Raw genomic sequence first — 144,179 nt, forward strand, 5'->3', positions numbered from 1 at the left:
AGCTTGTTATGAAGGTTCCACCAAGACTACCCCATTTGTATAGAACTGCTATCATTTGTTCACATAGTTGTTACAGGGATTCCACATGACATCTCTGCTAAAACATTTCAGTTCAGTAACTTCTGTATTGTGTTCCGGTTTTCATTTTGATTGAGAGATGTTTTGTGGCAAACTGAATGTAATTGCAGTACTAGTCTTTCCAGTGTATATTATCACAGAGTAGGAAGGGACCATACAGACCTTCTAGTCCAACCCGCTGCCCAATGCAGGATGAGCCTAAAGCATCTCTGACAAAGATTCATCCATCCCCTTATTGAAAACTGCTAGTGAAAGGGAGCTCCCCAGGCAGCTGATTCCACCTTTGAACAACTCTGACCATGAAAATGTTTTTCCTAATATCCACCCAGTACCTTTCTGCATGTAATCTAAGCTCGTTGCTTTGGGTCCTATCCTCTGCTGCCAACTGAGACAGCTCCTTGCCCTCCTCCAAATGACAGCCTTTCGAATATTTAAAGAAAGCAATCATGTCCCCAAGGCCTTCAACCTTTCCTCATAGGGCTCAGTCTCCAGACCCCTGATCATCCTCCTCATTCTCTTCTGCACCCTCTCGATTTTGTCCACATACTTTTAAAAGTGAGGCCTCCAGAACTGCATACCGTACTCCAGGTGTGGCCTGACCAAGTCAGTATAGAGAGGGACTATGACCTCCTGTGATTTCGATGCAATGGCCCTTTTGATACAATCCAAGACAGTTTGCCTTTTTTGCCACCTCATCACACTGACTGCTCACATTTAGTTTACAGTCCACTCTTACTCCAAGATCTCTTTCACCCATACTACTACCCAGAAGTGTATCCCCCATCCTGTATTTGTGCTTCACATTTTTGTGGCCCAGATGTAATACTGTGCATTTATCTATGTTGAATTGCATCCTGTTCACAATGGCCCACTTCTCCAGAGTATTCAGGTCTTGTTGAATTTTAACTCTATCTTCTTGGGTGTTTGCCACTCCTCCCAATTTCGTATCATCAGCGAATTTAATGAGTAGCCTGTTTACCTCTTCATCCAGATCACTGATAAAAAATATTGAAAAGTACCAGGCCCAAAACGGAGCCCTGTGGCACCCCACTGGACACCTCCCTCCAATCTGATGAAACGCCATTCACCACTACTCTTTGGGTGTGGTCCTCTAACCAGTTCCCTATCCACCGAACTGTCCTATAGTCCAGCCTGCAGTCTTCCAGTTTACCCATTAGAATGTCATAAGGAACCTTATCAAAAGCTTTACTGAAATCCAGGTAAATCACATTGACAGAGTTCCCACAATCCAGTAAGCTTGTCACTTGATCAAAGAAGGAAACCAGGTTGGTCTGACAAGATCTGTTGGGGACAAAACCATGTTGACTTCCTCGGATCACTAAGCGGTCCTTCAGATGCTTATAGATCGATCCCTTTAAAATCTGCTCTAATATCTTCCCAACAACAGAAGTCAGACTGACTGGCCTGTAGTTTCCCGAGTCATCCTGCTTCACTTTCTTAAAGATTGGGATAACATTTGCTCTTCTCCAGTCTTGTGGCACATCCCCAGTCCTCCAGGAGGCCTTGAAGATGATGGACAGAGGCTCTGCAAGTTCTCTAGAAAGTTCTTTGAGCACTCTTGGGTGCACACCATCCGGCCCAGGGGATTTGTATTCGTCCAGTGTAGCCAGGTGCCTCTCCACAACCTCTCTGTCAATGTTAACTAGCTACCCAGGTGTCCTGTTATGTCTACTATCCATCTCTAGATAGGCTCAAGTTCTTCAGGGAGGAAACAGAGGCAAAAAAGTAATTAAGCCTGTCTGCTTTTTCTCTGTCCTCCATCAGAGTTTCTCCTTCCACTCCCAACAGCAGTCCAATTGCCTCTTTTACCTTGCGTTTGCTTCTCACATATCTATACAAGTTTTTCTTACTGTAGCGAGCCCCCCTGGCCAGACCCAGCTCATACTGAGCTTTGGCTTCTCTGATGGCTGATCTGCAGTACCTAGTAACTCTCATATATTCCTCTTTAGATGTCTGTCCTTCTCTCCATTTCCTGAACATTTCCTTTTTCTCCCTTAGCTTATTCTGGAGCTCTCTGTTCATCCACATTGGTTTCTTGGACCCCTTACCATGTTTCCGTCTTGCTGGAATAGTGAGGTCTTCTTGAGCTTGCAAAAGCTCGTGTTTGAGAATGGCCCACCCTTCACTCGCTCCTTTCCCTTCCAGCACACTCCTCCACAGAATGACTCTCATTATGTCATGTCATGTCATGTCATGTCATGTCATGTCATGTCATGTCATGTCATGTCATGTCATGTCATGTTATATTATAGTTTAAACAGCTGGGGTTCTGAAGTAAAAAAGAAAGAAGATCAAGAAATGTTAAATTAAAAGGCCAAATACAGTAAGAGGGGGAGCATGAACAGTTTTTTGTTTTTGGTTCCATGCTACATTGAAATGACCCTTCTGACAGACCAATTCAAAAAGAAAAGATCAAATGCAAAGAGGATTCCAGATCTTGAAATGGCTGGTCAATCTATTAAAGGTTCAGAGCAGGGCAGAATGCAGGGGCTACTCCAGTGACAGGAACCCAATGCATATCTACCAAACAGAGGCACATCAGATCATTTTGCTCAGCCCACCACACAACAGCAAGCTATTAAGGTGCTGGCAGCACCACTGGGTCCCCCAGCGTGGGAGAAGGCAACAAGCATAGATTATGTTTACAATTACCTCCTGAAACCACAGAGCTGCCAGCCACGCCTGAGGTGAACCTCTAGGGTCCTGTCAGTGCCATTGGGGCTTGGCTTGCTCCCAGCGCATCTGGCCAAGAACAACTCTAATCCTTTATCCCCCTCCCCTTTTGTTTGCCAGCATGCCAATATCACAGGTAAATGTTGCATTTTTAAGGCACTTGTGCCACAATGGTTGCCCACCCCTGACCAAGCAATGTTGACAGCCTTTGGCAGAAGGGAGCCAAAGCCCCTGCGGAGGTACCCAGCTCAGTGGAGAGAAGGAAGCTGGTGGTCCAGTGTTTGCTCCTGCCAGGCTTCCAGACACATGAGTTTGTCAGGGAAATCAGCTTGGGTCAGCAAGAGAGGGACTGGATGGGAGAGGCACATGGCTGCACTCTTGTTTCCATATATTTGCTGTGCAAGGAAGAAGGTAAAGCCAGGCAGAACATCTGTGCGTGTGTGGAGAGTGTGTGTGTGTCTGACTCAGAGCATTGGAAGAGGGGGAAACAAGATGAGGAAATAATTGATTACTTAATTAAGGAATTGCAAAGCTGCTGGTGGCCAGGGAAAGTGTTTTGGTCCCATTGCACCAAATATTCCTGAGTAAGATATTTTAAGATCTTGCTGATTGTGCTTGGGCATTGTGAGTTTTAATGGGAACGTGGCACTATATTGTGCTTTGTGGAACCACAGTTTTCTTCTACCTCTGATTGTGGAAGAGTTTTCTGAACCATGCAAAACAACCCATGTGGGTACTCCTAAAGAGTGCCCCCCACTTCCTGTCAATGTTTTCATTATATAACAACAACAACAACAACAACAATAATAATAGAGTCCTGCACTGTTAACCACTACACCAAACTGGCTCTCATAACGGGCTATAAAATCCACAAAGTTATAATTCTCTGTTATGATTCATTCCTGGCGATCGTTCAGCTTTGAAAAGTGGAGTTTGCACTGCTGTATGGCTTATAGTTACACACAATACATTTTTTTCACATTTTGTAGGCTGTAACTCTTGCTACAAACGCTTGGCTTGGTGATCTCTGGACTCTTTGTTTCAATTATCCATTGCAGTGTGATGCGCTGCCTCTTGCTTGGAAAGAATTTGCATCCTGGACACTCCAAACATGACAGTGTCTCCTGCTGCCTCATGTGGACCCCTGGCAACTGCAGGGAGCAAAATAGTTTCCCATGTATTTTATGTTTATATGTTTATACTGTGTGGTGCAGAATTTGTATGAAAAGAACTGTGCTATGTTTATTTTCTAACAACTAACATGGCAGCCTTCCTTTCTGCAAGATCTACAAAGCCTTGCAAACCCGTTGCTGGCTCAATCACGGCCATCTCCAGAAAGAATCCAAGTGGCAGATGCTGGGAAAGATCTTTGCTTGAGAGCATGAAGAGCTGCTGCCGGTCAGAGTTGACACAGTACTGAGTTAGCGGCACTGAGTGGTGTAGACATGAATGGATGAAAAAATGGTTGCATCCAAAAATACAGCCTAGAGAATCCCAGCAAATGTCCTGCAGCTCACCATGGTCTGGGGCTAGAGTTGCCAATCTCCAGGTGGGGGCTGGAGTTTTCCAGGTGACAGGTCAGTTCCCCCTGAGGAAACGGCTGGTTTGGAGAGTGAGCTATAAGGCTATTCCCCACTGAGGTCCCTCCCCTCCCCAAATCCTGCCCTCCCTTGGCTCTATCCCCAAATCTCCAGGAATTTCCAGGCCTGGAGCTGGCAACCCTAAGCCTGTTCAGGTTGGGAAAACAGCAACCCTGCACACTGCAATCCTGTTCCAAACTAGGCCCCTCACACTGGGTATTTGAATTCCCAGGCAACACCTGACAGACAGTCTTGGAGGCAGTTGCCTGATGTGGCAGACATGAGAACTTTGTCATGTGAATCTGCCCTCTGTCAGCTGCAGCAAAAATAAATAGCAGGAGTCTTGGGGCACCTAAAAGATGGACATTTTAAACTGAGCATACACTTTTGCAGAGATGCATGAGCCAGATTCTCACTTGTATGTGCGTACAGGGTTAAAGGTCCCTTTTTAACTAAGTGACCAGATACTATGTTATATTGTTCAAATAAATTGTTGCCCTCTGCTGGTGATACATTCAGAAACTAAATTTGGATATCAGAAACGGTGATCTGTCTTAAATTCCCTATACAATTTATAGTTGTGTACAGTAAAAAAAAAGAAAAGAAATGGTGATCTGTGATGTGCCATACTCTGCTATGGGACTTCATAGCGCAGTGTAATTGAACGGTTTGAATAATTCTGTTATAGATGAGCATTAGGGCGTATCTGCATTTTAAATTTAAATAGGTTTCACAATGATTCCCTCTTCCCAGGCAATCTTAGGAACTGACTTTTGTGAGGGATGGCTAGGGATGTAACTGTATTTTCTGCATTTCATCGAACCACAAGTCCCAGAGTTCTTTGGGGAAATAATGTTAGAAAACTATTATATATCCGTAGTGTACATATGCCCTCAGAATTTATTTGTGATGAGATATAGAGCACCAGTATTCAGATTCTAAAGAGAAAGCTGCCAGATATCAAGGCTGAAGGTTGCACTCTTTGATCCAAAAGCCTCCCTCCTTAACCATAGATATCTGGGTACTCCTTCAGCAGTGCAATCTCATGCAAAATTACATCTTTCTAAGCCCAATCAGTTTAATGGTCTTAAGAGGGAAATGCCCGTCTACATCTCTATCATTGCTATGGGCTAGGGCTGAAAACAGTTTCTGGAGCTCTTTTTAAATGAGCTTTCAAGAAGGGGTGGGGAGCAAGATATATATTAGGCTAAACTGTGATTTAATAGTCTAATCTTGTAAATGCTTGGTCAGTCTTTTCTAATGTTACTTAAAGCTGGATCAGATAGTTTTGAGAACTGGGTGGAGGTGCTGCCTGGCAGAAGGAGAGATCTGGTTGTGCATGCTAGATGTCATAGACATATCAATTAATGGTAAAGATACTTTGTACAGGCAAAACTGAGAAGATCCTGGAATACCAAGCAGGAGAAAGTTCTAGACATTATCTGAATAGAATCACTGGCAACACAGCTGGATTTCTAATTTGTGCCTCTTTATTGGGAGAAACTTGTACATCTGTAAAACAGCGACTTGCGCTCAGTAAAGTTGTGAAGATGATCGGTCATTCCTGGGAAAATCCCTGGCTGGGTCCCAGATGAAGCCCCATGCAACCTGTAGAGCTGAACCCACTGGAACCACACACATCTCAGGCAGGCAGGCAGGCAGGCAGCAGCCCAGTGCCTCTACGCTTGTGGCTTTCTGGTTGGTACATACATAAGTTTGGTGTTATAACTGGAAAATGGGGTGAGGGGGCAGTATTTGCAGCATATTTCTCTGAGTGCCACATTCCTTCCTGAAATGCACCCCTGGGAGAACAAGCATAATTCCGTAGATGTGGGGTGGGATTTCAGTGCTCCCATTTTATCATGAGGATTCTTCCATGCTTGATGGCACATACTAGGGGCCTTCTGGAATACTCCATTACTCCCACAAACATAGCACAAAGGTGGTTTGGTCAGTTTTTTTCTATTGTACTTTTACTCAGAGTCTTACCACAAAGCTAGAATTAACAATCCCCCTTTGTACATTTAGGAGGAATGATTCCCCTTCCCTTGGGAATTCATCTAGGAGTCAACATCCTGTTTGTGAGGGTGGTTTGACGTCCACTCACTGGGGTGTTAAATTCATGGGATGATTCTGCTACTGAGTGCTTTAACCTGGGGTCCTAATCCTGGGGGACTAGGTAGAGCTCTTGGAAGCCTGTGGTACTCTTAGGGACTTTGAATTGTTCTACTTCTTTCTCCTGGGGGTGTGGTGGTTGTGGCTTGGACCCTGAATCCCAATGAATGCTGCTTGGAGGTGAAGGAAGGAAGAAGATGCAAGTGTGGTATGGGAGGGGGGGGGCGGAGAAACTGTACATCTGGGGAAAAGGTGACTCAGGGAAACTTTGTTGCTGCGAGCAGCCCCCTGCTCAGTTTGCCTCTGCACTCGGGCTGGGAGGAAACCTGAGATTTGATGCCTATGTCAGTGCCCAGCCCTACCAGCAGTTCTTAGTGACACCAGCAGAGGGCAGTTGCAGCAATAAAGGACTGGATATCTGGCTAAAAACCACAGCCCAAAACAGTTATATACAAATATACAGTTGTAAGGGAGGGATGACAGGTGGCCAGCCTTGGTCTGTTGGGGAAGGACCAGTACTCATGTAGTTAAAGGAGCCCCTTTCAAAGGGCAATATATAGTGTCTTGAACCCCATTATGGGCACAATAGATGCATGTATGGACAGTAATAATTGGGCAACAGAGTGCATGGCACTGCCCAACAGCAGGTGATGGGACACAGAGCTTGTGTTCTGCCCTGACTCCTCTGTGTATGTGTGTATAAATACTGAGATGTCTGCAATGCATGGAGGTGTAAGAGGCGGAGGTGTAAGAACGGATTTTAATGTTGGACAGGTCAGTACAAAGTGAGAGGGATAAACTTGTGGCAATGGCAGAATCTGCCACGTAGGGTTCTTCTGAGCAGCTGGTTGGTTGGTGCTACCATACCGGCATGGGCTCTGGGATAGATTTTCATCTTTTCTTTCTGCGACCGCACTTTGCTCCCTACTATGCTCCATTTCCCCATTGCCCTTCCTCCCACTTTGAAGCTGAGAAAAGGCAACTCCCCTGTCAATGGAGCAGTCTGGAGCCCATTCCATCTCCCTGATTTTGGCAGCCGATGCTCATTATGTGCTTCAACAGGGGGCACGAAGCCCGAGGGAGCAGGGCCAGCTGAACTGAGTAAGGGATAGGGCACAGCGGGGGCGGGGGGGAAGGTTATAGGAGGAGGGGGGCATAAAGCACTGTATGCCTTTTAGAAGCCTTGGGAGGTGGGGGAAGGTAGCTTGGCCTTGGCAGGCCTGTTAGCATAAGGTGGAATCCACTGCGCCCAAAACTGCTCCAGAAGCACTGCTGCAATTTGAGGGAGCAGTGCACAAGCTGGCCTAGCAGGCAAAGTCCTCGAAGACCCCTTGGGGCGAGTAGTGGTGGCGATGGTGATGGTTGGGCAGGAGGCCAGTGGGGTAAGTGCCCTCGGAGTGGCGGCCCAGCGTCTCACAGGGGCTCTGCAAAAGAAAGCACAGTCAGCACCCATCATGACCATCCCTTTCCACCTTCACCTCAGAGCCTCCGGCCAGCCTTACCATTTCCATAGTCTGAGGCAAAAAAAGACTTGAACTCCCACCCCATTTAGTTTCCACCCCCCCCGCTGGCCGTGGGGAAAGTGATTCCAGAATAGTGCTGGATGTGAGCTTTGTGTTCAAATTTCCTAAAGAGACAAGACAGCACCACTCTAGAGCAACTACTCTGGGCAACCAGTGTGCAGTGTGCATGCATGGTATCATCTTAGCATCAAACTGGACGTCACAGGAGACACAGAGCTGACTCCAGCCTATGTCCCTTTCTTCCTAGTAACATCTAACACAATGCAATGCATCATGAGCCATCTTCATTCTTCCAGTCCTGCCAGACAATGCAGGGCCGGATCTAGCGCTCCCGGCGCCCGGGGCAATGCTTGCCGGCCCTCGCACGCACAGCGCGCAGACGCTCCTGACGCGGCGTGATGACGTCATTTTGATGACGTCATCACGCTGTGTGCCGGAGGCAGTGCAGGGGGCTGGGAAGCTGCTTTGCAGCCCCCCCACACTGTCTTTTGCCTGCCCTGTGGGACAGGGGGCGACTGGCTTGCTGCACGCCCTCTGTCCTGCGGAGCAAGCAAAAGGCAGTGCGGGGGGCTGCGAGGCTGCCTGCGCCATGCGCCTGCCCCGCGGGACAGGGGGCGGCCGGCTGCCCCCTCTCCTGCGGGGCAAGTGAGTGGCGTGGGTGGCAGCGCTGCCCTTTTCCTGCCCTGCAGGACAGGGGGTGCGCGGCAAGCCTGCCGCCCCCTGTCCTGCGGGGCAAGCAAAAGGCAGCGTGGCTGCCCATGCAGCCGCCTGCACGCTCTGGGAGCTGCTTCCGGCACCCCCTCCCTGGCGGCGCCGGGGGCAGACTACTCCCCTGCCCCCCCTCTAGATCCGGCCCTGAGACAATGATATGTGCTGGTGGCAGGGCAATCAACAAGGAAGAGGAGGAAAGAGGCAGGGAAGGGACACAGCTCTCTTGCAACTTCTAGCTGGACTGCTAGACATGTGCCTCTCCTCAAGTGGCACCAAGGAACTAATGAGACGAATGAGGCAGCCTATTTTACTATCCCTACATTGTGCCCCCGTGTTGCCCTTTGAAGTCTAAATAGATGTGGCTCAAGGATTACATGTCAAATGGTGGTGGTCTATTCTTAACAGAAATTGGTACAAGTGGGTGAGGGGAGCTAAATCCTGTCCTTTCCCCTGGCTTACCTTGCTGTACTCTTTTCTTTAAGCAGTTTCCTCCCAGCCTAGCAACGATACTGAAAGTGAACCAGGATGGGATAAAAATTCTTAAACCAACCAAGTACAGCACGGTACAGCAGGGGAGGTAGCAAGGTTTATCTTAGCATAACCACATGCTCTATTTTTCTTTGTAAAAAACAGACAGGTGAATCCTCCTATCAAGTCTAGTTTGATGTGCTTGGCTTGTTTAGGTTTATTTCAGCTCCCTCCTTAAAATTGTAAAGAAAAGAAGTACCTTCATTGCCCACTGCTGGCCTCATTCCCACTCATTTAGGTCAGATATTCCATTCACTTGGACCTAACTACTTGTTAAGTTGTCCCTACGGTACTGGTTGCATAGAAAGGAGTTTTGAAGTTCTGCACTTCCCAGGTGTGCATAGGCCAATTCAAATCAGGACCTGCTTTAGTTTGGAAAAATTACACCAAATGTAAGGTAGCGTTAGTCCCTTAGACAATTTTAGGCAGTCCCTATTTGTTTTTTTGTCTAGTTCTCCATTTTCCCTGAATGCCAGTAATATGTAGTTCAGCTTCTGTTTGCAACTTTTTAGTTTAAAAAAATAACTAAGGCATGGTATGGAAGAAATAGAGACTTTTTCTCTCTCTCCCAAAATACAGTAACTTGGAGGAATCCAATAAAATCAATGGGCAGTAGATTTAGGGTAAATAAAAGAAAGCACTTCCTCATACAAAGGTGTAATTAACTTTTGGAACTTAAAGCTAAGGGATTTGGTGATAGGGACTGCACAAATTCATGGAAGAAAGGACCATCTTATATATCAATATCCAAGTGTCCCTGAGGTTTGGATACTTAAATCTGGAAACTGGATCTTCTTACACACTTAAAAAATGCCCCAGGTTTGCAGAAAAATCTGAAATCTAACCCCCCCCCCCCAAACCCTTGGGTTTTTGTTTTTTTTAGATTTCAGATTTTTCTGAAATCTAAATAAACACCAAGTGATAAAAGGAACATCTATAGCTTTAATGCCCTCAGTAGCGGTTGCTAGGCAAACAGAACGGTTTAGTCAGTATTCGGGCTTGGTTTCTGTCAGTAAAGGGTCGGGAGAGGAAGTGGAACTCTTTTGAGGGCTGTTTTGGCCCTTGATGGAGGACTCATTGGGGTCAGTCTCAGAAGCAACCACCAAATGACTTGATACAACGTAATCTGCATGACTCACCCAGGTCTGGCTGCTTGCTACTGTTCAACAGCAGCCCCCCCCCCCCCAAGCCAATGTAGGGTGGTGGTTAGTTTCAGAGTAGGATCTGGGAGACCCAGGTTCAAATCACCACTCTGCTATGGAAACTCACTGGGTAACCTTGATCTGGTCACATGGTCTCAGCCTAACTTACCTCCCAGGGTTGTTGTGAGGATAATATGGAGACAAGGAGAATGATGTAAGCTGCTTTGGGTCCCCATTGTGGAGAAAGGCAGTATATAAATGAAGTAAATGAATAAATATAGATGAAGATGAGGGGGGAGATAAAAGATAAGTTGTTTAGTGTGTTTGAAGGAGAGAAGGGCGTAAGGAAAGCTGAGCATATGGCAGCTGCCAGGAGGAGGGAAAGAAGAAAAAGCATGGGGAAGGGGATAGAGGGGAAAGTGAAGTACCCCTCCCCCTGCAAGTCCTTGCAGGTCCTCCCCCATGCAACTGGGTCTGACTCAGTCCGCAGCATGCAACTGGGTCATAGGGAAGAGGCTGCTGGGAGTGGGGAGGGAAAGGTGAAGACATGGAGGCAGACAACGGCGGGTGGGAAGGAGAGAAGGAAGCAAGAAAAGGGGGAGAGGCTATAGAGGCAGGAAAGGAAAGAGGACATTGTGGAGGAGGGGAAAATGAGATGCTCTTGCAAGTCCTTGTGGGTACTCCACTTGTCAATATTTATTAGCCATGAAAGCTAAATAGAACCCCAGTGTATGGAAGTAGTATGTCTCTCAATACCAATTGCTAGGAGGGCAACAACATGGTAAGGTTTAGCTTTTGTGTTTTTGCTGTTGTGCCTTCCAGGGCATCTGGCTGACCTCTGGATAAGAGGATGTTGGACTAGATAGAACACTGGTCTGATCCAGCAAAGCTCTTCTTATGTTCAGTGCTAGCTTCTTCTCCTGAGCTGCCCAACCTTGAACTTGCTGCCTCTCCCTCTGTTAAATCAGCATCAAAGGTCTGAAATGGGATGGACACACATGCATACACCGACCATGCCACTCAGTAGTACTGTAGAGGAACCCCATACTCGTCCATGTCAAATGGGACCAAAATTTTGAATATAATTACCAATGAAGATATAAAGAGGGTAAGAACATCTCCTCTAGTGCCGGAGATGTATAGAGCAAGCACTGAAACAATAGCTCTGCAGTGCACAACCACCCTGTGGCATGTTTCATATCATCAAATGCCAGCAGACACTGTGATCTAAGAAATCTTGCTTTGCAGTGAATATTATTCAAAAAGTGAATTATGAGGGAGATGAGACTGTCTGATCCCATTCACAAATGGACTACACAGATGGCTGAATACACGAATAAGGTTAGTGGGAACAATTCATATTGATTAAGTGGTAATTTCAGTGTTAATAAAAAGGACTCCATGCTACTAATTTGGATGTCCAGATAGTCTCAATTTTAAAAAAATTAAGGTGTGGTTGAGGCTCATTTTGAACTGATTGTTTAGATCTCTTGAGAATCCATTGTAACCTGCAGAGCAGGTTCCTCAGGTGTAAATGAGTTTCCTCGTAGGTAGTCTGTTTGCATTTTCCCACAAGAGTCAGACAAAAAGGTTAGCTAAGCCTATTCTTCCCGTACACAGACCCTGTCTTATTGAGCCCCATCTCATCAGCAAGCTGCATTCCTTTAGCCAGAAAGTCCACAAAGATCAAGATTAGCTTTTCCTATCAGCATTAGCAGGAGGAAATATCCACGCAAACATCCATAACAGGTAGGGCTTCCAGCCAGGAGACTTTGAGATCGTTAACATCATAGTGCATTAGCAGTTATCATGAGGTGATCTCAGAGCCTGTGTACAGCTAATCATTTTTCAGAGACTGTAAGGCTGCTTGTGGAAATAATACTGCTGACACTACACATTCTAACTTTCTTTAACATATATTCCCACTGGTAACTTTTTTTTAGTAAAAGAGTATACATAGCTTTACGTAGTGTAAGACCAGCTGCTTCCACACATGGTTCAGATCCCCACCGTACCTTGAAGCTCACTGGATGACCTTGGGCCAGTTAAGCTAACTTATCTCACAACATTGTTTTAAGGATAAGAGCTGGAAAAGGAGAGTTCTTGCAACTGGAGTGTCCCAAATGAAAAAAACGCCTGCTGGCTTTTGTGTTTTCAAAGACCTTCCTCCCCTTGCTTTTGCTTCTCTATCCCAGTAGTTTGGTGCATTTTGGAACTTCTTTTACACCCAACACTATCTAGTCCCATTAGGTTTGCAACGTATCCGGTATTTCGTTTGAAGATTCTCCTAACTATAGACATCGGATTGGATCCTATGACGTTGTTCTCCCAACTGCTGTGGAGGCTTTCCTCCACAGGGGTGATTGCGTCCTCTGTCACCAGAAATTCCAGGTGAGCAAGAAGAACAATGTCTTTTGAGGAGCCCTCTGCATGCAGAAGTGCTGGTGGCAGAGAAAGGAAGTGCCACAGCAGCAGAGGGCAGCCTTCTCAACAGTCAGAGAGAAGCATGAGGGGAACCATGTCATAGTATCCAAGCCCTAAGGGATTCCCCCCCCTCACCTTTTTTATTGCATATCCAGCCTTTTGAAACATTCTGGATAACTCAAAATCTTGCCCTTTTGTGATATTTTTCTTGCTCTTGGTAAAGAAAAACCGCTATAACTGCTGTTCCCTGTGGAGAGCTACTGTAGTACAGAGGTTCAAGTGTTGGACAGGAATCATCAGGGAGACTGAGATGTGAAAGCCCCCTCTGTGGTGGAAGCTCACGGGATGGCCTCAAGCCCAGCACTCTCTCTCAGCCTCACCTATTATACAAGGCTGGTGCTGTGAAGATAAAACTGAGGAAAGGAGGATATGTTGTAAGCTGCTTTTAGTCCCCACTGGGGCAGAGGGAGGCAAGCAGGGTATAAATATCTAAAATAAATAATTTCCAACATTCACAGTAAGTGTATTGAACTGGGAAGTTTATCTACTGATATGCAAAAGATTTTATCTGCTGTTTATTTAAAAGTTTTATTTGAAAGTTATATCTGCTGCTATTTAAAACCATTCCACAGCGTACCTTGATGTTATTTACGGTCAGACTGTCATATTTGTTTTAGTGCCACAAATTATGTCTCTCTTTTATGTTGCTACTATATATTTTAAATTGGTGTATTTTATATATATATTTTTAAAATATTGATTTAATTTGATTTATGTTGTCTGCCTTTGGCACCTTTTTGGAAAGGCAAAGTATAAATATCTTGCATGAATAAATAATAAATGGACAATGGCTGTAAGCCATTGGATGCACAAAAAACGTTTTTCTTCAGCCCTCTATGATAATTCTCTGAATGAGGTATACAAGACAAACATACACAGTCAGTTCTTGTTGGGACCCTCTTCTTGAAATGTAAGCAATTGGCTGTTGGGGGCTTTTGAAAAGGCCAGCTTTCCTAGAAAGGATGAGCTGCTACCGGCTTGCTCAGAGGCTGTTCTTCTGGCCAGAAGGTGGTGCTATGGCCACACAGTTTTTAACCTGTGCCTGAGCTTGCTTCATCTGCACTAGTTGTTTACCACAGGTCAGTGTTGATTTGCAGCATCTGTTTCATGCATCTAACTAGGAGGGTCCACAGAGTAACACATATCTGCCCTGCATCTGCCTGGAGTAATCTAAACTGACACTTTGGGCTGTAACATGAAGATATACATTGCCCAGTTGCTGCTGCTTCTGCAAAATAATAATTTTGGTAGGCATCCTGCAAATCCAGTGTCGGGACTATTATCTTTGTCTATCCTTTTCCCTCCCACCCCTGCCTAAAAGGAAGAGGTTTTTAAGAGGTTTCACCTCTGATTAAATGCTGAATAATGACCAAGTTCTGCATAATGAGAAAAAAGAAAAGCGAAACGAAGAAGAGATGGCAATAACCATTCTCACTATGTGACTGGCTTAAGATACATGGAGCTGCCCAACAGTTGATCAGGATAGGTCCACTTAGCCCAGTCCAGTCTGTTCTCAATTGGTAGCAGCTCTCCTGGGTCTGAATCAAAGGCATTTCCCAGCACTGCTACCTGCCCTTAAGGTAAGATGCCAAGGGTTAGGCCTTCTTTGTATAAAGTATGTTCCATGCCATCCTTTCCATCTATTCAGTTGTGCAAATTCAAGATGAGAAACCGAATACAAAAACCCCAAATGAATGTACAGTTGCACATTTCTTGCAAGAAGGGTTGTGAGGGGTTAGGTTGTTTTTTTTTTTTTAATGAACGGCAAAGAATGATGCAAACTAAAAATCCTCGCCAGTTATTCTTCAGGGACAGGCCAGTCACTCCACAATAAACTATGCAGAAACAAATCACGTTTAAGAGCCTATTTGTGTTCGTCTCACCACTCAGCCACAGGAAGTGAGCCCATATTGCACCTAATGGCTTGCCTGCAGTGTAGATATTCCCTATGTTAGGAACAGTACTGGGATGCTGGCTACAATCCTACCCTGACAAGAACCAATGTCAAAACTCACATTGATTTTAATGAATCAGAAGTGCAGCTTTTATGTCCAAAATCAGGATGAGAACAAAGAACTTCACTGAGGAGTTTAGGTTTTCATTTAAGACTGTGAATCCACAGCTGCTCACCTAGAATGCCAAATATTGCTCCTTCACCATGGCCACTGCCTGAGCATGAGCATAGCCCTTCTGGTGTGTGAGTGTTTTACCCACAAGGCCTGCTACAGCATGAGGAAGCTCTCTTCTTCAGCATCTAGTCAGCCAACCTGATGGGAACAGAGCCCACACTGTACCAGGGTCTTTCTAGGAAGTTCTCTGTCTGCAGCTTTATTTACAGCCCTAGCTGTAGCCAGGTCGAATTGCTAGGATTTTTAGCTTTTATTGACTTAAATGTTGGCAGCGGAAGGAAATTAAAGTAAACTCAGCCTGCTAATTAGTTATTCCTTGTCCAATGGTTCTAGCACCAGCCAAAAATCGGCATGTTTGATGGGCCTTTTAATTCACTGCTTTGCTGCTTGTATTTTATCTTTATATAACATCAGGGTTTCTTGGATATTGAATGAATCAGCAGAACTGCTCATGTTCAGACCAGGATGCAGGCATATGGTATGTGCCATTCATTCCTCGCTCTCACACAGACATCTAACCCAGGCAAACAATACAGTTCCCTCTGAATTACAGACCCACTCATGCTCATACAGCTCCATTACATTCAGCTTGAGCAGTTGGGGGGACCTTGGGCAAGAAACTCTGATCGAGCCCACTTAGTGTGGAAGAGGTGAGACATGTCAAATGAGATTTCTCTCATGCAACGTGGGAATGGCAAAATGGTTGGGGTGGCAGACCCTTTGATGGAGCAGGGGCATGGGAAATGCCTGATCTGACCAGCTTCTAGAGCTAGCCTTGACTGCTTGTATATCATTCTCTCCCTCTGTCATATAGAAGTGACAAGATAATATATGACCCCTAAATTAGTTACATAATGAGGACATCATTGCACACATGCACACAAGGACAATTAATATGCACCCATGAACGCAGCAGTACTCTGCAGTTTAAAATACATAGTTGCCTACACAGTACTCATGGGCTGCTTCTCATATTTGTACAGAAGTATAGTTGCCCAAACTGTGTACAAAATATCTAGCAAGAAGTGGACCTCTCTCACACCTACAGTTCAACAACATGTGCATGTCTGGACTTTCTTCTGCCAATTTATATACTCTACAAGGACCACATCACTTTATTGTGATGTGTGCTTCCTGTGGGAAAGTTTTGCTATGCATTTCTGCAGTAACTTGTTGAAAGAAGACCTGTGTTTGTGAATAAGGTTAACATGTGCCCAGGAACTGGGCAATCATGACTCTCAGTTGTATGTTTACTGCATGTCTATGAGTTATATGAAAGTCATACCCCATATGAAAAACTTCCTCCAACAGGCAGAGAGGCATGGAATGTTTTATTTTTTCACGCCTCTTAAGTTTTTCACATGGAAGTACTTCCAAACACGAGTTCCCCTCTGAGAAAACTAAGATGATCCAGTCTTTCAGTGGCATCTTTACCACCACAATTAAGAATTCTTGAATTGGGCTTTTGATCAGAACTGGGTCTTAGAGTCTCTCTACACACAACACCTCGGCTCATGTTCATCAAGTGTAGGGAGATGCTATGTTAGCTGGGAAGCGTAGTTTAAAAAGACAGAGGCTGTGGAGATTGCTCCTCAGAGGGTTTGCTAATTTCATCTTTGCCTACCCAAAGGCTCTGTCAATTTCACCTCTCCAATCTAAAACTGTGTGGCATCACACTGAGGAATGGAAATGGGCTGGAGCTGCCTTCCAGAGATGTGATTGGACCTGGAGAGGTTAAAATGGGCTGAAGTTTCATAGCCCCTTCACACAGCTCCAGTATATAGCAAAGCCTTTGCCCTGCCACCAGCGCTCTCTTTTTAAACCACCCTTCCCAGCTAACATTGCATCTCCCGACACGTGTTCTTCACATCCTCTTGTGTAGAGAGACTCTTAGATAGCTAGGTACATGGGAGCTGATATCTGAATCCTGGCAGGATAGGGACAGGAGTTGAATGAAGCAATGAGATGCATCAGGGTCAATAGGGAATAAGAAAGTATTGCAAGCCAGGGCCTGGAACTGGCTAAGATGTCCAGTCCAGGCAAATAGCACATAGAGAACCACCACAATTAAGGATTCTTAAGAAGAATTAAGAACAATTAAGAAGAAATGCTGTCCAATGAACAAACAGTGGAACTTAGGAAGTGGGGAACTTGGGCTGGAAAACACAGAGCTTGAGCTCAAGGATGAGTGAACTGTTGCCCCAAGCTGGAAGTATACATAATCAGGATAGGTCATGTGGAACCAATGGGTAGCTAAGGAGATGGAGCTTGAAAGAGCAATACTGCCCCATCCTCACCTGGCCCACACAAGGGGCGCCAGCCCATAACACAGGAAGCCAAATCCCAGTCAATCCTGCCCAGGCCTCTTATGCAGATTATAAAGGCCAGCCTGGCTTCACGGTAGGCTTATTTCAATAGGCACTAATTAGTCATAAGTTCTCCACTCCAGCAGTAGTAGCTCTCTCTGGGTTTAAGTGACTGCACCTGGAGAAAGGCTTTTCCACTCACCCCACCTTCTCAGGCTCTGTTAATTTTCACTTCTGCAGGTTCTGTGTCCTTGAATCTGTACCTGAATTTCAGCCCCTGAGCCATCCATTCATGTCTAAACAAAGGGTGACCTGGATCCTCCATCTGTTTCCACTGTCCTTCATGGCACACTACGTTGCAGTGGATTGATGGTGGGGCAGTGCTTCCAAGTAGGTAGAAAGAACAGTGCACCTGTGTGGGTCTCGGGGTTCCAGTAATGATACAGCAGGCACAATTTAGATCCACATTGATCTTCCTTCCCTGGGCTGGATAGTACCAGGCAGGGATACAACATTCAGCAGAGCCAAGATGGGTAGCTCAGAGTGTTTGTGCATCTGCGCACCATTTCATTTCTGCCAGCATCTGAGGCACAACACACTAGGCTGCTGCTTTTTGTCTCCATGGTTTTGGAATGGGCAGTTTGAGTGAAAGAGAATGGCCTAGTGTGACTTCCAAGCAGACAAGTAAGTGCTGACCTTTTAATGTATGAGTGATTTAATTTCCAACAGCTATCATTATTTCACAGGGGAAATGGCACAGATTGGAGCCCTTTTACTAGTGGTATTAAGAAAGCCCTTATTATACATACTAAACTTTGTAAGAACATGCTCTCCTACTCAAAGAATTTGAGCCTTTTTTCTTTGACTAGAAGTCCAAAGGTTATCAGGATAGACAGATCTGTAGAGGCAGAAAGAAACTCTCAAAAAAACATTGATGCCTAAAGCAGCAGTCAGACCCTGATTCTCTATCTCTGCCACCTATTTCTCTTCCTATTCATCTCAATGAAAAACTGCCGATATCTAGTAATGAGGCCATTAGCCAAACAACCTGGGGAATCTCAGATGTTTTTGTTCTTTTCAGGAGGTAGCTTCTGTGATTCACAGTAGCACTACCCTCTGTACCATCTACAAAAACTACTACAGTTCACACGCCTCTCTGAAATCTCTCTTCTGTATATCATGTAAGGGGAAATATGAATGTACCCTGAACACAGAAAAGAATGGCCAGACATAATTCTGGAAAGCAGCTGCCAGTCCAAGTAGACGATACTGACCCCAGTAGACCAATGGTCTACTCAGTATAAGGCAGCTTTTTGTGTTCATCTGTATATGAGAACCATGCACAATTAGTATTTTTTTAATTTAAAAATTGGTGAATAGTTAATGGATCCACAAATGTCCATGCCATACCTGTTCATCCTGAGAATCACAATTTTCATTTAAAAAGAAAAACCAGATTCCAGTCCTCATTATCATGAAGACAAACCTGTTAGCTCAGAACAGCTCTGAGTCCTTCCCTACGGCTTTAAAAACACATCCCCATTGCCCACAGACATGTTTTCTCCTGCCTAAACTTGTCCAATGTCTCCTAATCCTCTTCCCAAAGCTTCTTTTGGCCACAGCCAAAAAAAAACTACTGTAAGTACTGAGGTGGGATGGGGGCGGGTAGAAGAGGGAAAAAACCCTCTTAAATTCAATTTCCACAATAAAATAAAGGAGGCGCGTGAACAGTAAATATTCACATAATCTGTTCAGCACAATTTCATACTTTTAAACTAGAGATTCCGTAGGACAGCTGTGTAGGCTCCTTGGCTGGATCTAGGGAACCAGCTCTGCAAATAGCAGCGGTACTTTCAGTTACTTCAAACCATTGCACAGGGATCTTCTGAATGAAAAAATCCATTCAGTTCCATTTTCAAATTTCTCAGCTTTCTTCTCCCCCTTAGCAGCAACCTGTCGACTATGTACCACTACAGCCGACTGGCGTGCCACAACCTATTTCAGTGGGTGGAAGAGTCACTAGTCCCTGTTTACTCATATAACCAATGATAGTTGTCTCCCCCAAACAAAGGATGCAACATACTCTACTGCCCTAGCTCTACAGAAATGAATTCAGAAAGCTAACCAGAGTCATCATTCAGAAAGCAGTCTCAGCACCCAAGATACTAAAAGAGAGAGCGGATAACATAAAAGGCTCTGGTGTTTGGACAGCTTGAAATAATACTGCAGGCTATTTGCTCGCCTATGAATAGAATCTGCCTAGAGATCATTTATCTAATAAGGTGCAGATAAATCTCAGATCTGAAGCAAAAGTGTGCTGGGAAATACATGAAATCTGAATATAAGCTAAAGTTGTTGCCTTATTAGAGCCAATTAACGGTGCAGAGTTGTTGTTTTTAAACCCTAGACAGAGACTAGTGACTGCATTTCATCCACTGAAATATGCACAACTCTTTCTGACGAATGTCCATTTGGAACTTTGATATATTTCCTTGGTCTCATCATGCAGAATGAGAATGCATTGTCTTCACTTGGAGGGATGGGAAGGAGGGACATCCCTCAAAATCTAAAGGACTTCTCTGTAAATCCCTGGTCAGCAAAGAGTTTTTAGCAGAAAGGACCTGGTTGGAAAGGGAGCAAGTGGTGGTGGGTCATGGTCTCAATCCTCATTTCCTCAAGTGAGCTCCCACCGATGGCCATTGCTATGAATGCTGCCCATCCACCCACCTCCAGTGATCCTACTGTTAGCAGCGCAGGAACCAGAGAGCGCCTGCAGAGGGGCAAGATTTAGCTCCAAGTTCCCAGTTGCTCACCCACTGTAAGAAAAACTTTCCCAAATGCATTTTCAATTGGAAGTGCTCTCTGTAGTCACCTGCACTGACTCCTATTTCTTGAAGCTGGATCTGATTTATTTCCTCCAACTCTACAGTCATTCAGAAAGCAGACTTCTCCATTTCATCATGTAATAACTCAGATTCTTAGGAAGTAATCAATATCTCATATTCTGGTCACAATCATCAGTTTCCCATGCCAATTGGATCCTGGCTGAGGGGCTGTCACTTGTTTCAGCACATGAAGGCCTAATTTAAATGTGGAGGAACAGAATAACTTACCTGTGCAACATGGCACATGCCCAGCATTTCATTTAAACAGGGCCACTAAGCATGCAATCCTGCTACACATGCCAGCTCAATCCCTGCCCAGACCACAGACCTCAGGCATGCTAACACTGCACATGCTGTGTCTTTAAGCAAGATACTGGGCACATGCAAAGTTAGATGCCAGCATCAGGTTTAAGCCAGGTCTAAATCTGCTGCGCATAAGATATGGACAGTGGTCAGGTGTGCAAACTGAACTAGGTCTTTTTTTTACTTGTCAGTCTACAGGCGGGGCTTGTTCCCTTTTAACTTAATTATTGTACTGCACATAGAGCTGAGGCATGATGCTGTTATTAACAACAATTTTCATCAGCATTATGTTACACATCACACAATGTGCTCAGTTACTAGGTGCTGAGATACAGGTATGTAAGACACAGAGTCCGTAACAACACATCTCCTATAAACCAGATAGTCAGAACCAAAGCATAGAGTGTCCAAACCACAATGCAAGACTCTCATGCCTAAAGTCCACAAACTCTCCATACCATTTTCTGATATCCCTGGTTGTTGTGATGATCCTGTTTCTGCTCTCATTCTCTGCCTCTCTCCCTCCTACCCAGCTGACAGGTGTCAGAGCTGGGAAAGCGAATGGTTTGCACCTCATTTGCTTCCATCGAGCCTTCCAATCTACACTTGCGACATCATGTTTACCTGCTCCTTGATCTCCTCCAGGCCCAAGGTGGCAATGCTGCCGGAAGGCTTCTTCATAGGTGGCTTGGGGCGCCTTAGGCCATGGGCTACTTTGTCACGGATCACCTGGAGCACAGCAAGAGACAGGAAGAATGGCAACTGGGTATACGTACTTGGCAGCCTAGAGTGTATACATGTAAGCATTTGGCATGTATACACATCTGATTCCAACTGCTAGGAACTTGCCCTTCACTCAGTATCTCTTTGCTCTGTGGCAGTGTGCTAGATGACGTCCAAATCCTCTTCTCCAAAGTTATAAAGCACTGGAGCAAGCAGTCTGGAGCAGCTGAAGCCCTACATCCTGCATGGGCAAGGCCCTTGCTGGAATCAAAGAACAACAGTCTAAGGATGGGCAGAGATGCCATATCCGGCTGGACCAGATGTTATTGGCTCATCCACTAGCAGCAGGCAGGGTCCTAGTTCTCAGAGAGGGGGTGCTATGAACTTAGGGGGACAGCATTACCTCTGCGGAGAGGAGGCCATCACCTCAGTTTGCAACATGTGGGAAGGCTGCCAGCCTCCTGCAGAGAGGTATAAATGGTTGGAACAGCTGTGCATGTGCATTTATGAAAGCGAGCTCTGCCTCCCCATTGCAGCTCCAAGGCATAGCTTGATACTGCCCCACCACAAGCCCAAGCAGGTCCCTTTCCTGCCTGCCCTATTGCCCTCACCTCATAGATGTAGTCAAGGATTTCCAAGACGGTGAGGACACTGGCTCCAATGAACAGGCCCATCTGTCCTCCAATGTCCCCTAGCAGGAAACAAGACAATTAGGGCAGAGAAGAGATGACCCTGAAAGAAGCTCAAGTGCTGGGAAGAGCTGGGGGGGGGGGGGTGAGTTGCAGAGTCCCAAGGGAGGGCAACTGCTACTTTGTTGCTTATCAGAGAAAGGATTATAAAGGAGAGGCGGAGACATAACAGAGTAATGGGTGAAAGGCAGAGTGACAGAAGGGTTAGGGTCACTTCTTTTTCTTTGGGGCCATTCTTCTCTTTCTTGTGAGAGCTCTGATGGAAGAAGAGAGCCCTTAATACAGCTTCAGGAACAGGCAGAGCTGCGATCAGATGGAGTGGCAGAAGCATCTCTTCCTGGGAGTTTCAGTTCAACCACATGTAATGCAAGGATCTTGAATCAGGGCTGGAGAAGAGAACTGATCCAGGTGCCTTAATCTCTGCACCAATGTGAGGACTTGCCAGAAGGAAGAACCCCTGGGCTGCTGCCTACTGTCCTGCAGTTACCACCAATGCTGGAAGCCAAAAGGCAGGACTGCAGCTGCTTGTTCAGGAGCTGTCAGTACAGAGAGGAGAAGAAGCGTGCCCAGAACTTGTAAGGCCTTCACCTGGCATGTTGCTTGGCCAAGACCCTGGTCCCTTCAGACAGCTTGCCCACTGAAATACTCATTTTGTCTCTGTGGCAGTTGCCTTAAAACAAGGAAAGTGGCAGGCAGATGGGTAGCAGAGCACATTCACTTACCCAGAAGCCCTGCCAGGTTGTATGCCTTCTTCTGTTCAATTGCCTCATAGTTCAGTGTCTCAAAGAAGATGTCCAGCACCAGGAAGTTCTCCCTGAGGACAGTGTGAGTGGTAGAGAGAGGAGTCATAGACTTTCCCATGTTTTCCCCAACAGAATTCCCTCCTGGCTCTATTTATGATCTGGAGTTCCTCACCCTCTGGTGATGGGGACATCCCCCTACTGCCCTCATCAACAATGAGACACTCACCGAATGTAGGTCTCATTGCGGTTGTATTTGCGAGCAAGGTACCGGGCTGAGCCCTTGTTGGGAATGCGCACCATGGAGATCTCCTTGCTGTACCGTGTCAAGTTGCAAGGCGTAGGGCAGACACAGCGTTCCTGGGAATCCTCAACAGCTGTATCTGTGAATGGAAAGGCCTGTATCAGGCATAATGGGGACAAATTGCCAAAGCATAACACCACCCACACATCTGTGCCATGGTAAAGGAAGCCAGTGTTATATCCTGGCTCCTGGGTTGCATTGTCTAGGAAGCCACTGCTGGGATAAAGTGCCTGTACATGTTGTCTGGGAAAGAGAGACTTGTGGAGTTCTCCATATTCAGCCCTCCAGCACTACGTCCCTCCATTTCCCAAGGTGACAGCTACTGGCCACCTTAGTACTAGCCACCTGGATTCTCAAATTAGGTACAACTATCGAACCCTTGGAGTCTGAAAGGTCTAGCAATCCAGCTGAACCCCCAGGATGCTCCACTTGAGTTTTATCAGCTGCCCAGATCCTCCCCCAGTTGGGGCTGCTCAATAATTGGGGAAGTACCTACCAAGTATGTGATCAGCACATTCAATGTAGACATTTGGTGAGCAGATGGACTCATTACCTGGAAGAGGAGGACCTTGTTAGTGAGACGCCTAGAAGGATCTAATTGTGTCCTGTTCACCCCAAATTCCAACACTCATATCATCAATGGGTGGTAGACAGGGCGAAAGCTAGTAATGCCCTTAAAAGGCAACTTTAAGAAGAGTCATGGGATTGTATATGCAGATATGATGGAGGAAGGGAGAACCAAGTATGTTGTGCTAAGCTCATTAGATGAAGGACAGTATAAAAAAGAGGTTCAATGGAGGGGGCATAGTTTTGTTTTATTTCTAGAATGCCCAAAGGCCTGATTGTGGTTACCAGCAGGGCAAAGTCATGAAGCGTGGGCAAGTTGAACTATAATGATCAGGGGCTCACAGAAAAGGGTCTGCTTCCGATGGACAAGGTTTTTTTTTTTTTTTACTTGCTGCTCCCTAAGACATTGGACACAGAAGAGGAAAAGGTTGCTGGTGGGGTAGAGAGGGCACAGCATTATATCACCCTTTTTTCTGGCCTGCTTCTATGCCATTAATAGCAGCAAGGCACCTTGAAATTTAGCAGGTGAGGCTTTTCCCAGCACAGATATAAAGGGCAGAAAAAACTTCTGCAGACTTCAGACTGCTATTAAAAGAACTGGGACAGAAAAAAGATGGAAAACCCAAGAATATGGTGCAGAATGACCATTCACATTTTGTGTGCCAAGCAGCAGAGACAGAGGGCCCCAGAGTACACAGGCTTAGAAGCTCAAGGCAGTCATCTTACCTGGCATATGCACCATACGGCACTGGCAGTTCTGCACGACAGCCTCTTTCTCGCACTGCAACCTGCAAGCAGCAATGCTGTAGGTCTCATAGCCTGGCAGAACCTGTTCCCCCTTCACGCTGGCCCGACAGATCCCCCAAGGCTGGGGCAAGTACGTTAGCTGCATGAAATGGAGGGGGGAAGCTAAGAGCCAAGAGAAAGTGTGTCCTGGCCAGCTGAGAACCAGGGAGGGCTTTCCCAATGCATTTCTGGCTTCAGTGAAACCCATTTTCCAGTTAAGCTCTCCAGCACTCCCTCCCAATGCCCTACAAGCTGTGCTGTAAATATACCTAGAGTTATTTGGTCCTTGCCCCCATCAGCAGGGAAGTTCAATCCCATGCCTGAGGCAGGATTAGTGAATTCCATACTAAGGTTGGAAATACATCTAAATCTGATTTTATGGGCCTGCTTGACATTTCAGGGTCAAGAATGCACATTTTATACTCACCAAGAGAGAGAAAATTATTCTAACACAGTTTTTGTACCAGTCTTGAAACAGGGTAGTGCTTTGTATATAGCAACTAACAGCTCAAGGTTAGCATGACAGACAGTGTGGTGTAGTGGACAGAATGTTGGATTAAGACTCCACTGTCAGCCTAGCCTACCTCACAGTGTTGTTGTAATGATGAAAATGGAGGAGAGAACCATGTGTGCCATTCGGAGAACTTTGGATTAAAGGTGGGATAAAAACATGATAGGCAGAGCCAGGGTTTACTTGAAAGCAAGTCCACTGAGTACAACGAAACTAACACCCAGGTAACTGTACAATGGATTGCAGCATTAGAGCATAAACCAGGCACGATCCTACTTGAAATCTTACTGTAGCCAGAAACTCAGCAACTTTATGCAAGCCACTGGTCTCCCAGCCTTTGTATCTCCTTCTTCTCCCAGTGTGCCTATATTGCAGGGGTGTTGTAAGGATTAGTGAGATAAAGCACGCTGCATACTAGTATTAAACATGCTGCATTCTAAATACTAGTACTAAAAGGTGTGTGTGTGTGTATGTGAGTGAGAGAGAGATCAGTATCTAATGGAAAAGCTGATACCTGACGTGACCAATCTTCTTCCAGCATATGTTGCCAGAACGCAAAGAAATAAACCTTCAAATGACAGAATGTTGACTTAACACTTTTTACTGTGAAAATGTCTTGCATTGTAATGGTGAGGAATGAACTTTTGATGAATAATCGGAGTTGCCACAAGGCTGCAGAGAAATCAGATTATTCATCTGCATATGCCAATTCATTGATATGTATGAAACATTTAAAATTGCCCACTGCTTAGCACTGAAGCTGAGCTAAATTTAAAACAAAAATAGGTAGCATTGGTAGACTTTAATTTTAACATGGCTGTGGAGGGAGAGGAGGCAGATATAATTCACTGCAATTAATGGAATGCCTGATTAGGAAACATTTCTCTTTAAAATGCTGCATCTGCTTTGGAGTTTTGTTTCTCCCTGTTCGAAATAGCTCTTAACAGTACACTCTGATTACAGGAACTGAATTTTGGCATCTCAAGTGTTCCTTCTGACCACAGCACCTGTGATGGAGGGGTCGTTAAGGCACCATCACTTTCTTCAAGTCCTTTAATGATAACTCTAGGTAGTGTGGTGCAGTAGTTAGAGTGCCAGATTAGCACCTGAGAGAGCCTAGTTCAAATCCCCTTGTAGCCATGTAGCCAATCACTCATCTTCTGCCTAACTCACCTCACTGGGTTGTTGCAAAATTAGGAGGAGAAAAGAATCGTGTGTTGTGCCCAGGTTTCTTGGAGGAAGAGAGGGAGATAAAAGAGGTATGAGCAGAGCTTTTTTTCAGCAGGAACGCGGTGGAATGAGTTCCAGCACCTCTTGAAAATGGTCACATGGCTGGTGACCCCACCCCCTGATCTCCAGACAGAGGGGAGTTTAGATTGCCCTCCGTGCCGCTGTCTGGAGATCAGGGGGCAGGGCCCCCAGCCATGTGACCATTTTCCCTGAGGGCAACCCACTGAGTTCCACCACCTCTTTTCCCAGAAAAAAAGCCCTGGGTATGAGATTTTTCCAATTAGGACATAACTGTGTGGGGCAAAGACAGGGCAGTGGAGGCCACTAAGAGGAGGCTCTACCTACTGGGCCAAAGCAGCAGCTGCTCCGGGAGAGGGTGGGGCACTGCCTAGGGTGGCAGTAGCAGTACAATGGCCCCCCTATAGGGTATGGGGCATGCCACCCAGAGGACAGCTGCACTCCCTGCAAATCAGCTGCTGGACACAATAGCAAAGGCAGGAGTTTTTCCAGCCAGAGGCTTTAGCTGGGGTGAGGCTGGCAGCAAGGGTCTCTGGTTAGCCGTATGCAAACCCTTTTTGGACTTGGTTCATGGCAATAAAAGAAGCCTTAATGAATATGGTTGGATTTGAGTGAGTCTGTTCCTACCACAGAACATACTTTCTACATCCACTGCCTCCTAGTGAGGTCACACTGTGCCCCAAAATTGTATCCATTTTATGTCCTTTTAACTCTCATGACTTACCCCTAAAGGATACTGGGAATTGCAGTTTTGTGAGGTATTGAGAGTTCAGTGTTAAGTGATCCTAGTATACCCTGAACTACAGTTCCCATGGTTCCTTGGGAACAGGAACAATAGTCAAACCAGTTTAAATCTGTAGGGTAAATGTTAGAAAAGAAAAATGAATAAAACCCAATAGGTTTGCAAATACTTCAGTTCCTTCGTTTAAATTGCATTAGAGTTAATTGAAATATGGTAGAGCTGATTGAATACCACCACAAAGTTATATTGCTGTTTCTTCAGATGTCAGATACTGGCTTGTTTAACTCCTCTGTAAGGTTTGATTAAAATGCCCATTCTGACCCACAGTATGAACCTCTAACTGAAGTCCAATATAGGGATGGAGTGAGGGAAGGAGAGATGTCTTAGCTTAGTTCCACTGAAATACCACCACCTATCTTCTTTGAGAGCCATTCTTCCTCCCACTTGGTGGTCAGGATGGTTAAAACAGACAAGGGAAAAATTCTATGCATTTCTGTTCCAGTTAAATTCAAGGCTAGTTCCAGTGCGATTCCCCTGTAAGGGGCTGGGTGAACTTTATCAAAGCAAACCATAAAGATCTGACCTCCAGCAGCTCACAGGGGGACTCTAGGGAAACAACCATTCATCGAAGGGAGCAGTACTTATCATCACCTTGTTCAGCATGGCCTATTGCCTATATCTACTACCTTGCTACTGCCTGAGGCACATCTCCCTACAGCCTTTACTGTGATCAAACTCTGCATGGGTGGAGCTTCTGCCTCCCTGCCCTATGTCCCTTACCCGCTGCTCCTGGCAGGACACAAAAGTCTGGAAACCAGGAGAGACTCCAAACCCCAACTGATGGATGTAAGGGGGCTCATCCTGGCTGTGAATCTGCACCCGAATTCCAGCTTCAAATGATGTCTCATCTACAAGAGGAAGAAATGGGAGTAATAATGATGGTTCTGCCAGACCTTACCTTAGTGGGATAATTTACAAGTATGACATTCATGCCCTCCTTTGCATCAATTGTTTCCAGCCGCTGTAGGGGCTACTGCTTCTTGCCTTATCAAAGGACCAATTTATTACTAAAAATGACCAAACACATAAATTCGGTTATAGTGGTGGTGATGGAGAGTGCCCTCAAGTCATAGCTGACTTCTGGCAACCCCTAGTGGGATTTTCATGGCAAGAGACTAATAGAGGTGGTTTGCCATTGCCTGGCTCTGCAACCCTGGTCTTCATTGGAGGTCTCCCATCCAATTAATAATCATGGCTGATCCTGCTTAGCTTCTGAGATCTGATGAGATCAGGCTTACCTGGGCTATCCAGGTTAGTTAGAGTACAGTTTTTGAAAAGGCCACATGTCAGGATCACCAGTCTGAACACACCTGAACATCAGATTTTTATGTGTCTGCTGTGAGTTACCCAGAAGCTGGTAAACTGGGTTTACTTGTGATCATACATACGTTTTAAATATCTGAGATACATCAATAATTGGACTTGTATAGGTCCTTTTCCAAGGCCATTTTTTCTCCCAATCAACTCTAACTCTTTGAACAGAGTATAACTCTTGACATTAGTTACTCTTACCACTTGTGTGACCAATTACTTATCTCCATCCTGCCACTGCCACAACTAGCCACACAGCTGATAATGGGCTTTAGTGCTGTCAGTGACATCTATGATACCCATCAGGGAGAATGTGGTACCAGAGGACCAGGGCAGGTAAAGAGAAGGGACGCAGGCGGGCGGGCGGGGGATGCACAGTGGCACAAAGCCTTTGGAGTTTCTTCTGTCTCCTCCTAGCATTGCTGCTGCTCTTACTCGTCTCCCTCCAGATGGGCAGGTATTCCTCCTGCTGGATGTCTAACATGATCTCCAGCCCATTGCCCATTCCTGTCTGGTAGGTCACCCGTGGTTTGTTTCGATCACCATTGAATGTGTAGCACTTCCCATAGCGCGTGTAGACCTGTGGAGAGAAAGGAGATTGATTAAAGGGGACCATCAGGCTTAATCAAGCCTAACAAATTGCATAAAAGCCAGGAGTAAAAAATGTTCCACTCTCCTCTGCCAGGTTTCTAGATTCAAAACTGGAACAGGCTTTCTGCCATAACAGGTCTCATTGCATCCACTGTCTTATATCTCAGTTTCACCATTAACTGTGACTTGTCCATTGACAGCACACGTGGTGTAGTGGTTAGAGTGTCAACCTGGGATCCAAGAGATCCAGTTCCAAATCCCTGGTTTACCATGGAATCCCCACTCTGCCATGGAAGCTTTCTGGGTGACCTTGGACCAGTCCCACACTCCCAGCCTAATCTACCTCACAGGGTTGTTGTGAAGATAAAAGAGGAGAATGGGGTAAGCTGCTTTGGGTTCTCATTGGGGAGAAAGGCAGGGTGTTAAAATAAATCAAGCCCATCTCCCAACAACCTGGTTTCTCCAGCTACCCAGTAATTGTGATCCCATCTAGAAAGAAATCTGATGTGCTTCAGAGTGGAGAATTGAGAGAGGAATGACTATATGGCCAGAATAAGAGAGACAAACACACAAATACATTCTTTAGAGATGTAAGAAGCATACATTGTTTCCCATAAAATGAAGAGGATGATCTGCACTTCATTCTTGAAGATGGTGTGGGGAATGAGGGGGTGAGGTGTGTATGTGAGAGAGTATTCTTTGGAGAGTCACGGAAGTCCCGAGAATGCTTAACAATCCCGAACGCCAGGGTTTGTTTCACCCAAGTTGTGATGATACCCCTCTAATAGTCCCATGAAGTTCAACTGCTGTCTCAAAACATCCTGAATAAGTGTCCCCTCTTTAGTGCTGTGTCAAAATATTGACCCAAGTCACAAATTGCTTCTGCCACCACCAGCCAATACCAGGCCGACTCCAATTTCACCAGGCCAAGCGGTAAGCACATTCTGTCTCCTGAACTTTTAGGGATGAATCAGAATGAAAACAACTGCACTTACATACTGCTCTTCTAGACAGATTAGTGCCCCACTCAGAGCGGTGAACAAAGTCAGTGTTATTATCATCCCCACAATACATCTATTATTTTTGTGTCTGTTATTTCTGGGGAGTCCAGATACACAAATTGCCTTGGTCACCTTAGTGCCTCAAATAGAACTTATAGTTTATTTCAAAACAAGCAAGCAGTTTATGAAGGTAGATAATAGGTGCAATAGGAATGCTGTTAGGGTTACTAGAGTCACCAAATGGGGTTACTAGAAAGAAGCAATATTGATTACCAGGACAATAAAAGGGAAATGGAAGCTTAGCCTTTATTTCATGTTCATTTTCAAATGCTGTTTTCTTAGCAGTGCCCTATGATCCAAGTTTTGGATTTGGGTTGCAAAGGATCCCAAAACCTACTGCAACATTTGTGGGGAGGCACTTGCAGAAGGCCCTGTAACATTATGAGTCTTTACCAGGTGAAAGGAACCTCAAATGTTTTTCCCTCTTAAGGCTTGTAATTCCTTCTTTCCCTTATGAGTTGCCCCATGACATCTCCCTCTGTGTTTTTTTTAACGTCCAACCAAAGAAAGTTCTCCATCTGTGATGATAAAAACTCATTAATGACCAATCCAAAAGTATGATTTGAGAGACACTATGCTTTTATGGCTTCCTTCATTTCTTGGCTAGTATAACATGGCTGGGAGGGAAATTGGGAAGGCTCAGTGATAAAATGCAGAGACACAGGATACATGTAGAAGGTCTTGGGTTCAGGAAGCAGGTGGTAGCAAACATCTTTCTGTGCCTGAGACCCTTGAGGGCCATTACAAGTCAGAGTACACAATTCTGAGCTAGATTGACCAATAGGATAAAGCCATTTTATATGTTCAAATATCCTAGACATAATAAAGGCTGACTTAACCTAACCTCACTGAGCTGGGGTGAGTGGGTTTCTGGCATTAATGTTTTTGGGGAGAATGGAGGACATGAGTAGTAGCTATAAAGGCCCCTCAGGGTATCACGGTCATATTGGGTCAGCTATTAAGTTGCACGGGACTCTTTTCAGAGCTGCAAGCACCTTCATAGCAACAGCGTCAGGATGTTACAGTGCCGAGATTGTTCTGCAGCACCCATCTGGGAAACAGTTGTGTCATGATCAAGAATGGGTACCAATGGTCAGCATATTTCTGTGCCAGAGGGAGGAATATTGTCTTTCCACACATTTGGACCCAAGATAGGGCAACTGGACTCATGCATCTCCACAGTTAGGGTCAGAGGTGCAGAGGGACCACAGCCTCCCTGGCTTCGTTTTTGCTATCATCCTCCAAGGTACAGTGCTTGAATCCTTAGGACACATAATAACATTGCACCCTTTTACTCTGGAATAAATATTCATTGGATCATACCACTCAATTCGATTAGCTAATGCAAATAAAAATGACAGCCCTCCCCACAGACATGCATTGAAAAAATAAGCAAATCCTCCTTTTTACAACTTATCTTTTTCATCGCTTATACAAAGGGTGGTTAAAGGATTTTAGGAGTTAACTAAGTGGTTTTAAATTTATCTTGAATATGCTTCCTTGCAGCCCTTTACTGCTCTTCCCCAGGACAGAGTACAGAATGGAAGCCACTCACAGCAGTGAAATCCTGGGGCCCACAAGGCTTGCCTTGGAACTGACACTCCAGTAGCATGTCTTCTATCTGATGGCCCATGCGATGGAAGAAGCTCTCCATTGTGTGTGGCGAGAGGCGTGGAGGCAGGAACCGTGAGTAGTTGGCTAGGTAGCTAAGCCACGGGCGTTGCTCTTCTGGCAGCTCCTCCAGGACAGTGGGCAGCAGTGAGTGGTTCTTGTAGGTCAGCCCCAGCCAGTGTCCTACTGAATACAGATCAGGCCTCGTGAGCTGCAGGAAGCGTGCCGGGTTGTAGTTGCAGAAGGTGACTGCAGGGAAGTGCAGCCATGGGGCCCAGAGCATGTGTGCCCTGGTGTGCATTGGCTTGGAGCGCAGGTATTGAACCCGGTTAGTTGTCCATGTGCACAGCAGTCCCAGTGATGCCAAGATGGCCCCGCTCCAGAGGAGGCGCTGTGTCCATGACTGCTGTCGTGAACCCATGTAGTGCAGCCCATGCAGCTTGGTCACACGCAAGAAGCGGGTGGTTACTTGGGCCAAGGAGCCATCCATGCAGGGCACAGGAGGAGACCCATCTTGGCAGCAGGACAGTGGCATCTTCAACAGCTGGGACCCTTCAGGCTCAACAGATGCTGCTGGAAATCGTGGATCTTTGAAGTCAAAGTGTCTTAGCTCTGCCTTGAGGCTTTTCTCAAGGGAAGCCAAGATCCTTGTCTGCAATGTTTTGCTTTCTGCAGGGAACCCACAGTCCCCTGCACAGTGTGCCAATTGTGTCAAAAGCTTCTGGCTCCTCTGTGATTAGTGAGGGGAGGGGCAGATCCCAACTTCAACCCCCTCCCCTTGCCCTTAATTCCTCTATCATTCTTTTTCATCTCAGATGGGAGAAGGCTGAAGGTGCTAGCAGACAGTTCTTCTTTTCCATGGGTGTGTGTGCGGGGAGGGAGCTGCATGCATCATCCCATATGCTTTGTGCATTTAATTGGGAACAGTGACTTTGTTTGGGTTCCACACTCAGCAAATACCTGCCAGTCAGAGCCTCTTTCAAAAGCACACTGGGAACCTGTGCCCTATGCATTAACACAGTGAACTACCATGAAGGTTTTGTCTAAATTACTAGGTCTGAGTGCCAAATCCCTGGCTTGCTGACTCCAATTGATTCTGCACCTGCCTGTCAAAATCAAATTTCCTATGACCCTGTCAAATATAATCTAAGCTTAACGAATCCCCTCAATACCTCTCTTTCTCATTCTCTGATTTGAGGACCATAGAATTCCACCCCCACCCCCATGTTATTCACCAGAATCACAGCCAGCAGTACCCTCTAATTGACAGCACCTTCAACATGCAGGGCTGGAGTATCTGCAATGGTCAAAGGGAACCACTATCAGTTTATTGCAGATACCATGGCAGCACTGAAACTTTATTTGCTAGTATTATGCAGTGGTAGCCTCACTATCAGGTTTCCTCTCCAACACCAGTTGTAGCAGGTGACTGGGTTCTCAACAGTTCCATTAGGAATGTCAAGGCCCAGAAATGATGTTTGTCCATTCAGCTGAGTAGCTTAAGGAGCGTGTGGTGAGGAACACAGGTATTCAATAGCATGTGTTGCCCCTGCAACTATGGTCATCAAAGTAGAGTATTGCACTCTGAGAGTGCCAGCCCATCAGTGTGGGATGGTGTATTTCACACTACCATGGACTTCTGCATGCTAATAAGGACTGCTGCACATTGAGATAACTCATCTCAAGAGGCTCGGATGGAAAGTGACATTCTGTTTGCTGTGGACTGGGGTAGAACACTGAATTCTGGGAATGCTGTCTCACTTGTTTGGGATACAATTGGCCATGGTGGCTAAATGGAATGTCTATGCTCCGTGACATTGTACCTCTGAATACCAGAGCAACAACAGGAAGAGCCCTTGAGCTCCATTTTCTGTCGATAGGTCTACCAGGCTGATGCATGCCAGGATTGCTGACTCCATGGTCTAGGGTGAAGTAGTGAATGTTAGCATTGTCGTTCCTGTGGACTGCACCATTCTAAGAAGGCCTAAGACAAGTCTTTGACTATGTCTTCATCCCATCTGATCTTGGTCTCAAAGGGGAGGCAATGAGCATTTTGCTACTGGTTTAACTTGGGTAACAAACTTCTGTAGTTGTACCACCTCCCTGAGCCAGCTGAAATAAACCAGTATCCAATATTAGCCAGTGTTGTCATATTTTACTGCCTTGGTCATCTTGATGCGCAACGTGCAAGCCTGAGGCTATTCTGCCATAGCCTCATACATTGTACACTCTCCGCCACTCTATCATATCAATCCTGCATCCTGAACCTATTTTGTGTGGTTTTCTCATCCTCCCTTTTCCCCCCATCCATGGCACTCTGACCCATTCCTCCCTGAGGAGTTTCAGAGTCAGCTTGTCATATTTTGTTTTCATTTTAGCTAGCTGGATACAGAATCCCCAGAGCATCCTGTCCTCTGAATTACTTGGCCAGCTCTTGTACCTGTGTGGGAATGAAGACTGCTGGGGGATGGAGCTCCACTTTGCAGCCAGCACATGGCTCAGAGAAGATGCTGGTTCTCTCCCATCAACCAATATGAAGTGTAACCATACAAAAGGGAAAAACCTGACACCCACAAATAACAAACAATAATTACAAAATGGCTCTAGTTAAGGGCTTGTTCAACAAGCTGCCATTCACAGCAGAAATGGTTTTGTGGATTGTGGATCTGTATCTCCTTCCCCTTTATTGCAATATAGTGGGAGATAAAGATGAAAGATGGAATTTGCATATTGTTGGCACATGTGACCAGGCCTTTGATACTCACAGGATCTCCCCCAAAGTATCCTGAGGGGAAAATTATGACCTTTGAAAAATGAGCAGAGGTTATTATGGAGCCAGGGAGATATAACACCGGAAGTTGGGGTTGAGAAAGTATTTTCCTCTTCCTCCCTCCAGACACTTAAGAGGCCTTCCTAGACCAACTAGTTTGGGGGAATACAAAAGATGGAACATGCCCTCATGTCCTGATACCACTGCTTGACGGGATATGTATTCCTATCATTCTTACAAATATACTCCATCTAGCTGCCTCATACTTTGCTTGCCCAGATGCTTTTTGTTCTCTAGACTCTTAAGTGGAGAAAATGTATGTGTGGAGAGGGCAAGATTGTTACCTGCTCTCTCCTATTTCAAATCATTATGTTTTTCTCCCACCTCTGCCTCCTGCATCTCTGATGTCTTACAAGCCATGGCACTGATACAGCACTTTTGACAGTGACTCAGCTGCTAATCAGATTCTGAGAAACACTGGAGACCTTGTACTACAGACTTCTGTCAAGCCAGGACACACTGATTTTTCCCAGAGTTATGGCAACCCATTTTCTACCACTGACACAGTTCCCGCTCCACCAGAGTAAGGCCTGTGATTCTGAGATCAGGGGCTTACAGAGGCCTCCACCTTGAATCTGTCCAGCTCCAAATGACAATCTACTTGAGTTCCTCATGACAATGCAGGAGATCCTGGGGTGTACTTCCTTTTCACACAAAGAGGAGAGAGAAGGCTCACTACGGGGATGAAAATGGGACATCTTTACATGAGTAGTTCATATCCCCTGGGTGTTCCACAGAAAATGCTGAGAGGCCATTTCATGCCATCCAAACAGGGTGATGCATGATAATCTTTGCTGAGAGGTAATGAAGAGGGTGATGAAGGAAAGTGAAGAACGGGAGTTTGGGCCTAACACAGATCCTAGAGTAACCAAGGAAACAGCTCCCACAACATCCCACTGTTCATAGTTTTGTCTACACCTGCTGCCCTCCTCCAAGGCCTTCCTGTTTGTTTCTGCTGTTCCTTTTACTCCCAGAGGCTTTCAAGTGGCTGCTTGCCAGCTTGCCCCCTGTCTAGCTTGCAAGTTGCCTAACGAGCCCTTCCTGATTACACACTCCACTCATTACCGTCCTAATTCTGCATCACAATTAATTGTGGTAATTAATAAATATTGATTACAGCCAACAATTAGAGTTGATCTCCCTCAGTGATTAAGCACTGCGGAGGCACCAGCCTCTTCCGCCTCTGACCTTCTTTTACCCTTCAGGCTGTGGGAGACTGCATTCCCTCCCCCCTCCCCCCACATCCTAAGGCCTGTGGGGGTGCCAGGCATCAAGATCTTTGGGTTGTTCACCCCCTTAGAAGAAGAAAACGGCATTGGCAGATGGTTAGACCAGGGACCTGCTTTGAAAAATTGTCCTAAGACTGACTGGCTGCCAATTTCTCCTTCTGACAGAGCGCCTGTGCCTGTGACAGTTTTGCTGTAAGCAAAGATCTAGGCTCTTCAACAGCTGAATTTCTTGTCAGGCAGTCATTAAAGGCAAAAGAACTTTGTTGGAAACAAAACTTGCCAATCCTGCTTTCAATTCTTAAGTTAGAGTGGCCAACTCCTTGGAGGGGGAAAAAAAGGTCCTGTTCCTTTAATAGGGATATTCTTTAGCAGGTGATGTTATTTACCTACATGCCATGGAGTAGGCATCAGCATTTGGGATAGCAGAAGACTTTTAAAAGACAGGGATTTCAGATATATATATATATATATATATAGAAGTGTGCTGAATAATCTTTAAAAAACAAAATAGGAGTTCTAGAGGTACCTTAAAGAGTAAAACACATACTGTAACTTTCACTTTTGTGGGCTCATACCACTTCGTGAGCTGCAGACTACATCTGATTACCTGGGCACATGCCCGTGAAAGCATAATTAGAATAAATGTCTTAGTCTTGAAGGGGCCACAGGACACTTCTTCGGTTTTCTTGCACCAGACTAACATAGCTAATTCTCTGGGGTGTTTCAAGTGAATGTCTAAGGAACCCTGTACATGACATAGTGGGCACAAGACAATGCATTTAGAGGGAGAGTGGAGTAAGCACACACCCTACAAGCCTATGCAGGTCACCCCAATGTGCACACCATCTGTATGCGCGCTGGCTAAATCTCACAACTGGGAATGTTTGAAAACTTGCTTTCCCAATCAAGGGACAGTGCCTACATGCACACGTTGTGTATGCACATAGGACACTGTGCTCATGTGAGGTGAATGAGCATAAATGGCAAGGGGCAAAACACTTAGTTCCATTTCCCCTAGGTACTTGCTGACCTTATACCTACCTGTGTCACATGTACAATGTTAAAAGTAAAGTGTGAATGACATATAGTATATAGGCAAACTTGCCAAGGAACTCTGGCTGCAACTCCTGTCACATTTACTTGGTGACAAGCTTGGGTTTGCGTTTGGGTACAGATCCCGAGATGAAGGCATCTAATACTTAGTTTTGTTTAGTTTGCATCAGGCCTTGCTGGGGCTCAGCAGCAGTGCTATATATAAAACAATAATTAAGAAGAGAGAGCCTCTGTGTTTATAGTAGTGCTAGAAAATTCACGAGGACTGCCCACTCTGTGCCAACTGGCACTCTGGTGCTAATGCATTGTGTCGCATTTAGTTGCATTTCACTTTATCTATAGCTGTCCATGTACTTAAATTTTTCTGTTCCTAGGATTGCAGGCTTTGGCATCCCCCCCCTTTAATAAATATTACATTTGCTCATTTGTACCAGATCACTAAAAGAAACACCAGTAAACAACCTTGCAAACTTGGTTAAGAACCTGAGGGTTATACTGGACCCTGCACTGTGGCTGGAGAAGCAAATAATGCCTTCCACAAACTCAGTCTAGCCGAGAAGATGGCCCCCTACCTTGACATGACCAATCTGGCTACCTGAATTCATAGCATGGTAATATCCAGACTTGACTACTATAATGCACTCTATATAGGACTGCCCTCAAAGTCATCTTGGAGACTGTAGTTGGTACAGAATGTCACAGCTCAATTATTGTCAGGACAGGAGCTAAGTGGAGCACACATATTACTTCCATTCTGCAGTCACTTCATTGGCTATCCATCCGTTACTGGGTTCAGTTAAAGGTTTTGGCCATCACATATGTTAGCAGTCAGACTCCTCCTTCATACTGAAAGGGCAGTTTATGGATATGAAGTGGCAGTCCCAGACACTGCCAGGCAGAGTGGATGCCAGCTGGCCTGGAGACTAGAAAGTGACCAAGCCATGAATCATAGGAATATGACTGACTGAACGGCCTCCATGCCCCAGAGAGAAGCAGAGATAATGAGGCTTCCTGAGAGACACCTCCCCACCTAATCTCATTATGCCCCCCTCTACCTTTCCTCTACCAATTACCTAATATGACTATTCAGCACATCTGAAAGCCTTCCTATCCAATACTTACCAGGTCATCAAGCTATATTTTTACCTATAGTCCTTCCCAAGATAGTCATATCACACCTTTCCCAACTTATTGCCCTACCTCTGGACAAGCCATTTAGGTATTGTTTCAGGAAGCAAGACATCAAGACATGTTTTGCCCTATAACTAGGCAGTCCAGCCATATGTGTGTGTCTTTGTATCTACTCACGCCCCCCCCCCCCCACTGGGCTCCTTCTTTCCATGCAACACTGGTAATTTTGCTGCTCCTCCACAGACTTTCTTCTCCTCTCCAAGACTGGTAAATATCACCCTTTACCCGAAACTGCTTTCCCATTTCCTCACTGTTTTCCTAGTTAGTTCTGTGTATGCTGTGTGTGATTTTTAGTGTGTTTGCCTTTTATTGCTGTTAATAAAGAAACCTTTCCTATAGAACATCTGCCTATTTATCTGATAGTTCTCTAAGGGAATAATCCCAGTATATATAGGTGGAGATTTCCCGGTTACTCCCTCTAACTGTGTGTCCTTTAATGGTAATTCCCACAACCTACAAGGAGACCCCCCCCTCCATTAGGGTAACACATAAAAAGTCCTTTGTGGCCTTGGTCCCTTACATCTATAGAACTGCCTTTCTCCATATGCCCCACCTTGGCAGCTTTGCTTAGCTGAACAGGGCCATCTACAGGTGCCACCTTGCAAATGGGCTAAATCAATAGTTACCAGTACATGCATATTTTCTGTAGTGACCCTCACCTTATAGAAGGCCTGCCTGAAGAGGTCAGGAAAGCTCCCACTCTTGTCACTTTCCACAAACTACAAAACTGAATTATACAGGAGAGATTTCTTACACAGGTAATAGGGCTGTAAGGAAATGGTTCAAAGGGATGCTTCAATAATGGACAGGGACTGTAGACTCTCCTATTGTGCACTGTCTGTTTTTGTCATTTAATATATTATGTCAAATAGCTTGTTTTGTTTCAGCATTGTTTTCTGCTCTGTATTTGGATTTATGCTTGTTTTCACATTTCTCCTATCCATACTATATTGTACTGTTTATTGAATGTCCAAAAGTCCCAACTGAATGTTCATCATATTGACTTACACTGTGTAATCCACTTTCAGTCTCAGTGAGAAAGGTAGATGATAAGTAACGTTAATAAATAAATAACTAAATAAAAGAGGGTGCAGTTTGTGCTGAGAAGGGATGGAGATCCTGAGACAGTATCATGAAATGGTTGGGCTCCAGAGTCAGGAAGCAAATGGGTTTAACTTTTGATACAAAATTAGCAAGGCATCTAGGCAGCACTGGTACATGATGCAAATTCAGTGTTGTTGTTTTTTAAAGGGAAAAGGAGAGACAGGAAATAAATCAGGAAGATGAACACTGCAAGATTTTTCTCCAAACCACACATGGGTAGGTTTGTACTTCTTCAATGTACTTCTTGTAATGAAACCCCAAAGATATGCTTACATTATTTTTAAAAAGTTTATCGCGCAATAGAATAGTCACCCAGTTCGAGGGAGTTCCTGCTAATGCTGGATGTGGTTTGAACTTAATGAACATGATCTCCCTTTCTTTGTCCAGAATTCTAATGTTGATGTCTTATTTTTTGCCAATGGTGCCTTTCTATAACTTGTTGAGACAATCTACCTATGAACCTTACTGGCTGAACCATCAGCTTCGGAGAGTTTTCTTGATAGTTCTGTACCTGGAAAGAGAAGCCCCACTTGACTGTCCATAGGATTCAGGCGGCTCTTTGATGTGTAACCCCTGGGAGAACTCTAATCTTTTGGATGTGGTGGTTTGGTAGGAAAGTTTTTGATCCTGCCATTGCAAATGTTTAGTTATTTAAGACATTTATTAGCTGCCTTTCCACCTAGAGGAGCTAAAGGCAGCTTACAAAATAAAAAACAACAATCGAACATAAAATTACATTAAAACACAATTAAAACCTACTCACACACTTTAAAAGTGGCTAAACAAAAGCCATTCTAAATTTTAAAAGTCTTCAGTTGCCTCCTGAACATACAGAGTGAGGGCACCAGGTGTATTTCCCGGGGAGATTGTACCATAATTGTGGAGGTGCCACTGCAAATGCTAATTTACACTGCACACCTTGAGAATGAATAGTTGGGTGTGGCTTCACTTTCTCTTATGCTAGGTTTTGAGGTCTAGGAATGGAAAAGTAGCTTCAGTTCCCAAAAGAAAGGTCTCTACATGGCCCATGGCTGCAATATTTCTCTGCTGGGAAAGACTTGTCAATTTGTATCCACGATGCAACTCAGAACATGATGTGGGAAGCAGCTACTTTTGAGCAGGATTCCTGGACTTCAGAAACATTCCCTCTCATTCCAATGCGATGGAAGCTTATTGCCTTGGCAAGCCCTGTCAATGCCTGCTAATGTTCCTGAGGCAGCCAACTTGCATATGCTTGTTTTCAAACTGCTTTAATCCCTGATCTGTTTATAATTTACTTAACAGAGTACATTTGCTCCTTTGCCTGCATTGTCTAATATGCCTTACATCTTCTTAAAACACTTCTGAGCACACCATCGTTAGCACCCTAATCCCGCCAAGGTATTCTATGCTGCTTAAGGATGGCCTGGCCTCAACCCATTTTAACTCTGGCTGAATATCCTTCCTGTTTTAACAGCAAGTTGACTCGAAGGGACTGAAGTAACATCTCTTCGCTCAGTTCAACTATATTTAAGTAATTGTCAAAGGCTTTCACGGCCGGGGAACGATGGTTGTTGTGGGTTTTCCGGGCTGTATGGCCGTGGTCTTGGCATTGTAGTTCCTGACATTTCACCAGCAGCTGTGACTGTCATCTTCAGAGGTGTAGTACCGAAAGACTACACCTCTGCTACACCTCTAAAGATGCCAGTCACAGCTGCTGGCGAAATATCAGGAACTACAACGCCAAGACCACAGCCATACAGCCTGGAAAATCTACAACAACTATCTTTAAGTAACTTGACACTGAAGCCTGATTTAAATAAAACTCAGGTTATGCATCTTCTTGAAACTAGGCTTGAATCAAAAGAAGAATCCTCTGAGATGAACCTCTGAATTTATGACCTGGAGGAACAAACTCTCACATGAGAAAGGTAGGAAATGGAATGGCACAGGACAAGTCAGGAAATACTGCCTCCTTGTATGACCATTGGTGGTAGGGGCCTCTGGATGAATCCTTGGATTTCACCTTAATTAGCAGATTTATTTTCATCCCAGGCTCCTGTGTAGCTCCTAATAATAGTTTGCGCACAATGCCAACTCCATAGCCAATCAGCAGGTGGCAGCACCTGCAAGGAGATGGAACTGTCCCACTTGCACATAGGTCAAAATCTTAAGAGATCCCCCCCACTTGCTTCTACTCCACTTCTAGGGTTTGCCTTGCATACTGAATGCATTCTTGCATGCTAGGGAATTGTGAGGTTGCATCTTTAGTTTGTATACTGTACATGAACAGTTTCTCACATTTGTTTCATATTATGTACAGGCACAAGTGCCAAGGAGTTGCAACAAATCGTAGCTCCCTGCCACAAGACGTTTCAAACATGGTGGTTATGCCACATGGATTCCTTTTTTCAAAGGTCATATGTAAAATGGTCCTGTTAGCCAAAACAGTAGCCCTGGTAACCTAAGAAGCAGGCTTAAACATGCTCAAGAAGTCTCTATGAAATCATTTTCCAGTTGCCACCACATAATCGTTTTGAAGTCCAGCCTCTGTGAGCCCAGAGAAGGAAGAAACGAGAGGAGCTGAGAAGATGATGTCCCTCAATTTGCAGTAGCAATGCCTGTCCATCCTTCTTTGCCAACTTCCTTGGAAAGAAAGGGGAATTGGATGGATGGGTGGTGTGTGTGTGTGTGTGTGCCCAGATGATCATTATTTCTGAGATTTGTACGCATTTTGAAAGAGCAACAATTGTGCAGACAGAGGGTCTTTCTGGGAAGGTCAGAGAGTGGGATGAGGCATGTGCCTAGTGTGGAACAGGGGGAGTTTACAAGGCACTGTAAGAGCACTGATCGTGTGTGTCTGGAATAGGCTGTCCAAATGTGTGTTTAGAAAACATTCCTCTCTTTCTATCGGTGTGTATTTGTGCATCTGGGTTAATGGCCAATGATCTGCATTGTGTCCATACTAATGGGACACCTGTATGTGTGCATGTTGTTTCCAAATAGAAATTCAAAAGTGTGTTCTTCTCTGGAGGGAGGAATGCCTGGGCAAGAACAGAAGTAGTTTTATTTATTTTACTTCATTTATACCCCACCTCTCTGCAATGGGGATCCAAGGTACCTTACATAATTCGCCTCTCCTCTACATTTTATTCTCACAACAACCCTGTGAGGTAGGTGAGACTGAGAGGTTGTGACTGGCCCAAGGTCACCCAGCAAGCTTCCATGTCAGAGCAGGGATTTGAACCTGGGCCTCCCAGATCCTAGTCCAACACTCTAACCACTACACCACCACACTGGCACACTTTACTCTCTTCTGCAGAGCAGCCTCATACATCAGAGCTAAGCACAGTCACTGTCTCTCTTATGGGCGGACTTTGAGCTACCTATGATAGCCAGGTAATTTACATGGATTGTTTCTCCTCTGTATTGTTGAAGGCTTTCACGGCCGGAGAACGATGGTTGTTGTGGGTTTTCCGGGCTGTATTGCCGTGGTCTTGGTTTCCAGTTCTGAAAAACACCAGGCTAACAAAACACTCTACACCCGACAATAGCCCTGCAGAGAAGATTAGCACATCAAGCACCAATCCATATGCAAAAGAACCTCCTCAGGATACCGTGAAGCCTCCCGCCATTAGCATTCCACACCCTGGGAAACTCTTACAGGATGACTCAGCTCAACCCCACCCCTCCTGAGTAGATACAAATGACCTGCCAACATCTTTTCCACACTGTGACACTGAGAGATCTCTGTCTTTTGGTGCTACACCTCTGAAGATGCCAGCCACAGCTGCTGGCGAAACGTCAGGAACTACAATGCCAAGATCACGGCAATACAGCCCGGAAAACCCACAACAACCATGTTTCTCCTCTCTTTGCCATGGGAAAAGCTGCACTTGCTGAACTTCTGCCTGTCATACAGTCCTTAAACTCGTAGAGCCTCTGTCCATAAAAAACCTGGCAAACAAACAATTAAGTTCATGTGGGTTTTTGGAAATGAGGGATAGCTGTGTGTCAGGGAAGGGACAGCACTGTGTGAGGAACAGTTGTATGTGTCTATGTGGGATGGGGGTGGGGACAAAGGGATAGCTATGTATTCTCCTGTGGGGTGATGGATGTGTGAGATCTGCTAAGGAGATAGTTGTGTGTGGGTTTCTGAGGGTGAGGAGTAGCTGTATGTGTGGCTGCGGCTGTGCTGGTCCCTGTGAATGTATTTGTTGCTGAGATTTATTGCGCCATCCCTGATACCATCGGGCCCTTCACACAAGGGCAGCTTTATATTAGTTTTTCTCAGAGCTGAGGACGGTGGTTCCTGGCTCTGCTGGGCGAGAGGAAATGTCATTTTGCTGGGAGCTTCTACCTAATAGGTTGATTTAACCCTGCCTGTGTGCGGTGTCTGTGGCAGCTGTGCCTACCCAAACAAGGCATGTTTAGCGGCATAGCAGTTACCTGGTAGAAGTAGTGGGGGGAAAGGCCCTGAATTGTATGGCACAATCAGCAAAGCTTGTTACTACCCCATTATTCATTCACACACCCACACCATCTGTGGTACAGTTCACCCCCTTCCCTTTTACCCTTCTGTACTTGTACAGTACTAAAATCTGGTCTGAAGGCCTTGGAAATCTGACTACCATCTTCTCCCTAGATGTATCTCAGCCATCCCTTGGCTATCTGGCTCTTGCCTTGATGTCAATATAGTTTGAGGTGCAAATGCTTTCTCTTCCTACAGACTCTTTTTTGCTCTTATGTGGAAATGTTCTTGTGGCAATGAAAATATATACACAGAGGCATATTGTTCCGTTTGTTGATAGCAGATTCATTCCTTGAATACACAGGGACTGGAAAAACTTTTTTATAAAAAAGGCACCCAAATCAGAGATAACCAGATGCTTTAATCACATGGAACTACTTTACACTACATCAACAGTAGGTCAGGAAGCCAATCCCAAAAGTGGGGGAGGGAAGGAGATCGTGGGGGAGGGAAGGAGATCCTTCAGAAGAATCCAGTCAGCCTCCTAGTGATTCAGCAGCCACTGCTGACAGCCAAGGGACAAAGTGGTACCCTGTGAAAATCCCTATCACGTGGGCCACTCCAGTTTGAACTCATTTTTATTTTTTGGTCTTCCCCTTGGCCTGTGGAACTGTTGTCAGGTTGCAAGCTGCAGATCAGTGCTGTACCTCTGCAAACTTATTGTAAGCATATTTACTGAGTTCAGTTGTGCTTCGTTCCAAGGAATTATGCATAAGAGTTGCAATCCTGCATTTCTTAAAAGCTGTGGAAGACAAGGCATCTTGTGTTTCTTGCATCCATTCTCCTATAGACCTGGTGCTACCCTGCAGCACATGTACTGAAGAGGATTTAGGAGTGCCAGCCACATAAACAGGTGAGGGGGAATGAGATGAACCCTGCGCCCTCCCCAGAGGCAATGACAAACTTAAACACTTGGGGAATGGTAAGGATGCAACTAGGGTTGCCAAATGCCTCCAGAAAAACGGTTTAGTCCTTTAATCGTGGCTTAATGGAATGTTATTTTATTTACTCCATTTATACCCCGGTGGGGACCCAAAGTGGTTTCTAGCATTCTTCTCTCCTCCATTTTATCCTCACAACAACACTGTGAGGGAGGTTAAGCTGAGAGGGTGTGACTGGCCCAAGGTTACCCAGAGAGCTTCCACAGCAGAGCAGGGATTCAACCCTGGGCTTCTCAGATCCTACTCCGACACTCTAACCATTACACCACACTGGCTCTCAGTTAGCAATTTATCAGTCGACTTACATATTATGAAATAATACTCCAGCTGCCCCTTTCCACACATTAAGCCTCTCTTAAAGGGACAAGACATTTTTTCAAGGTCTGAGGGCAACCTCAGTGGCTACCCAACAACTCTCTGTGCTACTGCTGCAGGATGTGGAATTATAGGCAACAATTTTCTTTGCTGCACACTCTATTTCATATTGTGCACTCAAATTTATTTGAAATACATACTTCATGTAAAATATTTATTTCCTGCCTTTCCATCACAGTAATCAAGGAGGCTGGCTAATGCAACAGTTAAAATACACCCAACAACATAAACACATATAAGGCATTATTTCCAAAGGTTTGTTCTAGGCCACTTCAGACAGGAAATAATGAATAAAACAATTAGACGAACAATCGACACATTATTTAAAAATAAGCTCTCTGCAGCTCAACTTTCTATTTGAAAAAAACCTGCAATCTAGGTTCCAAATAGGCCAGCCTGGGAAGGGATGGGGTCAGTGCCTGAGCAGAAAAGGCCCTCACTCATAACCCCTAACCATCTAATTCCCCAGCCATACCAGACACAGAGCAGAGCCCTTCCTGAGGTTCTCAGCCAAAAGTGAGGCATGGGGAAAAGGCCGTGAAACTTTTGAACTAGTGAAAAAGTTGCTAGCACAAAAACACTAAAGCAGCAATCAGTTCATCCATATTACTTATAGTAAAACTGTAGAATTTGCGATCTACCAAGCTAAGCATAACCTTCTAGGCAAGGATTGTGGCCTGCCAGATTCTTGACCCATATGCAAACATGAGCTGGTTCTGACCAGTAAGGAGTACACATAAGAAAATGGCGGAAGTAGTGGCACCTCCCATCTTCTGTTTCAAGTCCCCCAAGAGAGACAACACCAGTAAGAAACGTAAGTTAATTTCACCCCTGTGCTCACACATCCTCTATTCTTGCAGTCCCAGGCAGAAAGCAGAAGCCGGGGGCATATATCAAGCATACATTACTGCTTGGTAGCTTGCTGGGCCTGGAAATCTGTGGGCCTGTTTGGGAGAAAAACCAAACTCCTCCAGGTCATCATGCCTGCCACGGCTTCATCCTAGGGTGAGACTGCAAACTGTTCTTGGATGCAAGGGAGAGTATTTTATTCCAAGGGCTGACAAGTATGTACTTCTGCTAAATAGCTGGGGGAATCTGCATCAACAGTGCCCAGGGAAAGTGAGCATGGTGCCCGGCCCCTGAGGCAGGGGGAGATGGAGGCAAACCCAATCTGCAAAGTCTGGGACTGGTGGAGGGGAGGGAGTGCAGGGCTACATCCTGTGTTGCCACTCAGTTGTGATCAGCTTGGATGCTGCTGACAGAGATGGATGGGTTGTCAGGGATGCACTTGAGAGGAGGACATGAGTGGGGGCAGGGGGTCGGGGGCAGGGCTCCTCTCCTTTAACATCTTCATTAACGACCCAGGGAGGAGAGCAGGCAGCAGTAATGAAATCCGCTTGGCATTAAATCAGGGGGTGTGGATGGTCCAGGGGAGGGCAGGTGTCAAGAAGCGCGGTGCTTGGGGAGCTGCAGCTGCAAGATTTATGGGTATGGAATGGCCAAGGGAAATTTATGTCAGACAAGGGCAGCCCATAGATCTATGGAAGTTGGCAGATGCGGGTGAGGGGGCTGGGGGGGGGGAGTGGAGGCAAGAGAAAGATCGGAGGGAGAGAATCAGGCATGGCTGTCGGTGGTGGAGCCAAGGAGGCCTACACATCTGGGCAAGCCTTCTCTGATCAGCTCTTGAGGAGAGTGAGCAGCTTAACATTTCTTAACTGTGGTCACCTGGGACTAGAAAGCCGCAGAGGAGCCAAGACAAATGGGAGGACAACAATAGAAATGAGGGCAACGGAGAGGACAGAGACTGAGAAACTGGATGTGACAGAAAACTGGGTCAAGGGAAACCAGATATATGGCTAGAGGCTGCTGAGTATGAGGGAGAGTATGAGCTAGAACTGGAATGCGAAAGAGAACAGTAAGGTCTGGCTTTGAAGCACCCTTAAAATCCCAGGTGTATCTAGCCATTCAGTGCCTTCCCTAAGTCATGTGATAAAATTGCAAGAAGCCCGGACATCGCTCCCTGTGCCCCTGGCTTTCGTAACTACCTCCTCCCAATCTTTACTTAGAAGTGCAGTGGTGTGTGTATGCATGTTCCAATGAGAGGAGCACTGAGGTGTTGAGAAATTCCTGGAGTCCATAGCTATCACAGAGAAACTATCTACCATGTGAAGAGGGGCCCACCACCATCTAACTGGTAGGCCTGCATGGCTCCAACTAGGCTTCTACCCTTTAAGGTATTGTGTTCTGTACCCTGTGCAAAATTTAGTGATCCTGGCAAAAGCATATGTAGGCCTGGCTGGCTACTCTCAGAGCCATCCAGCCTCTGAGCTTTTGAAAATGAGCATGTTTCACTATCATCTCCACACCAGGAGGATGTAGGAAAACTTACCTGAATAGGTTATTTATATCCCTCCCTCCCCCCATCTAAACCTATTATTGCTCCTGGGGCTTTTCTTTCTGCCCCCTTTCCTCCGTTTATCTGTGCTTCTTCTATAGGTCATGGCCTAATCCGTTGTCTTTCTGTGACCCCTAAGCTGGTTTCTTTCCTCTATCTCCATTCGAGCTCTAGAGAGCCTGGGATTCCCGCCTGCGGTGCACCAGGGAGACCCCATTAGCAGGGTAATTTCCTGACGAGATTCCTCATTTCCCTGCTCTTCGAAGCTGCCGCTGCCGCTGCTACCTCCTCTACACTCTGACCTTGACAGAAATAGCTCCGCTTTTATGCTACGAGCCTTCATCAAACTTTCCTCCAACACCAGCTTCTCTCTAAAGCTGCGAGCCCCTCTCTTCTGGTGTCCACAGAAGATAGGAAAGAATGGGGTTCCAGTGGGAGAATGAAGCCTAGCTTTGTACCTTATACTAGAAGATGTGGTGGAAGGGTTCTCACTGCCCTTTCCTCTGGAACTGTGATAATCCAGTTTGGCAACTGGAAGCCACAACGTTAAATGCTACTCAGAGGTTTGGCTAAAGATAGGAAAGTAGAGTCAGTCTTCACTGCATCATTCTCTCCTGGCAGGACAGGGGTGGGGGTGGGGGCGGAAATAATTCAGGACTAGTGCTGACACTCTTTTTTTGTGAGTGTCCAGCCTTGGTCTTCAGCTGTGCAGCTCCCTGCTCCCCATTTTAGACAGAATTCCAGCACAATTCCTCACATTCCCTAGAAGAAACATGACACCGAAGCACCTTTATACCCTCTTCCCCCCATCAGACTGGATGATGGTATGAATACAGCAAGATTCCTTCCTCCCCTATGTCTCTAGGGCTCCCACCTGGCTCAGCCTAAATGCTAATTAATGGGCCATTTAAAATTTGCACACACTTTTTAAATGAAATGGTTACATTAATTTTAGTGCTAAGATTACCTTTGTAAATTGCAAGCAATGAATGAAATATGGAGACCCATTTTGCACTTTATAATAACAGCATATTACATGAAAGGTATCTTCCTTACATCAGTGGATAAAAGTTCCTTCTTTTTTTTTTTTTTAGAAAAATTATGTTATAAACTGAGAGATTTTAAAAATGTATATGGAGAGATTTAAGCTATGCTTTGTTTATTAAAACAAACAGAAACAACATCAACAAACATAGCTGCAGCGCACAGGACCTAAACCGTGGACACAAATATGACCAGCCACCTAGGCCTACTTCTCCCTGAGGATGCAAACCTATGTCTGGGCTGTATCATCCCAGATTGCCATTGTATGCGTGTGACAAGATGGAATGTGCACTTGCATACACTGAAGAGACTATGTTTAGCACTGTGAAATAGCTAAGACTTGTTCTTCCTGGGGAAACAGCCGCCAACCCCACCTGCATGAGGTGACTTCTCTATGCATCGATCACCTCCAGTCTCACCTCAGACCGCCCCCACCCCCAGTCAATCCCTGTTAAATGCAATGATGCCAGCTTAAGAATCTGCTATCTCCTCATTTATGCAGATCATGGTGGTATTTCACCTCTGCTAATACTTGACATTTGATTCTACTAACATGGACAGAAAATAGCACCAACGGAGGAGAGATGGCACCAGGGCTTCAGGAGACTTGCTGCATTTTCCTGGTCTTCGCAGTGGCTCATTGGGGATAGTGGGAAGCTGGAGCAGTGGAATCACAGCATGTGAGAATGGCAGCTGTGAGATGAGCCTGTGTGCAATGCAACGTCCTCAATAATAAATAAAAGCCAGGAACAGCTGCCACTGTCTTCCATGAATTGGACCGATCAAGGCAGGCCCAAGAGTTTTTGGTGCCTTAAGTGGTCCATGACTTTGGTGCCCCCCTCCTGTTACCAAGGCATGGGCAGAGCTGCCATGACCCAAGCACAAACTCACACTGTGACCCAAGCAACTGCAGGGTAACTGCAAGCCAGGCACGCACAGAACTGGGCAGGTAAGGAGCTATCACCACTAGTGGAACATTGCAAAGCCACTGGCTTTTTTGGTCTTTTTCCCACCCATCCCCTATTGGGGGGGGAGGAGGTATGGATGGGGAAGGCAGGCTGGGTGAGCATGCTCTGGACTCCAGTGGCATCGCTGATGAGGCATTGCCTCTGGGTGGCAGCGCAGGGGCCAGTGACATTGCCTAGAGTTGCCACTTGCTGCAGCCGATCCAGTTCTGGCTGGGACCTGCCCTGAGCATTGTTTGGTGTCCCTCCCCCTGCTAAGTGCCCTAGGCAATTGCTTAAGTCCACCTAAAGGCCAGGCTGGCTCTGGGACAAACGGTTCATCTGGTCCAGTATTGTCCATGCAGAGTAGCAGTGGCTTTCCAAGGCCTCAGGGCAAAAATCCTTCTCCGCTCTGCTTTCTGCAATTCGGTTTTAACAGCTGGGGCTAGGTCTGAACAGGGCACTGGCCATATATGAAACATGTGTTGTACTGTGGAGTTATGGCTGTTCCATTGGGCAATGGCTCTTCCATGATGGAAGAATATTTGTGTGGCTTTTTGGAAGAGAAGTTCATAGGGATTTAGAAGAATGATAAGATTGCGTGAGTTCATATATGTTGGAAGCATCATGGGAATAAAAAGTACAAGAGGGCAGAGAACTCCCTCAAGTTCTCTGGGATCTTTCTGGGGCATTGAAGGAGGCTGTGATATGGCCCCTGCTGAAGAAACCTTCACTGGATCCCGCCAACTCGGTCAGTTACCGCCAGGTTTCAAACCTCCCGTTTTTGGGTAAGGTGGTTGAGCGGGTGGCAGAGAAACAGCTGAAGAGTTTCCTAAAGGATACCTCGGGCCTGGACCACTTCCAGTTCAGTTTTCACCCGGGACATGGGACGGAGACATTGCTGGTCTCCCCCACGGATGATCTTTGCAGACATCTGGATCGAGGTGGATCAGTACTGCTGATATTACTACATCTCTCATCAGCGTGCAGTACAGTGGATTACGATCTTCTGATCCACCACTTCGCCAATGTGGGGATACAAGGGAGAGCATTACAGTGGCTTGTTTCCTTTCTCCATGGTCGGGGACAGAGGGTGGCACAGGGGGAGTTGTCACCCCGCCGTCCACTGGTATGTGGAGTACCACAGGGAGCAATACTCTCCCCACTGCTATTTAATATCTACATGCGCCCCCTCGCCCAGCTGGTGCGAAGTTTCGGACTTGGGTGTCATCAGTATGTGGATGACACCCAGTTATGCCTGATGATGGACAGATGGCCTGGATTTGCCCCGGATGTCCTGGAGCATGCTTTTAATGTCGTGGCTGGATGGTGAGACAGAGTCGGCTGAAATTAAATCCCACAAAGACGGAGGTCCTGTACTTGAGTCGCGGGTGCATGGATTCAGGGCTCTGGCTCCCAGCCCTCAATGGGGCACCGCTTATGCCAGCTTCGAGAGTCAGGAGCCTGGGGTGGTCCTGGATGCCTCCTTGAATATGGAGGCCCAGGTCGCAGAAGTTGCCAGGTCCTTGTTTTTCTATCTTCCGCAGACCAGACAGCTTGCCCCTTATCTTTCGACCCACGATTTAACTACAGTGGTCCAAGCAATGGTCACCTCTAGGTTAGACTACTGTAACATGCTTTACGCAGGGCTTCCCCTGAGTCTGATCTGGTGGTTACAACTGATCCAAAATGCAGCAGCATGTGTCATCACCGGAGTGTCTGGTGGTGCACATATAACACCAGTATTACGCCAGCTGCATTGGTTACCAGTGGAGTACCGAATCAGATTCAACATCTTGGTACTTACCGATAAAGCCCTATGCAGACTGGGACCTGCGTATCTGCGGGACCGCCTTTCCCCGTATGTGCCCCAGAGGATGCTCCGATGAGGAGATAAGCAATTACTAGCGGTCCTGGTTCCAGGGAGGCCCGCCTGGCCTCGACCAGAGCCAGGGCTTTTTGGTCCTGGCTCCAACCTGGTGGAACACTCTGTCAAATGAGACCAGGGCCCGGAAGGATCTGCTATTCTTCTTCCAGGCCTGTAAGACGGAGCTGTTCCGCCAGGCATATGGTCGGGGCTGAGTTGGGCCCCCATCGGCTGAATAGAGGACATTGAGTCCCTCTCTGTATAGAACGATCCACCACCTAACGGCTGCTCTGCTGAATGTGAACTAGTGATTGATTGTTTTGGTGCTGCCTTATATAGATTTTTCAAATACTTAAATATTGTATTATTGTTTTAAGTGATTTTAAATGTATCTAATGTAAATGATTATTGTGTGTTTTAGATGTATGTGATCCACCCTGAGCTTCCAGGCTGTGGGAAAGGTGGAATACAAATTGAATTAAACAAACAAACAAACAAATGATTCAAAATAATCTCCCTTGATGCCACCCCATGAGATATATTACTGAATCATGTCAGCTTGGTACGAATGTTGCTAAGCAGATCTGTGCCCTCTGCAACTAATCGGTGCGTAATTATGAGCAATCTTTACCATTTGCTTGTCTTTCCCTAAATTGACTCAAAGCACTTATGCATTTTACAGAGGGCTCACGTACGACAGATGCAGTGCTACTTATGCTCATCACCTTACACAAAGGTTGGCAGCATTTGCGAGCGACCCGGATCTCTGAGGCTCCTCACAGTTGGCTCATCCATGGGTTAGGCACAGATCTGTAGCAAGTGCAGGGCATTAACTTCACTGACAGCCCTGACAGCTGGAGTTAATTCGTATTTATTTATTTATTTTTATTTAGATATTTATAACCCATTTTTCACCCAAGTGGGGATCTAAAGTGCCTTACAACATCATCCTCCCCTCCTATGTTTTATTCTCACAATAACAACCTGCGAAGTGGATTAGGCTGAATGTGAGTGACTGGCACAAGGCCCCCCAGCAAGTGGGGACTGGAGCCTGGGTTTCCCAGATCGTAGTCTGATATTCTAGCCACTACACCATACTGGCTCTCATTCATGTCAAGTTTCTTCAAGAATTTTGCTTCTTCATTCCCCCAGACTATTTAAGATAGGATATACCATGCTGGGGAAAGAAATATGCCTTTAATGCAATATTTCCATTGCCAAACTTCCAATCTTCACTGCCTGCTTACCTTTCCCTCCAAGTCATCTTCAACCATCCACTGTAGCAACCCAAACTCAATAGCCAAGCTGGTTGGCAACATTTCCCAGGTTGTGGCAGCTCTTTACAGACCATACTACCTCTAGTTTACATGGAGCCTACCACAATGAAAGCACATGGGCCAGGCAGCACCTGACTATCCTGGGCGGGGGGCGTTCTCTTGGCACCAGGAACGTGTGCTTTCCTGCCTGTGGATATTGCACAGAGATTGGAGGCTGTAGAGGAAGCGCACGCAGCATCCATGAAAGCAGCCGTGGAAATTGGAAGCAGTGCCTGCTAAGTGAAAGTGCTGAGCCGGAGTCACACAAGTGCCCGTTGCCAAGGGAGACGGCCCAGGGAGCCAGGGACACTAGCAGAAGCTGCAACTTCTGTAAGTGGCAAAGTCAGAGTAGGGGCACGGCCTGGACATCAGAGTCCTCAGCAAAGGCGATGTCCAGCAGGGAAGGGGCTCTTCGCTCGAGACCTTTTCCAAAAGTTACAGACACACCTCCTTCTATCACAGAACTCATCAACTGCCATACCCAGCCCCATGGATCCCCTAGTGGGTAATATCCTTCTGTCTATGCTCACTGGCTCCCTCCCCCCACCAATCCCTCCTGAAACTCCTCTACCCTCCTCTAGTTTGCATACTGACATTCTCCACCTGTTTGCTTTGCCAAGAATATACAGCTCAGATACCAGCATTCCATTGCTTTTGCTTGGGATATTAGATCCGTTTGGATTCAGTAATTTCAATTCATTTCAAGCCTGATTTTGCAGCAATTTTCTGACCCAGTGGGATAGGATTTTGCATCTGATACCTTCTCCCTCTCCTTTGCCTCCCCCTTCCTATCTCTTTTCCCTCTTGTCCTAAGCCCTGTCTCAGATATCTTAACATTTGTGTTGCTCCTGTGTACTGCATGCATCTTAAACTGGTGAAACAAAATGCTTTCATCCCCTGGTCCCCTGCTGCTTTCAATCAACTCCTAGACTAAACAGCCTACTTCAGACTCTCAGCTGGCATCTGCCCAGCTTCTGTTCTTGCACTGATTCTCCAGGTCTTCTATCCCCTCTGTCCTTTACCAGCAGAAATTGCATCAGGAAGCCACTCCATTCCTCTCATTCTGCTTTCTGACCTGTATGCTATCTTACCCGTCTGCCCAGAGTGCAGACGTTCACCACTTCCAGCTGTTACTGTTAAGTGCTGGAGCTGGGCAGGGAGCTAGGAGAAGCTTTCTGTTGCATCATAGTTCATTCAACATTAATTTTGTAAGCTATTGCTATGACCTTTCACAAAGTCCTTCCTTCTTTATCAATCCCAACAGACCAAATCCCACCAATCCTACACTCTTTCTTCTGTTTTCCAGCCCTCCTTCTGAGAGTCAGCATCATCATCAGCTGTTCTGGGTTTCTATGTGGCTGGTCCAAGCAGGCATCTTCATAATGATACCTAATATTTCCATAGCAGTACTCCTGGAAGTGCTTAAAATGTTATAAATCTATACAACAATCCTGTAAGATAGGCTAGTATCACTTTCTCTGTACAGATTTTGGAAGCAATGGCTAAGAAAGAAAATGACTTGCCTAACGCTACCTAGTGAATCTGTGGCAGAGATGAGATTCAAACAAGGGACTTCATTGTTCACACTTCCTTCTCTTAGAGACTACACTGTTTCCACAGAACTATCCCCGCTTCCACCCTCTCCTCTTCTCTCAGCCTTTCCATACTGTTTTACTCTGGTTTCCTTCCACACTTTATGCATTAAGAGCTTCCGTAACTGCAGGAATTCCTGGCTTGTGGCTCTCAGTGGGGAATCTTATGGCAGGTGTGGAGCAAGTTCCTGGTTCAGAGCTTTCCCAGTGAAAGGGAGAGAACAGGAGATTTATCTATATACACGAGCATAAAAAGAATCCTGCTGGATCAGACTAAGGGTCCAGAGAGGCTAGCATTCGTGTATCTCACAATGGTCTAGTAGGTTCGTAGGGTCCTTGAGGATTACTTTTCTGGCTGCCAGCAATTAATATTGGGTCAAACATCCACATATTGCCTTAACCGGTTGGATTGGAATCAGCAGATTTATGGGTGGTTTTTTAAAAAATAAAAGACCCATTGATGGGGGGGAAAGTTTGGGAACCACAGTCTTAAAAGCCTGGCTGTGCACCTGCAAGGTAGTTAGGAAAGTTGTATAGTCCCTTCCAAAATGACAGGGCTGTTAGCTTCCTACCTTTGCCCTAATAACATTTAATGCTCAAAAATGAGCCTTTAAACCTTGCATATTCCTGGGCTTTGGGGGCATCTGTGTTAAGGAAACAACTTCCTATTGACGCTGAGCTGTTCTCACCTGGGCCGATTCCGCACGGCTTACCTGAAGCCGGGACGTTGCGGAACATGCCGGAAAAAACACGGAAGATCGCATTTTCTCACGCGAGTTTTGTGCAACATCGCACAAAACTCACGCGAGAAAACACGATCTTCCGCGTTTTTTCCGGCATGTTCCGCAACGTCCCGGCTTCAGGTGAACCGTGCGGAATTGGCCCTGGTTTGGAGCTGTTTCCCAGGGGCTAACCAGAGTAAAGCAGCCTCTTCCAGATTAAACAACAGGGAAGCGCACTACCATACAGTAGTTTGCCTTGTCAAAAACTGCTGCTTTCTGTCTAAGTGCTTTCTATCTGTCTGAGGCAGCAACTTGCTGAAGATTGGCTGGGTCTGGTCAGTGACTGGATGGGAGCTATCGTGGGAATCTATACGTCACTTTAAATTCTAGGACAGATGAAAAGTGGGGTATATCTGAAATTAATTAAATAGGTCCTTCTCTTTCCCTGCCTTCTTGCAGAGATTTGCACAGTTTTGCAGTGCAGCCTACGCTGAGTGGATAGAGGTTTGATAGGATGCCCTCTGGCTGGCGTTGACATGTTTTTTCTTTGGATGTGTCTCTGGAACCTGTGACATTCTTTCATGCAATTTTAGCTTGACATTTCTTTTAGCTAATTTTAACAGTTCTTACTAGTCTTTGCTCCTATGCATCGGGATCACTGCTTAGTTTTAGTTTTAGATGACAGCCTGGGGCAATTGTCTCTTAATCCCAAGAAATGTGCACCTCATTGATGAGACATTAATTAAACCTCCCCACCCAGCCTGCCTAGTCTCATGCAATTAATTTAATTTAATTTAAAGGATACTTTATTGGCAAAAGACAGTGCATGTGTTTGGGCAGAACAGCATTTAGGAAGCATGGTTTAATTTGAGCCCAACTCTACCCAGGACCATGACCATCATCACCCTGTGGAGCATGCATGCTGACAGTAACAAAAAGGAAGCCTCTGTGCCTTGGCAAGTTGCTTGCTCCCTTAACGAAATAACCACAGCTTAACTCACTGTTGCACATCTGAGACTGGGAAAAGGGATCTTCTGTTCAGAGAACATGGTTACACAGTGGAGTACACACCAGAACCTCAGCACCTCTCTTTTTTAGGAATTCACTTTCTGCTGAGAAACAGGGGAAAATATATCTGCTGAGGAATGGGGGAAAGGACGCTTTCAAGATTCTGCACTTGGGGTCAGAATCCCTTTTATCCACTGTTCAGCATTGTCAGCACAGCATGACGCCACCTTTGCTCTCTTTCTTCTCCTAGGGCCAGTTCTCCTTGTCACTTTTTGCTTGAGGAAATCACACATAGCCCAGTTCTCCATTTCTGATGCTTCTGGCTCAGAAGTGGTAAAAGAAGAAATCTTTTGTTTCCTTTACTCTCTGTTCAGTATGAGAAAGCACATTGCATCTGGCCATGGTATACTAGGGGAACCTACTGACCCACACGGCACTGTTAAGGGATTAAATGTGGATGAGCTTGCCATTGTGGCAGAAATCTGCTTCCCACTTTACGTGGCCTTCATTTTGTTGCAGCTACACTGGTGTTTCCTTGCAGTAAACATGTAAAGTGTGCTTGGCGGGAGCATACCCCTAAACACATGGTGAACACGAAGTGGGGAGCCCAGCAACTCTTCGGCATGCATCCACTGTGCATTTAGGGATCGGTATTTGCCTGTCCTGTTTTATATGTATACTGTGGGAAATGTGGTCAGCTCAGCTGCTGCCATGTAAAGTGTGAAACTGTTCTAAATAAAACCCTAGGAGAAGAGAGGAGGAAGATGTGCAGGATGAAGTACAGGCAGAACAAATACTTGGTTTCTTCTTGTTCAGTGTTTTGTTTTTTTTAAGAGGCAGAATGCAGCTAAGATAGTTGAAGTCTGTGGGTTGGGACAGGCACCACTGGAGATTCCCACCTTTACCACCATTCAAGTAAAAACTATGTGTTTCTCTTGTACCTTTAGTGATTTTTTTGGTCTTGCTCTGTAACATTTTGATGCTGTTTTTAATTAATTTGTTATACTGGTCATTTTTATTATTAAATGTTATTTTGATATTATATAGCTCTTATCTTCACAGGATGTAAACTGCATTGGAGTCTCCCCCACCCTGAAAAGTGCGGGGGGAGCTTGCCTGAGAGGAGCTTGCATGTACCTTGGAATGGCAAATAGAACCTTGCTTGGGCCAGTTTGGAGAAAAGCAGGGCTTACCTGTGTTTGGAGTTCCTAAATGTGTTAGACTTGGCACAGGACCTGTGCTAAGTGTGGGATGCAGCTTTCCTCACCTTTCACATTAGGTCATGAGGCTCCTGCTACAAAAATATATTGGAGTTGTCTCAATACTTCCAGATCAGGTTTTTAGAAATGCACCAGTAGCTCCTCTTGTGAAGGAATGGCTGCCACCAGTTGACTGCTGGTAACTGGACCAGAAATTAGAATAATAACAACAACAACATTTGATTTATATACTGCTCTTCAGGATGACTTAAAATCCACTCAGAGCGGTTTACAAAGTATGTTGTTATTATCCCCACAACAAAACACCCTGTGAGGTGGGTGGGGCTGAGAGAGCTCCTAGAAGCTGTGACTGACCCAAGGTCACCCAGCTGGCTTCAAGAGGAGTGAGGAATCAAACCCGGTTCTCCAGATTAGAGTCCCATGTTCTTAACCACTACACCAAACTGGCTCTGGTGCCACCAAACTGGTGCAGTGGTTCTTGATAGCCAGGAGAGGCCTACACTTAAGGTGGTGGTAGCAGTCAGATACTATAGCATTGGATCACCACCACGCAGCAACTTCTTTATTCAATAATACTTTCCTGTTCCTATCCTACCCTACAAAGACTTCAGATGCACATTCAGATGATTTAGTAATATATTAGAGGGAACATGCAGGAGTACAAGCTAGCCAAAATCAAGCATAGCATCTGAGACTGGCACATTGCAGGAAGCTTCTGTTCTCAGGCAGAGAAGAGCAATGCCCTCCTTAGCTGAGGAGAATGATTTCCGCACAGAAGGGGACAGGAATTTATTGGGACTTTCAACAAAGCCTTTGACAAACGGTTCTCTCTCCGGCTGAGTCTGTGAAGAGAATGGAGCCATCTAGAGATGAGAGACAAAGTCTTGTCATGGATCAGAAACGGGCACTGAGGCAGAAAAGTGAGGAGGGATAAACACAGGGATAAATGGTCCATTTTCAGCCTGGCAGAAGAATGCCAGCAGAGCCCCATGCTAGGCCTCAACTGCTCCATTATCTGAAAGGGAAGAGGAGCAGTAGGAAAAACTGGTGGCAGGGGCAAGGTGAAGAGAGGTATGTTTACAAGGGAAATAAATGTTCCAAATGTGGAGATTCAGGAGGACAGGGATAGTAGGAAGGCAAACACAAAATGTGGGTAAACTCAGAGACAGGAAAATGCTGTAGCAATATTATTATTTATTAGTCACCAGCCCTTAGAAAAAAAGAGTTCTGGGCACCCCTGTGGATAGGGCCACTAATCCTGCCTCTCAAGGAACTGAGGGGAAACATTTTTTAAAAAATTTCATTTATATCCCACCTTTCTCTCCAGTGGTGACCCAAAGTGGCTTATATCATTCTCCTCTCCTCCATTTTCCACTCACAACAATCCTGTGAGGTAGATTATACTAACAGTATGTGACTGGCCCAAGGTCACCCAGAGAACTTCCATGGCAGAGCAGGGAATCAAACCTGGGTTGCCCAGATCCTAGTCCATCACTCTAGACACTAACACCGGCTCTCATTAGGGATCAGGAGGCAAGCAAATATGATGAGACTTGTCCAGAGGAAAGCAGCTTGACAGAGAGAAGCCACGCTTTGCAAGCAGAAGACGAAAAGGGGATCTGAGGTGACCATCACCAAACAGCATGGCAGGGGGGGGGGATTCTGGGATTCCCCACTGGGCTCTGGGAAGGGGCAACATTCCCTTTCCATCACAGAACTGAAACCAAGGACTTCTAGAAAACCTAATGAGCTGAGGGCTGAGAGTCTTCGAGCTTTGCATTAAAGGGTCACAGCCAGTCACCTCTCTTATTTCATCACCTTCTGACCCCACTGTTGACCCCTCCCCAACTGAGGGTACACATCTTGTCCCTGAAATGACGGGAACGACGGAGCATGGAAGGGAGAGTGGATAGGACTTGTTTTGGGGGGGGGGTCCTGTCCTGCCAGAGGAAAGCGCAGGCCATTTCCTCAGTCTTTTTCCGGCCAGCCTTCAGGGCTCTGGCTGGTAAAGCATCCGCCCTACCGCTCCTGCTCCGGGGCTGAAATTGGCCCGGAAAGGGTTAACAAGCAATTTCTTCTCTTGACAGCTCTGAAAATGTTCGCTATCAAGCGGGAGAATGAGAGGGGAGAGCGCCGCGGAGATAAAACGCCAGCCGCGCTGGCACCGCCTGCTTAATCCCAGCATTTAATCTGCTGGGGCAGAGCTGGCTGCCTTATCGCGCCGTCCTTCTGCTGCCTCCATCTCATTACCGCTCCCAGGACCGTGCCGGCCGCGCGCGCGAGCAAGTGTAGAAAACTCAACTCGGCTAAGACCTGCCTGGGGCAGCGGACGCCTGCCAGGCCGAAGCAGCGCCCTCCGCACGCTTATCGCTGGCACAGGCCCCCGCCACGCACTCCCCATTCTTCCTGTGGCGGGGAGGCAGGCACTAACACGCACACCGCACCCCTGTGTGTGTGTGTGTGTGTGTGTGCTGCGCGCGTTCCTTGCACTTATTCTTGCATTAAACAATCTTTATGCTTACTGGTGAGAGCAGTTTGCAAGGCACACAACCGTTTCCAGAAATTGGATGTGGGTTGTGTGGATTTATTTCTTCTCGGGAAATATATGCTTTCAAGTCCTTTCTTTGCACAACCTTCAGGACTAGAAATTTACCTGAAATTCTCGGATCTTGAATCCTGATATTCATTTCTATTTAGGCACCACACAATTACAAAACTGGGGAATGTATCCACCACACACACATTCAAGCTGTGAAGTTTTGTGATTGCCCCAGCACCTACCTCACGATTTACACACACTGTTCCACAACACAATTTTAGATAGCAAGCAAAGCAATGGCTTGGAGAAATGTGGCTGGGAGGCGAAAGAGTTGGCTCCATGCGTGTGCCAGAATGATCAAACAATTTCCAGCCAGGGGAGGGAGGGAAGCAAATAGCACCTCTTCAATTCACATTTTACCTTCTTAAATGATTGTGTCACTAGGGAGATAGAAACCTCAGCCCACCCATCAGTGGCTAACAGTCCTTTTATGCTGACATCTCTTTCTTATTTCCCTTGGTAGCAATATATTACTATCGCCAGAGCTGAGAATACACTCCTTTAAGAAAACAAATCTGCCGAAGTAACCAAAATTCTGCACCAGAAAATGTTGAATCCTGTGACCTATGCAACTTCAGCCAGTTTGCTTATGCTTCTTTTGAACAATTAATGATGCTTCTGCTAAATGACAGAAAAGGGAAAGTTGTTCTTCTGGCACCTGGTGAAGTGGGCTAGAGGTCACAAAAGCTTATGCTTCAAACTGATAGTGTTCAAGGTACCACACAAACTCCTTTTTGGTTTCACTGCAACCAATTCACACAGCAACTGAGTCACACAGCAACCAATTAACACAACTTTGTTTCCTAACCCTTAGAAATCTTGCTCCACCCTCCTCTCCTGCTTGACTTCTGAACTATTATCTTCCATTGTCCATGTATTTCCTAGACAGTTCTCATAATCTTGAAGGACTAGAAACTTGCTTTTTAAAAACTGAAATCCTTAGAACATTGGATACCGTTCCAGATTTTCATCCAGTGGATGATTATGGAAACACAGATCTGTTACCAAACTCAGAAAGAATCAGACACGACTTACACACTTAAGAGGCTGTATTCAAACCTGTTCATACTTTTTTGCAACATAAACCTGATTTGATCCCAGGACAGGTATATACTTTTCCCTGTGAGACATCGTGACAGTCCAGTCAGCTTGCCTACTAGCACTTTGCCATGACCAAAAAGACTCATTTCATTGTTTTACCCTTTGCCTGTGATTCAGCCACTGTGAGACCCCAAGTCCGTAACCTATAACAGCCTCATTCCTTATGCATTCAGCACTAGAGCTCTGGGGGCTTGCTGTGGAGGTGGGGCTTCGCTTTGCCTTTTGTGTGTCTTTGTGGCTTTTCTAAACTAATTTTTCAGCTTTCTCACCCCCCCTCCCCTGGTAATAGCATGGCTGTATCACAGCAAATGTTCAGATTTAAAGGAGACGGTGGACCCAGACAAAAAGCCTCTGTTCCTATCGCACTTCTGGGAGCTGGTAGAGAATCCATCTCCTACCTAGCCGTGGTGTTATCTGCAAAATCCTTCACGGTGACATTGTGCAGATGCAAGACTTGTGTTCCTGGGTGCGTGGAGCAGGGCCTATCTCTCCAGGAGAGGATGTGCTTCTGCTGATAAGATTTATTGTCACACAAGCTCTGGGATGATGGTGCCAGCATTTCCATGCCTGCCTAACCGCAACGGTAGTCCTTGCAGTCAGCTCAGCAGACAATGTCAGGGATCTGGGTCCCCCCCCCAGGGACCTAGTAGTATGGCCAAGATGCCTGTTCTTGGAAATCAGAGTGACACAGTTGTGTAGAAGAGCCAAGAAAATGTTTGGGAAACTACAGGCAAGCCTACCTGTGAGGTGGCCAACTTTCCTAGATAGTTTCACACATTTCATCTTGAGCATGTACACATGATACACGTGGGAAAAAAATGTGAACTTGCCAGCAACCTGGCATGTATAACTTTCAAAACATGTTGGCCTTCCATGTGTGAGCTGCTGTAGCACAGTGGTTAAGTGGTTTGGCTGCAAATCAGCACTCTACTGGTTCAAATCCCACTACTACCATGAGTTCAGTAGGTGGCCTTGGGTAAGCCACTCCTCTCAGCCCCAGCTCCCCAGCTGTATTGTGGGGATAATAACAACACTAATTTGTTCACTGCTCTGGGTGAGGCACTAATCTGTCTAGAAGAGTGGTATATAAGTGCAGTTGTTGTTGTTATGTGGCCTTATGACATTAAAGAATGAAGGTGCCTCAGGGATGATACCATAGTGCAGTGGTAAATCATGTATTTTGTGTGTGAAGGTTACAACTGTAGTCCCTGATGACTCTGGTTAAAAGGTCTCAGGTAGCAAGGCAATGAAAGGCCTTTGTCTGAAACCTTGGAGGTCCCTGGCCACTCAGAGTAATGGACTAAATCTATATAAGGCTACTTCACATTTTCAGGCATCTTCTAAACAGGTAAAAGTTGGCCAGTTGAGGAGCAGATTGCAGGCACCATTGTTGGGCCTTGGCAAGGAGCAAGTGGCTAACATGCAACATAAACATCCCAGGGAAAGGAGGATTTTTTATCCTGGAAGATGTAACTATACAAGAGATCCTTGGTCAAGCCTCTAGAGATCTTTAATTTTGTTTTAATTTTGATTTTGATTTTTTAAAATTTTAATTCATTTATATCCTACCTTTCTCCCCAATGGGGACCCAAAGTGGCCTACATCATTCTCCTCTCCATTTTATACTCACAACAACCCTGTGAGGTAGGTTAGGCTAAGGGTATGTCACCAGTCCAAAGTCACCCAGTAGGCTTCAGTGGCAGAGTGGAGATTTGAACCTGGGTCTCCTAGATCCTGGCCCAACACTCTAACTGCTACACCAGACTGGATCTCCTGAAGGCAGGATAAAGTTGCATAACAATGTTTTAAACAAACAAAAGCAGCCACTGGGGGAGTCATTTGGATCAAGGCTATAGTCGAGAGACAGGAAGTGCAATCTTTCTTACTACTCTGGTTTTCCCAACAGAAATCTCACCCCTAAGTTGTTATCAACTCTAGCCAGAGAGGATAAAAAGAAAGGCAACGTGTCTTTCCCCCCTGCCAATGCCAGTAACAGCTGGGGAGTACTAATTTCTATCCAGGAAACAGGACAGATGAGAAAGGTTAAACTCACCCCCTGCCTCAGCATTAGAGCCCAGATCCAAGAGTCCTCCCCCCCAACCGCAGCTTTTAATCATTCTTTTAAAACAATCTCAAGATATCCACCTTAGCTAGCGGTGTCCTTACAAGTTCTGAAGCAAGATTTTATAACTTGGCGATCTGAATCAGGCACCGTGTGAGCGGGAACTGAGAGGAACCTGCAACTCATGACTAAAAGACAGAATGGAGAATCCGGACAGTGACTTGTGCAGTCTGTCATATCTAAAGCAGCCCTTGAGCAAGATATGCCAAGCAGATCTCTAGAGAAGTGGCATACAAATTTTTGAGAAATGCAGCTCTCTATAAATTAATCTTTCCTGTTTTTTTTAAAAAAAAATTGCCAGTGATGCCTTTCATTGTATCCTTCCTTTCTGATGTTTTATCTCCAATCATGGCTCACTTGTGACACACAAACAAAACCAGCCTGCTGTATTCCAGAATAATTAACATAAATTAACTACCACCTCTTGGTTCTACACAAATCGTTATTACGGATTAGAATGCTCCGTTTACCTGGGAAGTGAGAGGGAAACCCACAGTGGCTGCCTACCGCCAGAGAGTTAAATAATGCTAAGGGGTAAATATCCCTGGGTGCATGATCTGGAACACACACCCTTAGATGGCATAGTGTGCCTTATCCTAGAGTCCAGGGGCTAGAACGAACAACCTCCTTCTTCCTGTAACTAAATCAACCAGGTATGGCGGAGCAGGGAAGGAGGATGGCATCTCAAGAGCACCAGAAGAACTGGAGGGGGGAGATATGTGGATGTGGGAAAGAGGAAGAGGCAAGAGGCGGTAGCATGCTGGTGGGGGACTGAGAGTACTGTGCCTACAGCTTTACCCAAATCATTTCCTCTCCCTCCCTCCTTCTCTGTCTCTGTGATTTGATTCAGGGGTTTGTCGTTTCTGCCAAGGAGAATTTGACACCAACACATTAGAGATGAGAGAAAAGCAAACAGGGTGAGACCTTCCCATTCCTCTACCTCTCTCCCACCCACCCCAGCTGAAGGGAAGGGTGGTGGCGGAAGGGAGGGCACAGCCTGCCAGCCTCATCAGGAGCTGCAAGTGAAGTAGGGTGAACTACAAGCCCAGCTTGTTAATAATGGAACCCTTTTAAGGGAGATTATGCCAACTCCACGGCTTTGATCTTTGATTGCCAATTTGCATCTTTAAAGAGTTGGGACTGCTCCAGCCCTGGGCCTGGCCCTTTGTGGTTCTTTCTTGGCTGATGGGTTTGTTCTTGATGCCTAAGCAGACAGCTGAAGGCTGATTAAGCCCCCCCCACTCCCTTCAGCAGTAGTTTAATCAATGGTACAGACAGGATAGGACCCAGATTTCCAAGGCTATGGTGCATCCCACCAAAGCACCTCCAGCCTAGCTTGGGCAAGCTCTGGGGCATCACAAACAGCCCCAGAGGGTGAATTCTGATGATCCTTTCAGCACGGTGAAGTGAATTACAGGATGACTAAGGGAGAAGTAAAATCTGTGGGGAAACAGCTTGTGCCACATAGTGATTGTGGATTGTGACCCCACCGTTCATTCTGCTTCTTGAATGTTTTGCAGTGGTGTTGTAAGCAATCTGGGCATGTGGTGAAGAAATCAAAACCTTATTTCTGTGGAATATTTAATGCTCAACACACTCAACCTATAACTCCCACTCCTCAGCATGCTAAAAGGGTTTTGCGAATCGGCCATCAAGGCATGAAGTGGGGGTGGTGCTAGGGCAAGAAGGCCTGTAGGAACAGCCTGGAAAGGAGCCAGCAGGGATTGTTGCAAAGGAAATTCACCAGGCAGGTGCAGGACCCTCCAGGATCCCTCAGTTCACCCCCCCTTCAAATTATAGGAGGTTTCCTAGTCCCAAATCAGCAGTGTTGCAAAATGTGACCGATCTTTTGCTATAATGGGTCATGCTACATTCATCTGTTTCATGAAACTGAGCTTATCAAGTAGGACCCTCCATGACCAGTGACCAGCTCGCCTCTGGCTCACGAGGAAACACCTTGGTCATTAGGTTCCTGCCAGTTTCTTGGTGGCTCTTTCACACCTGCAGAACTTCCTTCTACTGAATGTTCTGCAAAGTATCAACCTGAATATATTTAAAATGCTTATGTAGAGGGGATTATGTGCATATTTATTCTAAAGTGCTTTTGCTCCCACCTTTAAGAATAGGTAGGTGGAGGCGATGATATAAGGGCAAAGGAGGGCAAAAGCTGCCTGAACCTCCACTCACCCACCCCATGTGCTGTGATGCATCAGTGCTTTAACAGCTTGTATATGCAAGCCAAAATTAGCTCCCATTGAACCTTCTTTGTGCTTCCTTTGCCTCCCTCTCCAACTATTTTTTCTACTTCTGGCACGGATGTCAAGTAATACATATTCATTTCTTCTACTTATATATATATCCTGTTCTTCTTCTACAGAAGGCTTATATGGGGCTCCCAGTTGCCTTCTATCCAGGAAGCAATCAGGTCTACACTTCTCATAGCTGCAGCAATGCTATGAAGCAGACGGTTTACTAACAGAACAGAACAAAACAAAAAGTGAATGCCCACCCCACACTGGCCCTCCCTGTCTCTGAAGAAATGTCTGCCCATCTCAGCGACCTCTTTCAACTGTGCTGATACAAAAGTCATGAAGACTTCCCCACTGTCCCGTCACATAGTGCTTGCTCATTTCACATTTTGAAAAACCGCCATTAATAGCTAGGCATGCTCCCCCCCCACCCCCCGCAACTCTTGTGAAGGGAATAGCAGCACAGAATATTCCCTACTGATTGTATAACCGACTGGTATTCCTTTCTGGGTACATGAATTGGCTGCTATTTGAAAGAGGGGCAGTAATAATAGAAGGGCAGATTTCTGCATTCTGGAGTGTGGGATTGTGCCCCACAACACTGTGCCCCACAACAAATGATGTTCAGATTGCTAGTATATAGTGGAGGGAGCGAGGAAGGAAAGCAGAGGAATCCAACACAGTCTGAGAAGATCAGCCATACAGAGATTCCCATCAGCAAACTTTGCTCTGCAATAATCTCCCTTGGCTAATATTTGCCAAGCATCGCAGATGGAGTGCCAAGAATGTATTTGATTGCCACCAGTGACATAACAATTGACTATGCAGACGGCAGGGAAAATGAAGGCATGAGAGCTCAGGTAAAGGACAGGGGTTGTGAGCTAGTCCTCTCCATACTGCAAAGGACATGCCCAGCATAGGCATCCATCCAAGCCCCCGCCCCTGCCTTACATAGTGGTTTAAGCATACAGCAAGAGTGGGAACATCTGCTGCTAGCAGTGCGGACGCAAGTATTAGAAGCAGCACAAACTCCCACCTCTACAAATGAATGGCTGTGGATAGAGAGTGTTGTGGGGCAGGATTTTGTCCCTGGGGCCCAGTGGACCAGGATTTGCTGGTCAGATTTACTGCAAAAATTCACTGGGAATGGCTTCTTTGACCACTGTTCCCTCAAATCAAGCCCAAAATGGATTCCAAAGGTCTACAGTGAGAAAGCTATCCTTTCTCATTGCCTGCTTTATGAAAAGGAAAAGGAGGGCAGAATATTGATGGCTCCTTCTCTTTGGGGGCTAAACTCTAAGGAGAAGGCATTTGTTACCTACACTGCCTGAGGATGACCACCGCCACCTCTGTTCCCACAGCTGTACTCCTGCATGGGCGTTGGCTCACTCTGGCCCTATTCAATCCCTGCAGTAAAATGCCCCACCCACACAATGAAGTGGTATGTCAAGTTTTACCTGGAAGGAGTTAAGGAATATTTTAAAGTTAATATTTCAAAGTCAACCTCACTGAAATAGCTTAAGACATTGGGCTAGATCCTCAGTAACATCAGCAGAAGGAATGTATTTCCCTTCCCCAAGCAGTCTCTTCTGACCATTGGATTCTTCTGTTTGGGGAACTTGTGTGGTCTAAGAGCCACATGAATTGGGGAGCTGCAGTGGGGAGGGGGGAAGCTTTCCCTTTGCCCACAGAAGCCCCCTCCCAGCCCATGGCTCTTATTCTATGTGGGTCCTGTAACCTCAAGAACCTACATTCCAAGGGCTGGAAGGGGCTGCAAAGATCCACGTTCCTTCTACTGATGGTACTCAGGATCCATCTTACTGCAACATAAAACAAAAGTCCAATGCACTTTGACTCATGAAAGCTCATATTGAAATAAATGTTAGTTTTTAAGGAACTATTGGACTTTTGTTTTATTTTGCTTCAACAGACTAACACAGCTACCCCTTTGTACCTGTCTCATTCTGGTTAGGGAAGTAATATACTTTATGTGGCAAACATTACTGTCGTGTGTGCACTGTTGCTACAATGGTGTTTCCCATTGCAGCAGTGTAGATGACATACATGTATGCTTAAATGCTGATTTGACCCAAGATGTCAGACACATGTATACATGTGCATGTCATCCATGTGCTGTGGGAAGCACCAATGAATACACAGCAATGGCATTCACTGTATTATGTGTACAGCTGCCCTAAGACTCCTTGACTCTGAAATGTTGCCAGTTAATTTTTCACTTTTCCAAGCTGCACTCTCTTTCTGACAAGGAGTCATTCTTCTGTCTTCTGAGGATGAGGCCACAAATACAGTGTCACCTTTCATAATGGAAGGATTTACTATGACAATTACAAATACAAATTTGCACTACCAATGAGAATTCTAAGGAGTGTTTATTCACATGTGCTTTTTTTGTACATTATTGTATTTGTGAAATGTGGAAGTTTGGATTCTTTTTGTTTTGCTAAATGTGTGTTTGCCGTATCTCTGCAAGTATGAACAGGAGGCCATTTGCACCATCGGGAGCCTGTCTCAAGTCACACCCCTTCCTTCCATTCACCCAAGGTGGCGCACACCAATCTCTCTGAGTGCAATCACAGGACTGCCCTTAGTAGCATGTGTGTGTACAAGAGGACACTGCTTGGAAGAAGCAACTAGGCCTGTTATCAGGCCAGAGTTAATTAAGGCCGTGTCAAGCGATAAGAGAACAGGATGTCGGAGCAGAAGCTGGGCGAGCAGTGGGAGAGGAGGGACTTGGGGGCGGGGGAGAGGCAGCAATGCTGAAATGAACTCTCTGAGAGAGGAATCGTTGCATGGCTCAACATCGAAAGATATGATCGGCGCCAGCAGTATCAGTGTGATGGAGGGTCTCCCAGGCAGCAGAGCAAGTGCACGGCCTTGCTGCTGTTAGGGCCAGAGTGAAGCAAGTTGTACATCACAGAGGGGTCCACAGTTAGCATGAAGCCATCAAATTATAATGGGGGGAAGGAAGGGTAAGCAAGCTGGGACCTTTACTTAAGACTGGGTGCGGGGGCATTTTCTCCTTAGAAATCATAAATGTAGCTCCATGTGCAATTTCACACTTATTTTAGCAAGTGAGCCTTTGTCACGGGAAGCTGAAAGCAGCTCACTCTGAAGCGCAGAGCCCCTGAATCCCAGTCGCAGGTGCCTCACTGCCCAGCATCATCTCCTTTTCCTGCCAAAGGCTGTGCTGCTTATCTGCCCTTTCCTATCGCACAGCCAGGGAACTCTACATGTAATATTTGCTTCAGAGCATTCTACTCCTCTTTTCCTTCCCCTCTCACAGCTTGAACAGTGCTTGAGCACATATACATACTCTACAATACTCAAACATACCAACAAAGCCCACAAAGACTTTGCTGGCATTCCCCAAAACATGTTTGTAACCCATGACATGTCAGCCATAGTGTCACCTACCTGCCAATCAAACTCCTCCTGTCCACTTGTATGTAATTATTGTGCCACTGGAAGTGTGGTGGTGTTGTTACTGGAAATCTTGGGGCAGCAGTGCTGGATGTGGGCAGAGAGTCAACCTAACTGCTTGGCTGTGGGGGGAGGGGCAGAGACCTAGAATGAACTGCAGAACACAGTGAGCAAAAGTCAAACTACGGGGATAGCTCACCCTGCAGAAATCCAGTACAGTCTGCCTCAGAGCACTCATAAGCTCACCGCCCCTGCCCCCACCCCCCCGCGCCATCAGTTGACCCATTTGCACTTAAAAATAATACTGTATATCTTATGAATGTTGGGAAAAATATGCTCTCCACCAGATAAATGGTATAGGTACACATGTAGACATGCAACAGCTGTGCACAGCCCCATATCAAGAGTAGTATGTATTCTGTACATCAGTGACTGCGCTACACAAATGGAGGATTGTCTATGTAGTACAGCATCCAGAGAACCTCAGCTTTCATTTTAAGGAAAAAGTAAAGTTCTTGCCCTTATGACTGTGGAAACGGAGCATTTCCAACTGACATTTCAGAATCCAGTCATCAGAATCCTAGTCCCTCTGTACAGCCAGGCAAAACCACAATTTAAAAAAATAAGGTTATATATTGACCGGCTACATTTTAAAAAATAATTTGGTTTGCACAGTACCATTTTTGGGTACAGCATTCAGACACTTTTAAACAAAAAGACCTTCCCCCAACCTCCTCCCGAGCCGTGGCCTGTCCTCCCCCTGCCATGCAATCTCCGCAGGGCTTTTGGGCGTGTGCACAGACACGGCCTGCTCCTGCACCCCAGGTGGAGCTGCCTGCTTAGCCACCTTCCTGGGTGGGGAGCGAAGGCCAAAGTCTGGGCTCATCCGGAGCGCTCCTCCACCCCCATCCTCATCCTCCTGTCCTCGTTCTCCAAGGGCAGTGGAACCTCTGCAGAGTCCAATCAGCATTTTGCTGGAGAGACAGAAAATACAAAAGAGTCTTTGCAAATAATTAGTGAGTGTAATTGTAGCTGATCTTTGATTAATGAAGAGGAATTCTCGCTGCCTTAGGAGTCCCGGACGCCGTGCGCAAGAGGGGGTGGGGAGGGGGAGGGGGGAGTGAGAGGCCACCTCATACAGCCTTAATTGTTCTGTTCAGAGATTATTTATCACCTTTGTGCTCCCTACACAACAGAGTGGGCTATTAGTAGTGCCTAGTCTGCAGACAGAAAGACATGTAGGGAGGGGAGGGGAGGGGAGGGGAGGGGAGCAGGAAGTCAAGGGCCACAGCGGGGCACCTCCTCAGTGATGCTGCTGTCACAGCAGGGAGCTTTCCCTTGCTGGGGCTACTTTGACAACATCTGTGTCCTACAGAACTTGGGGTGGTGCAGGGATAATTAACAGTTGCATCAATCAGGCCCCCATTTGCATCAATGCGTAGTAATTCTCCCCTGCTGTTGGTCCCAAGGGCCCTGACAGCGGCTGAGCTAGGTCTCTCTCGGCGCTCCAGGTCACAAACATCACTGAGCATGTGGCGGTACCTGTTCTTCCATATGCTCCTCTCCTCTACCTCTCCAACCAGCCCAGTTCCAATGGGATGGGGAAGAAATGCTGATCCATTCAGTTTTCCTCCAAGATCTGGATCTGACCCAAGAAGATGGCAGGGATTATAAATCAAGGTTTCCATATAACACCTAGTTCTATTCTTTGAGGGCAAGTATGATTACCTAAAGCACTCTGACCAATGAGAGATGGAGACCCTACCTCCAGTCCAGACCACCGTGTGTTGCGCTTACTGTCATTCACCAGGCAGTGAGTGACCCTCCCCTTCTATTCCTCCAAAACATTCATGGTCATGATTAGCTAAGTTGTAAACTACCCTAAGCAGATCACTGGAAGGACAGCATATATAAGTACCAAACAAATAAATATGTATTTGTCCATGTCCAGAAGATTCTTTATTTCCAAGTTATTTTGTAACCTTGCATGCAATGACGATACAGCTGTTAAATATGTATTTGTGCAATAACTTGCTTTATGTTATGATTACAGAGCACTATCAAATAAGGTGTCTTATGTGGAATAAATTAGAATTTGTTTTTAAAAAGGGAACTCAAGTTTCTAGTCGGCATGGTTGCACTGAAAAAGCAGCAAATAAATTGGAAGGTTTTGCTACGGAAACAGAGAAAATCTTAGCAGACATTCAGATGCCAAGGGGAATGAGGGCTTTGTCCCTCCATCCAGCACAACTGTACCTTCAAGCTTCTTCCAACAATTCCCATCTCTGCTCTCCCAACATCCTGCTCTCCATCCTTTTCCCTAATTTGACAGTCCTTCAAATAAAAGGTGGTCTAAACTTCAAGCTTCATAAGAAAAAACTTCTAAAAAACAAACCAAAAGACAAAACTAAATGCATTTGGGAAAACGTATCTAATTTATATCAGCCATTTTGGTCTGTCGGATATAGGCTTCACACATGCAGCACTTGGAATTCCTCGGCGAATTCTGGGTCTCCTGCCCTGGACGCAGGATTTCAAACCCACATTGCCAATCCACACTAGGGAAAGGGCAGGATCTGAACAGAGTTCACTATTCTTTGCACCCCCTGTGTGGAAAGAAGGGGAATCCAGACGCTGTGCATAATACAATCAACTGTTTCAGGTGCACTCAGTGAGGCAGCACTGCACAATGGCACATGGGGCAAGGGGGTTACCACATTAACACCTGATTCACTAATCCTGGAGTATGCAGAACCTGCAAACACGAAAGGAAAATAGAAGATAAAGAAGGTCCTATCCAGAATGAGAGAAAGGGGGCAAATGGATGGGAAGGTAGATACAGGAGATGTAATTTTCTCAGAAATTCTCCTGACTAGTCCTCAACCAGAAGGCTTTAAAGAAAATTAAGCAGCAGTGAGATAAGATCAGGACTCCTTTTCACAGATGAGCGACTGATTACAAGATAAGACACAAAGGGTAAAAGATCTATGGTCCATTTTCATTCTAGAGAAAGGTAAACAATAGGCCAGGCTCTGAGTGTAATATGCTCAAAAATGGCACAGAAAAGAAGATGGACAGTAAAGAGGGGGCAAAGAAATCTGCAGATGATACACATTTACTCAAGACAATTTAAATCTATAGCAAAGTATTGGAAGGATTTCCCCAAGGATCCTATAAAATTGTGAAAAGGTACAATGAAATGGCAGATTAAATTTAATACCAGTAAGTGCAAAGTGAGGCACCCTGGGAAAAGACATTCTTCTTTTGGGTGAAGAGTTATGATGGGTTCTACATAAGGCTGCTCCCACTCAGGAAAGAGATTTAAGGGAGTCCTTGTGGCCAGCTCCCTGCAAACATCAGATCAATGTGCTGCAGCTGTCAAAAGCAGCTGAGATGTTAGAAGTAATTATGAAAGGGATAAAAAAATTACAGAAAATAGCTTCAGCACCCTTATATATATATAAACCAAAGTCATATCCACATATAGCGTAACAGGGACAGCTGTGGTAACACCCCTTCCCCAAACAATGCAACAGAACTGGAAAAAACACAGGACTGAAAAGGGTAAGTTAAACAGTTAGTATGCACCATTCTGTACTAGGGAAGATATAAAAATAATATTAGGACATCAGTTTATAAAAGGAGACCCAAAAAAAGAGAATACAAGAGCTACAAGATAATTAACAGGAGAAAGTAAGGGAGGCAATACCTTGAACAGGAACCACTTTGTGATGCCTTTGATCATTCCAACACAATGAGGAAAGAAGTGGCTAAGCCCTTAATGTTTCAAACAATTGGCAATGATAGAGATAAGTTGACAGCAGACAGGTGAGTGGTGGCATCACAAAGTGTCCCAAGGTATCCACATAATTCAGTCCTTCCAGAATCCAGCAGGGCTCTGAATGATAGTTCTTAGGCTCAGCTTCTGAAATAAAGGCACTCCCTTCGCTCAGAGCCAAGCTACAAGTGACGCCTGACATGAGGTGGACATGAGTCAGGTTCCCACAAGTTTTGATGGGAAGTGTAGGCATCTTTTCTGACTACCGAAGCTCAGCTCCTTCGCAGCCACGGGCAGGGGGGGGGAGCTGGGGTTTACCAAAGGAATTCACATAGTTAACAACAGAAAACCCGCCCAACTTGCAGAGTTGGAGGGAGTGCCTGCATAGAGATCGCTAGTAGGAAAAGGAACAAAAGGCCAGTGGATTGGTTGCGCCCGGAGCACAGTTTGTTTATGCCATTTAGGCTGTCCTTGTTCGTTTTCTGGGTGTTAATTTCGGGCCTCAGGGACTCATATGATACCTGGTTTTAGACCTATAGTTATTCCTGGGACCACCAGGGCTTTTAAACAGACAACCAGTTGAAATTTACTCATGTACATCTGTTTTTGTGTATACAACTGAAAAAAGAAGTGATGGCTGCATCCTCAGGGTTTGTATCCAATTACACCTTGGTGTTGCCAAACTCTCTGTGGAAGGCCCAGGAGAGGCCTCTGCTGACTTTAGTGAGTTCTGGGAGGTGGTGGGGACTTTAGAGTCAATGGAGATGGTGGAGGTTTTGAGGCATGCTGTTTCTTGAAGCATATTCCTTACCAAGTAGTTTTTTTAACAACCACCATTGCCCCAAATTATATCTCACTGCTTCTAGTACTGAGACTATAGCAATCATAGTTCTCTTTTAGAGAACTGGGAAATTACTCCATGAATCTCAAGAACTTACATGTTACTCCCAGCAGGAAGATCACCTGTCCCTGTTTTGGACTGGCTATTAACTGCTTTGCAAAAGACAACTCAGGATGCATGAAAATGCCATGCTTTAAAAGAAATTAGATAGAAATTTCTGTACACATTTAACTTCTTAAAAAATAAATCTCAATCTGGACAGTGAAACTCATTGCTACATGGCATAATTGCAGCTAGTAATATGGATGGATTAAAAAAACATCCAACACATACATGGAAGACAACGTGAATGATTAACAGGTGAGATTGCTCTTTTGAGTGATCATGGAAGAAAATGCAGTCATTTGATGGATATGACAGGAATACCTGGCAGGAGATATAGGATGCTTCAGTATGTCTCTCCTCCTGCACTTTCCCCTGAAGGGTGTGGGAATAGATTGGCCATAGCTGCAGATAACAATTGAACCAAACAGGTCTTAAAAGGACTGTTTCTGCCAGCATGGTGTAGTGGTTAAAGTGCCAGACTAGGACCTGGGAGGCCCAGGTTCAAACTGCCATGAAGACCATGCCGTCTAACCTTCCTCACAGGGTTATTGTGAGGATAAAGCAGAGGAGGGGAGAATGGTGCATACTGCCCTAAGTGCTTTGGCAAACGTGTGCACTAAAAATGCACCAAATAAATAAATAAATAAATAAATAAATAAATAAATAAATAAATAAATAAATGCCTTAAAGATAATGACTGATTTGAACAAAGGTCCTCCCATCTGACCCTATCAGTGCTCCAGCCATTAGAGCTGAAGGGGCCATAATAGTTCCTGTGAGGTTAACAGCAGCTTTGGAATGTACCTGATCTTGGTCAAGAAAACAGCATGGGGTAAGAGTTAGACACAGTGCTGCTGCCTCAAACCCACTCAAGGCCCTCTTTCCCTGCAGCTGTATATAAGTTGTAAAAAGATGGTGGAGGCGATCTAATCATGGACCTCCCATGTTTTGCAGCTGGGCTCTCAGCCATTGGGCTCTCAGGTGGGGGATCCCAATAGGAAGCTGGGATGCTCAAACGACCATCTTCTTCCTTCCTAGCAGATGCTAGCAGAAGCAAAGGACAAGTGAAATGAGTCTGGGCTTGTTAATGAAATGTGATTAAAACCTCAAAACTTTTTCAGTTTAGGCGGTGGTACCTGCTTAAAACCGGAGTAACTTGTCTGCTCCCGCATCCAATGATGAGGCGCTCTCCCCTCCCCACCCTTCCAATCTCTCAATACATTCCCTGAAAGACTCCTTATCTAGCATTTAATTCAGAGCTTCCAACTGCTTGAACGGTGTGGCTCTCCATCCCTCCCTGCAGCTCTAACAGCCTTTCTCTCTTGATCAAGCAGAAACTGCAAAGCAAAGAGGACTGATTTGCCTACCAAAGGGAAGCAATCCCAACCCCATGGAAAGCAAAGACAAGGCCAATAAAAGGGACAATGTCAAGGAAGGCCAGACGGGCTGGACTGAAGCGTCCAAACGAGTATCAGGATTTTGAAAACTCTTCTGAGCCTTCAGTACTCTATCAAAGAGAGGGGACAAGTGGATTCTCTCCATTGGTAGGACTTGGTGTGCTGCTGGGGGCATTCTTGAAAGGCCAGGCCAGGTGGAAAGAATCCAAGTGCCACTAATGCCTGTGAGCTGGGAAGAGCAGAAGAGGCAATTTTATCTGCAGTGTCTTTAAATTAAACCAAGGACTGATTCAGCTGGTGGCAAGGAATAGGCAATAGAGTACTAAAAATGTCTTATACTTCTAAACACTCTTTATTATTTATTTCATTTATACCCTTTCGGGCCAAGGATATTCTACGTGTTATGGAAGCAGCACACAACTGCACGCTGCCCACTGGAGGTATTGTGTACCAAGGATAGTATTTGCCTAAACAGGATTAGCATCATTTCCCCCTCACCCCATTTAGCAAGAAGGATCACATAGATGCACACACACACACACACACACACACAGATCATGTGTATGTTGTCTGCTACCTTGTAAGCATTTATTTTTATTTTATTTAATTCATCTATACCCCACCTTTCTCCCCTATGAAGTCATTCTCCTCACCTCCATTTTATCTTCACAATAACCCTGTGAAGTAGGTCAGGCTGACAGCATGTGACTGGCCCAAGCATCCATGGCAGAGTGGGGATTCAAACCTGAGTCTCCTGGATCCTTGTCCGGCATTCTAACTACATCACACTGGCATGGGGTACAGTGTTCATTATCCCCAGCCAGCGAACACAAAAGCTGGAGCTAGATTACGAAGTGACCCAGCCCCTTTTCTCACACCTAACAGCAAACTACCCTGCTTTTGCCTTTGTACAATTACTCCATACTTGCACAGGCTTTTTCATGTTGTCCTAGGAATAGTTTCCCATTCTAGCAGTGAATACGGGATCACAAAAGATACTGATAAGACTGTATAAGTTAGTGACATTGACACTGGACCCAAGGCAGTTACCTTCAGCAAAAATCTTAAAATATCATGCATAGTAACCCCAATCAATACAAACATGACCGAATCAAACTTCAGAGACAAACATCACATTCAGATTTGGGCCTCCAAGGGAGTTTCACAGCTGGGGAGCAGCCTCTGACGATGCTTTTCTGATGTGCCTTCTCTATTTATATTTGCTGAATGGGGGGAGCAACGCAACGTTTCCCTCAGCTGACTGTCAATGTAATGATCAGCTATGGGGACTGAAGCTATTACGCTGGTAGTGCAATCCTAAACAGAGTTTCATCTTTCCATGCCCACTGGCTTCAAGGGACTTAGAAGGATGTCACTCTGCTCAGGACTGCACTGTAACCTTTCTTCAATCAGCACAACAGTCAATGCATTTGGAGACATGCCCAGAATTGTCTCCTTTCCCTGTGCACCCAAGTGGTCCTGGTGCTCCATGACATGGCATGTATTTGGTTGCTCTTCACGGGCCCTTCTCCTGCCCTCAGAGAAACATGTAAGGACAACAAAAAAGGGGAGTGAAAAACAACAACCTGCAAACTTCCTGGGTTACTCTCAGAGAAACATGTTCTCCTAGGAGGCCCTGCTTTGCACACGCCTTAATCATGTGCTGCAAAAGCAGCAGAAACAGACAGAGCCCCACACAAGCTTGTTGTGAAGGAGGAGAGAGGAGAGGGAGACGCGCCAGTCTGCAAAGTCTGGCTTGACCTTTTGGCCTTTTGTTATCTCAGTGCCACACGTGTGTCAGGGAGTCTTAAGCATTGTGCGGTTCAGAAAGGAGGAAACACAGTTTTAAACAATTATTGTTTTTTCCACCTGACTGGCTACAGCCTTGTTAATTTTTCCCCTTTAATATGTGAAAGCAGAAACGGCAGCTGCATGGAAATGAGTCGCCCTCCTATCCCCAGGCCCTGGCTGGCGTTCAGTGTACGCTGGCCTCTAGCGCAATCAAGGCCTTCTATAAATAAAGCCCAATATCTCATCAATGGCAGAACAGCCGTGCTTTATAGAGTCGTCTGACATAAAACCGTCCCTCTTTACGGCCTTCAAACCATTTGCGTCATTTAGCCCAGCTCTGTAAACCTTCTGTTCTCCACACTATGCTGTGTGCAGTGCCTAATGGCACAGACACCGCCACAAGCTCTGGGCCAGAGAGCCTGGGAACCCCCTGCATAGAAATGTGGCTGCATTTCACATATATTACAGCTGGGGATACTGGGCATTGAGAGACACCCTGAGTATCCTCAAGCAGGCAGAGATGGTCCATGATTACAGCTGGGAAGATCTGGCACTAATTCCGTCTAATACAGACACCCTCACAGAGAAAGTCTGTCAACACCACCAGCCCTCCTCCCTGCCCCCAAAGCCACACAGGCGATTTCTTCCCTCCTGAACTAGGAGAGAGCTTTGCAGCCCTTCCCCTCACAATTACATCCTAATTGTTTGTGAGAACCTGCCATAGATTGGCATATTTGATTGCTGCCATATAGTTTGCTATTGAGAGTTTCATGCATTGGTAAAAGGAGGGATGGCTGAAATCTTCATCCCAATGTTCAGTACAACTGCTTCTGAGGTGTGTTAATCACTCTCAGCTGACTATAAGTTGGGATAACCGGCACACTTTTGCCACAGAGGTGCTTTCACAGTGTCACTTTCCCAGGTGGAAGCTGATGGAGAAAAAGAGAACAAGTTTTCCACCAGAAAACCAGTCGTATTAATTGGCCTTCAGTCTACGTCCTCATCTCCAGCAGCAGTGTGCACCCACTGCCTCCCAGTGCAATTAATGGATTTCTTATTCGGGATGCATTATATAAAATGGCACCAATCGTTATTATCTCAGCTTTTGAATCATGATGGGTTACTGAGTTTTGCATTGAGAGACCACATTAATGAGGTCACAAAATATCATACATAAATCATTCTCCTGCCAAATGATATGAGCAGTGGGCATTAGGACAACGATTGTCTATAGACGCCTCACTCGGCATATACCCAAGCCAACAACATTCAAAGGTTGCATGCTTACCCCCACAAAACTAGGCAAAATACCAGGCAGAACTGTAGCTCTAGCTAAGGGGTTCTTCATACATTACAGCAGCGGTATGGGAACTGCTTGATGTTGCATTATCCCATGGTACTACTGTTTTGGATAAAGACCAAACATTTCAAGGGCAGAATCAATCACTCCAGTTCTTCCCACACCATCATATCCTCTGGCTTGGTGATAACTAGGCAGGAAGGATTTCGCTAACTGATCCTACCTGCTTGGTGCCAGACCTTTAAATCTGACCGCAGCACTGTGGCCAGAGCTCAAATTACTGGGAGAAAGGTAAAAAAGCACCAGTTCCCAGACCCAACAATTCCTCCCCCCATAGTTTTCTAAAACAGTATCTAAAGGGGCCGTGACAAAAGTGGGAGGGGTCCAGTGCCAATGCACTTGCATTGGTATGAAGTCTCCCTTGCTACTACCACAATCCTCACATATGCCAGCAGGACACCCAATGAACTGACACACATTATGAACCTACCTGACCACTGTGGTTGTCTTTGGAGGACCTGCTTTGGGTGCCCCCGCCTTCTGAGATTAGGCAGGTGGCAGTCCAGGAGAGGGCCTTCTCAGTAGTGGCACCAGAACTCTGGAACTCTCTCCCCAGGAAGATTTGCCTGTTCCCTGCTGCTGCCATCTTTCACCAACGGGTGAAGATGTCTTTTGTTTCACTTGGCATCCCCTCAATGATCCTTCCTCCCTCCCCAATGTTTTTAACTGTTGTTTTTATCTTTTGAATTTATTTTTAAGTTCTGGTTTTAAATTGTTTTAATGACCCATTTATGTATTGGTTTTAATGGCTTTTAAGATGAAAATTTAATTTTTATGTTTTAAATTTGTTAGCCGTTTGGCTGGCCCTATGAAGGCAGACAGGCAAGGTAAAAATCTTGTTAATAAATCATAATAAAATATATACAAACACAACTCCCTTCTACTTTACTCTTCCTAAAAAGAATACAGACACATTACTGCTGGGTGTCCAACTACTCCTCCTTAAGGGCAAGTTCACACATGAATGCTTATCACTCAGTATCTGCAACAAAGCGATGCTTGTATGTGTGAAGCACCCATTATCACAGACAGAGCTTACCTATCTCCTCAGTCACCTCAAGCACAGCAATATTCAATGAAGGCAGTTCACACGTCCGCTTCCAAGTCACAAGTACAAACATGTGTGACTTAGTCCATGTATATAAGAGAATAGATCCCAATTATTTTTTGGAAAAGGCAGGCTTATAAATATTATAGATATATACTTACATACATACATGTGGAGGGGAAAAATTAAGTACCGTCGGACCTATATGGCTAGGGCCTTCTCTGTTCTAATCCCTTCCAGGCTAGAAGAGGTTGACAATCGTGCCCCCCAAAAACATCCTTCACTCTACTCAGTCATTCTTGGAGTTATTCATCCCCATCTGGCACAGCCAGACTCCTCGAGCATGCTCTGGGCACCTGCCACTGTGACTTGCAGAGCATGAAGGAGGGGGAGGGAAGCATCCGGAGGAGCTAGGAGAGTTTCCAGAGCCACATCTTTTTTGACTTAACCTGGCTTCTGCATCTGGGGAGCTGCAACTCCCTCCCTCCCTCCCCTCCCCTCCTACACTGCATGTGGAATATGTTTTCCATTTTACCCTGTGAGGAATTCTATGTAGGATGAAAGCTTGCCTATAGGTACATCAACAGTCATGGATACCATTGGAGAAAAAAGACTAGATATTGCCTTCCTTAACCCTTTTTTTTAAAAAGTCTTATTCTCTGGGATCAACACAGCAACTACTGTCCATCTCAAGAAGCTTTCCTGGCATTTGCCATGTGCTAAGTGACATAGGAGAAGATGCCAACGCGGTGCCTCTGTACCCTAGAGCAAACGGCACTCAGCCGCCAAGAAAAACAGGGCAGGCATGCACTTCCCTGGCTGCTGGAAAGAGACTTCATCTGTGTGGGAAACCACCAGCAAGCAGGCTGCTCAGAAACATCCCACGAGAAAGTGATCTGGCGAGAGGGCTCAGGGTATTTATATGGCATTTGTGGTCACTTTTGGCAGCTGTGCTCTTCAAAGGATATATATGGGCTGACAGGGTGCAGGAATGCCCTATGGGATGGCCCCTTGAGATATTTCCTGGGCCTGCTAGTATAGCCCCCTGGCTGGGATTTTATTTATTTATTTAATATTCATGCCCTTCCCCCCAGTTTGGGGCCCAAAGCAGCTTACACCTTTCTCCTCTTCTCCATTTTATCCTTATAAGAATCCTGTGAGGTTGGCTAGGCTGAGACTGAGTGACTGGCCCGAGATCGCCCAGCAACTTTCCATGGCAGCGTGGGGGTGCAAACCTGGGCCTCCCAGATCCTAGCCAAAGCAAAGAGGCACCAGTGAGTGACAAACAACTCATCAAGAAAGGGGACACTCCCCCCACCCCCGGGGAATAATTACTCAATGCAGTCACACAGTAGGTAGGTAAAGGTAGAGTCCCCTGTGCAAGCACCAAGTCATTACTGACCCATGGGGGACGACAGTACTTAATTGTATATAAATACAAATTTAAAGTGCAATAAACATGTGCAGTACAAAAAATGAGATTAATATACTATAAATATAGACAATCAATAATCATAGATGCGACATCTAAGATACTATACAAAATATACACAGTCGCCAAGAAGCTGGGCTGCAAAAACAGTGGTCAGTATCTGTAGTTGCTATCTTCCTGTTATTTATTCCACAGGTCAGCAATGCTCCGATCAAGACGCTCCTGGTCACCAGGTAAGTGAACAAGTCCTCGATAGCTTATATGCTACAAGGAAGATATTTCTGGGAATTGTTGTTGTTGTTGTTGGGAATCTAACAAAGGATCTTCTCAAAGCCATGCCGGACTTAGTATCTTTCTGGTTACAGGTTCCTGTGTACTGATTCATCCACCTTCTTGAGAGGAGCTATATCCTCATAAAAATGAAATCTACGCTTCAGCCTCAGAGACACAGTGAAGAGGACGGAGTCAGAGGCAAGAAGCTCCAAAGAGCCCCCACGGCCTCCGTGGATGTGTACACACCAGATATAAACACCTGCTTGCCCTCCCGAGCCGTGTGGGAAGCACAGTGGAAAGAGGCTCCTCGGGCCCAGGGCTCACGTGCTCCCTGACAGTATTACAGACAGGCTTATTAAGTGTGTAATATTAAATTAACCCAGATAAGAGCGTAAGAGCTTTTAAAGTCAATTCATTAAATATAATTATGAAGATAGCTTTTTTTATGCGTGGCAGCAATCTGATCTCAATCACGGAGACAGTGCCGAGCCTGCGGCCCCCACAGCATTGCTGCTCCCCAGGGTGCTTGTTCCTGGGCTGCTCCACTACTCCCAAGCGAGAGAATCAATCTGAGCACTGAAGTTCATGACCCCAGAATATCAGCAACATCTCCTGACCCACCACAACTCCTCCTGATTGACCCAGAGTTTCCCTCCGTATCCCTTAGTATGATAACTCTACTCTGGCTAATGCCACCACTAAAATCCCTTCCATGTTATCCCAGGCCTGGGTTTTGTCCTCTGAGTCTGGCTGGTTTCCCTCAGTTTATATTCAGCTTGGGAAATCTGAGGAAATCTGAAGAAGAACCGAAGAGAGATGATAACCAATGGTATCTTGTATCCATCTTTTCCTCTGCTGAGGGTAAGGACTTGGATTCCTGCCCAAAAGGGCATTGTCTGGACCAGCATACATATATCCTGGAAGAAAAATGCCCCAGCGTTTTCAGCCAACTGCTTCTCCCTCCCTCCCTCCCTCTCTGACCCCCCCACAAGGAGTTAATGAGGCTCGCCCAAGGAGATCGCCCAGCAACTTTCCATGGCAGCGTGGGGGTGCAAACCTGGGCCTCCCAGATCCTAGCCAAAGCAAAGAGGCACCAGTGAGTGACAAACAACTCATCAAGAAAGGGGACACTCCCCCCACCCCCGGGGAATAATTACTCAATGCAGTCACACAGTAGGTAGGTAAAGGTAGAGTCCCCTGTGCAAGCACCAAGTCATTACTGACCCATGGGGGACGACAGTACTTAATTGTATATAAATACAAATTTAAAGTGCAATAAACATGTGCAGTACAAAAAATGAGATTAATATACTATAAATATAGACAATCAATAATCATAGATGCGACATCTAAGATACTATACAAAATATACACAGTCGCCAAGAAGCTGGGCTGCAAAAACAGTGGTCAGTATCTGTAGTTGCTATCTTCCTGTTATTTATTCCACAGGTCAGCAATGCTCCGATCAAGACGCTCCTGGTCACCAGGTAAGTGAACAAGTCCTCGATAGCTTATATGCTACAAGGAAGATATTTCTGGGAATTGTTGTTGTTGTTGTTGGGAATCTAACAAAGGATCTTCTCAAAGCCATGCCGGACTTAGTATCTTTCTGGTTACAGGTTCCTGTGTACTGATTCATCCACCTTCTTGAGAGGAGCTATATCCTCATAAAAATGAAATCTACGCTTCAGCCTCAGAGACACAGTGAAGAGGACGGAGTCAGAGGCAAGAAGCTCCAAAGAGCCCCCACGGCCTCCGTGGATGTGTACACACCAGATATAAACACCTGCTTGCCCTCCCGAGCCGTGTGGGAAGCACAGTGGAAAGAGGCTCCTCGGGCCCAGGGCTCACGTGCTCCCTGACAGTATTACAGACAGGCTTATTAAGTGTGTAATATTAAATTAACCCAGATAAGAGCGTAAGAGCTTTTAAAGTCAATTCATTAAATATAATTATGAAGATAGCTTTTTTTATGCGTGGCAGCAATCTGATCTCAATCACGGAGACAGTGCCGAGCCTGCGGCCCCCACAGCATTGCTGCTCCCCAGGGTGCTTGTTCCTGGGCTGCTCCACTACTCCCAAGCGAGAGAATCAATCTGAGCACTGAAGTTCATGACCCCAGAATATCAGCAACATCTCCTGACCCACCACAACTCCTCCTGATTGACCCAGAGTTTCCCTCCGTATCCCTTAGTATGATAACTCTACTCTGGCTAATGCCACCACTAAAATCCCTTCCATGTTATCCCAGGCCTGGGTTTTGTCCTCTGAGTCTGGCTGGTTTCCCTCAGTTTATATTCAGCTTGGGAAATCTGAGGAAATCTGAAGAAGAACCGAAGAGAGATGATAACCAATGGTATCTTGTATCCATCTTTTCCTCTGCTGAGGGTAAGGACTTGGATTCCTGCCCAAAAGGGCATTGTCTGGACCAGCATACATATATCCTGGAAGAAAAATGCCCCAGCGTTTTCAGCCAACTGCTTCTCCCTCCCTCCCTCCCTCTCTGACCCCCCCACAAGGAGTTAATGAGGCTTTCGCTCTCCCAAGGCTGCTTGCGTTCCTGCCCCAGTTAATTAACTGCTCCTGGGGAACAATTAATATCTGTCAGGAGACGTGGGGCCCATGCCAGCCATTCTGCCAAGTCTTTGCTCAGCAGAGATCTGGGGACAGAAAGGGGGAGCCCAGGCAGGCCCTTACAGCTTGGGGTTAGAATCTGCCATCAACTCTGTACAGGGCTTGCCTTTGTTGATCCTAAAATTGGGCAGGGGGGCGCAACTCCCCCTCCAAAGATGTAGCATGCTTCCAGGCTAGCCTAGCAAAGCCTTGAGGATGGTGTGGGAATGGGATCCAGACCTGTGGCCTATGGCAACCAGTTCTCTCCATAATTCTCATAGTCTGAAGAAAGATCCTTGCACCAGTTGTGGCGGGCAACCCAGCCATAGACAGCTAGATTGCCCTTGGCCATATGATATATACAGCAGTGAATGCAGTAGCGAAGCCAACAGCAAAAGGTGTAAGATTTGATGTGGCTTCATTGTCCCCTCCCCAACTCCCATACCATCTAACCAAAGGCCACCCAAGAAGGTCCTAGTGCAGTTGAAAGAAACTGATCTGAAGGGAGGTATAGAGACAAGCAAACCAACAGCGGCCAACGTGCTGAGTACTATCAAGATAGATTTACCTGTTCCTGCACAATGACCAACACAGAAAGCTGTAAAACTCTCATGTTCTAGTGGGCAGGGTATGCACCAAAATCTCAGAACATGCTCACTAAGTGACTCTGTACAGAAAGGATCCATTTAAGCCAGGGATGTATGAAATAACTTGGGGATGGGAGACAATCACATCAACATCCCACACCAAGTACCAAAATCTTCAGGTGGGGTTCTGCATCTATAAAAGGTATGCTTTCTGCACCTTGAGGAGTCACAAAAGCAAGAAGGGAAGAGGAAACTGTACTGTGCAGAACTGGCTGATACTCAGAACAGAGGAGAGAAATGCATCACTCCTGCCAAGGAAGTATACCTTTGCATAGAAACACAACTGATTAGCTAAGTCAAGAAAGGGGTGCAGTGGCCTGGAGACTGCATCAGCTCCTGGGACTGGTTACTTATTCAGATGCTTTGGATGCAGATTTCCTCTCGTTGCTGGCTGCTTATTAGTGTTTTCCGGCCTGCAGGCAGCTCTGATGGATGAAACTCAGCACCAGTCTCCTCTCACTGCAGAGCCTGGGCTGAGAACCCTTCTGCGGCTACAGCTGTGCTCTGACCTCCTTCACAGGCACTTCCCCTGCCCCCCTATACCAGAGTTGGGGCAGATTAGGGCATAGTTCCCAGATACCAGAAACAGGGGTGGTGACCTCTCCTAGTTTTTACGTACTGCAAAGTGGGGTTAATAGGTTGGTCTGGCCTTGGAAATCCCAGAGCTGGCAGAGGAGACAGGCCTAGAAAGAGGTAAAACTGAAGTGAGTTGTGACGTAGGTAGCATAAAGCTAGTATAGCTTCTCAGTCATTCCTGTACCAAGGGATGGGTCACACATATGTACATTATCTGTGGAGGGACTCCCTCATACCCCAATATTGGGAGACCCCCAACATTATCACTCATAGCTTGTGTGAATGTCCTTCATGAACTATTCTCCACAGATAGAATTTCCATTCTTTTCAAGAGACAAAGTTCATTTTTCAGAATAATCAGATGTTAAATAATTAAATTACGAACGCACAAGTGTGAACTAGCCCTTGGGAGACGTGTCCTGAGACCTAACACACATCACCAGACCTCAGAAATGTACAAGACAATTCTGTTTAAAGGTGGGAGAAGGCATCACCGCCTTTTTCTCCTTAAGTGTATCACAACAACTGAGTGACTTATGAACTGTAACTTCTAACTGCTGCTGAATTTCTGAATAGCATACAGATCTCAGTATGAGCAAAAACAATGAAGACTTCTTTGAGATGCTAAAGACTAACAAACTTATTGTGTCTCAGTAAGTATTTGTGGCCTGCCTAGAACCCTCTTTATCAGGTCACAAAGTCATCCACAACAAAGTCCTGAAGAAGCAAATTCCACACTTCTACAAATGTTTAAGTTTTTGAGTGATACAGAGGTCTTTGTTTCTCACTACGACTCACACAGCAAGCATTCTGGAGTTTGACAGTAGGGACAAAGGACAGGCACATAGGAGGGGGGCATAGAGAAGCTTTTTGCACCAGGCACCAGCTCCATTCTGTGCCAGGATGGGTTAGCAGGAAAAGTGCTTTAAAATCTAGAAATAAGAGATGATGTAGCCAGCAGGACAAGCCCAGCATGGCAGAGAGGGTGTCTTCATGATCAGAGGATCTGGACATTACTACGGAGAAAACCGGTGCTACTGTCAGCAGAAAGAAAGAGGTGGTAAAACTGGCACTGTTTTCCATGTCACTAGGCTGAGGACAGTGATGGGAAAGGGGGAGAGGTGCCAGGAGAGGGAACTGGGACTTTTGTGTCAAGGCAGGTTCCACCATCACCCTTGCTTTGGGTCAGACATCAAAATGCATAGGATGGCAACAGGTTCTGCCAAAGCACCACTTGAAACGCTTACCATAGGCCACTGAAAGAAGCTTAAAAACTGAACTTGCCTGTGTCTTTTCAAGATTCCTGGCTGGCAAGGGAAGCATGCCTTCCCATTCTCCCACCAGCCACCCGCACTGGCAGGGGTGCCTATGGTCTCCCTGCCCCACATACATATTGTGCAGGCTGGTAAAATGGACTGCACTGCTGGCTCCAAATGGTGGTGGCCAAGGAGCTGCACCAAAAGGCAGGCAAGAGGCGGCAGGTGGAGGGGGAAGCTGCACAGGGAACTCATTTACCCAGAGTAAAAATAGGCTGGAAAATGTGACATTTATTAAGTACGATTGTGGAGGAAAGGTCATCGCCAGCCCCAGCACTGAGACGGGGTGCCGCTGATTATACAGCTGGGGAACGAGGCGGCAAAGCCAGGCTGAGCAGCAGCAAGGGGGGAGGGATGTGTGTGCTTTTGTGCTTCGAGCCCACAATGCACCAGGCAGGCATCCCTGCTGCTCCGAGCCTGGGGAGCCTCAGGATCAACATCTGCCTACACTCCCTGGCTCTGACCCGCCCTCGCACCACGTGCTTCTGTCCTCACGATCCAGCCAAAACTCTGTGTAGGAGAAGCTCAAACAAAGTGGCTAACATGGCAGGTGCCATTCCCACCCAACCTCTTCTGAAATTCTGGAGCGCAAAGGTCTGAGAGATGCCAATTGCTCTATTCGGGCACGCACACACCGCCCTTCCTGCTCTCTCACTGCTGTCCTGTTCATGCACCCCTCCAACTTTTCTGACCCCTCTCTAGCCTCACCCACAACACTTCAATGGGTCAACCCCCCCTGCCCCCACCATGGTTTCCCTCCCTGCACAGTGACTGCACTTTTCTCATGGAGCGTTGCCTTCTTGCCGCCCTCCCTAAATCCCCCAGGTACTTATGGCAATGGCCAGTGCTTGGGAAGCTCCCCCCAACATCCTCTCAAATAGAGTGGCAAGGCCAGCAGCAAAGGATTTTTTTTAAAAAGCTCTTGACATCGATTCCAATTTTTAGAAATGCATTAGCCTCCCTCCAAATGCTGGAAGTGGAACCCCTGCTGAGCAGGTGCCAGCTGGGTAATTGTTCTCTTGAGTGTGCCTGAACACATTCCTCAAGCACACACCCCTCCCACCTATCTGTGCAAATCCTCATTGCCCCTCCTCGAGAAACCTCCTCTCCCACTGCTTGGAGTCTCCCCCTTCTGCCTAGATAGCCTCTCTGCTTCCTCTTGTATCCTTTGTAGCCTTGCAGGCCAAAATGGGAGAAGAGGCTTGAAATTTGTGGGCCAGTGGGAGTGCCTGCCCTGCAGATGGGACTTCCACTGGCAGCCCCAGGGCTGGAAAATTTTGCTAATGGCATGGTGGGGGAGAGGGTACTGGGCAAGGGCTTGGGGTTGCAGGGCTTAAGTTCACCTAATGTGGATGAGGTGAAGAGGCAGAGACCAAAGAAGGGCAAGCGGAACCCCAAGCTAGCCCAAGTGGCTGGCTAGAAGCGACTCCAGCTTAGCAACAAAGAGGTTAACTCTCCAACCCTCCTTTTGCTTCCTGGGTGACCCCTCCCTGCCCTTGATGAATGGATCCTGGGAAAGAAAAAAGGCCAAAGCATAACATGCCAGGCCTTGGCTTCCCCAGCTGCTGAGGGGGAGAGCAGGACTGCCAGGGAATCTCCTGTCCAGTGGAGTACAAAGAGGCCATTGATTTTCCCTTCACAATTCAGGCAGTGGAAGGGGGGCTCTGCTTAGCACAGCCCAATAGTCCAAGGCACACACACTGTGGGAGGGTTCACACACAGAGGCATTCAGCGTCCATCACAGGGGGAATAGTGGCCTGTGAGGTCTCCTGCCTGTAATCTCTCTTCCAACAAACACCTCCTTCCTACACAAACACACACACAGAGTAGGGGGTACACGGCAGACACGGGCCAATGCCAGGAGGGAGGCCCGAAGCAGCTCAGCAATGGCCCAACAAGATTTACTAGCTGGCTGGGCTTTACTGCACACGAGATGCTTACGCCGGGGAATTTTCCCGGCGGCCCCTTAATTTGCCGTCCCATAAAGAATGTGGATTTGTGACGCTAAATAGAGGGAGATCATTTACCGAGCACCGCTCTTACTTACAGGATCTTTAAAGGGGATTCATCATGCGATGCAACGACGCGAGCAGCAGGCAGCTTGGTGGCGAGAGAACAGCCAGAGTGGCTGTAGGCAGCAGCTGCAGCGGGGAAACCTGACCCATGCGTGCCTCTGCAGCAGCCCTTTCCAACTGCACTGTCTCTAAGTCTCTGACTCCCCCATGCTCATTTCCCTTCATTTCTGCCCATGCCTCCTAACGGCAGCCCTTAGCCCAGGAAAGTGCAGGGACTGTTGCTGAAATGGACAAAAAGCAAGTAAGTGGTCCTGTCCTCCTAGCCTGCATGCGCTGCCCCCCAGGGGGACACCACAGTGCATGATCTCAAAGCCATGTCTTTGGCATTGGGCTGCTGCTGGAGGAAATATCTTCATCCATCAACATTCCCTCCTAAGAGCATACAAACCCCACAAAGATGGCACCATGGTCATAGTTGTCCATATTCCACAAGCACAGGATTTAACACTGGATCAAAAATTTATTTTTGTAAAAAAAGCTTTTATTTTTGTAAAAAAGCAAGTTTCTAGTCCTTCAGGAGGCAAAGACAGTCTCAAAAAGAGAAGCAATGCCTAGCAAAATCTTGCCAAGCTAAGCAACCCATTCAGGAGAGATCTGTGAGTGGATGTCCTAATTCTTATTTTGTAACCGAAAAGCAGCTAATTTTTTTTAATGAGAAGGAATTTTAACCCTTTCTCTCCATGCCATTTTACATATAAGAATACCCCTTCTAAGGCTGCTACTTGCCTTGTGGAGAAAAATGCAGACCTGTGTTTTTTTTCCCCTGCAGGGAAAAAAAAAGTCTGGTCGAGAAATTGTTATACACCTACATCCGCTCTCAAGAAATTGGTAGTCTCCTGTGACTGTATTTCAGTAATAATAGTAATGAATCTTATAGTTTGATTTTTAAAAGCTTGTGGCAATTGTGGTGACTTGAAGAGGATTTCCAATGGCCAGAAAGCAGGGCTTAATTTGTATAATGTTTCCAGATTCCACCCTAGAATAGAGAATTTGGATTTTGGTATATATATGCGCGTGCATGCATGGGTACACAAACGCACACACTATGGCTTAATGTTGCCTTTCCCTCTGCACTCCAGCCTAGCATTCTGACATAGCTCACAAGGAATTCAAGCTGCAAAGGACTTTAAACTAACTGTAGCGCAGGATTCCCAAAGGGCCACAGGAAGATGTGCTCCTGGATTCCCAGCCTATGTTTCCTACAGCTGTACCATACCAGACGACTACTGGCATAGCAGAATCTTGGGGACAGGAGAGAGCATGTGTGGCCACACTGGCCAGGAAGCCGACCTTTGACCCACTGGTTTCATGATGTGTTTGTGTGCGACTTCTCCCCTCAGGCATTTTCCTGTCCTGCAACACCCCCAACACACACCCCCGCCCCTCCACACAAAGCGTTCAGGAGGCGAAGCAAGCCTCGGGTGTCCGCAGGAGAGAAGCAGCTCATTTCCAGAGTCATTATGGTCTGAAAAGGGTCCCATCAGGTATTCCGCCCGCTCAGCACATTTATTTCCCCAAACCACAGCAGGGATTTGTGATTTTCAGACTCAATATAAGAGCAAGTGCGGAACTGGCTCATTCCAGCCTGCGGGAAGCCTCCCTGATAGTACAGGCTGGTCCACGCCAGAAAGTGCCCAGAGGATGGCAGAGTGGCAGCTGTATAACCTTGGTTGGGACTTGGGCAATGCCACTATGGGCACAGAGCCTGAACAGTGAGACTGATCTGATTGGAGCCGAGAGAAGCACTTCTCCAGTTCATGTGGATACTAAGCATGAAATGTCAGAGCCTCCAGTTGCATTCTGCACCCACCCAGTCACTTCTCCTCCGCTCTAGGCATCTGGAGAGCTTATGGTCTCTCTGCTCATAACTCACAGGGTTATTTGATCCTCTCTCCCTTCACATTATGTGGGGGCCTCCCCTACTTGAACAAGAACAGTTGTCCAGCCTCAGAAATGGCCAGTACCTGAGTTCCCAGCCAGCTTATGTACACGCTTCTCCACTTCCACACAGGCCTTGTGTGATGCCTGCAGCTTGTCTGGTATCCTATCCTCTGAAGCCCATGCTTCAGAGCAGCTCAGGCACCTACTCTCTTCCAGAGAGAAACTTGAGTTGCAAACTCAGTCCTGGCACTGAGTAGCATCAAAGCATCCAGTCCTATCACTGCTTTATGGAAGAGGAAGAAGAGCTCAGAGCTTGGGGAGGGGCAGGGAAAGGACTCACCACAGTGAAGTTCTCCGCGGAGCAGTTCTCCCCACTGAAGCTGCAGTTCTTGAGCATGTCGTCCAGCTGGTGCCCAGTGCGGTTGACAATGTCAGCCATGTCTGGGTCAGGGTAAAGAAGGTCTGAGGCCTTGTGTCCATCGCGGTCTTTGGGCGGCAGTCCGGTCATGTTGGCCAGGTGGAAGATATCGGCATCAGTAAGTGCTGAGTGGCGGAAGCGGTTGATGTTGCAGATGGTGACAGCTGGGAAGATCATCTGGTGCGTGGCCTCCGCACCCAAGGCAGTGACGTGTGGGTGCTCCAGGTAGAAGAGTGCTGAGCGGGCGGCCTGGTAGAGGAAAAAGGCCAAAGAGGCCACGAAGGCGAGCGCCCAGAGGGCCTGCCGGACTCCCAGCTGCCCCGAGCGGCAGACGCGACCAAGGCCGTGCAAGGTGCTGGTGGCCGCAAAGGCAGCCAGGTCAGGGTGGCGTGGCCGGCTGGGCTCCTCTAGCAAGCTCTCCTTGTCCCCTTCCTCTTTCGCCGCCTGCTTCTCATCCTCCTCTGCAAATTTGATTTTGCAGACAATCTCAATCGGCATCTGTGCCGAGGCACCAGGCAGCACGCGACCCCCCCAGGGAGGGGAGGCAGCGGGAGCCTGGGCTGCCCGGCACCGGCCGCTCTCCCCTGGCTGCTGCAGGACGCCCCCAAATTAGCAAGCCCGCTGGAGGAGAGGGAGGAGGACCGGGGAACCTGGCCCCAGGCCCCCGGAGCGCCGGACTGCTGCTGGGCTCTTGTCTCACTAGTGATCTGCGGGTGCTTCCGTCGGCTTATCTGCACAAGCCCGGCTGTCAGCCCTGCCCGCCGCTCCCTGTGCCGCTGTGTGCGCCGCTCCTCCGCACGCCCGGTTAAGACCCCACCAGATACAGGCAGCATTTAGGCATCGCGCGCTAATAAAATCCAGGGGATACTTAATAATTCAAGGCATGTCAACATTATTTCATCCTCAAATAAAAGGGGGGGGAGTGGAAGATACGCGGCAAGGCGGAAGAGCCGGGCAGCAACGTCAACCCGGCTTCCCAGAGCCACCGCTCCAAAGTGACGCCGGAGCCACTTGTTTGAATCGCTCGCAAGCTGGCAAAGTCCGTGCCAAGGAAAGGAGACCACGCCGCCCGCCTCTGCCGTTGTGGCTGCTGCAACTGCTGCGGGCTGGTGAAGCTCCTCCGAAAGGGCTCTGCCACCCCACTGCCTTCAAGTAAGTCCCTTCCCGGTGCCCGCGGACGGCTCCCTCCTCACGCCTACCTTCCGTCGCCGCGGATCTTAAACGCCTCTTTGCCAAGGGGGGGGGCGGCTGGAAGGGGGAAAAAGTTGAGAGGGAAGCGGTCAGCCGGACCCGGATCCTCCCGCCTCGGCTGGCGCTTGGGTCCAATGGACAGCGCGGCGCCCCTCCGCTCCGCTCCGCTCCCGCCCGCAGGCTCCAGGGCTGACTAATTGGAGAAGGAGCGGCCGGGGAGGGGGAGCGGAAGCGAGCGGAGACGCCCCCTCCTCCTATCGATCCCGCTCCCCGCGGAACAAACAAGAGGCAAAAAGTGAAAGGCGTATTGATCGGCGGGAGGGAGCGCAGCTGCCGGGATTAGGGCCGGGGCAGGCGGCCAAGGCGGGCCGGGGCGGGCCGGGGGAGGCACGGGCGCGCTGCAGCCGGGACCGCGGCGCTGCCCAGCCCCAGCTTGCCGCACAAGCCGCCCTCGTCCCCGCACCACGGCTCCCCTGCGCTCTCTTGGCTTCGGGCACTTTGCCAAGGGTCCCTTCCCTTCCTCGCGGCCCGGCTTGCCTGGCAGAGGGCGGGCCAGGGAAACCCCCGGGCGGCGAAGCAGCTGCTGGCGCTGGAGCGGGGCACCGAGAGGGAGGGACGGAGGGCGCCCAGTGGACGGAGAGGGCATGCCGGGGCACAGCGCTAAAGGTGGGTGGGTGGGCTGTGCCCGGGGGAGAAAAGACAGGCCCGCCAGCTAGGCAGGGCTCCAGCCTGCAACAGAAAAGTTCGCGGAAGCTCAGATCCAGACCCGGCACTGGGACCGCGGCACTCGGCTCCCGAGCCAGACTCCAGCACCCAGGACGCTGCTTTATGGGGCGCCGGCCCCTTGGCCCGCCGCGCCCGGTAACTTTCCAAAGCTTTTCGTTGCCTGATTGTTTCCCAATAGGAGGCCGAGGCTTGAACCTGCCAAAGCAGGCGGCCTGCCTCCAAACTGGATGCTCTTCGGCGGACAGCCCAGCCCAGCCCTCCCTTCATGTCTGGGCAATGGCAGCCTCCCGGGAGCCTGACCCGAGAAGACACAGCCGAGCCCCGCACCCCCACCCCGGTCTCCCGCACGCCCCGAAGCGCTGCCACGCACCCCTCCCCGCCCCAGGGAACACGCTCGGCCGGTCACTGCGACCTTCACGATGCCGGCGGCAAATCCTCCCGAGGAGCCCGCTCGCACGTCTTCGATCCCCGCCATCGACCTGCACGGGATACACACATCCCTGTCTGTCAATAGCGAAGGACAAGCCTTTCGTGGGCAGTGGGCATTGATGGATGCCCACAGCGGAAAGCAGAGGCGGGCTTGGTGCCAGCCCAGGAGGGAGAGAAGGCGGCGTCCTACGGGCAGGAAACCGCCGAGGAGGGGGCGACGTTCACCACAGTCAGGCACCTATTGCCGGCAAGCCTGATTTCCTATCCAGCATCAGCTTTGGACGGCTCACTCTTTGGGCCACAGTCCCACGTGGCCCGGCTCGGAAAATCGGGGAAGGGGCCCTCCTCTGCCTCACCAAATCCCTGGAGGCGGATTAGTTACCCCCCCCCCCCAAAGCCTCCTTAATCTCGGGCCCGGCTCACAAACAAACAGGGGGAACAGCGCCTTTCTTCCAGCCTTTCCAAAGGGGCTAACCGAGGCCGTTGGAGAGCAAAAGGAGGAAGCCTGCGGTGGGCTGCTTAACGTAGAGGGCCGGGGGAGAGGCGTCTCTGGCCTGGGGAGCCATCCCTCCCCCGTCGTTCCGCAGAACAGCCCTCCTCTCACCGAGGCCGGAGGGGTTTCAATTACATACATGTAGGTCTTTTAAAAAGTTTCCCTTCCTTCCCTTGCAAGGCCTGTTCTCTAACAAGTACAACCTCAACCCGTTCCCCAGGCGGGGATGTGAACGCCCCTGAGAGCCCCGGCGCCTTTCTTCGCCGCCTGGAGGGAGGCAGCGTCCTATCGGAGCGAGCCGCCGGCAGTTTGCAAGGGGGCTCTTGGCACGCCAGTCTCCCTCCACAAGGTGTGCATTGGTTTAACGCCCCCCCCCCAGCTGTCTTTGATCCGAGGGCCGGGGGACAAGAACGCCAGACAGAAAACGCAGCACGGGAAGTTCAGGCTGCCTCGAACAGCGTCTTTCTGCCCGAAACTCGTCCGCCTCCGCCCCAGGTTCCCCTCTCGCTCTTAAGCGCTCACGCCAGGATCGCCAGATGTGCCTCGGTTTTAAAGGTGGCCCCAACTCCATCAGCACAGACCCCTGTTAAATCATAAACAGCCATCACTGCAGAGCGCACAGCACCACTGAGTCCTCTTAGAGACAAAATACAACTCCAAGATCGAGCGACCTGATCGTTCACCCTACACTCGACCGCCCCTGCCAGTTGCTAGTTACAACACGGGGGATGTTTTCCGCGCGCTCTCTTTTTTGGCAGGGGGACGGATGGCGAGCAACGACACGACTATGGCAGCAAGTACCGGGGCTATGGCTGGGAATGGGCGCTGACTCTCATGGCACATCACGGACTCTGCGGGCCACTTTCGGAGCCCAAGAGCCCATAGCAGCATCTGTACACAGCAGAGTGGTGATCAAGGCTGCCGCTGCTGCTTCGCCCTTCCTAACACATTACTTTCCCCGCCGTGGCTGCCACCCAACAAACCCACAAGCTCCCCCTCCCTTCCTCATGGAGCCCCGCCCTCCGAACTTGATACCCACGGATGCAAGCTGGCTGCATATTGAGTAACCAAGCATTACATTTTTATTTGTTTAGAGAAATAGCTCACCCATTTCTCAAGCTGAATCACAAAAGCATACAATGGAATAAATTAAGACTTCATTACACTAACATATCATTCAGCGTGTTCTATCGCCCCCGGGACATAAACCCCGGGCTCAAAAAAGAGAACTTTGTCTTGCCCATCCCTGAAATAGCTCCTCTTAAACCTTGAAGAGCCACCCGTGACCTGCTCTGCCACTCCAGATAGCAGCCTCTCTTCACGCGTTTCTGTAAAGGGCAGCTACTGCAGCCACTGGCTTCTCCAGGAAAAGGGTTATGGACCCATTTACTCATATACTCTAGGAATAAAAAAACACCATTATTTCTGTTACCTTGAAGTTCCAGGGTGACCCACACATGACCCAAGAATGACAGCTGGACTCTCCTTTAGGGTAGTGCAGCAATGCCCATACATTATGCCTCTGGCAGAGCAAGAAGATCCCAACCTTAACTCGGGTTTTGGAGGCCACATACATCCCTTTTCACTCAATGTACCAGAGACCCCATCCTAGCTTGCCTTTCATAGCAGTGACTCACTCCTTCAAAAGTGTGTTGAATCTCAAACACAAACTTGGTTTAGCTCCACCCATTCCAAAATCTCCATGATAAACACCAATCACTGCTCTTTTCTGAGCACCACCTATCCTAAACCTGCCGAAATGGAAGTTCATTTTAAAGCCACCTTTAGTATGAACAAATGGAGAAGGCCCATACTTGGGCACCTACACCCACATATAAATAACATCACTCAAAACACATTGGCATCCCACCTTGGCACAGTGCTTCCTTGAACTTCACTTCCCCTGACTAATGGCCCCATGTAGCCTCCTCCAACATCAAGTCTTTCCCCTGCCATCGCTGGAAAGTCCTGGTGAATTAAGGGCGGAGAATCTCTCACAAGATGCATGCCATGCCACTCTATTTGCTAATACACATTTGGAGCTGTGCAAAAAAATTGAGAGGGGAAGAGCACAGAGTGGAGAGAGGGTATAGTTGTGCCCTGGGTAGCTGATTAGATGGAAGTTGTTTCTTCACTGTGCCCTCTTTGCTTTCCTGAAGGATTCCTTTTTGCAATAAACTGCAAGTTGAATAGCATGGTGGTTCTACACAGCATTTATGATACACTCTCTATCTAACTCCTCCCTCCCTAGACAACACCAGTCCTCATGAGTGTGTTAACCTGGGTAAGGAAATCTTGTCCAGCAAAGTCCCCACTTCTCCCTGCAGGCTTGTCTTTCATTATCTTCCTCTTTTATGTCACAGGATAGAGACCATGACATCTTTTAATAGAGCTTTATTTCTTTTATTTATTTAAACCATTTTAAAGCTGCCTTTCTAACCAACTTAGCATACCCAAGACAGAAAACAATTAAAGCATCAAAGAAAGATTAAGAGCACATATAGATATATACAAATGATTAAAATAAAACACATAAATGGGAGGAAGGGTCAAAGAGAATCAGTGAGGTAATGTCAGACAAAACTAAGAAGACTTCACCCACTGGTAGAAGACAATGATAGAAGGGGACAGGCCCTCCCTAGGGAGGGAATTCCAAAATTTTGGTGCCACAACTGAGAAGACCCTTTCCTGGGTTGTCAGCCATCTGCCCTTAGATGGCAGGGACAACTGAAGCAGGGCCTCCAAAGACGACTGTAGAGGTCAGGTAAGTTCATATGAGAGTAGACAGTACCTAAGGTATGCTGGCCCGAAACTGTATAGGGCTTTTAAGGTCCATATCAGCTCTTTGAAATGGGCCTGGAAGCAAATTGGAAGATAGTGTAGACTGGACAAGACTCGAGTGATATAGTCCTACAACGCAGAATTCTGCTTTTCCCTTTGCAACCAAAGTAATTGTTCATTAATTTTATTTTTCATGATTGTAATTTCATAATTGTGTAACTGTGGTGATTAGAATAATACAAAAAATGAATGAACGATTGCTATGGCTGCAATTGAAAAAGGGTAATTAAAGCTGTCACCTCTGTTCCTGAAACAAGAAAACGTTAAGGATCCATTCAGGATGGCATGAGTGAACCTGAAGCAATTAATTAGGATGAAAACTGATTTGATGGAACTGAGAGAAGGAGAAAATGTAAAGCAGGGGTCCCCAGTGTAGTGCCCATGGGCACCACTGAGCCCACCAATACCTTTCCTAGTGCTTGCCAAGTCTTTTAAGAAAGTAGGTATGGTCACATGAGGCTTTTGCCAAGCACAACTTCTGATTAACTATTGAAGATGTGATGGGCTGTGCAGATTTTTAAAATCACTGCTTTGGCAGAAGTTGCTTCCACAGCACAAGGATCTTCACTGTGTGACTGAAGGTAAGCTGTAGCAGCCATTTTGTGGCTGGCTCCACCTCCTGCGGCCATTTTATGGCAGCCATTTTCTTACTGAGCCAACTACAGTGTCAGTTCCAAATGTGCCCACAGGCTCAAAAAGTTTGGGGACCCCTGATGAAAAGGAACAGAAAAAACAAGAAAATCTGTATAGCATAATGTCAGTCCACACATGGATAACTGGCACAGAAAATGTATCTTAGTTGAAAAAAATTGCCCATCAACGAGGTCTTTACCAAAAGGAAAAAGAACACAAAAACTGCTGGAGTGTAATGGGTTAACAATATTACCAGGATTCTGTGCAAAAACTGAATAATGGCTATTCCAAACTAAACAGCCAGCTTGGACACAGCCAAAATTCCATGAGCTCTCACACATTTTGTGGCAACAGTCCTGAGTTTGTAACAACATTTCCAAATGGCAGCAAGGTGACGCAAATCCCAAAGCTTTGATGAGTCTGCCTGTATGGTACATGTGCTTGTCTTATATTCACTTAGATTTTTTTTTTTTTGCATGCACGCATGAGGACATTTTAGGCATCCACTCCAAAATGCAATACACAGAGCTTCCTGATGGTAAAGCACCATACAGTACCAGAACATGGTAACTGCAACTGTAGAGCATGAATGTGCCCCACACCATACCAACCTTTACCAAGAAGAGTGAGTTTGTATACGGAAAATAACTGAGTAAGCAAGCCAAGAGTGGGTGAAAAGGCAGGCAAACAGCAGATAAACTAATTGTCTTTTAGAAATCCATTGCAAGGCTTGAAGCCTGGCCAGCTAGTAGCCCTACTTTGTTCCTGCTGTGTATGGTCACTTATGCTGATTCAGGCAGAAGCTACCTGCTGCCCTGGATAACATCCCTGCCCCTTCAAGTCCACAGATATTGGCCATAAGGAGTTACAGCTCGCTTGGGAGTTGGCTCTGTGCTGGGTCTGCCACCGTCTCTGCTTTCTAGGTCCCGCTGCCCTGATTCAGATCCATGCCAGCTGCCTGCCCAGCCCCATGCCTAAAGGGGACTGAATCTGGGGCTATCATTAATTTTGATCTAATTGAAGAGAGAGTGGCTGCAGAGCCCAGCTGGTCTCAGCACGAGTTTCTCTGCCTAGTGCCAAGCCGAGCCTCCTGAACCTGCGGCAGAGAGAAGAGAGGGCCATTGCCCCTCCTGTGGTGCTTGTTATTGCAGGCAAGTCAGGCTCTCGATGAGGGTGGCAGGCAGCACCGCTTTGGGGAGATGTGGGATGACAAGACGTCCAGTCCAATTACACATGTGCGGCCAAAGGGGCTGGTGCTTCTGCAGGCTGTACAGCTTCATCATTGCTGGTTCTTCTGCAAGCTGTACAGCTCCTTGTGCAAGGATTGAAAGAGGGGGCAGAGAGGCCAGTGAGAAAAGAGCACTAGATAATATCCAGGCCCCATATAGCATGCATTAGCTGTGTGATGGGATTAACAAGAACAAGCCTACGAAAAACACACTGGCAAGGCCTCTTGCTAACTCTGGAATGCAAGGGACCACCAAGAAAACAGCCCAGAGCCCACAGTGCTGCTTGCACATCCTTATTCTGATGTGCATTGTGCAACTCTGTTGTTACATGAGCATTAATGGCAAATGCATGTGGGTCTCCAGTACTGTGGCTTGGATAGCATCCACATCTAGCCCATTGTTTCCTAAGAGCTGTTAGTGCAGTACTGGTGGGGTGAACCTGAGTATTCTGTGGGTGAAATATTGTAGCAGAGAAAGCGATGTGGCTCTGCCTTGGGACAAATGTCGTTTGGATACTGCTTTGGGTCTGGGCATGGATGCATCAAAGTCTGTCTACATTTTTTTGTCTATGGAGCTATGTACTGGGATTGTTATTGTGTACCCAGTCTTGTTCAGATTGTGTAGTTGCAATTGACTGAGTATGATGACATTGCTGCTTCTGTTCTGCCAGACACGTGTGTGCGTGTGTGTGTGCCTGAGGAAGAGCTTGTTTAGGGCAGGGAAGTCTACCCCACATTCTCTCTGCAAATGACACTCAGACTATGAGGCAATGTGCAAGGTCTTTTATACATTTTATATTTTTGTGATTGTATTGAACTGATATTTGATTATGTGCGCTATATTAGGGATACATTGTGTTATGTATTGGGCTAGCCTCAATAAATGCTAGGCTCCCAATGTCTCTGTTCTTATTGGTGGTTTATTGTTGGCAGCAGCCAACCGGTCCTCTTTAATAAAGACTAATCACAATCTTGTAAATACGTTATTATGTATATAGTTAATGCAAATCAAGGATTCTAGTTGTGTTTTTCATTGGTTGTTGTATAAATGGGGATGTGGCTTATGTGTATATATTTGGCTCCTGTTGAGCCCGTCTTTGGTCTGTCTGTTCCCACTCAATAAAGATGTTGAATTGAACCTCTGGTCTCAATACATAACAGTGGTGAGGAGGATGGGATACAGAGTGGGTAGGCAGCAAGGTCTACCACTGGCACATTGACCAGCTTCGGCAACGCTGGCCGCTGTGGGAGCAGGGGCAGGACAGGAACTTTCTCCCTTGCTCCACTGAAGCTGAACCAGCCATGGCAGCTGAGGACTGCAGCGACCAGTCACCCATGGACTATAGCCTTGGCACAAGACTTAACAGAGCCCAAACAACTCAGTCAGATCTTTCTTTGGACTTTTCTAATCGCTACTCTGAGGAACTCCAGACCTACCATGGGGTACTTGTTCCAACATCTTCTTACAGATTGGAATTCTGTTCCTGTACTTTCTAAATAGGCTTCCTTGTAGTATCAAAAGAATTGCTTCTACAGGTCTGTCAAACAGGGGAGATGGGAGTTTGGGCAACACTAGGACCAAACCAGACATGATCCAAGAGAACTTGCAATTAGCAGCTTCCATGGGGAGATACATGCTGCAGCATTCTGATGTTTTTTAAAAATCCTTCTCCCCATACGAATTCCCGCAAAGAAAATCTTCCTTACTCTAGTCTGCCATTTCACCCGCAGGGAGAAACACACTGTTAGGCACACAGTAGTTCATAGCTCATTGCAAACACACTTACTTTGTATGTGGGTCTTGGGTTCAATCCCAGGCATCTCCATTTTTTTGAGTAGTAGGAGAGAGAAAGGCTCATCCTGCCCGAGACCTTGGAGACCTAAAGCTAGCCAGAGAAGTCATCATTTGGCTAACAGAGCAACTATCTGTCATGCAGTGCAATCCTAAGCAGAGTTACCCCCTTCTAAATTCATTGATTCCAATGACTAAGAAAAGCGTAACTCTGCTTAGAATTGTGCCGTCAGGATCACTTTACACATTATGCAATGACAAGCAGAAGGAAGCCTGGACCAATCCAAGCTCCTTGCTGTATCTGCCTACTGTAAGGGAGTGTGCAGGTGTGCATTTTTTAAATGTCAGTGTGTAAACAGAAGTAAAGATCTTAATAGATAGACCCCTAACTCCATCTGAAAATCTTATGAAAGCTGAACTAAACTAAAGAGATAACGTCGACGGAACATAGAATATTAAAAATAAAGACACAAGAAGAGTTATCTCCTCAATATGGATGGTTTCAATATAGGCAAATCAGGGATCTATACAACTCGGACTGTTTAAGGGGAGGAATAAGACTGAAAAACTCGGAGCTAGAAGAAGTAATTTTACAAGAAGGTAAAAAAGACATTTCGAAAATATACAAAATACTTTTAAAATGGTATACGGAAGACGAGACAGTCAAAGTCCAGATGGTGAAATGGGCAATAAACTTTCACAAAGAAATAACAACGGAATCATGGGAATATTTGTGGAAAAACACTTTGAAGATTTCAACTTGCACCAATATTAAAGAGAATGTTTATAAAATGATGTATAGGTGGTATTTAACGCCTAAGAAGATTGTGCTTGGAAATGCAAATTGTCAGACAAATGCTGGAAATGTAAAAAGCATGAAGGATCATTTTATCATATGTGGTGGACTTGTGAGGTAGCTAAGCAATACTGGGGAGATATAATAGAAATAATTAATGAGGTTTTGCAAACCCAAATAAATAAGAACCCAGAACTGCTGCTACTGAACTTGGGAATGGAAGAGGTTCCAAAGCAGTATAGAACATTGCTATTTTACATGATTACAGCAGCAAGACTTTTGTACGTGCAGAAATGGAAAGTGCAAGAAATACCAACTATAGAAGATTGGATTTACAAATTGTTGTACATGGCAGAAATGGACAAAATGACAAGAAAACTGAAAGATCTTGATCCAGGAGAATATATTGCAGACTGGGGGAAATTGAAGCAGTATCTAGAAAAAAAATGGGATGTGAAAGGAGGACTGTGGCAGTTTGAGAATTATTAACGCATGATTTTATAAAGGGGAGAGAGAAGTAACTTTACCATTAATGGAGAAATTTAGTTATTAATCAATCTAAGCTAATATTAGTATTAAGAAGAATGTATTAAAAATAGATAGGTTAAACAGGGTGACATAGATTGGATATATTAGTAAATTGGAGATATAGAAGAATTTGAATATGCTTAGAATAAACAATATAAAAGGCTTAACATCTATACTATACAAACTATGGTCAACCACTACTGCCCTCCAAAAGATATGGCAAAAAGATTGTGGAGGCAATATAAAAGCAGTGGAAGCAAATCTGGACATCCAAAATATCCACCTCCAAATCTGTAAATGTTAAACTTCAAACTTTTAACATCAACACAAGATGGTACCTAACTCCGTTAAAGCTCCATTATTGTAAAATTAAGAAGGACCCCAGATGCTGGAAACTCTGTGGACAAACCAGTATGTTTTAACTCTGCTGGTGGGCGGGCCCCAAAATACCGGGATCAGTTATCATATTAATCATTGAACGGAACATAGGCCATACAATAAACCACAAGCCTGAAGTTACTCTGCTTAATTTATGGCATGATGCTAAGATACCCCTATACAGAACATATTTGGTCTCAGTATTGTTAACCACAGCTAAGATGACCATACCCCAGAAACGGAGAAGTGACAGCACACCGTCCATCAGGCAATGAGTAACTAAGGTTTGGGATCTTTTAATTTCAGACAAAATAACAAAGCAAATAGTCTTTTCTGAGAACCCCAAAGGTAAACCATTCTTTATGGAAAGATGGCTTCCCTTCTTAAATTACATCACAGAGAATCCCATTGAAGAGTATGTAATACCAAAGAAATATGCTGATATCTGCCTTTATTGAATGTTAGCACTTGCAAAATGTAGTTTGTTTAAAATGTTTGGAATCTTGCTCTTTTTATAGTTCTTGTTATTGTTGTAATATGGTTAACTGTTACGATTGTATAAACATTAATAAAGAGTTATTTTTAAAAAGTCAGTGTGGTTTTCCCCACCTTGGTCAAGCCTGACTATGCTGTCTGTGCAGCTCAATCCCTGTTCCCCAAGGTGAAGCTGCATTCCACTTGCTTCTGATACCAAGAAGTAGAAGTGTACTTCTCCCAACCAAAGGAGGTATGTTTTACATTCATGGAGATGTGATTTACCAAGGAACAGATTATGAATGAAACCCAGATTATCTCAGAGACATGATTTGCTGTTCTTGCTTTCAGTGTTCAGGTGGGTGGCTCTTTGCTTTTGAACCCTTGTGCATTCTACATTTATCTGCATATTCATCCATAATTTGTAGGTTTACTTGTACGTTCCTCCATTATGCCTTGTGGTTAGCAACTGCACTGCGATTCTGGATTGCAAAAATGAGTTTCATTCTACTTTTACTGTGGCTCACATGCCTATCCTACATTATTGTTCATACATTTATGAACTCATGGCCATCTCCTTTTACAGTTGCTCCAGAAGGACACACCGTTCCTCTTCAGTGCCACAGGCAGTGAACGCAAATACTTTTCCTTGGATCCCAATGACATTTCTCTGCCCAGAGCTGTGACCTTCAGCAGGGACTGGCTCTGCTGTGTCACTTTTCACTGGACCATAGATTATGGAACATTCCCAATTAGCAAAAAGAACTGGGAGATCACACTTTGCTACTAGGACAACTGTCTGTGGAAGAGGTGCTTTCATGCACCCAAGGGGACCATTTCCCACCGGAATTAGATAGGCAAAGCACCACAATGCAAGAAGTAGAGAGGCACATATGGAAGACTGAGCACAAAGTGATATCTACCAATCTGCTATCAATTAGTTTGCCTAGTAATAGAGAATCTGTTTTCAGGCACACTGTGGAACTGGAAGATATGAAAGCAACCGTATATAATTGTATTCCAATGCTACCTTGAAACCTTTACTAAAATTATAACTAAAGTGTTAGTGATGGGTGGCTTGCAGTCACTCGTTTGAGTACTTCAGCATGTACAAATAAGCTCATGTAATATGAGAGCATGGATAATATGCATGTATGAATAAATTCATGTACACATATTAGCAACTAGTAACATAGCCCGTTGTGGGGAAAAAATACAACGGATTCTAGAAAGGGAGGGCAGGCAAGCCAGCATTGCCTCCTCCTCTGTGACTGATCCCAGCCGGGTGAAGGCGGGTTGGCATAACCTCATGTTCTGCTCCTTATCCTGGCCAGTGAAGTGGGGCGGGCGTTGCCTCCAGCTCTGCGCCTGATTCCAGCAGGGTGAAGGCAGGGGATGGGCACTGCCGCCTGTTCCACTCCTGATCCTGGCCAGGTGAAGAGGGGTTGGACATTGCATCCTGCTCTGTGCCTGACCCCGGCCAGGTGAAGGTGGACGGCAGGTATTGCCACGTGCTCTGCTTCTGATCCCGGTCGCGTGAAGGGGGGGCAGGCATTGCCACTTGCTCCATGTCTGATCCTGGCCGGTGAAGGGGGGAGGGCATAGCCATCTGCTCTGCTCCTGATCTCAGCTGGGTGAATGAGGAGTGGGGATTGCCTCCTGCTCTGTGCTTGATTCTGTACAGGTGAAGGGGGGGTGGGCATTGCTGCCTGCTCCACATCTGACCCCAGCTGGGTGAAGGGGGGGCCTTGACACCTGCTCTGCTCATAATCCCAGCTGGGTGAAGGGGAGAAGGCATTACTGACTACTCTGTGCCTGATCCCAGCTGGGTGAATGCAGGGGGGGTGCATTGCCATCTGTTCCGCTCCTGATCCCAGCTGGGTGAAAGTGGGAGGATGGGCATTGCCTCCTGCTCCACACCTGATCCCAGATGTGTGAAGAGGGGATGGCATTGCCACCTTCTCCATGCCTGATTCTTGCTGGGTGAAGGGGGAAGCAGGCATTGCCTCCTGTTCCATGCCTGATCGCAGCTGGGTTAAGGCGGGGGTAGGCATTGCCACCTGCTTAACTCCTGATCGCAGCTGGGTGAAGGGGGGGGCATTCCATCTGCTCTGCTCCTGATCCCAGCTGGGTGATGGCAGGGGGGCAGGCATTGCACCCTGCTCCACACCTGATCCCAGCTGGGCAACGGCAGGTGGTGAGCATTGCCCACTGCTCTGCTCCTGATCCCAGTTGGGTGAAAGTGGGAGGATGGGCATTGCCTCCTGCTCTGCGCCTGATCCCAGATGTATGAAGAGGGGATGGCACTGCCATCTGCTCTGCTTCTGATCCCAGCTGGGTGAAAGTGGGGGTGGGCATTGGCACCTGCTCCACTCCTGATCCTAGCTGTGTGAAGTCCGGGTGGGCATTGGCACCTGCTCTGCTCCTGATTCCAGCTGGGTGAAGGTGGAGGGTGGGCATTGCCACCTGCTCCGCTCCTGATCCTAGTTGTGTGAAGTCCTGGGGTGAGCATTGCCGCCTGCTCTGCTCCTGATCCCAGCTGGGTGAAAGTGTGGGGCATGCATTTCCACCTGCTCTGCGCTTGATCCCATCCTGGGCTTCCTGCCATGGTGCGTTCTCTGGAGGGGCGAGCTGCCTCATCTGGTCTTCTCTCCACGGCAGTGCGCTGTGGTGGCACACCAGAGTAGGAAGTGAGTTGTCTGGAACACACCAAGCCTTTTATATAGTAGAATTATATAATTCAACAAGCATATGAGTTTCATTTACTTTTTACAGACAGGTTTAATGACTTTCTCTTTCTTGGAGAAAACTGGTGGATTTGTTGACACAGGGTTCCCATAGAATAATACATTATATTTTCTGTTGCTATGTCAGCCACACATGATCATACTGGTTGCTTTAGTTCATAGTTCATGAATCAGCTGTTAAATTACATGAGTCTTGAAATAAACATCATTTGGTTTTGTATGATACAATGAAATGTCTATGTTCAGGGTGATCACAGCATAAGCTGGAAAGTGTTGAAAGGCTGCCCTTGTGATTGCAAATGCTGCCCACCCACTGAAAACAAGGCTCATAAAATCTTGGTGGGATACTTTGACAGGAGAAAAATGTTTTAATAACTGACTGAGCCAAATGCAGATGTGTGCCTGAATGAGCATTTGGTTTTTCAGGTCATGTAGTCTACTCTAGAGGTGACAGAAAAACAAGTTGCTTACCCTTTGCTGACGCTCCTCAGTGGGATACTTGTACATTCACCCTGATGGGCTTTGCATAGGGGCAGAGCTTCAGACAGGAAATTTCTAGAGCTACTTTTTATGCAAAAGATCCTCTCCCTTGACTGCACATGCCCTCAAGGGGAGTTGCATCTTCCTTTCCAGTTCTTCTTAAACAAGTAACAGAGCAACCCATTGAAATAATGTCTTGAGGGGAAGGAGGGCAGGTTGAGTTAATGCACAGGTAAAAAAGGTAAAGGTAGTCCCCTGTGCAAGCACTGAGTCATTACTGACCCATGGGGGGATGTCGCATCACAACGTTTTCTTGCCAGACTTTTGTTATGGGGTGGTTTGCCATTGCCTTCCCCAGTCATCTACACTTTACCCCCAGGAAACTGGGTACTCATTTTACTGACTTCAGAAGGATGGAAGGCTGAGTCAACCTTGAGCTGGCTACCTGAACCCGGCTTCCACCAGGATCGAACTCAGGTCGTGAGCAGAGCTTGGGCTACAGTACTGCAGGTTACCATTCCGCACCATGGGGCTCAGATGACCACACAGCATAGATGACCACTCAAAGGAAGGTCACAGATGGGTAAGCATCTCTTTTTTCTTCATTGTGCATCTTACTGATGGAGAGGGGAAAAAGTAAGTTCATTTACCTGAAGGCAAATGCAAGTTCTGTTAGAAGGTGGTATTAAACACTGTCCTTCAGAAGGAAGTTCCTGTCCTAGCAATTTAGGGTATTGTATCTGTTTATTGAATGTCCTAACTGCTGGTCATAATGTATTTTGCTCAGTGGATGTCCTAGCTCAGGAGTGGCCAAACTTGCTTAATGAAAGAGCCACATAGAATAAACGTCAGATGTTTGAGAGCCACAAGACATGATGCATTGAAGTGACTTCTGAGGGAAAGGTGGGTTTGAGGGATATCATAGGAAGGGGTGGGGTTTTGGTGCAGTATGTGGGAAGTGACATCATTGGAAGAGGGTGGAGCATGGGAAGAGCCATCACCTGACCTTTGACCTGGACGTGACATCACAAAAGTTAGAAGGTGGCTAGGCACCGTCCCAAACTCTCCAGGCTCCACTCCCATAGTCAACAGCTATTTTCCAAGTCAGACCTGGCAACCCCAATGTTTTTATTGAAAATATGAAAGACATGGAAAGAAAGAAGGAAGGAAGGAATAAAGGAAAAGGAAGGGAGGGGAAGACATGGAAAGAAAGAAGGAAAGAAGGAAAAGGTGGGGAGGGAAAGAAAGAAAGAAAGAAAGAAAGAAAGAAAGAAAGAAAGAAAGAAAGAAAGAAAGAAAGAAAGAAAGAAAGAAAGAAAGAAAGAAAGAAAGAAAGAAAGAAAAAGAAAGAAAGAAAGAAAGAAAGAAAGAAAGGGAAATAAACTAAAATAAACTTTATGGCCATGGTGATGCTCAGAGATCTCTGGGAGCCACATGTGTATAGAAGAGCCTCATGCAGCTCCTGAGCTGCAGTTGGCCCCCCACCCCACCCCGGTCCTAGCTGTTGATTATATTGTATTCACATTCACTGCGTAATCAGCCTTGGGTCTCAATGAGAAAGGTGGACTAACAACAACAGAACGCTGGTTCCAGGTCACAAAAACGGATCCGTCTACTGAAGGCTGTGGGTGGGGTAAAAATTCTTGTAAAACAAGTTCAGATTGTCCCAGGAAGCATTACATGGGTCAGTTTGAAGGAGAGCTTAATGGTAGCTGTGATCCAGTGACTGAATTTTGTGTGTGAGGGGAATGCTTTTGTCCTTTCCTTGGGCCTTAGCAGCACAGAAAGAAGCTCAGATGTTACCTGAAAGTGATGTTCTATCCAGATAGAAGGGCAAAGCTCTGGAAGAGAATGCAGGTACATGCATACACTAAATTAGGGAAGAAGATGTGGAGCTGCTTTGGTAGGAAAGAGGTGTCTGGGTACAGGACTGTTTTGTCCCTGTGAAGCTGCAGGATAGGAGGGACTGAGCGCAGAGCTCAATGGATTTCCCTGTGCAACACATTGCAGTCAAAGAGGCAACCTCAAAAGATGACGTTTCAGGTCAAAGGTAGCCAGAGCTTCAAAAGGCCTCCCAGTTACCAGGGTGAAAACAAGCTATAAGTCTAATGATGGTGAGGTAATGTTGTTGGAAGGTGAAGCCCTTGAAAAAGGTGTCATCGGGGGTTGAACTGACAAAATAAGGTTGTCAGTTTTGCTGTTGTACAAATAAGGTATAGTACCAGCACGATGTAGTGGTTAGCATGCCAGATTAAGACCTGGGAGAACCAGGCTGGAATTTCCTCTCTTCCACGGAAATTTGCTGGGTGAACTTGGACCAATCACACAACCTGACAGGGTTGTTGTGAGCATAAAATGGAGCAAGGAAAAAATGTAAACCACATCTCTTCATTGGGGAGAAAGGAAAATAAAACAAAATAAAATATAAAATAAATAAAAATAATTAAAAAATTAAAAAATAAAGGAACAGCCCTGCTCCATTGGATGGAATGCAGAAATGGTTTCTAGATGGAACTTGAGAGACAAATGTCCTAACCTAGAGAATGAATCGAGTTCACTAACTTCTGGATTTTCTCCAGCATGTTGTCAGTTTTGCTGCTGAACAAGCCGTCTCCTTCACAGGGCAAATGCTGTATCCCTCCTTTAGCCTCAGGGTCAATGAAGCAGAGCACAGCCAGGCATGGTGCCTTACAGTGTTTGCAGTGGCCACAGTCTTGGAGTCATGGTCAGCTGCATGATCTGCTGCTTAGCACAGTGCAGAGCTTCATTTGTAAAGACCACCACCTGTTCTTTGGTATCTGCAGGGAAATGGTCAAGAGCCAGAGAAATCTCTTCCAAGATAAAGTACTTCCTAGCCTGGATAGCCCAAGCTAGTCCAATCTTATCAGATCTTGGAAACTAAGCAGAGTCAACCCTGGTTAGTACTTGGATCGGAGAGCACCATGGAAGTCCAGGGTTGCTATGCAGAGACAGGCAATGGCAACCACCCTGCTCATCTCTTGCCTTGAAAACTCTACATGATGACCATAAGTTGCCTACAATTTGATGCCACTTTTCACCACCATTTTCCCACACAAGCAAGGCGACTGACTGCCTTTAAGCACAATATAGTGAACTAGTTTAACTTTCTACGCATGCTGTCCAACTTTCCCCTCTCCTTATCTTTAAGTGCAGAGTAGGATGTTAGTCTCCCTTGCATGGGAGGCTTCCACCACAATGAAATCTGAAGGAGGATGGGCAAAGAGAAAGTTACACTCCTCTTGCTGAACTTTGTATAGGGTCTCTAGTCCATTCATTGTAGAAAGCATGGAAGGCGATTTCTCCCAGGAGTCCTTTGTCACCTAAATGCTAGTTCTAAAAGTTTCCAAAATGAAGCTTTATGCAGGCGCAAAGCCCCTCAGTGAGATGCAGAGGGGCCACAAAAAAGACATTTTCCTTGTACTTGCCTCTTGTATGGTGCTGCATAAGACCAGTGAATCACATAGAAAAACTTAGTGTGCAGTTATGCGATTATTATTAGCTTTCAAAAATGTAAGCTACTGAATATAAGAGATGGCGTAGATGTTGATATACTTCTGTATATTTTTGAAATTTTAATTTTAAAAAATCCAGTGTGCTGTTCATGCACAAGCCATGCCACGCAGAACTCCTGCTGCACTGGCAGGCCGCTTTTGTCGCTGCTGATGGGGAAGCTTCCCATTAGGCCACTGCCAATTACTTATAGAGCAACAACCAATGACAAATACTAGCGAGGAGCTGTGTATTAATCAACCAACAAAAATAAACCAAAAGACTGCTATGAAAAGCATAGGCTTCTATTAACTGACACACTGCAGTTTCACAAGCAAAATCATTCAGGATCAGATGGGGAAGGGGAGGATCAGGAATACAGCAAGATGTGCCGGCGGAGCTTCCCAAGCAGAATCTCAGAACATACACACATCTTTCTTTGTCTGCCGTTTTGGTTTCCCAGTTCACTGTGCAAGGGGTTCACCTCCACTCAAACTGGAAGCATGACCTGTGTAGTGGGAGAGCTGCGCCATTTGCATGTTGGGGTAGGAGCCAGATTGCTCTTCACGGGGAATGAATTTAAGAATGTGGAAAAGTACCTCTGTCATGGGTGGGGAAGAGCATAATCTACAATACCAGTAGGGTATGGCATTGACAGTCACAGAACTGCCCCAGAAAGGCTCCACTTGGAATGAGGAATAATTCTGGGCACATCTCAAGGGCTTAAAATGTGATTTCCTCCTCGATTATGAGAAGGAGGGTGGAACTCAATCATGATAGGTGCAACCCCCAAAACTCTTACCAGAATATTTGTCAGCTATGGAAAGCCACAAAGTATCCTAACACAGATGCATAAGTAAGCCCAAATCTTGCTATTCTACTACAGACCAACACAGCTGCCCACTTGAAACTAACAGCATAAGTAGGTGTTACGTGAAAACATGAATACTGAGTTATGCAGGCCAGTTCCATTTCTGATCTGCACTTTTAAAAGCAGGTTAAATGTTGGCTACACTTTCTCTGTTGCAGTTATGTGTCCTTGCTGCTTCTTTAAAGATGGGGCATGCCTCTCTCCATGCTGCTTCCCTGCTCCTCCTCCCAACTGCAGCATCCATTGTCTCCTGGGGATCAGCAGGGGCTCCCAAACACTGGCAAGAAGGAACTTCCAGGCACACTGTCCCAGCCAGCACATACTCAAGCTGGACAGTGGGGGCAGCATGACTAGAGAAACTGCCTGCCAAAATAGTGCTTCCCTGCTGGAAGTCGCATCACTTTGTAATCCCAGACATGATGAGGGGGAACAAAGCAATTCTCCAGTTGGGAGGGGAAAGTATTTTGCATGCTTTCTGCAAAACTGAGGGTACCAATATCAATCATAAAACAGAAAATAATTTCACAAATCCTTTCGGAAAGTATGAAGTCAGGGCTTTTTTCCAGGGGGAACGCAGGGGAACGGAGTTCCAGAACCTCTTGAAAAAGGTCACATGGCTGGTGGCCCCGCCCCCTGATCTCCAGACAGAGGCGAGTTGAGATTGCCCTCCGCGCCGCTTAATCTAAACTCCCCTCTGTCTGGAGATCAGGGGGCGGGGCCACTAACCATGTGACCATTTTCTCTGAGGGCAACCCACCGAGTTCCACTACCTCTTTTCTCAGAAAAAAGCCCTGTATGAAGTGATTTTCAGACTGTACAGTTCACAACTGATCAGACGCCCAGGTAGCGGCAATGATCCAAAGTGCTTACTTTTGGTTTCAGTTAGTCTGCCACAGCTTCATCCTCAGACGGAAGACCAAGATTTCATCACTGAAATCCATCCCTTGGCAACCTCTATATTGGACTACTGTAATACACTCCACATGGGGCTACCCTTTTACAGTACTTGGGAAATTTTGCTGGAAAAAGGCCCTCCCAGTTATCTGGCATACAGCAGGCAGGATCACATTACACCAATACCGAAGCAACTGCACTGGCTTGCTGTATGTTTCCAGGCCAAACATATATTGCTAATGTTCGCCTTGATAACCATAAATGGTTCTGGTCCTAAGTTTCTTGAAGAGTATCTTCTCTTCCTCCAAATTCCATCTTGTGGAGAAGCCAGACTAAGCTTCATGTGAAGCAAAGCATTCCCAGAAGTAGCTCCAGACCTTTAGAATGCTTTCTCCATTATTGTTTCAGGCATCTGAAGAATGGAGCTTTGACTCTCGAAAGATTATATCCTGAAAATCTTGTTTGAAAATCTCTAAGGTGCCACTGGACTCAAATCCTGCTGTTCCCCATGATATGTACCTCTATTGATTTTCCAGAAAACGTTGAAAATCATTCACTTCAGGATAGACTTTTACTGCCCTTATACTTCTGCTGCTGAGCAGTCAGTGCCACCTCAGATGATTTTTTATTAAGCGGCCCAGAAAAACTGCGGACAAACAAGCCCAGCTTCTTAGACTTGAGGAGCTAAATACATACATACATACCGCTCATTTCTACCTGCCTCCCTCAAAGAACAATATATAATAGATTGTCTAGAACAGCTGGAAAAGAAAGTATGCTGCTTCAGCCACTGTCTTCATATCACTGAAGACAAATTTGATCTGCCAGTGGGGGGATTGTCAGAATACGCAGAGAAATTGATAGAATTATTTGGTTTATCTCTGATAAGGAATAATTATTATTACGTGTTTTTAAAAGCCCCATGCTTATACAAAAGTGCTCTATAATAAGTAAACTCACCATGGCACAAGGAGTATTTTAAGCCTTTGCCCCACCCCATTTTCCTAGCCCGTAACAGCACAGAGAGTCTGATGTGTTCTGTTATGGAAATTTATATGCACCCCTATGAGTATCTGTTAAGTTTCCCCAACAAGGCAAAAAGCAGAGCCATTTCAGGTTGGGAAAATGGTATGTGGAAAGAAACGAAAAGAAACAGCTTAACAACCCATGCTCTCCTACTGCAGTCCTGATCCAAATAACAACCCCACACATCTTATAATTAAGTCTGAGAAAATGATGGAAGCTATGGAAATGCATACAGCTGGTTTGACTCTTAAACTTCTTTTTCCTCCACAAGCCCTTTTATTATCATTACATAATTATCGTTTTGCACATTAAACATATTAGGAATAAAAATACAACTAAATCAATAAAAACAAGAATAACTAAAATCCAGCTATCAATTCTTACCCAACACAAGGCAAGCAAAGGAGGACACTGCCAGATGCAATGACTCAAAATGAAAGGTTTGTTCATATGGAGTAATGTATCATCACATTTGCTTCATCATAATTGAGGGCTGTGTTTTGTTTTTGACCTTTTCCTGAGCTAGAAATGCCATAGGACTATTTTGCAGACAAGAGGGTTGATGCCGTGATTGGGGACACGTGCCGCTGACTTTGGGGCAGGATTGGGAGATATGGATGGAATTATTACAACATTACTCCCCTTTGTACAGTCCTGTATTTACCAACCAGTATGGTTAAGCAGTTAGAATGTTGAACTAGGATTTGGGGGACCCTAGTTTAATTCCCTGCTCTGCCTTAAAGCTCTCTGAGTGACCCTGGCTCAGTCATTCTCAAACTTACCTCACAAGAGTGTTATAAAGATAAAATAGAAAAGAGAAGAACAACATACACAGCTCTGAGCTCTCTGGAGGAAGGGTGCAACAGAAATTTACTAAACAGTAGCCAGATTGGCCCTCTTATACATTTCTCACATGTATATTCTACCTTTCCTCTACGGCACTCTGGGTGGTGCACATGATTTTTTTGGTCTTCCCCTGGCCATAAATCACAGGTGGAGATGTTTTGTCCATTGCCAGTCTTTGCAGCTTCTCCTTGCAGCTCAAGGAGCTCCAACTAGGAATTGTCTCCTGCCCTTCACCAGGGCATCAACAACATCTGTGCTTCAGCCCAGCTATCAGGCTGCCTCTGCCAGCTCTGCAAGCGCATCCTCCCAAGAGGCTCTCCTCCTTGTTCGGTAGTCAGCCAGCTGCTCTGCTACTGATAATCTTGCAAGCTCACTGGACATTAGGTAGGCTTAGCTTGTAATCTACTAGAAAGAAAATATCCACAGCATTAGCTCTTCAGGTTTCAAAATAATCCAGAATTGGCTCTTCTGTGCTTTGCAGTGGCCACCATAAAAGAAGAGCCCTGGTGGATCAGACCCGTGGTCCATCTAGTCCCGCATTTTGTCTCATGCGGTGACCAATCAGTTGATATGGAGGGACAACAACAGGGCATAGAGGCCTCCTCCTGATGCTGCCTCCTGGCACTAGTATTCAGAGGTTTACTGCCTCTGATTGTGGAGGCAGTAAACCTTTGAATACATGGCTAGTTGCCGCTATACCTATCCTCCATGAAACTGTCTAATCTCCCATGCCTGTAGCCATCACTTCATCTTCTGGCGCAAATTCCATATTTGAATCACTCATTATGTAAAAAAGTATTTCCTTTTGTCCACCCTGAATCTACTGCCTATCAGCTTCATTGGATGAAGTCCAGGTGTACTTCAGGTGTAGGATCTTAACCTGAGAAAATGGCCACAACAAAGCAATTTTTGGATAAACTGACATTTATACAAACAGTCCTGAGATTAGCCGAGAATAACAGTTTATACAAAGCCATGCTCAAATGGACAGTATTTTCCTGGCATTTTTTGTGGATGTGGAACAAGCACAACCACCTGCGAGAGGGGAAACAGTAATTGTTTTTTGGGCTTGGAAAGCCCCTGCCATTCATTGCACCAGCTTGTTCAAATAGAAGGAATAGGGTGGCACACGTAGAGCCCTTTCATAAAAACTAAAATGCATCTGATCAACTTCTTGGCAGGGAAGAAAGAATGTGTATACGTGAGACGGAAATCCTAAATCGAACTGAATACCTCCTTAATATTCAGCCGCTTAAATCTGAGACACTGCTGGATCTGAAAGGGGACTGCCCACCCAGCATCAAGCAGCTCATAAGAGAGTAGCTGGAAAAAATGGGAATTGTACGATGTTACTGACCTTATGCTGTTTAGCTTTTGGGGTGGGAAAACTTACCAGTGGTTTGTGATGTGTCTGATGGCTGAAAAGTACTTTTAGCAGTGGGTGGGTGGAAATACCTAGTATAAGAAGTGAAATTTATTAAGACCCTCTAAAGGGTGATCAGAGGAAATGCATATGAATTCACAGAAGTATATTTGTATAGTGTTTAAAAAGAAGAGGATGATGGTGTCTGCCTACCAAATAATGGAAGTTCTTCTTTGTATCTGGTACTGACAGAAGGATCAACGATAGTTTCAGAAATTAACTGCAATTCTGCATGCCCAGCTACATTTTTCCTGGTCAAAAAGTTGTTGGGAATAAAAAAAATCTCATGGTTGATATGTTATCAAATGGTGTCCTAACTCAATGAACAGCTATCCAAAGAAGGTGGCTGATTAAGAGAGAAAACAGTGTTTGAACAACTAATAAGTAGAGATTCAAAATACCTATTAGGAAAAGTATATAAAATCCTTTTGCAACGTACCACAGAATCGGAACAAGTTAACTGTATGATAAAATGGATGCAAAACTTTGAAGAAAACATTTCTATGAGCCAGTCGGAAAATTTGTGGACTAAAGAAATCAAATTTACAGACTGTCAAATATTAAGTGAGAACTGGTATAAAATGTTTTACAGATGGTAGATGTTTTATAGACGGACACTGCAAAAACTAATAAGGATTACAGTGGAAGGTGTTGGAAATGTCAATGCATGGGTGCAATATTCTATATGTGGTGGACATGCAAGAAGCTGAGAAGATATTGGATAAAAATATATGAAGAGATGCAAAAGATACTAAAGTTTTGCTTTATGCTGAACTCTAAAAATATGTTATTCAATATTTTACCAAGTAATATTATAAAAGTACACAGCAAACTTTCTAAATATATGGTAACAGCGTAAAGAATGGTATATACAACAAAATGGAAGGCAGAATCTTGTCCAGATGTGACAGAATGGATGAATAAATTGTATGAATATGCGTTAATGGCTAAAATAACTTTTTATTTGCATAACAAGACCAATCCTAGAATTTCAGACAACAGAAAGCTGTATTTGATTATGTAGCTGATAATTAAGAAAAATTAAGAATAATTAATAGTAAATAGACCAATTATTAAATTAGTAATTTAAAATGTTGAATATAAAATATTTAATGTATTTTAAGTAAGTAGGGGGGTGGAAAGGAGAAATATCCTGTAATTTATATTTTTGCTATATATTCTGTTAAATATAATTATTCCTTGTTCTTTTACATACTATTATTACTATTGTTTCTTAAATAATATATATATATATATAAATCTAAAAAAGAAAGTTGTTGGTAATCTTACATGTCTTCTATCACTGGCTCTACTTCTAAGCTCCTAAAGGTCTTGGAATAGAGTTAAATTTGCTTTTGCTGCAGAAGTCAAAAAGTAATCTTTTGGGGTTATAAGGGAGTTCCCCCATTATGCTTCTTAATGTGCTTGCAGTCACCTTTTAGGGCCATGTTCCTGATCTGGCTTTAGAACGCTTTGTGTCTGTGACTTCACCAGGCCATCTGGTGGGCCACTTTCTGGCAAATACTGATGTTTCTGTGCCTTTGGTTCACCTTGCTCAGAACTCGCTTTTCAGATCACGTATCAATAAGATCTCATCATACTTCTGTATCACATCACACTCGGCACTGGACACTTGGGAAAACAAAGAGGCAGCAGTGGAAAATAATTCACTTTCAGGAATGTGGGTATGTTGAAGTATATGATCATACCCCCTCCTTTTTGCAAACAAGCAAAAATCTAAAACATAGGCTGCTGCACCCAAGTACAAATGCTTGAAAATGATAGTGTGGAGGAAGAGACTGCAGAGCGGAGGCATCCTTAGCATGGTAAAGAATGCCCACATGTGGCCAGAACCCTTCCAGGTGATAAGCTTGCAAACATAGTTCTATGAAAGGCCACACTGCTACAGAGGGAGGTGAAATTACCACTGCATTCACACTGTGCCTGTTGCTCAGAACATGATACATCTGTACGTACCTGAGTGTATACATTTGCAAACATGAATTTCTTACATGGATATGTAATATATTTACAGCTGCACATAACATTTTATGTTGACAGCAAAACACACACACACCCATAATGTGTGGAGTGGACCTCATATATAATTACATTGTATATCTACCTTTCGGCCAGGTTATCTCACTCATGAATGTCCCTCACAGCAGAGCTGCAGGATACACATCCGTCCCTCAATGAGAAACCTCCTTCTGTGATGCTAACTGTTTAACTTGTCACCTGCGCCGTGCTTTATAAAACTTTAAAGCTAATAGGGCCATAAACTCCCATAATGATACTGCAGCAGCATGGGGCAAGCTGGGATGCATACATGATAGGGGCTGCAGTGAGCTGTGGCCTTGTTTGCCCCTGCAGGACTAGACCACTAGCCCTGCATCTCTGGATGCTTCTGCCTGGGGCAGGGAGAAGAAAATAAACGGAAGTGGGGAGATACGAAGCTTCAGCAGGAAACCTGCCCCCAAACAGTGCCCTCCTCAGCCTCTAACCCTGTGCCTGGAAAGGTCATCTTCCTGCAGCCACCTACCTCTGGCTGTTCTCCTGTCAGATCTCATAAACCAAACGATGTTGGGCCTGACCAGGGAGACCCCGAGAAGGAAGGGAATCGACCGATGGAAAACATGAATCTTTTATGCACCTGCTGAGTCACCAGCAAGAGGGGGGGGGGCTAGCAGGAGAGCAGGGCACTCCGGTCAGGGAGATGGCAGTGTGTGTGGAGAGGGGAAGGTTAGCTTTCTCCTCCACTCAGCAGAACAGAAGAGAGAGAGAGAGAGAGAGAGAGAGAGAGAGAGAGAGAGAGTGTGTGTGTGTGTGTGTGTGTGTGTTGACAGCCTCCAGGTGAGGCCTGGAGATCTCCAGGAATTACAACTGATCTCCAGGCTACAGAGATCAGCAATTCTGGAGAAAATGGCTGGTTTGGAGGGTGAACTGTATGGCATTATACGTCACTGAGGTCCTTTCCCTCTCCAAACCCTCCCCTCCCTGGGCTCCACCCCCAAATCTCCAGGAATTTTCCAGCCTAGAATTGGCAACCTGTGTGTGTGTGTGTTCGTGTTTGTGTATGTGTATGTAATGAGGGCAGCACTAAGAAGTTTGGAAAGATCTAGAAAGTCTGAATTACCTTTGGTCTTGTCCCTTTCCTCCAACCCAAATGCTTACTTCCACCCTGGCTTAGAATATGTCCCTGCTCCCCAAATCATGAAAGATGTTTCGAGTTTTAACTTGCAGATTTAACTTTAGATATTGGGTTGGATCAAGTGGAGTATTTCCACAAATGGAAATCCTTCTGGCTGCATAACAGGACTCTCTCCCCTCCTACTGCAGCCCAAAACGCCTCTTAGAATGTTGTTCTTGGAAGCAAAATCACAGGGGGCATTTAGAGCTGCAGAGAGCGGGGGGTGGGTGGGGGGAGGAGTTGTGCTCTGTGCTCTGCCTATGGAAAGTTGTGCTCTGCCTATGGAAAGCCTCCACTTGATCCAGCCTTTAGAAGTTGAAAAGAAATAACACAAAGTGGGTCCCTAAATACAGAACCTGCAGCTCCAACAAGACATTATAAGGCCATTATTCACATGTTTGCATACTAAATAGGGGCAGGGCTTTAGGAGTGCAAAGGGGAGGGACACCACCCTCTTCCATAACTTGCCTTCCCCATGCCTGACAGATATTCCAGTAGCCAAGTTGGTCCAAAGAAAAATCCAAAGGTAACCTCCATGCAACAGCTTTTATCAAGACCACCCACAAGGGCATAAAACAGAGTGCAAGTTTTCAAGTTCTCCAAACTTTCCATAAGGCTGGATGTTTTTTTTTTTTAAAGGGAGGGGAGGAAAAAACCCACAATGTTCCAGACCATGAACTTGGGGCTTTTGTGAGCTCTTGCCTTGAAAGTCCTGCAACTTCTCTAAAAAAAATGAGTAAGCAAGGGAAGCAAGGGAAAAACTTAGGTCCCATGCCCTCAGCCCAGGAGCACACAACACCATCAGACTGGGGTGTGTGTACATTCAGGAGAGGAGAGACAAGGATTAGCACCTTTCTCTTGCCAGGATCCCACCACCATTTTACATATGAATGGGGGCAGATGTGTGGCAAGAAACATGCATCTGACACCCACATGCCTCATATGACTCCCTAATTCAGCAGATCCCTTGTAGGTGTCAAAGTCTTCCTGTGGTCCCCCCCTTCTGCAGAGTCCATCATGCAGCACTACACTGATGTCTGCTGTGTCAACTCAGAGGACGAGCCTCCTCATGGATGCAGTATAACTTGTCCACATCATCACTCAGCATAGTCTCCCTGGTCTTCTTGCACTTCTCGCCTGACTGTTCTCCACCCCCAACATCTGAGCTGCATGACTGCCTGGATGTAACTGCAGCAGGTGCAGTAGTTATGCTTTAGTGCGTAACAGACATGCCTTCTTGTCATCCATCAGCCCTGTAGCCACCTAGGCACATCCAGGGACAGATGTCTCTATTTCTTTCTCTCCTTTGAAGAGATGGAGGAGAACGGAGTTGGATGGAGCACGGCCAGTGAGTGCACACCAGGCACTGCAAGCGCTGGGAGAATGCTCAGAAACTCCTACCTGGAGCTCTGGGCTTTGCAGTCAGCTTTAGATGGGAAGCAGACTAGACCACAGAAGCTTTGAGCAGAATGAACTGATCCTCAAAGTTCCTTGGCTTGTCTGGGCAAAAGAAGGGGACACATGGGCCTTCATGCTAAGCCAGCACACGTGTATCACCTAGGCCATGAGTGGCCTCCTGCCAATTTTGCATTTTGTCACTCCGTGCCTAGCACGCATGCACAAACACACACACATACTTCCCACCACTCAGGTCTTCCCACCCTAAAACAAAACAAAACAAAACAAAACAATAAAGCTCCATTAATATAGCATTTACAGCCAGGATTCTGAACGTACCCAAGCTGGAAAATTCAAAGATATGGTTCCCAGAGCAGCCATAGTTCAGCGGCACATGGAACCTAAGTGAGGCACCCAGACATCGTGGTACACGCGGGGCAGAGTTAGAGTCACCACGGGAGCCATCTCTTTGAGCTGCCTGACATGCCTATGATGAAAGCCTCAATCTTAGGCAGTATACAGAGAGGTCTTGTGCCTGTTGCGGTAATCTCAGGCACTTGGGGTTAACAAAGCCTGCGGGACCGTCATCACCCCATCCCCTCCGGCTCCCTCCATTCGGTGAAGCTAGGGGACCCAACAGCATACAAAGCAGTCCAGACACCTGCCCTGCTAACATGTTTCTGCAGTTGGCCAGAGTACCAGCCTGCTTTCAAGAGCAGGGGGAAACACCCTGGCAACAGATACAAAATCTCAGCAGCATTTTAGGGCATATTCCCTATACGACATTTCAAAAATGCAGATTAAAATATACATTGATTAGATTGTACATTCAGTTTAAAGAAGGTTCCTTTTGTGCTTTCTATCCCATATGAACACCAGTCACGTGTACTCACAAACAGTGAAAGGATGACTCAAAGGCACTTTTAGAGCCATGCATGGAAAAAATCCTTATATTGCCTGAATCCAGAATAATAATTCATCACCACCACCCATCCTGTACTCTCAATCACAAAAGAAGACTGCCGATATTACTTTGTTCAAAAATTCACTCTTTTACCATGTTTTAGTTTGGCCTTATTGCGACTAGACAGATTTATATTTGTTGGCGCTCCCCACTTCCCTGAGTGGTGAGAAGTTCCAAGGGTGGTGCTAGAGGGTTTAATTTCTTTTAGAAGAGAGAACACTAGGGACTTATAGTGTCTGTAATATTATTTGTTTACAAGTATTCAGGCAGAGCCTATTGGGAGCAGACAGACTCCTAAAAATGGTTGCAAAACCGCTGATTCTGCGTCAAGATTCTCCAAGAGAAATTGCACCCAAGGTGCTTCGCCTCCCATCATTCTCTCTGTTCCTGTCTATCTCTTTCCAAATTCGAAACTGCAACACTATTTCTATGCCCCTCCCACTAGTTGAAGAATGTCAACTTCCAAAGGAGAGAGATTTCTAGACATTAAGGAACATTAATGTTCATTTGTTAATGTTCTCAACCACCCATTAATCACGCAATGATAGACCCATTCACAGTAACAAAGCCAAAACCATAATGGTATATTAAGGGGAAACTAATCTATTTTTTGTACCATATCTATACAGTCATGGAATTCTTCTACCCTTTTTTTAGCTTTAATAAAGACAGAGGGGCACAGCAGCTGTGTGAGGAATGCACCTTGGCCATATCCACCAAACCTTCTCCTCTAAATGTCATACTGTTTATGAGGCACAAAGTTGTTACAGGGACAGGAGAAAAAGTTATTTGCTGGCATGAACAATGCAACATTTACATGGGCAGCCCTGTCACCACAATGAGGAAATAATACTGTACTGCAATTAATTGATACTGAGGCTTCCCAAGAGCACAGAACACTTCCCAGGCAGTATCTCTGTGATCCTCACCAGCTGCCCCATGAGACAGGCCAATATTATCGATCCTATATTACAGAAACAAGCATCTGAAATTGCCTTATACACAGTCAGACCATCCATCTAACTTCAGTGCTATCCGCTATGATTGGTTGTAGCTCTCCAGGGTCATAGGCAGAGACCTTCCCCAACTCTGCTTCTCCGCTACTCAAAGAGTTTCTGCCCATAAAACCTGTGCTTTACATACTTCTTCTATAAGACAGGGGCCTGTATATAACGAACCAGTAACTAATTCATAGCCAAGGTATCATTTGAACTGGGTACCTTCTCGGCTCACAGTTCATTCTGTTAACCATTACCACAAGAAACAATATGTCCTCTTTAGCATTTCCGCCTTTTCTAAGGTAGGACAGCTCTCTATACAGACAAGCAATTGCAGAAGAGTCTCCCCGTTTTTCTGCAGTGGGATCCCTTTCAGAATCAGTCTACTTGTATCTCTGGTATAACTTTGTTTTTCTGAAGCAGGGAAGCTGCACTTGATGCAGCAATAATCTGTTCATGGATGCTAACGCCCTGGGACCTAGCCAGTTAGGGACCAAACTTTTGCTACCCTTGCTGAGGAACTATCTGGTGACCATTTCATCCCAGATGTGATAGAAGTCTAGCTCTAAAGCGGTGGGTTCCAACTCTAGAACCCCCTCCACCTCACCACAACAATTTTGTTTTACGCTAAGCAGCATCTACAATCAACTTTCTTGGTATTTATTAATTTAAATCTATTCGGATTTTAAAAACTAGCCAATTCTTAGTTCAAAATTATTTTAGGTGGCGGTCTTAAACCCCAAACCGTATCTGAATGAGTCAGTTGAAAGAAATCGGGGACTGGGTCTCAGAACTGAGATGCAAGGATAAACCAAAGGGTCCTCCCAGTTCCGACCAGTAACTGCAAGGGAGATTTGAGAGGCAGAGAGCAGCTTTTCAGTTTGCATGTGAATTCTTGAAAGGGGGAGGATCTGAGACAGCTGGAAGGGAAGATTTAAGTCAAATATTGGTTGGACAAATTTTCATCTGCAGACCTTTGGTTCTCTAGGGGAGATGGGAGACCTGCTCCATCACATGCTGGGTAAGCATCTGTGATGAGGGCCACAGAAGATAAGCTAGATGGTGCCTTCTGAAAACCTTACATCCTAGTGATGTAACTCAGATCACTCTCAGTGTCCTTCCGAAATCTCAGAAAGCTGTGTTCTCCCAAGAAAAGACATGGGGCATGCAGCTTTCAAATCCCCGTACTACCTGCTAGTTACTCAGAGCTTCTGGCACCCCTGCGTCTGCCTCACAAGAGGGCACCTGTTCCGTCAGCCCGTTATTTCATTTGTGCTTGTCCCTTCCCATTAGAGCAGCTGTCTGCCACCAGAGAAGGGAAAATTGATGCTAAACGGGATATCAATTTATCATGGAGTCTGTCACCCGCCACGCAGCTCTGCCAGGAAAGCAACGGGACACCGCTGCGCCAGCCAAGCGGCACCTGTAATTAACAGCCTGCCAGCATTCGCGCCTTGCAGGGTTTGCTAGTAGCAGCAGAGCACAGGTGAGGCACTGGGCATCCCAGCTATGCACGCGCTTGCTTTGGTCACGTAGCTTGTGATTGGTGGTCACCTTTTCTTCATACAGAGCCTGGCTGACTCAAACTCAGAGCTCTTTGTTAAGTTGGTACTGATCCCCAAAATGAAGTTCTGAGTGAACAGCTCCCTCTTCGGGGATGATCTTAGCCAACAGGTAACAGGGACAGCTTCCCCAGGACCTGTGCTGCCTCCTTCCACTGTCCGTGGCCTGCCTTCCTTATGGAGATGGGGAAATAATAAAATGAGCAAGCTCCAGTCCCACCACAGCCGCTTGTGCCCACCCAGTCTAGGGGTCAGGCAGCAGGCTCAGCAGTAGCTGCTTGTGCCTGCTTTCTCTGAGGCTAGGGAAGCTGGCTTCTGGTGATGGTTCCCACCCAACTCACAACTCCTCCAGCTATACTTGCAGTTCCTTAGCCAACCTGCAGACCGGTTATCTATTTTAGTTTGAGAGTAGGGCAGGCTACCATGATAAGTGTTGGACTAGTTCCCCGCCCACTTTTGGAACTTAACATCTAATTTTTATTTCCAGTCCATTTCATCAGCATTCATTTTATCATTTGCTATTAGCAGATGTGCTTTAATAATTAATATTAATATCAACTGTTAATATAAAATTAATATTAAAATACCCAATGCAGATTCTTTTTATACACACACTTTGTATCTATCACACCTGAGAAATTTATGACAAGGTAGACACCGAGTCTCCCAACTCCAGGTCCCCAGCCCCCTGTGATTTTTTTAAATAAATATCTCTGAAATGATTTCCTTCCAATAAACATCTGAAGAAATTAGTTCTGACTCATAAAAGCTCATGCTGAAATAAATGTTAGTCTTTACAGTGCCACTGGACTTGTTTTATATCTCTTTATACACAGCGTAGTTTTTTTTTTTTAATGTATAAGGCATTGATGAATGATGGTGGGGCAGGGATTTTCCAAGAGAAGCAGGGGTAGTCTCCATCTATTTTGGATATATAGATGTTAGTGGGCATGAAGACCTATCCCAAGCTAAGTCTATTAACCTAAGCTTATCCCACCTCTGGCACTGCCCTTCCATTCCATTAGTCTTCAACCCAGTCTGGCAACCTGGGGTGGGAAGAATGGCCTGTGCAATGTTGCTTAATGCTAGCACAGACATCAGGACTTCAGAAGGGGCAGCAGAAAATGCAAAGCTAGACAGAGCACTCCCTGTACCTTTCTTTTAGTCCCCTCTGCCGCTATCCGTTTGTCTACTCAGTATGCTACCTTTAGAGGAGTTGCTTCCTTCTGGCTACCTTTCTCTCTTTCCCTTTGTCCACCATGAGGGCTAGACATGCTCTCTACAATGTCCCCATCCTGGCTTATATACTATCTAATAGATATCTAGAAACTCTTACTCTATCTTTCCTGTTCTCTATGGAGTTCTTTGACATTACTTTCTAAAGTAATGAGTACCAGTATGACCCTATTTATTTACTCCATTTATACCCCACCTTTCTCCCTGATGGGGATCCAAAATGGCTTACATCATTCTTCTCTTCTCCATTTTATCCTCACAACAACCCTGTAAGGGAGGTTTGATTGAGAGTGTGTAACTGGCCCAAGATCCCCCAGCAAGCTTCCATGATAGAGTGGAGATTTGAACCGGGGTCTCCCAGATCCTAGTCTGACACTCTAACCACTAAACAAGTTTGCTTCTCATTATTCCTAAACAGGGCATAACTCTGCTGTGCAAAACTAGCTCTACTTCAAACCCGTAGCCCAGTTCACAGAATTTGCTGATCTGGTTGGAATCTAACTGTCCGTTTATGTAAGCTAGTGCTAGGAAGCAAGCTCATGGGAAAGAGGAGCCTGGGCCTTATAATAAGGCTTGCCTGTGCAAGGTTATCTGATCCACACAGGTCTTGCCTTCAAGGAAAACCTTTTTGGTTAGGTACCTGTACTAAGGGTACCAGAGTGGAATTACAAAAATTTAAAAAAGCCATGGAGTTAGGGTGCTTATTTCAAGGAATGCTGCTGCATTCCAGTCTTCTGAAATAAGGAATGGCTACTATGTTTTAAAGAGTGGCCATCATTTGTAATAAAGGAAGCTCCCTTTAAACTTAAGGGATAGCAGGCAACGGTAGGCCACAGATAAGAACCGAAGAGCTTGAGAAACACACAGATGTTGTTCCAGTTCCACCTGATACCCAGAAGGGGGAGGTGGGAAGGATTCCCCTCTCCTCTGTCCAGCTCTGGCTAATATCTCTGCCTGGGCCAACCGCCCTCCTGCTCCATGCGCTGTTCCCAGCACAGCAAGGCTGTAACTCATGGGGCTGACACCAACCTGTGAGTAACGAGCCCGGGAGCCCGAGTCACGGGTGTGAGTTACGGCTGCTGCCTGCGTACAGGGGGACATCAATCGCGGGTGATGCACGGATAGAAATGTAACCATAAACGCTGCAGGGAAGGAGCTGCAGGGCAGGAAATAAATCCTGGGCGGCAGGAGAGGAGCGAGATGAGGGACTCCCTCCACAGCCTGCTCTTTTACATTTCAGTGACCCAGACCCAGCATTGTGCAAGAGTGTGGGTGGGGAAGGGCCCTTTTCAGAGAACCTCTATTTCCCAGAACATTTCTGTACTCTGATACTCCACAGAGACAGAAGCTATTTTCTTGGATCTATAATGATATCTTACATGACTCTGTAAACCTTACAGAGCAGAGATTCTGTTATAACCATGGAACAATTCCTACTCCAAACTCCAGCCCAAAGGTCTGAATGACCAGGAAGTCATATAGAAATGGAATACAGCCACTCAACCTCCTCAGGGCCAGACAAACCCACCTTCTAATTCTGCAATGTAAGACTGACTTGCTTACCTTTCCACACATTCCTTCCCATGCCTCCATCATCATCTAAGAGGCTGGGCTTCTGGGCTAAGCAGTTGAGAGAATGGCTGCTTTAGAAGAGATTCTACATGTGCATTAAAAGGGACCTATCCTGACTCTGAAGGGTGAACTGCTGGTTTTCACTCCATCCTCTAGCAGTAAGTTCTAAGACTTAGATCTCCCTTCTAGATTAGGTTAACTGGATGCTGTCTGCTAGTCCTTTGGTTTGTTTACATAGCAACGGGCTCTTCCCTGATACATTATCATTCCAGGATACACCATTCCAGAAAAGAACAAGAGTTGCATGCAGTGAGAAAGGGCCTTGCTGGAGCTACGCTGAGTTTTCTGCACAATCCTCCCCTACTGGGAGAGCTTTCACAGCCAAACCCAGATTCTGTCCCCAGACCTTTGAATGGCCTGTGCAAGATACCTGGGGCATGACGACCATGCTGCCATCGTTAACATGCATCCCTTCTGCTCTTCAAGCAACCCAAACGCTGGCTTGTTTTGATTAGCTTATTACAAATAAACCAGCCAGTGGGACCTTTGTTTAGATCAGCTTCGGAAGGTATTCTAATTACTATTTCATTAAAATTGCCTGGCTTTGGAAATGGAGGAAAAATTTGATTTGGAGATTGTACAGCTGAAAGAATATACACATTCACACTTGGGATAGGGCTACTGAGTACCACAACAGGACTCCAGAGAAAGATTTCTTTTATTATCTCCACCCCCCCAGGCCCAACCTAAACATCACAAGAAAGCAAGTAACAGCCTTACCAGCTCCATGGGCCCAGGAGGGTGACTTCTGTCTCCTTTCCCTTAGCAGTGCTGCATCTGGATAGCTGGACCCACTGCTTAACTCCCTTTCTACTTTGTAATCTTTCCAACACAGGGACTTTAATACTTGGTGAGAAGGATTCAACATGAGATTCTGTACCTGCAGAACTAAATAGTAGAGCAACACCAGAAGGGCCAAACTACTTACTTCAGATGGGGGATTCCTCATGGCTGGATTGCCAAGTTCATGACTTCTGTTAGACATTCTGGTAATTGGTCAAGGCACCCAATGATCATTAATAAGACCAATATATACACACAGCAGAATGAGAATCAATACTTTATCATTCTGCAGAATGTGTAAAATAGAAAAGGTTCAGGACCTTTTGTTATAGTCTGCTTTTGTTATGCTCTTGTTATAATCTACCTTTCTTTTATTATACTTCTCTTATACTTTTGTTATACTCTGCCTTTCTCCCCAATGGAAACCCAAAGTGGCTTACAATGTACTCCTCAATTTTATTCTCACAACCCTGTAAGGTAGTTTAGGCTGAGAGTGTCTGACTCTGGGAAGCAAGCTCATGGCAAAACAGACATTTAAACCCAGCCTGGCACTAACCATTACACCACACTGGCTTTCAGAAATGGTTCTAAAGGCCATTTTTATAAAGAGAATAGGACTGCAGTCTATGTCAGTGTTTACTGTATATATTATCTTGTTTATATTACATTGTATTCTATTTTTGTAATCTGTTCTCTATATTGTTTATGGCTGCTGAATTGGAATTCATATGTAAATTTGACTCAGTCAGACTTGGATTGAATAGAGACTATGAATGGTTATCTCATTATCAGAAGTAACTGATTTCATTTTCAGAAGCTACTGATTGGATCTACTCCCCCCTCCCCTCCCCACCTATATATATCTGACCAGTTTCTTCATACCCTCCATGCATCTGATGAAGAGAACTGTGGTTCTCAAAAGCTCATGCTATAGTAAAGTTGGTTAGTCTTAAAGGTGCTACTGGATTCTTTTCTATTCTCTGTAGTGGAATAGCCTCCCTGAAGAGGTCAAGAATATCTCACTCTTCTGACTTTCTGCAAACTATGCAGAACCAAATTATTCAGGAAGGACTTCTTACAAAGGCAACAGGGCTGTGCTCTAACGAAATGGTTCAGAGAGATGAAATATACTACTGGGTACTGCCTGTTGCTCCTACATAATATGTCATATCAATCTGCTTATGACTTGTTCCAACATTTTTTCCAGTGCTGTATTGGATCTCTGTTTGTTTCCATATTTTTGTTATTCTTACCTAATTGCACTGTTCATTGAATGTCCCAGTCCATGACCATATTGACTTATACTGTGTAATTTGCCTTTAAGTCTCACTAAGAAAGGTGGACTATAAATAACAGAAATAAAATAAATAATGATGCTGTCTGACTGTATTGTTTTTATATTTTGCAATCTGCTTTGAGTCTCAGAGGAAAAAGGCAAGTTACAAATAAAGTAAGTATGTAAATAAATAAATAAATAGTAAAGCTTTTCCTAGCCTGAGCCTAGCCCAATCTCATCAGATTTTGGAAGCAGGATTGGTCCTGGTTAATACTTGGATGGGATCACTACAGGGTCACTACAAAGAGGCAGGCCACCTCTACAGGGTTGCTGTAAGTCTGCCGTTACTTGACACTACTTTACATACACACAAATAAATAAATGGTAAAGCTTTTCCTCTTTGTACCTCCTCAAGCTACAAGAGGACAACTGAATGTTTGGATGCCAGACAGACAGATAGACAGTCCCTGAACATTCATTGTTAGGATGTCCTCCCTAAAGCTTTTTCCCTCTCAGTGGGAGGAAAACTCAACCACACAACTACTGGCAGCCTGAAGTAATACACTCCAGAAAAAGCTTTATTAATTGCTTCCATTAAATATATAATCCCTTTAACTGGGTAGGGTCCCTAACAGTGAAATCCTAAACAGAGTTACTCCAGTCTAAGCCCATTGGGCTTAGTTTGGAGTAACTCTGCTTAGGATTTCACTGTAAGTCTCCATTTAATTTAGGGTCTCTCTACATAAGACATTTTATACAGGGATACTTGAGTGAAAGATCTTACACTTGTTCTCCCATTGTGGATACACATGCACTGCTAGGAAGACAGAGTATACTTGAATATAAAACACAGAAAGTAAGTCACTTGAGCATCCCCGTGTAAGATGTCTTGTGTAAAGAAGACTCTTGCTATCCATGTTATTGTTGGTTTTTCTTTCTTGCAGTTTCCCATGAACTCTGATACGATGTTTTGGTCCCCAAACTGGGCATAACACTAGCAATTTCCACTCAACTCCCTCATCCAGGAATAAAATCCTTTTCCCAATCCCACACTTACACACAGTTCTAGTTTTGAAAATCCTGATCTGTTACTACTCCACTACAGCCCCCAACTGGACAGCTGCTCTTCCCCACATGCAGACAATCTCTCTTCGCAGTTGGGTGGTCTGATAGCTCAGCTGGCTGACGTGCTGCCATTGCACCAAGAATTTTGCTGATCTCCTCCCAGCAAAAAGTGGCCTTGTCTGCCCTGCCTGCCTATTTGGCTTCAGGAGCTCTCTGAACAAAGGAACGTATTTATCCATTGCTGCTTCAGATGAGAGAGAAGTTAGAGCAAGCCCCCTCCTCCCGCAGATGTGCTGATGAATGTACAAGGGTCATTAGACACAAAGTGGGCCAGCTGACATGCTGCCTTCAGGTCCCAGAGCCAAAATGGGACTTGTGCCAGGAAAGCAGGACATGGAAGAATCTCAGCTTTTGACACTTTTGAGGAGGACTCCTCCTCTTTATCACAAAATGTGCAGAATTCAAGTTCCTTTCCTACTGAACTTTGGGTATTTCTTTAAGCACGGAGATTTAACCGAGGGAGAACTGAATGTGTCACACAGCCACCTAGGAAACAGCTGTGTGTGTGTTCCCAAATGAGGACAGTGCTGGTGAGATTAAACAAATGGGCATAGTTGTTGGTGGTGAAGCACCAAGAAAGAGCAATCTGTTTCAAGAAGGTGCTATTCCCACGAAATTAAGGTCTGACTTTTGTCCTGACTAGTGCAAGCCAGGAGCCTGAAGGCTCCTTGGCAACTCATAAAGGTGTACCAGTGCGGTATAGTGTTTAGAGTGGGAGACCCAGATTTGAATCCCTGCTTTGCCATGGAAGCTTTCAGGGTGACCTTGGTCCTCAGTGTGTGCAGCAAAAAGAAATCCATATTATTTGAATCTGAGTATCTGTGATACCATATCGTAACGTACCAGTATGGTGTCCAGATTCTGCTATATTTGGGAAGCCCAGACAATTTTGGCCCATTATTCCCTTAAAGTTTCTTTGCCTAGAAACAATGATGGGTGGCTGGGGGCTCCTTGTTCAGGGCCCACAGAATTGGACCCATGGATCCAACTGTCCTGAAACTTGGGGCATCTTTAGTGGACTGGACGGACTAGCTTCCCTGCAAATTTCGTGGAGTTTTGGCAGATAAACCCAAATGTACTTATCATCAATGCATTTGGAAACCTGATTTTATTCAACATTCTCTAATCTGATTTGGTATACCTGAATAATACTTAATCAGCAATTCTTTGGTATTATTTTCTATTACCAATACCAAATTGCACACAGCTACTTGGTCCAGTTACACATTCTCAGCCTAATCTACCTCACAGAGTTGTTGAGAGGATAAAACGGAGGAGAGGAAGAGGAAGTAAGGTGCATTTGGTCCCTCCTGGGTAGAATTACAAGGTATAAATGAAGTAAATAAATGAATACATTGTGTTGGTTATGGCTACGCCAATGCTATAGTAGTTTTGGTTATGGTTAACATGTAAAACACTAACAGTGAAGAGGCATTACTAAAATTCCAGTCAACCTGTACCAAGGAGCTGCAGAACCACCAAGAGGAAGGGACTAGAGGGACAAAATTCTGGTCACTGGGGAGGGGGGGAGGCATGAGACCAGGAAAGTCATCTGACTTGTTTCCGTACGTTTCACTTACAGGAGGGGGGCCCAGAGGCAATTTTTGTCTGGGGACTTACGGCACCTCTTGATAGACCCAGGGAGCGACATACAATAAAGGTTTCCCAAATCACATCTCTATTACTATTTTAAAATCTCTAATATGCTTTCCTAACCAAAGTCAGAGAGGTTTGCTAATAATAAGAGCAAAACACCAATATGAGAAATGAGTCAGTGCATGTATGCAACTGATGCTCGCTGTTGATGTGCTTCCTTGAGCCACGCTGCAGTTTTACTTTCCTTGAAAGACTTGAGTGACCCTGAAATTTCAAACAGATCATGATCCTTCCGTTCCCGACACATCTGTATACCCAGCATGGGAAGGGGTGGGTGTAATGACAGAGCACAGCCTGGCCCAGATCAAGACCTGTTGGGCATAACCGACCAGTGCCTGCTGTGGTCTGGCGCTTTCCCCCACTGTTTGCAAACATCAGAGATGGAACGGGCCTGTAATTGCCTGGGTTCTCCCAATGAGGCGGTATCATTTTTATGTAAATATGACATTTTCCTGATGCTCTTGAATGTGCACAAGAAAGAACATTTAATCGAGTCGCATAGTGCCTGCCGCAGGCCTAAGCTGTCCTCTCCCCATCTCCGACACTGTGTTATTTTAAAGGCATGGCTAACGTGCACCATCCTCCCACATCAGTCAAGAAAGCAGCTTGCAGGCCCCTTGCTAAGCACCATGCGCATTCATCTGCCACAAGCATGGGGCACCTACCCAGAAGAAAGGTTCAAGCAAGGAAAAGCCAAACCATAAGCAATTGCCACCCCAAGAATTCACAGACTAGGGGCAACACCTCGCCCAGCTGCAGTTCCCTATTTTCTTATTACTGATATACCAGTACAACCACAGACAAACAACAAGCAAGTCGGTCATCTAACCCAGGACTGAAGCATGTCTCCTCATGTGAACACAGCCGCAGTCAGATTCTGTAGGATCTTTGAAAAAGTACAGAATGTAGCCTTGGGGATGAATCTGGCTTTTTGAGAATCTCCACTGACATTTTAGTGAACATTTCTAGCAATTATGGATGTGAAAATTATATTCAGATTGTGTGGATACATCCTGCTGAAACCTCAGGAACCAAACAGCTGGCTGAATAAGATTTCCAGTCACTGGGAGTTCAGCTTCAGTGCCCTGCAAAGCTTCTTGCCCCATCTGATGGCAAGGCAGACTAGAACAAACTACATAAAGTAAGCTAAATCATGCACACTTGTTTCATTTTCCTGATTTTATACATGTTGCAGAATTCTGCTTTTCTTGATACTGAATTTGGATCACTTGGGTGTAGAAATATATTTCCTTTTAACGTGTGAATGTAACCAAACACATACAACCTTTGTACTGTCGAAGGCTTTCACGGCCGGAGAACGATGGTTGTTATGGATTTTCCGGGCTGTACAGCCGTGGTCTTGGCATTGTAGTTCCTGATGTTTCGCCAGCAACTGTGGCTGGCATCTTCAGAGGTGTAGCACCAAAAGACAGGGATCTCTCAGTGTCACTGTCTTTTGGTGCTACACCTCTGAAGATGCCAGTCACAGCTGCTGGAGAAACGTCAGGAACTACAATGCCAAGACCATGGCTGTACAGCCCGGAAAATCCACAATAACCACACACAACCTTTATTTGGCGATGTAAGCACAATCAGTGTCAAGTTAGTTCTTGGTAGACAAGGAGGAAGAAGGCAGGGAAGAATGTAATCTTAGCAGGGTGAATTAATATATATGAATGACAAAATGACACAAGAGCTTCCTATGCACAGCAGGAAATTTCTGCCTTGGTCCCTTGAGTCTTCACCCAAAGCCTCCGGTTGCGTCAGCTCCCACGTGAAGAACAGTGTCTCTCTTTTGGAATATAGGTTCCCCTCTTTGTCTAGTGAAACATTCCTCCAGTTCTCAAGCCTCTGGGGGGAGTTGCTAGCAATTGCTGCAAAAACTTTGGAACATTGTATTGAGCTTGGCCCTGGGTTCTGATGTACCTGGGCAAAACTGACCAGGGAGGGCAGGGAAGAGGCAAACAAGATGTACTGCAGAGAAACTTTACATTAAGTCTGCAACTGAGTAAGGCTCCTGTGATAAGGCACAGAAGCTGGAATCAGCCCCATACAACTTTTGCTAGGAAAAGGGACTGCATTACAGAGGAAGCAACCATAAGTGGCATTTTGTCATATCTACTAAAATCTACCATTTTTATCAATGATCTGGACGAGGGTGTGAAGGGATTACTCATTAAATTCGCAGATGACACCAAACTGGGAAGAGTAGCAAACAACCCTGAAGTCAGGGATAGAATTCAAAGAGATCTGAACACACTGGAAAAGTGGGCAGATTTGAAGAAGACGTCATTGAACATGGATAAGTGCCGGGTTCTCCACTCGGGTAACAAAAATGCAAAGCATGTATACTGGATGAGGGATACACTTCTGGGTAGCAGTGTGTGTGAACGAGATCTTGGGATACAGGTGGATGGGAAGCTAAATATGAGCAGTCGGTGTGATGTAGCAGCAAAAAAGGCAAATGCAATCTTGGATTGTATTAACAAATCATTGTTCCACTATATACTGCACTGGTCAGGCCCCACCAGGAATACTGTGTGCAGTTCTGGAGGCCTCATTTCAAAAAGGATGTGGACAAATTGGAACAGATGCAGAAGAGAGCAACCAGGATGATCAGGGGCCTGGAGACTGAGCCCTACGAGGAAAGACTGAGGGACCTGGGCACGTTTAGTTGGAGAAGAGGAAATTGAGGGGAGACATGATTGCTCTCTTCAAGTATTTAAAAGATTTAGAGGTGGGAAGGGAGCTGTGCCTGTTGGCCACAGAGGATAGGACTTGCAATAATGGGTTTAAACTACAGGAGTAAGGTGCCGGATGGATATTAGGAAAAACTGCTTCATGTTAAGAGTAATTCAACAGTGGAATCAGCTGCCTAGGGATGTGGTGGGTTCCCCTTCATTGGCAGTCTTCAAGGAGTGGCTGAACAAATACTTATCAGGGATGCTTAGGCTGTTCCTGCATTGGGCAGGGGGTTGGTCTAGATGAACTGTAAGACCCCTTCCAACTCTGTGATTCTAAGATTCTGTGATACCAACCACCCTCACAAAGACTGCAAAGAGAAGGTCCCAGCCTAGAGCTATCTTAGGTCTGTCACATACTCTGATCTCTGCTAAAGATCAAGATGAAAAGTACAGGCAAGCGGCATCTACATTCCAGGAAAGCACGGGAGGAATATTCTTTCCTGGCACCTTCAGCAATACTACTGCCACAGCCTTCCTGCTCCTTAATACCCTGGCATCTCCAGCCTAGACTGTTCCCTAGCACCTTGACCTGTTCTCTGGATGTCTGAGACTTTCCTGCATCTGTCTGACTTTCCTGCATCTTCTCATAGCATGCAAATGCCCTGAGTCAGAGCTTCTCAGAATGAGATGGGCTTCCCTTTAGAAGCACAGCAGAGTCATCAAACAAGACTCCATAATCTCCCCCATAACCCTTTTCCCACCTCAATGGCTCAGTTGAGCAAGACCACAAATTGGCAATGAGTCAGTATCATACCTAGTATTCCTTGTGTTGATTATTTTTCAGTGGAGAAATCATCTGGTTTCACTTCTCTGAGGAGTTCCTTGTACTCACAAAGCCCTCTTCTTCCTGCCCTCATGTTGATTTTTAAAAAATCTGCTTCCCCCTGCCACACCTTGAGACACATTCTACCTTGCCCTGCCTTCTCTTGTCTGATATTTCTGTAGATGCAGTTGGTGGTGTTTGTGTGCAATGGAAAGTTCATTACAAAGAAATACAACGATTTATCCTTTAATATCATTTCATGCCTTTCTTTCTTGTATCACTAAGCCTGGAGAAGAAAGAATCTAAAGGATCTTAAGGGAAAGGAAGAGTTAAAAGAATACAGAGCACATAGCAGGGCTGATGGTGCTGGAGAGATAGGGTGGGGTTTCTTTTATTTAAAGGGACACGTGTAAGCAACACAGCACATACACACAGAGCAAAATAGCCTGACATCTTTCTGGTATTGGATGTAATGACTGGTCTTAGGACCCAAGGACAGCAAGGGAAGTGGCTTCCTGGCTTCTCCACACCCTTGTACTCTCATCAGCAATGATCCTCCCCTCAAAGCACAAGCATTCAGCTGACAGAGCCATTTCCCCATCCAACTGCCTCGCTGCATTACCCACCCCGCAGGCGCCCGGTGCTGAGCAGAATCAGCTTTCATGGGGCATGGAGCAGCTCGGTGCCAAGCTGCAGTCAACCCTCCAGGGGCTGCGGCAAAGGGGCCAGCTTAGCAGAGGAAGGCATATGCCAGGTGCTTGTGTGTGTGAGAAGAGTGCATAGGGGAGCCTGTGCACTCAAGTCTAGTGCAGGAGGTATAGTGCTTGGTCCCAATGCACCAGATCCTGGCAAGAGAGTGCCATCAGAGTTTTTGCTTAAATGCCTCGAGTGGCAGAGCAACAACTAACATCTCAGACCCATGAGATGCTGTGCCAAAGCAGACTGGCTCACAGATATTGGCAGAAAGCTCTTAGTGACGGAATGACACGACAGCTTAGTCTTTTTGTGCCAGTGCTAGGAAACGACGAGACTCAGTACACTGTTTATATACTGGGTGAATAATTACCCCCCCCCACCCTGTGGATCTTGAGCAGCAGTCTATCTCAGGCCATTTCATGTATTACACAAATGCTCAGATGGTAAGATCACATCAGCTACCTAATGAGGATATTATTTATAGATGCTCCAAGTGTATTGAAGAAGAAAAGGAAGGTGTACCTAAATCCTAACTATTCTCTAAACAATCTAAATAGCATTTGGTTTGGAAATGGTTCACTGAGATGCTTTGGTCAAGGGATAGGAACTATAGACTATACTGCTGCGTACTAAACTACAATGTGTTGCTGTAAGTATGCTCCTACTAGGTAGATTCTGCATCATGTCATGTGTCATGTTAAATTGCTTGTGTTTTGTTTCTGCATTGCTTCAACTCTGTATTAGATTTCTGCTGTTTTCAAATTTCTGCAATCTATACCCTATTGTATTGTTTATTGAGCATCCCAGCCTTTGATCATATTGACTTACACTGTGTAATCTGCCTTGTATCTCAGTGAGAAAGGCAGACTATAAACAAACCAAAATAAACAAATGTTCAAAACATACACTTAGAACATCTTAGGTTTAAACCTAAACAATGCACTTTATGATGTGGTGCTCAATGTGTCTGGATAGACTGCTTTACAAATTAGCACACCTAGTTTGAGATGACATAATGTTGTGTAATCATTCCATTAGGTCTTGCCCATTCCGAAATCCATGATTCAAGGAAGTATGGTGGCCAAACCAGATATGGGGCTAACTCATGATTCTTCCACCATGGTTTTCAATAAAATCTAGTTGAAGCAGCTGCATGATGCATGGTCATGATGTCCAAAGCCTGTGCACCAATGCATTAATCACTGGCTGCTGCATGTCTACGCTGAACAATATGACATCATGCCTCATGTCGGTTTCAAAGGGATATTACTGAGAAACAGGGAAGAGAGAGAGAGAGAAAGAGTTTGGGAGTGAAATTAAGTGCTTCAGGCTTCTTTTAGCTTGGCTTCAAGATAAGCCTTTCTCTTGATTGCCAGGGATCAAAGTAGTGTCTCATTCTCAACAAACAGGAGCATAGAGAAAGTGTCAGATTTCACAAGAGAACGGTGGAAATACTCCATTAAAAAAAAACCCATCTTACTAGGTCAGCCCAGTTGTTCATTCAGCTCAGGATTCCTCCACTAATTCCTCTGATGAAGTAGGCTATTGATTATTTATTTCAAATTTCTATTCCGCCCTCCCTGTGGGTGGGCTCATGGCAGATAACAACCTATTAAAATACAATAAAAAATTCCATCTACATTAAAACATCATTAAAAACAGCAGCATATTTCTATTCATACAGCAGCAGCAATCAGACTTACAAATTTAAAAACAGGATGGTCGACAGCCTTCACAGGGAGGGTTAGAATTTTATACACCCCTTTTTTTTCAGGCCGGTGGCCCAGCTTCAGCCATGTGCCTGGCAGAACAACACTGTCTTGCAGGCCCAGTGGAAGGATAGTAGGTCCTTCTGAGCCCTGATCTCAGCAGACAGAGTGTTCTACCAGGTGGGACTCAGGACCGAAAAGACCCTGGCTCTAGTCGAGGCTGGGTGGGCCTCCTTGGGGCCAGGGACCACCGACTATGAAGACTCACAGTATTGGAGAAGTGTCCAGTTCAACGCTGTGTGGCTTTGAACTAGGAAGCTGCAGTCCCTGTCCTGCCATTGTTTTGCTTTCAGTACATATGCACTTCTTATGCCCGGAATGGGGGACAATAGTAGCCTGGGGACACTGCAGTGGCAGGCTCTCACTACTGAGCGGGGCGGGGGGGACGTGAGAAGGAAAGGGCCAGTACAGTACAGGAGCTGAGCAGTATCCAGTGGTGTGGGTTGAATGTCTACTCCAATGGCTACATCACCTCAGTCTGGTACACACAGGGCTTCCACAGGCCCCATATATCAATGTTTGTACTCCACAAACAAGCCCTGCCTCCTTGCTGTACCTGGAAAATTCTGTGTCCTTTCCCTTTCCTCAGCTGCCAGTCATGTTCAGTCCTGTAATATATAGTTCAATGGCAGAGCATCAACTGTGCATGTCAATGGTCCTGGGGCAATTTCTCCCTCCCCATCTCCAGTTAAAATGATCACAGATAACAGGCAATGTGAAAATCCTTTCTCTGAAACCCTGAAGCCAGAGTACTGGGCTTGATAAACTACCAGTATGACTAAGAATAAAGCAGTTTCATGTGCTTCCAATGGATCATATAGGTTAGAAAATCCCACATGCACAAGGCTCTGTGAATAATCAAAAAACTATACCACTGTGACTGGGTGCAAAAAGAAAAACGAGGAGACTTTCAGATATTATACTAAATTAGAAGCCACCCTGGCCCTGTTCAACTGAAACGAATTTGTGTGATCTGTCACTGATACTCATTCACTGGTGCAGGAGCCACATATGGCTCTTTGGCATGCCACCTGTGGCTCTTCTGAACACTGTTCCTCAATATGGCACCTGCCCCATGTTTCAGGAAAGTGGGCAAGGCCCTTGCCCCGTGGGACCTTTGGTTGATAGGCAGTTCCCCTCTTGAAATCACCGTCAGAAGAACAAGTTTTCTGCAAGCCTCCCAGAGATGCAGGCCTCAGGCTGGAGAGAGAAGTAAATGTGGCTCTTTTGCTTGATGTCAATTGCGAATGGGGCTATCCCCATGCTGTGTACTGAGTATCACTGCTCTAGTGAATATGTACAAAATTAGTCCAAAGAGTGTTGGGAGCGGGGAGACACAAGACTCTACAACCGAGCAGAACGAGTGGGATAACAGTCAGGTTAAGGGACACTGCAAGACTCTTGTTCAGATAAGCAAAGGAGCACCCAAAGAAGGTTAGGCTTTGCGTAATTTTGTAATAACTTTCATGCACACAGAAAAAATGGAGCTAACTGGGAAAAGTGAGGCCACAGAGTGGAATACAGAAGGCATAAGGCAGTCCAGGTACTACAGATCACAGAAAACTGACTGCCCTAGATATACCTTGAGGCACCCTGGCAGTCTTTTGTCTTTATCCTCTCTCTGACAGTAGCCAGACAAGGATGTATAAAGCTATACAAGAAAAGCCCAGGGCACCAGCAGAGCATTTGTATCTCTCTTGATCACTTCCAGCCTCCAGCAATTTAAAGCTTAAGAACAACCTAAGCATGAGGATGCATTCTTCAGCCCCCCTTAGCCCATGGCTGTTGATATTCCTCTCCTTCACAAACTTGTCAAGTCCACTTTTGAACCTGGCTAGACAACACATCACTAGCCATTACAGCATTCGACTGCTGGGAGGATGCAACTGTGCTGGAAAGCCTAAAGATGAGAAACCATTTGCAAGGATTTAACATACAAGACCAGACTTGAGGGATAGGATGGGTGGCGGGGAGCCTAGCCGGAGGGAACAGACAGCACACATGCAAATACCACTGTTAATATGCAGATCTGTTTCTCTTTGGCTTTCAGAGAGGAACATATAAGGAATGGAGCAGACAGTGCATAGTGAATGTCCAGGAAAAAATTATGAGTATGAGCCACTGTTTTGCAGATACCATGGATGGCCAAAAAGACAAATAAGTGGGTACTAGATCAAATCAAGCCTGAATTCTCCCTACAAGCTAACATGACAAAACTGAGGCTATCGTACTTTGGTCACATCATAAGAAGACAAGATTATCTGGAAAAGTCAATAATGCTAGGAAAAGTGGAAGGTAGTCGGAAACGAGAAAGACCCAAAATGAGATGGCTTGACTCAATAAAAGCAGCCACGTCCTCCAGTTTGCAGGATCTGAGCAAGTCTGTTAATGACAGGACATTTTAGAGGTCTCGCATTCATAGGATTGCCATAGGTCGGAGGCAACTTGATGGCACATAACACACACGAGCCACTGAACAGAGGAGGCCATGGGAGTGGGGCATCTCAGCCCAATGTGTTGAAAGATCACTTGGGTCTAAATCTGGTCTGTTTCCCATTAGGCACCAAGTTGGTTAGTCTGGTGAACACTGGAGTTAAGGTAGTAAATATATAAGATTCAGTAGAAGACTCAGTGGTTGCACACTTGCCAACTTATACCATGCACTAGTGATTGGCTGTGGCCCCTTGGCACATGCCCACGAGGTGTTTTGGGATGCATGTTCCCTCTCCACACTTGTTTGTTTACTACAGTTGAGAATGGTTTCTCTTGAAAAGGATGGACTTCATAAGCTCGCTCTTATTTATGACATTTCGGTGGATTTTTCAGTGGTTTCCTCCATTACTTATTTCTATAAATAGCAGCACAGAGCTTGAGGGGCCCTTCGACAGGACTAATAGATATCCAATGAGCTATGGAGTGGGGTCGCAGGCAATGTCCTCAAAGTTTCCCAGTATTAGTGCCCCTCCCTCAAGATGGTCTCCTCGCAATATCAGAGAGAGGCAGACATTGTCCCTGGGAGAAGCAGCACCTAACTGCGAGGGGAGGGGGAGAGGTTGGTTCTGTCTTGCACAGTTGAGCATGGATGGAGTCGGGAAATAGAGAAACTAGGGCCGAAGGAGAACTCTACGGCAGGGCAGTAGGCTGGGGAAAGTGCTGTGGGGGGTATGGCACTGGCCCCACACTGGGAAGGTAACTCCAGAGGCCAGCAGCGGCCAGTTTTGCCTAGGAAGAAGGTTTTGCCTTTATCCATATAGCCACCTTGCAAAGGTGCTCTCCTGGCCACGTGCCTAGCTGGCCACATGCCTTTGCAGACCCCCCCCTCTTGCTCCGTTTCCCTCCCCACTCTTTTCCTGCTGGAATTTCAAAGGCAACTCTGGGCTATTTCCAGCCACTTTGTTAGCGCCTGTGACACCAGCAGCTGCAAGCACATCCGGCCCCATCCTTCCTAATGAAGAGAGCCCGCAAAGCTGCTGCCTCCTCTTTGTCCTAATCACAAAGCCATTTTCCAAACACCTCCCCCCACCCCCAAGCACCAGCTATTAATAATCCACTTGCCTCCTTGGAACTCCCCTCCTACAGAGCCGTGCCCAATCCCAGGGCCTTTGATAGGGGGGATCTGCAGGAAGCAGTGTGATACTCTAGAGGCTTGCACAATGCAGAGGCAGCTCATTACTACAGCAGGGACTAACCAGGCATATCTGAAGCTGGGAGTCAAGACTGGGGGTGATGAGGAGTCACCCCATCCCACAGTCTGAAGCTTTTCCCCATCCTCTTCTGGGCAGAGCTGAATACCAGCGCTAGCAGGAAACATCAGGGAGAGGTCTTGGTCTCTGTATCTGTTTTTTGACCCTCTGGTGTAACAATGTGAAAAAGAATCCTGGACTAGATAGATCACAGATTTAGTCTTATGTTCTTATGACCGTAGTCACAAGCAACTGTTTCCTGTGAAACTACCTGTAAGTGAACAGGGGTGTGAGTAATGATCTGGCCTCCATCCTTTAAAGCAAAGAAACAAAATAGCCACTCCAAAGCTATTTTTCCCATTAGCCCTGCTCCATTCCCAATAAACAGCATAGTTATGTCAAAGGTGGAATAAAGCATTTGATAAGCAGAAGCTCATGAGAACTAAAAACCATGAAGCTGCAAGAAAGCCCAGTAGCCCCCAAAATGGTGGATACTGCTTCTGTTTTAATGATTTCTATAGTGTTTGTATAGTGCCATCCTAAGTAGTTACACCTTTTAAACACTGAATTCAATGGACTTAAAAAGAGTCACAGTCAATGGGCTTAGTACTGAGTTACTCCCTTCTAAATCTATTGAAGTCAGTGTTAGAAAGGTGTGTCTCTGGTGCCATGCAGAAGGCTTTACAGCAGATTCTGTCATTCATCATCACAAACCCCTTAAGAATTAAACCCTTAATATTCCTTTTATATATGAAGAGCTGAGGTTGAGAGATCGTGGCTTGCATTACATGTGCATGCACACACACCCTCAGTGTTATATATGTACATCATACAGGAGTATGGTCACATAACACTCCTTATTAAGAAAGTACATACAATTCCTTCTCCTTGTAATTCCTTGTGGTTCCCTAAAAGAACAGGTTTACCTTGTACATCAGCTATAAGTCTAGGACCACCTTTATTGCACTGCTAGCCTTTATTTTGGATCAGGAGTAAAGAAACATTCTTTGGAATGGTGCCTAGCTACATGGTAAGTCCATGTCATAAAGGTGATGCGTTCTGGGCTCTTCTGAAGCACCCCTTGCTCCGATAAGGGGGAAGAAAATCAGGACTGGCCCTTTGCTTTGAGGAAGAGATGCTTTAGGAAAGAAGTAAGGCATCAGAAAACACGTTTGTGGACGCCACGGTGCCCATGCGCACCATGTTGAGGATCACTGCATTACAGCAACTGTGTGGAGTCTCCTGTGCAGCAGAGACACCAGGTGGGTATGGTTCAAGACATTCTCTGTACCAGGACTGTGTGCCCCTGCTACTATTTCTCCCCACTCTCCTGCTGTATCACACCGCTCCCTGGAAGAAGCACCTGTAGAACATTCACTGCCTTCCACAAGCTCTGCCTCCTTTTTGATAGGCCTATTTATTTGGACTTCTCCACCTTGAGAAGAATTGCATATGGGACAGTGCTTTGTGAGAGACAGGAAGTGCTCCTGCCAAGCAAAGCCACCTGTTGGACTCTCCTTCCTTCTCTTCTCACAAGGCCCCAAAGCATCTCCAGTTCCAACAATGGTGTTGGGAGTGACCCTTCACTTTTGTCCTTTTCAAGCCTGGGCTCCATAATAATCCTTTTGTGATCAGCACAAACAGAGAATGTACGTGTGCATGCGCAGCACTGAGATCAATGCCAGGCCCTGAGCGCTTTTGCCTGGCTCCCAGTGCTAGAGGTGAGAGCCAGTATTTATAGCTGCCTTCAAAGAGCCAGAAAAACTGAGGGTGGAGGGAAGGAAGCAGAGGCACGGCCTGATTTCCGATCCAATTCCTGCCACTAAAGATAACAGCTGTGTGGAGACAATTAAAGGGGGAACTGAGACGTGCTGTGAATAGCAAAAGCACTGGGGTGTGCACAGCGGAAGGGGGGCAAAAGGGAGCAGGAAAATGCCAAAAATCACAGAAAAAGAGACCCTTAGAAGTCAAGGCCAGCTTCTCCTGGATTATTGTTTCTGGGTGTCTTTGAGGCAAGAAGAGACACAACTTTCCCAAACTACCTTCTAACATTGACCCTGGTTAGGAAGAGAGCTATTTAAGCAGGAATCGTGTTTGGAGTCAGACATCAGTTTTTAAGAATTGAAGGTAGGATGACATGAGGCCTCATTATACCCATGGTCTGTTCCCTCTCTGGTTAAACAGGATTTGCAGGTTTTTGAAATACTTCACAACCCTACAATACCTGTTGGCCAGAGACAAAAGATACACACTACACAGGCAGCAATAATTCTACTATAATACCTTCAAAATAACAAAAACATTGTCATCTGTCTCAGTCATAGCAGTGATATTTACAGTATACTACTAAACTCAGTATCATAGACCCTTTTCCCACACGTCCTAAAAAGAATGCCCCACTCACCAAACACTGGTGGCTTTTCCGTGGGATTTCTGATGTCTCTCTTTCCAAAATGGATATAGGCAGTTTTGATTCTGTTTTTGTGGTGCTGTGAAAACTACCTGCATCTGTTTTGGAAATGGAGACATTAGAAATCCCATGGAAAAGCTGTCGGCATTGTGAGCAGGGTGCTCTTTTTAGGATGCATGAAAAAGGCCGTAACAGAAGCCCTATTCTAAAATAGGATATCCTATTCCTAAAACTTCCCCCCACCAGTTTTCTCTCCCATTTTCCCTTTAAGGTCTCCAGAGAAAAGCATAGAAACTCCCTACACATAACTTGTTTCACTATGGAACTTATCCTAAAAGGATAGGAAGTTTCCCCTTAATGCTGACCATGAATCTGCCTTCCTCTAATTTTAAATCTATTACTTCTTGTCTTATCTTTACTAGATCTGGTGAACAACTGTCTGCCCTCTTCTAATGAGCCATTAATGATGGAATGAAAGTTGCACAGATGCAAGTTAAAAAGAGAACTCTTCCACAAATAGAAATAAGATTTCTGCATTTAACTAAAAAGCTTGAACAAAGTCTCATACACAAAATATGATCTGATCAAAGAAGACCACTCTCATCCTATTTTGCAGTTTTAACATCATTAGTTCCCTAATTGTCTTTTCCCCCCAAAACCAAACAAAACACAACAAAACACAAATACTATTTATATCCAGCTCTTCAGGATGTGAGCCAGAATAGCAGGCTTTTGGGGTAAAGATCTTTTGTCTGAACTCTCTCTCTCTCTCTGTATGTAAATCAGTTTCAAAATATAGATATTGCACTTTAAGTAAGAGAAGGGAGATTTGGCAGGCAGAAAGGTGGTTCTGCACTGAAAGGGCATTAATGCCAATTGTGATTGGCCAGAAGGATACACACTCTTGTTAACAAATGCACTGGCACTGATTGATACAAGACCCTAAACCACAGTCCTGTGCGCTATGAATAGCTCCCTGCTCGGTAATGCCCCGAGGAGGAAAAGGGTGGGTAGTACCTACCTTGCCCCACCACTTATCTGTTGCTAACAGCAACTGAACCAATGACACTCAGGTCAACTGGGGAACCAAGGAGCAGGGCATGACATGCTGGGATGAATTAATGTTTAGTAATCATTTCTTCCCCTCCGTACAGTGGTTTAGATACAAGTAGTGGGAAGGAACAGTATATGGATGTGTATGTGTATATATGTCAGGAAAAAGCTGCATAGACATGGAGGGAACGCAATACCATGCTAAGAACGATACTGATGGTTCAGTTGCAGTAAGTCCATTGCAGCTAGGCTCCCTCTCAAGATCTATGCCACAACTGCCTCTTGGTCCTGACTCACAGCCCTATACACAGTGCTTGGGAGTGTTGTATCCAGGACACGTGCCTTTCCCCATGTGCAAGAGCTATGAATATCCCAGCAGGAACCATCTAGTTAATTTCCCCCCACCCCAGTTATCACAACACCATCGGCACCACTCTTCATCCAATATTGGCCAGAGATATTGACAGGAAATGAAAGATTTGTGCTCCCAACAATACTTACAGCAACCAACTCACCTGCTCTCTCCCTCCTTCCTGCTTGGGGGTACGTGCTCAGTATGGCAACAGGAAGAGAAGGAAGCTGAGGTGGAAGGGTCCAGCTCTCAACATGGGACAGTGTTATGGAAGACTCAGTGTGGAAAGTTGTAGAAGTCATGGTGACCAAAGGTAGGGCTGAATGGTGTCCAGTCCCAAGCTTTGCCAGTGCCCCCCTCTTAATTATAGCTAGTCTTACTACACCAACCTTTGATATCCCTTCAATGTATACCTCAGCTGATGCCCCTCAGCCCAACCCATAATCCCCAATGTTGGTATCTCTAGCAAGAGTGCGTAAGAGAAAGTGTGGAAAATCTAAGAAATGCCTGTGTTTTCTGTCAGTATTTGATGAGCAAGATTGGGGTCCAACAGCGCCTTAAAGACCCACTAGATTTTCAAGGTATGAGCTTTCGAGAGTCAAAGTTCCCTTTGTCTGACAAAGGGAGCTTTGACAGCTAACAAAGGGAGCTCTGACACTTGAAAGCTCATACCTTGGAAATCTAGTGGGTCTTTAAGGTGCTGTTGGACCCCACTCTTGCTCTTTGACTGCAGACCAACATGGCTACCCACCTGAAACTGCCAGTATTTGTAAACCCAAGAAATCAGGTTCCGCAGAGATCAGGACCAAGTAACTTTGACAGCTGTTTAAGAGCAACTGCCGTGAACAGATAGGGGGGCTTATAGTGTGAGGACTACCTTGGGATCAAACAGACAGTAACTGATCTAAGCCCAGATCCAAGTATGATGGAATCAATGTGCTCTACTATATATACACACACTAGAATGTGTGAGTGCTAACATGGCTGAGTGACTCTTGCTCCACAGGAGGGTCCCAAGAGAAGATGGAAGAGACAGGGGCTTAGAGGAGACAAGCAACATATTGCTGAAGATACAAAGAGAGATTTACAACCTTGTGTGCAAGGTTGCTCAAGATTGCTCAAACAGCATATGAATTAATCACCTGAGAGATGATGTAGAAGCACAGGTTATGGGCTGAGGTCAAATTCTATCCTACCTCACACATCTGTAACATGGGGATAACACCACTGACCTACTCTATAGGGTTGTTACAAAGATTATCTCTTTGTAGCAAACAGAAATGCCACACTTGGAGGGGGAAAAGAGCTACAGAAATGCAGAACATGACACATGTCACTGGAGCACATTTAGAGAGCCAGTTTGGTATAGCGGCTAGAGTGATGGACTAGGATCTGGATGAACCAGGTTCAAGTCCCTGCTCTCCCTGGAAGCTTACTGGCTGACACTGGGCCAGCCACAAACTCTCAGCCTAACCTACCACAATGATTTGTTGTGAGGAAAAAATGGAGAAGAGGAGAATGATGTAAGCTGCTTTGGATCCCCACTAGGAAGAAAGGCAGGGTATAAATGAAGTAAAAATAGAACTAAAATAAAACACCAATTCCAACTCTGCTCTACCAGAGGATAGATGTGCCCCATCAAGGCATACCTTGCCAAGCACATGTGCTTAATTGGGGGATTCCAGCACCTCTCATCCCATCCTTATCATTTCAGCACACTATCCACCTTTATTCTTCGTCTTGCAGGCATCAAAAGT

The 144,179-nt window shown here is 45.9% G+C and overlaps 1 protein-coding gene across 2 annotated transcripts; it reads right to left on the reverse strand.

The window, feature by feature from the left end:
• Window positions 1–5,822: 5,822 nt before the first annotated feature.
• On the reverse strand, window positions 5,823–91,276 carry ASIC4 (acid sensing ion channel subunit family member 4). Of its 2 annotated transcripts, XM_054971570.1 has the most exons (11): window positions 91,026–91,276; window positions 89,749–90,075; window positions 28,595–28,739; window positions 27,569–27,696; window positions 24,228–24,387; window positions 23,431–23,487; window positions 22,860–23,013; window positions 22,613–22,704; window positions 21,813–21,892; window positions 21,103–21,207; window positions 5,823–7,891 (listed from the first exon to the last, which is right to left on the reverse strand). In XM_054971570.1, exons 2-11 carry the CDS (start codon window positions 90,001–90,003, stop codon window positions 7,772–7,774), a joined length of 1,296 nt encoding a protein of 431 aa, XP_054827545.1. In that variant the 5' UTR covers window positions 90,004–90,075; window positions 91,026–91,276; the 3' UTR covers window positions 5,823–7,771. The 2 variants fall into 2 exon arrangements, with proteins under 2 accessions (XP_054827545.1, XP_054827544.1); XM_054971569.1 differs by having other exon boundaries at window positions 89,749–91,276.
• Window positions 91,277–144,179: the final 52,903 nt, after the last annotated feature.

This window comes from Eublepharis macularius, chromosome 2, assembly GCF_028583425.1.
Source record: "Eublepharis macularius isolate TG4126 chromosome 2, MPM_Emac_v1.0, whole genome shotgun sequence".
Classification (NCBI taxonomy): Eukaryota; Metazoa; Chordata; class Lepidosauria; order Squamata; family Eublepharidae; genus Eublepharis; species Eublepharis macularius.

What these genes read in the sequence shown, in the direction of transcription:
- ASIC4 (XM_054971569.1), bottom strand. Translation starts at nt 90,324, where the DNA reads ATGCCGATTGAGATTGTCTGCAAAATCAAATTTGCAGAGGAGGATGAG. An exon ending in TCCTTGACTACATCTATGAG is followed by an intron (nt 21,208 to 21,812) that starts GTGAGGGCAATA and finishes GCTGTGCTCCAG; the next exon opens with GTGATCCGTGACAAAGTAGC. An exon ending in TGGAGGAGATCAAGGAGCAG is followed by an intron (nt 7,892 to 21,102) that starts GTAAACATGATG and finishes TTTCTTTTGCAG; the next exon opens with AGCCCCTGTGAGACGCTGGG.